General features: G+C 46.4%; 6 protein-coding genes across 17 annotated transcripts; 2 read left to right on the top strand and 4 right to left on the bottom strand.

Annotated features, from left to right (window-relative positions):
- Window positions 1-397: 397 nt before the first annotated feature.
- On the bottom strand, window positions 398-23256 carry PAQR6 (progestin and adipoQ receptor family member 6). Of its 4 annotated transcripts, none has more exons than XM_079957443.1 (8): window positions 22987-23256; window positions 12856-13064; window positions 11625-11752; window positions 10924-11129; window positions 10663-10789; window positions 8013-8109; window positions 7315-7459; window positions 398-6292 (listed from the first exon to the last, which is right to left on the bottom strand). In XM_079957443.1, exons 2-8 carry the CDS (start codon window positions 12904-12906, stop codon window positions 6021-6023), a joined length of 1026 nt encoding a protein of 341 aa, XP_079813569.1. In that variant the 5' UTR covers window positions 12907-13064; window positions 22987-23256; the 3' UTR covers window positions 398-6020. The 4 variants fall into 4 exon arrangements, with proteins under 4 accessions (XP_079813569.1, XP_079813571.1, XP_079813570.1 ...); XM_079957445.1 differs by lacking the exon at window positions 22987-23256 and adding an exon at window positions 22746-22906; XM_079957444.1 differs by lacking the exon at window positions 22987-23256 and adding an exon at window positions 21463-21925.
- A 3462-nt stretch (window positions 23257-26718) lies between these two features.
- On the bottom strand, window positions 26719-60645 carry SMG5 (SMG5 nonsense mediated mRNA decay factor). The gene is made up of 22 exons (XM_079957681.1): window positions 60309-60645; window positions 55528-55626; window positions 54254-54377; window positions 52498-52654; window positions 50174-50263; window positions 48964-49053; window positions 47449-47527; window positions 45382-45507; window positions 44148-44216; window positions 43233-43441; window positions 42211-42348; window positions 40471-41190; window positions 39350-39519; window positions 38437-38512; window positions 37097-37272; window positions 36487-36645; window positions 35224-35283; window positions 34064-34223; window positions 33559-33649; window positions 32170-32244; window positions 31907-32045; window positions 26719-31422 (listed from the first exon to the last, which is right to left on the bottom strand). Exons 1-22 carry the CDS (start codon window positions 60386-60388, stop codon window positions 31339-31341), a joined length of 3171 nt encoding a protein of 1056 aa, XP_079813807.1. The 5' UTR covers window positions 60389-60645; the 3' UTR covers window positions 26719-31338.
- A 2564-nt stretch (window positions 60646-63209) lies between these two features.
- On the top strand, window positions 63210-82589 carry TMEM79 (transmembrane protein 79). 5 transcript variants are annotated; one of them, XM_079956958.1, is made up of 4 exons: window positions 63210-63325; window positions 74175-75153; window positions 77592-77805; window positions 80120-82589. In XM_079956958.1, the coding sequence occupies exons 2-4, from the start codon at window positions 74394-74396 to the stop codon at window positions 80334-80336; spliced, it is 1191 nt and encodes a 396-aa protein (XP_079813084.1). In that variant the 5' UTR covers window positions 63210-63325; window positions 74175-74393; the 3' UTR covers window positions 80337-82589. The 5 variants fall into 5 exon arrangements, with proteins under 5 accessions (XP_079813084.1, XP_079813083.1, XP_079813081.1 ...); XM_079956957.1 differs by lacking the exon at window positions 63210-63325 and adding an exon at window positions 66670-66731; XM_079956955.1 differs by lacking the exon at window positions 63210-63325 and adding an exon at window positions 66682-66836.
- A 2664-nt stretch (window positions 82590-85253) lies between these two features.
- On the bottom strand, window positions 85254-99698 carry GLMP (glycosylated lysosomal membrane protein). 2 transcript variants are annotated; one of them, XM_079957871.1, is made up of 7 exons: window positions 99578-99698; window positions 95439-95696; window positions 95006-95203; window positions 93832-94050; window positions 87620-87897; window positions 86961-87110; window positions 85254-86002 (listed from the first exon to the last, which is right to left on the bottom strand). In XM_079957871.1, the coding sequence occupies exons 1-7, from the start codon at window positions 99665-99667 to the stop codon at window positions 85927-85929; spliced, it is 1269 nt and encodes a 422-aa protein (XP_079813997.1). In that variant the 5' UTR covers window positions 99668-99698; the 3' UTR covers window positions 85254-85926. The 2 variants fall into 2 exon arrangements, with proteins under 2 accessions (XP_079813997.1, XP_079813998.1); XM_079957872.1 differs by having other exon boundaries at window positions 85254-87110.
- Window positions 99699-101535: 1837 nt separating this feature from the next.
- Window positions 101536-113682, bottom strand: CCT3 (chaperonin containing TCP1 subunit 3). The gene is made up of 14 exons (XM_079957850.1): window positions 113530-113682; window positions 110789-110850; window positions 110059-110109; window positions 109868-109930; window positions 109181-109277; window positions 108316-108433; window positions 107557-107743; window positions 106870-107019; window positions 106163-106295; window positions 105984-106065; window positions 105081-105261; window positions 103998-104243; window positions 103473-103604; window positions 101536-101936 (listed from the first exon to the last, which is right to left on the bottom strand). The coding sequence occupies exons 1-14, from the start codon at window positions 113558-113560 to the stop codon at window positions 101829-101831; spliced, it is 1641 nt and encodes a 546-aa protein (XP_079813976.1). The 5' UTR covers window positions 113561-113682; the 3' UTR covers window positions 101536-101828.
- A 139-nt stretch (window positions 113683-113821) lies between these two features.
- On the top strand, window positions 113822-119921 carry TSACC (TSSK6 activating cochaperone). Of its 4 annotated transcripts, XM_079957851.1 has the most exons (6): window positions 113840-114092; window positions 116448-116531; window positions 116638-116705; window positions 117727-117756; window positions 118769-118927; window positions 119359-119921. In XM_079957851.1, exons 1-6 carry the CDS (start codon window positions 114019-114021, stop codon window positions 119583-119585), a joined length of 642 nt encoding a protein of 213 aa, XP_079813977.1. In that variant the 5' UTR covers window positions 113840-114018; the 3' UTR covers window positions 119586-119921. The 4 variants fall into 4 exon arrangements, with proteins under 4 accessions (XP_079813979.1, XP_079813980.1, XP_079813977.1 ...); XM_079957853.1 differs by lacking the exon at window positions 118769-118927 and having other exon boundaries at window positions 113822-114092; XM_079957852.1 differs by lacking the exon at window positions 116448-116531 and having other exon boundaries at window positions 113847-114092; window positions 116637-116705.
- The last annotated feature ends 1975 nt before the right edge of the window (window positions 119922-121896 follow it).

The raw sequence follows: 121896 nt of genomic DNA, 5'->3' as shown, positions 1-121896 counted from the left end.
CTCTGTGTCTGAGAATACAAGGTATAGTTGTATTTGAAAAAACCTCCTCGGTTTTCCGAGAACGAGATTGATTCAGGCAGATTTTCAGGGACACTATTAAAGCCTCCCCCCCCCTATTTTTTGCTGCACACACAGGTGTCACTGCTTGGAAATTGAGGTGCATGCAGCATTGGTGGGAGCAGCAGGATCTGCAATGTTGGCATCAAAATGCCAGCTGACACTCCCCCCCCCTATTTTAATTTGTATTTACCCTTTCTAGGGAAAAGCCAGTCTGTTAAAAAACCAAACCAGTTGTCATCTGTTTGTAATATCTGATTTACTTGTTTGTAGCATTATGCTCCATCTTGGAAGCACCTAAATATCTTAATCACAGAACAGAACAGCAGACAAGCAGGGCATTGTTGGTTTCAGAGTTTATCATTCTGTCATTCCAGTTTTGAATTAAAGCTGTTTTATTTCAAATACAGGTATTATTATTATTATTATTTTAAAAAACAAAACAGAAAACCAAGAGACAGCATCATTCAGTTAAGGTAGCAAAACATTTTATACAGCTTTTCCATAAAAAGTGGTTTCTCTTGGACAGGGAATAAATATGTAATTTTGGCATCTCTCGTTTCTGTGGAATTCAGGATTTTCCTAGCAGCAAGCACAGATTTGTTAAGGTTACGTGAACAAGGAGAGGTCAATAAAATATTTCAAAACACATTCAAAACACAGTAAAAGGCACATGTCAGCGAAGACTAAGGTTTCGGGACATCCCCTATCCTCAAAGGAAACATTTTTTTAAAAATTGCTATTTCTCCCCACCTCTGCTCTTTCGTGACTGGCAGAATTTCTGTCTGCTGCATGCATCTAAGGCACAGGAACTTTCCCAGGAATAAGGGTGGCAACCCTCAGGCACTTTTCCCCTGCACAGCAGGCTGAAATCCAACAGGTGATGCACCTGGTGAATTTCTGTCCATTGCATGCATCTAAAGGCACAGGAATGGCAGCCCTCAGGCACAGTCTAGGAGCAGAAAAGAACACCCAGAAGAGCAATTTGAAGCCTCTTTAAGAACAAATAATAATAATTAAGCTTTCTCTCCCTACTTGCACTCTGCCCAGTACAACAGACCACCGCCTCCAAAGCAAACATATATGTGTTTTTAATGTTAATACAAAAAGAAGGTGGGGGACATTTAAATGTTAACCCACCAATGCAGCAATGTCTATGAAAAGCTTTGTGAAAAACAGAAAGCAAGAACCATGACTAATGTTGTAAACATAAACAGAACTGTTCTTTTTTAAAAAGGGTGAGTGTGGCTGCCCAAAAGTAGAGCCCTTTTAGTCCAGTTGTTGCTCCTGGGCCTCCCCCTCCTACTGAGACATTAACAGCGCAAAGCTCTGCATGTTTACTCAGAAGTAAGGCCCACTGACCTCAGCTCCCTAGTAAACAGTGTAGACACAATCAGGCACCAGCAAAGCACTCTCTCACACACAAAACAAGCAGAAGAATTGTAGAGTTAGAAGGGACCCCAAGAGTTATATAGTCCTCCCCCATGCCATTTTTATTTTGAATTACATAGTGGCAGCACCTTTTCAGTGCTCAGGGCCTCTAAAGGTCTCAATCTGGTGCTCCTCGTAAGGGCTGGAGCCTGTTTTGATCATTCCTTAATGCAGGGCTTCAGCTTGCAATATTCAAGTAACTGGACATCTCTGGGAAGCAGGGGCGGAGGAAGGGGGTAAGGTGGGGGCGGTCTGCTGGGCGGCATTCACCACGGAGCCGGCAGCACGCCCAAGCAACGCATCCCTCCTGGGAGTGATGTGGTTGCTTGGGCACCTGCAGGCTCCATGCTGCCCCAAATGGTCCGCCCGCTGCCTCCCCCCCAGCTGTAGGGTGGCTGAGTGGGAAGAGACAGAAAGACTCTGGAGGCCCCGCGGAGCGTCCTGCCCTGGCTCACCCCAGGCGCCCGATTGGCTTGCTCTGCCGCTGCTGGGAAAGAGAGGTGACCAAGAGTAATCTGTTACTGGCCTTTTTTGTTTGCCATTGAACTTACAAGGGTTCAATGAACTTTCTTTCCGAGGTCCTAAAACCCAGAGGAGCGGGGTTGCGCTCTTATCTCTGTCTGATTTGGGTAGTTTGTTTTACAGAATAAAAGAGAAGGCCTCACTTATCACAATTAAGGAGTTGCTCTCTGCTTATCACTCAAGGAGGCACAGAGAGTTCTAGAAAGAAATCTCTTCCTCTGCCTGGCTTCTCTCCCAACCACAGAACTGCTCTACACCATTAGCAGTGGCATTGCTGTTAAGGCAACATAAGAGCATAACAAGAGCTTGCTGGATCAGGCCCATCTAGCCATAGAATCATAGAATTGTAGAGTCGGAAGGGACCCCAAGGATCATCTAGTCCAGGCTCCTTCAGTGCAGCATCCTGTTCTCACAGTGGCCAACCAGATGCTTGTGGGGAAATTGGCAAACAGGACCTGAACACAAAAGCATCTCTCTCTATTCCTGTGGCTTTCACCCCTGCCTGCTGGGATCCACAAAAACTGTGCTTGTTGAGTTTGCATGCTACTTACCGTATTTTTCGCTCTATAAGACACACTTTTTCCCTCCTAAAAAGTAAGGGGAAATGTGTGTGCGTCTTATGGAGTGAATGCTTGCTGCGCAGCTATCCCAGAAGCCAGAACAGCAAGAGGGATCACAGCGAAAGCGGCAATCCCTCTTGCTGTTCTGGCTTCTGGAATTCAGAATATATTTTTTTTCTTGTTTTCCTCCTCTAAAAACTAGGTGCGTCTTATGGTCTGGTGTGTCTTATGGAGTGAAAAATACGGTAATTATTAGTTAGCAGCAAAGTAGATAATGGGAGGCTTTGGACAATTTCTACCACTACCAGCCCAAAGCCACAAATGCTGATTTTGATCAATCTAGAAAATCCAGTTCACGGTCACTCAAGTTCAGCCTGCAAATGTCCATCACCCTGGTTGGTTGAACTGGGCGTAAGGCAAGGAACAAGCTAAGTGAAGACAGGGCCCCACTTTCCATATTGGATACCACAACAATATGCTCCAACGCTAGATCCTTCGTAAAAACACCTCCAGGAAACCGTATTAAAACTCCATCTCCATTATCAGGACCCTCATGCCTCTCAGCCAACCCAGCTCTGATAATTAACAGTCAAACAATTAGCACCATCAGCTAATGAGCCACTGGCCTTCTCCAGGCTCCACCCTCTTCAAGAACACACTAAAAACAGCCTCAAACGCTCAAAAGTATATCGCCCACTACATCCTTTGGACTTTCATTTTTCTGGGAACATCTGGACAGAATTTCCTATCAGGTCTGGGAATGTCCAGACACAATGTCCCACCAGGGTTGTGTTCCTTATAAGCTTGCTAGGACAGCTAAGGATCTGCAATTCTACATCCTCAGATCTGCAAGTCTGGGGTTTCCTTGGTTTGGATCTCATTCCTCGTACAAAATATGGGACATCTTGGGGTTTCTGTAGTGAAAGGAATGAGTTTGCAGAGACTACTTTCCTCTAGTCGTGATCCTAGACCAGCCACAAGCTAAGCATTGTGGCCTTCAGATTCTGCTGGTCTTGGCAACATCTCCATCTTTCATCCCTACTGATGGGCAGCCTGGAAAGACAGGAACGGAAGTGGCTCTTGGCCTCATCCAGCTACCCATCTTGCCTCATGAATCAGATCCATGTCAACGCCACTCAGCCAAATATTTCCTCAACTTGCGCTTGAAGATCTCTAGAGATGGAGAGTCCACAATACTTTGAGTTCAGCAGTCTCCAACCTTCTCAGACCCAGAACCCATTTTTAGCCCAGACATACATTGGGAGACCCCACTTCTTAATTATTAGTATTTTAAAAAGTATTTGTAAATTGCAGCTTTCCCCTCAATCTACTGCCTGCTTGCTGTTTTGGACTACGACTCCCATAAGCCCCTGCCAGCAACTGGTTATCATGATTGTGCTGCTAGTGCAACCCAACTAGGTCTGTAGGTCATCCCAACCCACTAGTTGCAAAACAGGTGCCTTAGACAATGGTTCCCAAAGTGGATGGTACACCCCCTTTGTGGGGGGTGGGGTAGGGGGATTACTTGGGGGGCTAAGAAACAAGCGAGTGGCAGAGGGTGCTGGAGGTGTAAATGACTATCAGACTGTGAAAAGCTGGTATCACTGGAAATGTTTAGTTGGGGTTGGCAGTTATTTTAATTTGGGTATAACTGTAAACTGTTTACTTTAGTTGCTATTATTGTTGTTATTATTGGTTTCTATTGATTTATTGGTATGTTTGTTGCCTGTATAGTATATTCTGTTTGATTATAATGTTTGATTATATATGCTGTAAGCCGCCCAGAATGGCTGGGCGGGATATAAATTAAATGATGATGATGATGATGATTTTGTTGTTGTTGTTGAATTAAATGAACTACATAAATAGTTTCAACTGGATTTTGAATAAATATGCAATTAATAGCTGCTGCTTTGATTTTTATTGTGTTATGAACTTCCTTCGTGGGCTGTGCAAACTGCTATTCCGAAGGATGTTTTTAATGAGGGGGGCCCTCTGGGGATGAGTTTATGGAACCAAGGGGGAATGGTCCAAAAATGTTTGGGAACCGCCGGCTTAATCCATCGCAGTTGTGCACCTTTATGGATCGTCCCAGCATCCAACCATCTTTTGCAATCTGAGCCCATTCTTTTGTCTAATCTTACTTACAGGAGGCACAGAGAATTCTCATCCTGCTGTTGCTCTCCTTTCTTACAGCAAACGGATTTAGTCTGGGGCCTTCTTGCGTAAAAAAACCCTCACAATGGCACCCAACTATGGTAGTTGCACTCACTCAGAATCTCCTCTCTTCATTATTGGGGAACTTCCCAATAATTGGTTAACAATTAATGAGTGCAACTTGGGGTGGGGAGAGATGCCATTTGGGTTTTCGTGCAACAAATAAGCTGTGCAATCCAAAAGAAAGGCACACATGCTTAGTTCTTTTGTGAGCGGTGCTATTCTCTTGCGCCAAGTGTGGTGAGAGTCCTCTCTTTCTGGGGTTTTGGCCCACAGAGGATGCCTCCACCCTCTTGTGTCACATGAGAATCACAGGATCGTAGAATCGGAAGGGACCTTCTCATCTAGTCTGTGTCCCAGCCACAGCTGGAGAATCTGAGACAGAATGCAAGAAGCGTGAGGGAAGTCCCTCAAGAAAAATGGGTTGGCGGTCGAGGAATAGAAAGGAGGGCCTTCCTTGTACGATGCAGGATTAATGGATGGAATTTGTTGCCCCAAGGTGTGTTGAAGTGTGGGTGGTTTAAAAGGGGGAGAGAAAAATGGATAGCGAGCAGGTCTAGGCTCCATGTTCAGAGGAAGCCTCCCTCAGAATACAGGGTGCCTTCACCCTCTCCCTGGAGGTATCTGCTTGCCATCATTGGAGACAAGAGTTATGTAAGAACATCAGAGGATGCCTGGAGCTGGATCAGGCTGAAGGCCCATTCTAGCCCAGCATCCTGTTCTCAAAATGGCCGACCAGATACCCACAACAGGAAGCCCATGAGCGTGACTCTCAGTGCAACAGCAACTCTCCTGAGGAGAACATATGAAGAGAAAGGATGCAGTGCCCAGATATTTAGAATTTAGCACCCCTGGAAGCAGAGCTGAATGGAAAGGGGAAATCAGGCTCTGTGTAGGAGGAGAGAGAGCCAGCCAGAAACCCAAGTCCACTTCTCTGACATACTGTGGGGGGAGGCATTCAGTTGTGGGTTTCCGCACTGCACACCCACGAACAGTCGAGTCCCAACCAAATGTTTAAAGTGCTCAAACCTAGGAGGAACATTCGAAAGGGTCCCCCCCCCTCTTCTGACGCAGGCGCCACATTCCTCCGGAACACAGAACACTGAGGTATAAAGTGCGACAGCGGAGAAAACGCTCACCCAGGGGCTCTCAAAGGAGTCGCCGTCTGAGAGAGGCGGAACAAAGGTCCCTCAGAGAAATCAAAGCTACAGAGCGCCGCCAGAGAGGACTCCATCACTGCTCCTTGGGCCGCTCCACCTCGGGGACGTTGCTCTGCAGAATTAGTGTCGTGCCGGAGGACCGGAGGAGGGCCATGGTGAAGGCAGCCACGAGTGCGAGGTTGCCCAGGAGGGCAGCTCCAAGGATGGCAAAAGTCTGGGTGAAGGTGGCCGCCGGGGCATGAGCGCTCAGCCAGGCCCGGCGCGAATGCAAGTCCCATAAAACAGATTCCAGTTGGAAATGGGTGCCCACGACAGCGCAGATGTGGAAGAGCTGGTGGCTGTGTCCTGTGGCGGGAGGAAGGGAGGTGGGAGAGAGAAGAGATGGGGTGATAAGAGAAGATCAAGAGAGAAAAAATGGTTGTAACATAATAATAATAATAATAATAATAATAATAATAATAATAATTATTATTTATACCCTGCCCTCCCCAACCAGAGCTGGGCCCAGGGCGGCTAACACCAATAAAATCACAGTAAAAACATAATAGGGGAAAAAGAAAAAAATTAAAATACAGGTTAAAATACAATTTAAAATGCAGCCTCATTTTAAAAGTAGCTGGTAAATCAAGACCATAAGGGGAGAGAAACAGAAGGGTCAGACTGAGTCCAAACCAAAGGTCAGGCGGGACAGCTCTGTCTTACAGGCCCTGTGGAAAGATGTCAAGTCCCACAGGGTCCTAGTCTCTTGTGACAGAGCGTTCCACCAAATTGGGGCCGGTACTGAAAAGGTCCTGGCCTTAGTTGAGACCAAACTAACCACTTTGCGACCTGGGACCTCCAAAATGTTGTCATTTGTGGACCTTAAGGTCCTCCATGGGAAGGAAGAAGAAGAGCCGGGGCTGGATAAAGCCAATGGCCTATCCAGTCTGTTCTCACAGTGGCCTTTATCAGTCAAGCCTAAGAGCACTCTCTCCTCCTGTGGTTTACGGCAAGTGGTATTCAGAAGCATTTCCTGCTTCTGACTTTGGACTTGATTAAGGTAAAGGTAAAGGACCCCTGGACAAAGGTGACTATGGGGTTGCGGCACTCATCTCGCTTTCAGGCCGAGGAAGCCGGCGTTTGTCCACAGACAGCTTTCCGAGTCATGTGGCCAGCAGGACTAAACCGCTTCTGGCACAACCAGACACTGTGACAAAAACCACAGCGCACGGAAATGTCGTTTACCTTCCCGCCGCAGTGGTACCTATTTATCTATTTGCACTGGTGTGCTTTCGGACTGCTAGGTTGGCAGGAGCTGGGACAGAGCAACCCCATCACAGGGATTCAATTATTTCCACCCCGGCCCACCCCATCCCCCCTTCTCTTACCAATGTAATCGAAGCGCCCAGGGGCCAGGCGCTCCGGCAGGTGGGAAGCGAAGAGGAAGCCGGTGAGGGCTGCGAAAAGAAGGTGGTAGAAATAACCAGGGACGGAGTCATTCCAGGCGCAGTCTTCACCAAAGCAGAACAAGAGCTGAAAGGTAAGGAAGTGTCATGAGTCAGCCAGGAAGGGTGGCCCTGGGGGGAGGAACAGCGACACCATGCCAAAGAGCGAAGCCACCTGCTTCCTGTGGCACCATGAGGAGAGGAAAGAAATGAAGGCAAGAATTTGCATCTGCATGGCATAGCAAGACTTGGGTGTGCGGAGGCTCACCCCAAAAACTATTGGGACTAATCTGGATTATTGGTATGCGATTGCAAAGGTAGGGGAAACTGCACATTCAGTCCTTAGAGGCCAAAGTAAAAAAATATATGAACATAAGAACAGCCCTGCAGGATCAGGCCAATGGCCCATCTAGTCCAGCATCCTGTTCTCACAGTGGCCAACCAGGGAACCCAGCAAACAGGAGCTGAGCATAAGAGCCACACTCTCCCCTCCTGCGGTTCCAGCATCTGCTGTTCAGATGCATTATTGCCTCTGACTGGTTGGGCAGAGCCTAGCCCTTGTGGTTAGCAGCCATTGACAACCCTCTCCCAGCAGAGCCCCCCCCCCCCCCGTGGCTACATTTCCCCCACCGTCATCCTACCCTGTAGAACAATGGAATGTTGTCGAAGAGGAAAGGGTAAGCGAAGGCTGTAGTCCTCAAGATCTTGCACAAAGAAGGACACTCCAGTTCCAGGAATCTAGACCAGGAGACCAACGGGAGGAGGAGGAAAAGTTCCAATTAAGAGGTGGTGAAAACAGTTTATGAAAAAAAAAGTCAGGGAAAGGTGGAGTAGCGGTTCTGGCGGTTCCCTCACTGCAAAAAGCCAAGTTACAGGGAACCAGGCAGAGGGCCTTCTCGGTAGTGGCGCCTTCCCTGTGGAACACCCGCCCACCAGATGTCAAAGAGAAGAACAACTACCAGACTTTTAGAAGACATCTGAAGGCAGCCCTGTTTAGGGAAGCTTTTAATGTTTAACAGACCACTGTATTTTAATATTTTGTTGGAAGCCTCCCAGAGTGGCTGGGGTATAAATAAATTATTATTATTATTATTATTATTATTATTATTATTATTATTATTAGCAGTTTTGAATCTCTGGCTTGAAACGGAGCATCTAGATTGGGCTTTTAAACAGCCCTCTGTCACTTCATCTACAACAACCTTGTAAGAGGGCGGCTGCCCAATTGGCACTGGCCTCATGACGGGGGAATTTTCAGCTCCCTGCTTGGGCGTCCGGGGCAGCGCACACACCCTGCAACTGGGGGCAGGGCAAGCTGCCCATGGGGGTGGAGCAAGCTGCCTACAGGGCGGGGCAAACCAGAGCAGAGCATGCTGCGCGGAGCCTCCACAGGACGCAAGTCCCATGCTGCCGTTTCGGTCAGTGTGGAGCCTGCAGGCGCCCAAGGCACTGCACCCGCCTGCCCCCCCCCCAGCTACTCATCTGAGTTCCCCAGGTGCAGAATGTCCTTCCCAGCACGATGTGTCTGTCTCCATCACTCAGTGTGGCATAGTTGCTGGAGTGTTGGACCAGGATCTGGGAAACCAGGGTTCAAATCCCCCACTCCGCCATGAAGTTAATTGAGTGGTCTTGGGACAGTCACTCACTCTCAGCCTAGCCTACCTCAGAGGGTAGTTGTTGTGGAGATTAAATGAGAGGGGGAACCATGAAAGCAACCTTGAGCTCTGGGGGGGAAAGTGGGAAATAAATAAATAACATTAAAAGCTTCTCAAAACAGGACTGCCTTCAGAAACAATGAATGAAGAAATAAATATAACTTGCAGGAGGAATTTGAAAACATTCCTGTTTGCCTTGACATTTGGTGGCTGAAAGATACTGTTCCTAGCAACCTCAAGATCAGCGGGCAGAAGGATGTTTTCAAATGTAATTGCTTGTAATGGTTTCATATTGTAATTGCTTTAAGAACATCTTGATCTGTTTTAGAAAGCTTTGGCTTTGTTTTTTAAACTGTGTATCTGTTTGCTACCTGGGGTTCCTTGAGAGGTGTGATTTATTATTGTTGTTGTTGTTTTTAATCTACATTCTGAAGATAGGCATTGATTAAGAAAATGGAGGTCTGCAGCCACGCAGCAAACTCAGGGCCAGGACGACTTAGGCTGCCACTTAACCTAGAAGTAAACCCCATTGAAGTCAATGGGGCTCACTTCTGAGCAGATGTGAGTAGTAGTCTTCTATAAACCTCAGTGCGCTTGCACAGGAGTAAGCTCTAGGACTTCAGCGGTCATAGAGCCATTGAATTGTAGATTTGGAAGAAACCCAATGGTCATCTAGTCCAACCCACTGCAATTGTGTGAGCCAAAAGGCCCTCTTAGCCACAGACTCGCTGGAGGAATCCTAACCCCAGCACTTTCAGTCCCAGAACTCCACCCTCACCTGAAATCAGGGTGGGCGGGTTGCACTTCTGCAGCTCAGATATGAGGCCAGGGACTTGTAATGTCCACCTTAATGGACCCTTGCCCCAAGCTTCTTTCACCTGGTGATTTATTGTTTATTTATTTTGCATTCTTTCTTTCTTTTTTAACAGAAAAGGGACCCCCCCATCCCAAGTACCGTATATGGTTGGTGGTAGGACAGGACATCTCCATTTCCCCTTGTTCTCTTCCCATCCACCCCGACCTGCCACAAATCCGTCCTATCATATAACCGGTAACTTCTGTGTTTTTAAATCTACATACAAAAACTATTTGCGGTTTCAAGGTTACTTAATGATCTGGTGGCAGGTGAATATACAGACATCCTTCGAGGATGATTTAACAAAGTTCTTGGTTTGAGCTGAAGTGGTTTTGGGGAAAGAGTGCCGCTTTTTAACTCATATTTGCTAGCAAACATCAACTGCATAGTCTCACTCACTGTTTGATTTTTGACAAGGTTCCAAATTATAGAAAGCGCTGGGTCTGAAGCCATCGTTGGCCCGTGGTTGCCTTGCTGGCAATAAGATCTTTAAAATAAACTGAGCTCCAAAATGCAGCCTTTTTTGAAATCTGATATGCCACAACTTCACATCTGTGCAAGATACACTGTTTTCATTTCAGCTCTGACCTCGGCATGGCACAAAAGCCTTACCGAGTGCTTTTTTTTCTCTGGGGGCACCCAAGGCTATGAAATAACAGCACCTTCTCCCCCACCCCCACAAATGTTAAAAGTGTCGCAATAACAGTGCAAACTTCATGGTGAGGAACGGCTCCTTCTTTTTCCTTAAAAAAATAAAATAAAAGCACTGGCCTTACTTACCGGGAGTAACAAGACAGGCTGGTGCAGATAAAGGAATTGAGGGCCGCCAGGGGGACAAAGCAGTGGTGCAAAGGGCCGTCTACCCAGACGTCAGGCATTGCGTAGGCTCCGTATGTGATAGCGCAGCCTATAATAAACAGAGAAGAAACTTGCGCAACCTCTGTTGGAAAATTCAAGACAGATTAAAGGGAGTCCTTCTAAATGCAGCACACAGTTAACCTACGGAACTCCCTCCCACTAGCGACTTGAAAGCTGCCTCACCCAAACTGTAGAGGCTGAGCGCTCCGTAGTCCAAGAAGTAGCAGATGTGCCTGGCATGGGTGGACATGGTGCTGAACGTGTGGGCACAGCTGGAGGTGAAGGGGTAGAGGCACACCAGCACCATGTAGGCCAGGAAAGGCCAGCTGTAGGTGTCGCGCCAGAAGTCCAAGCTGTAGGAGAGCATCAGGAAGCGCCACAGAAAATACCTACAAGGGGCAAAGGGCATCCAGGAGAAGGACAACGGGACAGCAGTTCCCAAACTTTTTCAGCCAACAGTCCCCTTGGTTCCATAAACACATCCCCAGTAAACTTATCTAAAAAGCATTATTCAGAATAGCAGTTTGCACAACCCAGTAAGGAAGGTAATAACACAATGAAATCTGAAACAGAACAATTAAACTGCATGCTTTAATCAAAATCCAAGTGAAACTACCGGTATTTAATCGGTTCAACAAAATAGAAGTTGATCCTGTGGTACCAGCTTTTCAAAGTCCGATAGTCATTTACAGACCCTCCAAGCGTCCCTGTTTCCCAGAGACAATCCTGGATTTACAATTCAATCCCAGAATGTCCTGCTTTTCCTTAGGATGTCCCTATTTTCATCAGAGAAATGTTGGAAGGTATGGAGTTATGTGACCCCCCAAAGCCAAGGAGATAAGTAACTCTACACAGAACGCGGCTGAAAGATGCTGCAGACTTACCACGTCGGCAAAAAATGTGTCCAAATGTTGATGGTTTCGTTGTTCAGCTGAAAAGAGCTGAGGACGCAATCCAAGGCAGAGCTTTTGGGGTGACGGTAGCCAGAGATGATCCCATCTTCCCAGAAGATCTACAGGACAGGATTTGCCCAAAGAGACACTTGAGTTGCCAAGACAGAAATTTAGCAGAAGTGCAATAAAGCATCAAAAGCTTTATTGAAGTGTCCCATCACTACAACTCCACCTGCAGCAACAGACTCTCTTTAACATTAGTTCTGTTAGTTCAGAGGTAGGGAACCTTTGGCCCTCCAGATGTTGCTGAACTACAACTCCCATCAGCCCTAGCAAGCATGGTCAATGTGGAAGGGTGATGGGAGTTGTAGTTCAGCAGCATTTGGGAGGTCAAAGGTCACCAGTGTGACCACCAGGACCCCCTTTGGCACCCACAAAAGCTTTCAGTAGATATCCCCTTAAAAATCCACAACTGCTTCTGTTTGCTCAGCTTCCCCTGCATTGAACATGTCCCCTTATATATGCTCACATTTCCTTGGGCGCCAAGAATGGATGCCCTCCCTCCTTTCTGTTCTGAACAGAGGAGAGGGACAAAGAGCTTATCTCTAAGAGTGAAGGTGGCAGTGTCCGCTGTAGGGGGTCTTTCTCCCGACTGACAGGAGGGCACAGCCACGCCATGTTGTGGTCCTCCTGCCCCTTTTTCTGCTCATTCAGATGTAGCAGCCATAATGCTACGGCCCCACGGCAGCCATTTTGTGTTATGTCACTCCCAAAGAGCAGCCATTTTGTGGCTGGCACCCACGGTACACTCTCCAAATTCCAAATGGGCCCCACTGGCCCCAAAGACTCTCATTTTACATCTTTTCCATTTCACATTTTAACAAAACACCCCCGGCCAATAACAACCTTCCATCCCATTCCCAGAATCTATGAGCAGAGAAACGATCCAAACAAGGAGGCTTTCAACTTGTTGGGCTGCATTCACAAGTAATGTGAAAATCCTTAGAGAGTTCATGCTCTTTTAAGCGCGACTTGGAACAGCCAGCCTTCAAACAGAGGACCACCCTGTGGCGGAAATTCAACTGGTGTAGTTTCCTTGACCGACTAGCCTCCAAGGTGTGTTGATTTTAAGAGACTCTCCCGGAAAAAACCATGCGTAATGGGATTGGGTTGGGAGGAAATGGCCCCTACATCGTAAACACTGGAAGAATAATTTACTCACACGAGGTACTTGGTGGACCCTGAAGATCTGAGGCAGCTTTATTGTAAGCATTTCCAGTCACAGCGCACGGGATGCTCTTGGAGATGTGTTTTTAAAGGCAACTCTGCTTGTGGGGAGAGATTTTGCCAAGTGGTCCTGGGCAGCTGCAGTCCACAACCCCCTTCCTCCAAGTAGCTCTGGAGATGGGGAAGGGGGCCAACATTTGTGTCCTAAAATGACAAAGGAAAAAGGAGGATGGGTCCGGGGGATATACGTATACAGGAAAGACAGAGATAGAGAGATGTGAAAATTAACCCAAGGGGCAAAACAAAAGTGTTCAGAACCCAGGAGTTGCTGTCACCAAACATGGAGCTACAGAGTTTGTATAATTGAGGTTCTCCTAGCCCTTGGGTGGCAAACAATAACCTCACAATCAAATTTAACAATAAATAAATCATATATTTATACAATCGAAATATATAAAAAAACTGTCCAGTAGCACCTTAGAGGCCAACTAAGTTTGTTCTTGGTATAAGCTTTTATGTGCTTGCATACTTCAGATACACGGGATCTGAAGAAGTGTGCATGCACATGAAAGCTTATACCAAGTACAAACCTACTTGGTCTTTAAAGTGCTACTGGACAATTTTTTTATTTTTTTATATATTTCGACCGCGTCAGACCAACATGGCTACCTACCTGAATATATTTATACACAATAACTTTAACCTTCCCCAACATAAAAATAAAAAGGTTCTTTTTCGGACCTTCTCCCCTCCCTCCATGGGTTCCAGTTTTTTTAAAAAAACTTTTTCTTTTCCCCCTGCATCTTTTACCATTATCCATCTATTATATAATCATAGTTACCAAAATTCATTTCACATTACAAGTGTCCTTGTATCCCTGCCAATAATTTTAACTGTCTACAGTGGTCTTTTAAGTATATTAAGAAGTTGTTGATAAATCGATAAATAAAACAAAACAAATCGACATCATAAAATTAATAAAGTCACAAATAAAACAGGGAGCAGAAGCAGAAATAGAATCATTTGAATCGTAGGGTTGGAAGGGGTCCCTAAGGGTCATCCAGTCCAACCCCCGCCAATGCACAGCTAAAGGTTCCCTGACAGGTGGCCACCCACCCTCTGTTTAAAAACCTCCAATGAAGCAGAGTCCACCGCCTCCCGAGGGAGTCTCTTTCACTGGTGAACAGCTTATATAAAGTGCCGCTGCCATCAAGGGGCAGAGAATTGTGTCCAGACCTGTCAATCTGAATGCAAAAACGGCAGCAGCCTGATGCACCTCAGAAGAGGGGGGGGGGGTGATTCCAGAAGGCTGTGCGACCCCCTTCCCCTCCAGCTACAGGGTGTGCCAAACTCACTCTGCCAGGGGACCACCTAGAGGCCTTCCAACTGTTCCTATTTTCTGGCAATTCAGCACCTGGGAGAGCTTCAAAACTATTTCTTAGGCATTATCTTGCCGCAATCTCTAAAACAGCCCAGTAAGGCTGGCCAGCAACATGACCCCCCAGCCAGCAAAAGCAAAAAAGCCGAGCCCAGGGGAATAGTTGTTTACGAGGTCATGGAAGGGTTCTCTGAGGGTTTCCTGATTCACAGAACAGGAACACTGATATACGCCTCTCCCTTGCAAACAATTTGTCTAGTTTAGAGATAATTTGGTCAGGGTTTGCTGCCGGGTGTGTCAGTCTTCGTCCCCCATTCAGCACAATGGCCAGAAGCTTCTGAAGTGTGTGTTCATGTGTGAGGTCGCAATGCCCCCACAACTGAGTCCTTAACTCATCATTTTCTAAGCTTCATAAAACTTTTCAAGTCACACTGGATCTGTTTCTCCTTTATTGTGCAACCGCTGCAGATCACACACAGGCAGAAACAGTGGTTGACGGAGCATTCGAACTCTGGTCTCCAATGTCACACTCTGAAAAGCCTTCGTCTATTTTTCTGTTGATCCAAAAAAAGGGATGCTTGGCAGCGTGGGAGATATCTCATAATTCTTAACTGCACTACAGCACACTCTAAACCACTGTCCCAAGATGATTTACACATAGAATAATTAAAAGAGTTAATGCAAAACAAAAACAAAAACCCCAGCAAATGCATCTGCAGTGTTGCAATTCACCCCAATCTCTGAGCAGGGCGAGATTCCAGGGGTTCCAGGCAGCATCGTGTTGTTTCCTTTTGGTAATGAGGCACAGCAGAGACTGTGGTGTCTTTATGCTATATGGTTTATTTACACATACATGCAGCCTGAGCCTACGATGGAGGGGTTCACAGTATTATCACCCCCCAAAAGGGTCTTGTTTCTCCAATAGCTACAGCCTTGGATTCAAACAAAAACCAAACACTGCTCTGCCTCCCAGTTTGCTGCTTTCCCCCCTAGCACACATCACTCCAACTTCCAACTCTCGCTATGCCTTTCTAACTACCTGTGAATTGAGGGATTTGCCATCTCACACAGAAGCTCTTTCCTTTTGCTCCCTTTAATGACCCATCATCCAGGCGATTGCCTCACCCAGGAGCTACCCTGGCTTAAATTTTGACTCTTGCTGGATCCAGGGGTTAGCAGGGTCTCAGCGTACAGCCTACCTCCCCACCCCAACTAATAACAATAGCAAGACTAAAACTCTAACAGGTGGACACTTCTGATAAAACCTTCCAGGACGCCAATATCTTCAACTGTTTCCTGAAAGTGTGGGGTGCTGTTCCACAGGACAGGGGTAGCCACCCTAGAAGTTTGGAACTTGCAAGAGAGACTCTTTGGCAGACTGCAGTAATTAATCTATTGGGTGCATAAGGGGGTATTATCCAAAACAGGGTTGTTGACAGGGGCAGGATGTCCTGGTCTGATCACACCAGCTACAAAACAGCTTCTGGACCATTTCCAGGCTCAATTCTGTGTGCAAGCTTCAATTTTTGACACCCTAACAGCATGGAATTGGTTGGTTTTACTGCTTTTATCTCTGCTGCGGCGCAATTTAGACAGGAAATGCATTTATACCATGTTGTGTTTTAAACTCTGTCATGAGTGTGCCCCCCTGGAGAAGCTCAGAGTTATGGGGAGGTGGAGAAATATTGGAAACAAATAACTGAAGCCAGATGCATTATGCAAGAACACACCATAAAACCACAAGATGTGATAAAACAGAGATAGGCTCATCAGATGATTATTTAGTCGTAGTACTTGAGTTGTTGCACAAAGGCCTCCTAGTGACTTACAGTGTGTTTAAAAACATGAACATAAATGCATTATAATGCTGACACATTGACACATGCAGTTCAGAAAAATATACATACAAAACATCACTCTTTTCATCTGCCATAATAGCAGCAGGAAGTTTTGGCCACACACAAACAGCATAGGACACAGAGTCACAACATACATTTAAATCCCAAATAATTATGGGAACTGAAGTTTGTTGAGGATACTAAGAATTGTAGGTCTGTGAGGGGAACTACAGTTCCCAGGATTCTCTGGGGGAAAACCATGCACTTTCAATGTGTGGCTCTGCCTAAAAGCATCATCATTGGAGTCTACCAAAAATATGGCGGGGGTGGGGGTGGAGAAAGTTTTTTTTCTGGCTCTGAAAAAAGACAGTGAAGGCCCAAGGCTCACCTTACTGGAGGAAAACAGACCGTCCAAGTGTCCCTGTTTTCCAGGGATGTCCCTGATTTAGAGAAGCCGTCCCAGTTTCTGACTGGATCCCAGAATGTCCTGCTTTTCCTTAGGACGTCCCTATTTTCATCTACAGATAGGTAGCCGTGTTGGTCTGCCATAGTCAAAACAAAAAAAATTCCTTCCAGTAGCACCTTAAAGACCAACTATTTTCATCGGATGAAATGTTGGAGGGTATGGAGTTATCCAAGCCGAGCTATCTGAAGGCAATCCTGTTTAGGGAAGCGTTGTTTTTTTTTTAAAGCTTTAATGTTCTGTTGTGTTTTTATATATTTTGGGAGTTGCAACCCAATAAGATTGGACCCAGTGATAAAACAGAAAAATCAGACAGAAAAACAATAGACATCTGCTAAAACAAAAGCCTGCTGGTTTTTTTTTTTTAAAAAAAAAAAAGCTTGAGCCAGCAAAGAACAGCAAGAGAAGGATGCAACCAACCTCATGAGGCAAGGAGTTCCGCAGTTCTGGTCCATGTAAAGCGCTGACCATCTCTATTTTGACAATGAGAGGGGGGGAGGTGTGGGACACGGAGTTGTCCCCCAGTTCTCCCTCCAGAATCTTTTTCCTTTCAACCAAGGAGACCTTTCATTCACAGGGGTGGGGGAAGAAATCTCTCTCCCCCCCCCGTTTTTCCCCAAACTAGAAATCAAGTTCTCTTTTGTTCCTTCGCACAAGGCCACCATTGACAGCTGAAGGCCCTCTGAGTCACATGGTTGACCACAGAGGAGTCAAGGCAAAACGATGAAGGCTTTCGGCAGGGATGGAAATAAAAGATTAATTACTTCTTTGTAACCAACCCAGACAAAAAAGATTCTGAGGAAAAACCCGCCGGAAAGATGGGAGGGCACCCAAAGCTCAAAGTTCAGAAGGGGTTCCCTCCCCCACCATCTCATTATCCATTTTTCCAATTCGGCAAAATGTTGCATCCAATAAAAATCACCAGTTGTGCTTCCCCATCACCCCATCATCCCAAACACTCCTCCTCTTCTTCCACCCTGGCCCTGCCTCTCTCCCTTCCTGCTTTCTGTCCAGTGTGTGCCAACCAGCACTGGGCTCCCTTCTTGCTGAAAAAGACCCAAGCCAAGGCTGAATTCTTGGGAGATAAAATCACCCTTTCCATCTTTCCAGCAATATTTTTTTGAAGCGCGGTCTCGAAGGCGTGATGGGTTTGGGAGCTGGGAGCAGCAAGGAAAATGAACATAAGGAGATCCTTGCTGGATCAGGCCAGGGGCTCACCTAGTCCAGCATCCTGTTCTCGCAGTGGCCATCTAGATGCCTGTCTAGCACGATTCAGGTACAAGAGCACTTTCTTTTACTGTGGTTTCCAGCAACTGGGATTCAGAAGCACTCCTGCCTCTCACTGTGGAGGCAGGGCAAAGCCATTGTGGCTAGCAGACATTGACAGCCATGAATTTGTCCAGTCCTCTCTTAAAGCTATCCAAGCTGGTAGCTGTCACTGCCTCCTGTGGCAGGGAGTTCCATAGTTTAACTATCTTCTCTGTCCTGAATCTTCCAATGTTCCAGTTCATTGGATTTCCACAAGTTCTATTGTTACGAGAGAGGGAGAAAACCGTTTTTTCTATCCTCTTTCTCCCTGCCAAGCATAATTCTGTAAACTTCTACCATGTCACCTCCTGCTTGCCTTTTCTCTATACTACAAAGTCCCAAAGGCTGCAACCATTCCTCACAAGAAAGGAGTGGCTTCATCCCCTCAATCATTTTGCTTGGCCATTTCTGAACCTTCTTCCAACTCTACAAGATCCTTTTTGAGGTGAGGAGGCCAGAATATTGCACACAATATTCCAAATACGGTCACACCATAGATTTCTATAACGGCATAATGATACTGGCAAGTTTTGCTTTCAGTTCCTTTTCTAATGATCCTTAGCATGGAATCTGCCTTTTCTACAGCAGCGGCACATTGGGTCAACATCTTCACTGAGCTGTCTACTATGACCCCAAGGTCTCGTTCCTGGTCAGACCCCACCAGTTCAGACCCCATGAGCGCACATGTGAAATTAAGATTATTATTTTTGCCACAACATGCATCACTTCACAGTGAACATCATTTACCATTCACCCACTTTGGGGAGGTCCTTTTGGAGCTCTTCGCTGTGGGATATTGCAGTCAAATATAACTAGAAAGCTTAGGGCTAGTTAATGCATGAAGGGGTTAAGACCATGGAACTGTATTCCTAGACTCAGGTCATACCGCTTCATCTCCATTGAAGAAGGAAGTGAAGCTTCCTTTGTTTACTTTCTTGTACTATGTGAAGCTCACCAGGCAACATGTATGAGCTTGACCGCTTTAAGCCCAGACCACATGCTCAGAAGTATTTATTGGTATTTTGCAACCCAATAATTTTCTACCTGTGTTCTTATTGTTGCTGCATGGAATAGCGTATGCATGTGACCTTTGGAGTTTGTAAGTAAAATATTTAAACTTACTAAATAGCCCAAAAGCAGCTGGAGACCCAAGTTTGGGAAACACTGGTTTAGGCAAAGCCCACCCAGAAACGTAGAAGTGGCATGTGCTTTATTTCTGTTTACCTACTGTTGATTCCCCCTGCTTTACAAACCAGAAGTATATAAATTTTGCTAAATAAATAGTCCCCACTAGTACTGCTCAAGGCCTGGGACCCCTCCCCTCCCCACACATTGCATCCAATGGAGCCATGCACTTAAACAACCCCAACAAAATTATCCCCAAGCCCTAACACCCCTGCGGAAAACATCAGTTGCTTTGAAACCCAACAATGAGCTTCATTTTTCTCCTGGATTTACCCAACACACACATCTGCCACAGGCAAGGTTTTAAGGAGGTATTTGGCAATTAAAAAAAAACAACCTTGAAAAATATAATAAAGCCGGCTTTCTCAGGCAGCAAAAGCTTTTTTAGCGCTTAAGAGATTTTCCATATTCAAAAGCACTTAGCAGACATTAGCTAATTGAAGCCACCCGCCTTCCTTTGAAGAACAAAACAAATCCCCTTCCTCCAAGGTAATCATTGCAAATGATGCTGTGGGCTCCAAATTCTGCATTCATAAGAAGAGCCTGCTGGATCAGGCCAATGGCCCAGCTAATGCAGCATCCTTTTCTCACAGCGGCTAACAAGATGCTTGTAGGAAACTCACAAGCGGGACCCAGGCGCAAGAGTCCTCTCCCCTCCTGCAGCTTCCAGGCTTCAAAAAGCATTTCTGCCTCCAACTGTGGAAGCAGAGCACAGCCACTGTGGCTGGCAGCCGTTGATAGCCCTCTCCAGTGCCCCCCCCCTTAAAAAATGTTTAGGGGTACTCTATTTTGACTAAAGAAAATCACCATTTTATAGTTCAAATTGGGAAAAATAAATACAGTGGTATCTCTGGTTACAAACCTTATTCGTTCTGGAGGTCCATTCTTAACCTGAAACTGTTCTTAACCTGAGGTACCACTTTAGCTAATGGGACCTCCCGCTGCCACCACACGATTTCTGTTCTCATCCTGAAGCAAAGTTCTTAACCTGAGGTACTATTTCTGGGTTAGTGGAGTCTGTAACCTGAAGCATCTGTAACCCGAGGTACCACCTGTACGGTCATTTAAACAGAAACATAAGATAGTTGGTTAGAGCATTGTGTTGATAATGCCAAGGTTGCAAGGTTGGATAAAATTGGATGTCATTTTGAATCAAGATGGCAGAGGAAGCTATTTGATTTCTTAGAATTCCAGTGGGTATGAGGTTTTGTGTGTGTGCGTTAGATGCAAATTTAGAAGTAATTACAGTGGTAACTCGGGTTAAGAACTTAATTCATTCTGGAGGTCCGTTCTTAACCTGAAACCATTCTTAACCTGAGGTACCACTTTAGCTAATAGAGCCTCCGCTGCTGCCGCACGATTTATTCTCATCCTGAGGTAAAGTTCTTGGTGGAAGTTGACTGGAAGAAATTTAAAGACTATCTGCAGAAACACTGTAAAATCAATGAATGTTAAAATGATGTTGGATTGAAAATAAGTGGCATTAGCAACAAAGTTAATAAGAATATGCAAAAATGAATTGATAATGGATGGGAATATAGAGTTATAATATGTTAAGACATAGAGTTAAGATAAATGAAAGAGGCTAAGGATTTGCTGATTTGATTATGTAAATGGGATACAAAAAGGGAAGGTGTGAGGAAGTCAAGGAAACAAGCAAATGAGTTTAAAGTTATAAAAAACGGATTTGTTTTTAATTTTTTCTTATTTTCTTTTTTGTTTTTTGTATGTTGTATTTTTATTTTTTATTTTTTCATGTAATTTTGTACTTATGTTTTTGTAAAACTTTAATAAATATTTCTTTTTTTAAAAAAAGTTCTTAACCCGAGGTCCAGGTTAGCAGAGTCAGTAACCCGAAGTGTTTGTAACCCGAGGTACCACTGTACAGTAAATGGACAAAAGTACAAAGATTCACAAAACGTTTAGGGGTGTGCGTACCCCTGCACACCCCCAGGAAAAAAGCACTGGCCCTTTCCTCCACAAATGTGTCTAATCCTCTCCTAGAGCCACCTAGGACCCCCCCCTCCCAGGTTTCAATCATCCAAGGGTCACCTAAATCCAATCTGCGCAAATCTGCTTTTATATTGTCATACAAACACGCGCGGGTATATGAAATACCCGGCGGTCCTCAACAGCTGGTCCGCAGCCCCAACTCCCCAAGTCCCCCAGTTCCTCCTAGGGATCGCCGACATTGCTATCAGGCATTTGGGTGGGAGACACAAGGACCTCGTTTCCAACGGTAAAGGCAAGTCAACAGTTTTGCTTACCACAGTGCTTTTCATTCCTGCCATGCTGAGCCGGAAACAAGTCGTCCCCCCCACCCCAAGTTTCTAGTCCATGTTGAGAAAAGACAAAGGAAGCCTAATGGCTGCGCAGAACAGAACACAAACCCACAAACATCCAACGTGGATATTTCCCTCAGATGCTTACCTTGAGTTGACCCCAAGTCCCTCCTGAGTGATGGCACTGGCGTTCTCCATACACACTGGTTTCTCATGCCTAGAAAATCTGATTTTTGACTCCAACCCTCACTTTCCTCTTCTTTATGAGATAAGGAGTGAAGGCTGATTCTGGCAGTTCCCAAGCAGGGCACAGGGATGACGTACCACCCCTTATCATTTGTCCTCAGCATCTGGCCTTTAGGGCTGAACATGGAGATTCCATTTCCCTATCATTCATTTTTATTGCCTTTGTAGCCCGTATTTTTCTCCCCTTTCTCAATTTAATCCCCACAACAACCCTGCGAGGTGAGGCCGAGAGGAATAGTGGCTGGTCCTTGGTCGCCCGTTGAGCTTCGTGGCTGAGTGGGGATTTGAACCCTGGTCTTCCAGGTCCTAGTCACTTCCCCACCCCTGGCTCTCGTGGCTGATAACTATGAACAGTTATCTGCTCCCCCGTGAGTTGTCCACCACCCCCACTTTTAAAACCCCCACCGCTAACATCACATTTAACTATGCAGTTGTCTGAAATTGTGGATCAGTCACATAGATCAATCACACCATTGATTTATAAATTTCTTTCATGCCGTCCACTCCTCCACCCCAGTTATCTCCCCCCCCCCAGTTTAAAAAGCCCCCAACAGCCTTAGACTCTCCATGCAGAGGAACTGCTCCAACCCCATCCCTTCTGATGGGATGACCAGAACAATACACATTAGTTTTGAAATTTTAATGCTAGAGGAATCACACCAGGGACGCACAGCTAACGCACCAAAAAAGCTTGGAGAAATCCAAATTCGGTACCAGCAGTCAAAAAGGGCACAGTTAAGTCCTATTTCTAATTCCATTAGTCCACCTAAAAGGGATATTGAAAGCTTAGCAGCTGTGGGCAAGACATTATGGGGATGTAGGTTTCCTCTCTCCTGAGCAGGACACAGCTGCACTGATTTGTAGAGAAAAAAATCCCAATCTCCCTCTCCTCCCAAAAACTCACACTATCTTCAAATTTATGCCCATTTTAGAGCTGGGTAAACTGAGGCTCTCTGCTAAGGAATGGACGCAGGACCAGGCTGGTGCAGAGCAGGTGGCTTGATCCTTCTCCTCCTTTTTCTCAACTCTGCCTGCTAAAGTCCCGCTTCCTGAGATAATGTCTGGCTACGCCAAGACCTTAAGGCCAGAATCATAGAATTGTAGAGAAGAAAGGGACCCCAGGGATCATCTAGCCCAACCCCCTGCAATCACAGCTAATAAATCCCTGATAGACAGCCATCCAACCTCAGGCTGAGATCCACTGGGTCCAGAGCGCCAAGGCTGTGAGGACCAGGCACATCGATGCGCCCGGAAAGATTTTCAGCTGCATCCTGAAAAACTTTTGACCAAGGCAAGCTCAAAAGTTAGTTTTTTAAAAAATAACTCAACAGCTGGCACAGCAGGAAGGAAAGAAACCACCGCCCAGGCAAGAAGAATGAAAGGCAGGCAAGGAGGCCGAGGAGGCTGCCAGCTTGCAAGCAGTTACCTGCTCCAGAGAGGACGGACTCTGCGGGGCAGACCCCCCCAATGCACTGCTACCAGCACTCCATCCTGTCCGAGTTGTGGGGCCTGCAGCCCGGGCTCCAAGCGAGCTCAGTGTGTTTCTGTTTTCTCCCCCTTAGTTTTTACTCCCCCCGCCGTCTTCTTCCCTAAGCTACATTCCTTGCCAGTTCTGGTGGCGAAGTGCCAGGCCGCCCTCCCCGTTGGCTGGAGTTTATGGGCGGAAGGGGAAGAAATGGGCCTCTCTCTCTTCGCAGAAGCCACCACCATCAGGAGCCAGAAATGCAATAAAAGAGCCCTCATTATTCCTCCCTCCTTCAAGGCAGAAACCTAACGTGTCTTTTTAAACAGGGGATCTGCAGCTGGAGTGTGGAGGGGTGGGGGGAGATGCGAGCCACAGCAGGTTCCTTGAGGACATTCGTTTTTGGGGTTAGGTTGGGTGGGGGGAGCGCATTTCGGGAGGTCCCAGAGTTACACAGCCGGAGCAAAGCCAGGTGTCAAGCTGAGAGCCTTTTTGCACTTTCTGAAGTAACCCAAAACTTCTGCTTCCAGATTTTTGAATTTTGAGAGACAATTTCCAGTGAAATAAGGCGGGCGTTAACTGAGGACTGGAACTCTCCAATCCAAAATGTCTCATATTAGATAACTGAAATTGTAATTAAAAATAGCAACTATTATTATTACTCCTAGCCAGTGGAGTGGGGGTACATGGGAGTACTGCTCTGCTTTCCTTTGGACCACATAGGCAAGGCTGGGGGGGGGGGTCTGTCATCTAGGCAGTCCTGGACCACCATGCACATTGCCCAGGCTTGCACCCTCATTTTGGTGCTGCTAATGGAGAGGTTTGACTTCACCCTCGGAGGTGCACTCCACTGTCTATTGAGGCACATGGATGCCAACAAGTTGTTTTGAACTGTTTTTAATGTGTGTTCTAATATTGCAACCCATCTCAGGGACTTAGGGTGAAGGGTGAGACTGGCTTCACATTTCTGCCGCAGGGGCAATTAAGGATTTTTAAAGGGGTGGGAGAAGAATTCCCTTTTAAAAAAACTGCGCACTGAACAAAATGTCTGTGGAACGTAGCCCTGACCCAGAATTCACAACCAGCTCTCTTCGAAGGAGGTTGGAAGATGTTTTTGACAAAAAAGGTAACACAAAAGCCTCTTTCTGCTATTGTTGTGCGATCTGGGTCAGTTGACTGGGGAGACGGCTGTGGCGTTCTGCAGTGGGCACAGAGGCTAAGTAAGTGATTTAAGGGCATTGCAGCAAGATGTGGAGCTCAGCGCTGAGAGAGCTCATTGTAAAAAGGCAGCCTTCAGACCAGCATCTTGCAAGAGGGAAAAAGCGACCCAAGTGTTGGGACTTTTAAATTTAGAGAAAAGGCAAAGAAGAGGCAACATGATAGAAGTTTATAAAATAATGGATGTCATGGAGAAGGTGGATAGAGGATTATTATGTATTTTTGCCCCTCTTATGACCACAGTTCGTGGACATCCAGTGAAGAAGAATGTTGGAAAATTAAGGATGGATAAAAGGAATTCTTCACCCAGCACATAACCTGTGGAACTCTCTGCCACAGTAATGGTCAGCAACCTAGAAGGCTTTAAATGAGGATCAGGCAAGTTCAGGGAGAAGGCTAAGGATGGCTACTAGTGGCGGCTCTGTTCTGCCTCCACAGCTGAAGGCAGGAAATGCTTCTGAATACATGAGGGAGGGAGGGCTCTGGTCCTGCTTGTGGGGTTCCCAGAAGGGGCACCTGGTTGGCCACTGTGAGATCAGGATTCTGGACTAGATGAGATCCCATTGGGTTGACCCAGCAGCCAGGCTCCTCCCATGTTCTTGAAGTGCAACCAGCAGAGCTTATGGGAGAGCAGCCACCCGACATATTCCCCTTCTTCCAAGTGACAGGCATAGTGCTGGCTGAGACTGATGTGAGTTGTAGCCCAAAACATCTGGAGGGAATTAAGCTGGCCAAGGTTGGGCCAACTGAAGAGGTTGCAAAGCCAGAGTAACGTACACAGCAAGAATTAGCACAACGGCACAAAAAACCCCTATGATCTAGCAGGTGTTAGCTAGGGCCAAGTCCCACTGAAATAGTGTTCAAGTCATGCCTAACTTGGAAGCACCACTGGGCTCCAGACCTGGTCTTGGTTGAGCTCAGCAAACCTAAGTGCTAGAGTAGTTTCCCAAATCTCTGCTAAAACTTCCCAAATTAAAGTTGCAGGTCCATTTCAGTTACACTCAAACATGTTTCGAGTAAGGATGATCTGCCCCTCAAAAGCAACACAGGCTGCACATGCTCAAGAGTGCAGAAGGCCATCTGGACGCCACATAAACTTGGCACATCCCCATGCCTTAAAGAGGAAGTTGCATCTTGCAAAGGGGCACAGCATGCCTTAGAGTAGTGGTTTGTTTTTAAGCCCCACGGGAGTTCCACTTTGGTGGAAACTTAATTATGTTGCACATCCACATTTTCAGGGATTTAAAGTCCTGTCCACCCCTGCAACAACAACAATATAATAATAATTTATTATTTATACCCCACCCATCTGGCTGGGTTTCCCCAGCCACTCTGGGTGGCTTCCAACCAAATATTAAAAACAATACAGCATCAGACATTAAAAGCTTCCCTAAACAGGGCCGCCTTCAGGTGTCTTTTAAAAGTAAAATAGTTGTTTATTGCCTTGACATCTGCTTGGAGGGCGTTCCAAAGGGCAGGGACCACTACCGAGAAGGCCCTCTGCATGGTTCCCTGAAACCTCACTATACTATAACCTATACTATAGGGTTGGGGCAGGATCCGTCCCCAGATGGCAAGGAGGCCAGTCCAGATCAGAGAATCGGGCAGATGCCACAGGGCGATTTGGACTCACGAGAACCTCTTTTTTCAAGTTGGGCATGGGCAAACTCTCTTGGGTACACCCTGCTCGTTTCAGAATCAACTGGAAAACGAACAACTCTCTTTGTAGAGGGAGAGGTGGGAGGAAATCAAGGGGTTCCCCCACCCACCTTTGCCCCCATCTCATCCCCCACAATTCAGACCACATGAAGGCTCAAGAGCAGGCATCCCCAACCTGCGGCCCTCCAGATGTTTTCGCCTACAACTCCCATGATCCCTAGCTAACAGAACCAGTGGTCAGGGATGATGGGAATTGTAGTCCAAAACATCTGGAGGACCAAAGGTTGGGGATGCCTGCTCAAGAGAGACACCAGCAAACCAGAATACAGGGAAGAGTTGGAAGCCATAAGAACGTAAGAACTTGCTGGGTCAGGCCAATGTCCCACCTAGTCTAGCATCCTCCTCTCAAGGGGCCAAGCAGATACCCCAAAGGGAAACCCCCAAGCAGGACCCAAGCACAAGAGCCATCGCCCTTCCTCAGGCTTCTCGCAACTGGTATTCAGAAGCACTGCTTCCTCTGTCTGTGGAGGCACAGCATAACCATTATGGCTGGTAGCCATCAATAGCCCTTTCCTCCATGAAGTTCAATCCTCTTTTAAAGCCATGCAAGCTGGTGGCCATCTCCGCCTCCTGTGGGAGGGAGTTCCCATAGTTCAACATCCAAGGCCCCTGGCTTGGCATCTTTGCTCAGTTGACCCACGTTAGGGAGCAGGTTGTGTGGACCGCTGGTGGCCTTCCCCACCTCAATGGAACACACCATCGCAGGAAAAGAAGTATAGACCAATCCCTCCTCTCCAATAAAATACAAGTGACCACAGATAAAGATTTACAAACATCTTGCATTTTTATTAAGCCAGTCAATGTGTTCCAATCTTACATAGTGGAGGACCGTATACCGGTAAGTCAGGGGCCAGTTCACATCTCTTCCTCCTCCCGCCCAACTCATACTGAGAAGAGCTTTATATGGATGCTCAGATATGGCTCCTGGCCACCTTTAGGACTGCAGATCTCGTAACACGCCCCCCTTCCCACCGACTTTTGAACTCCCCACGCTTTTCAGAGAAGCTGCAGTTTGGGCCATACCCCAACACCGTTTCTGCTGTAGTCCAAGTCTTTGGAAGCAGCCAGCTCTGGTGCGCAAACTGGCATCAGCGGCAGCTCCCCCCCCCCCCCAATTTCTCTCCTGCCACCAGTTTTCCCAGCCAGAGAATCTTGGCTGGATTTTTTCTCCCTTTCTAGATGCAGAGAACACGCACACAACATTGAAGGAACAGAGTTAAGCGATGGAAGCAGGAAGAAAAGAACTGGAGGGCTATTTGGCACAGCCTACAAGGGTATCTATAGAATTCAAACGCATGTTTCCACCCAAGGCTAATGTCCCATGTGAAACACACACACACACACACACACACACACACACACGCTTCTGATGACAGTCCAAAAGATCAGGTTTAGTTGGGTGTGTGAGCAGCAGAAACCCCAATTTCCGGGAACATAAAATATTAAGATGGATTTCCCACATGACTTCTCTCTTCCTGCTTAGCCAGAGTTGTTGGGGCTCTCGAGAGTCATTATCACCAGGACCAGAGCTTGGTTGTACATCATTGGGTTAGGAAGAGGAACTCCACCCCCCCAAAAAAGCCCAGTAGACTCAAATATGCCCGCTGTGCCTTTGACCTTTGCCATGTGCTAAGCATTAGGTAGAAGCAGCTCATACAAAAGAGACCTTGCACATTTACCATCCCTTTTTCCTTCTGACAAGCCAGTCACAGACTCCCAACAAGTGAGGACGGAAAGAGCGAACTTTTTTAAAAAGAGAGAAAATCCAACCAGAATGTTTTACTGCTTACTAGGAGTTAGGCTACACTGCAGAGATGGTCTAAAGGTGGGTGCGATACTGACGGTGTAGCCCAAACAAGATGTTTCAAAATCCCTTTACTCCTCCATCCACTTAGAGGAAAACAAAGGGCCTGCCCCCATCAGCATCTGCTGCTGAATGCTTGCTGGGTAAACAGGTTGGATTTCAAAGCTGAAGGCCACAGGGGCTGCTGTTGGAAGCCAAGTAGGGTGCCGACAGAGCTGGTTGCAAATTTGGCAGGATCTGTTTCCTCAATAGTAATAATGATGATGATAAATTTCCACACTAAACCCTGTTTCCAAAAGAAACAAGGCTCCAGGGGCTTGAAAGCCTCACCTTTTCTTTTTCTTTAGATCAGCCTGGACCTCCTTAGCAAGAGTTACTTTTGGGTGAAGTAATCTCCAAATGGAGGCAGAAATGTCAGAATTTACATTTAAAACATCCAATTAGCTTGAGCCAATTATTTTTTCCCCCAAGTGGTTTTTGGGGGGTTCATTTATAATTTGTAATCTAATTTTAACTTCTCCAAAACAGTGGCGCAACAAACAGCACATACACACACACACACACACACACGGACACACACACATACGCAATGCAGAAAATGTACAGAAGTACTTTTTTGTTGGAAGCTCTTTCGAGGGTTCTGGTGGGCCACTTAGACCTCTTTTGATACTCCTTCAAATCCTCCAATACCTATTTGCTCTGGCAGTCCAGCTCACCATTTCTGTAAAAACCCTGTTCAATTCACAAAGGGTCCACCTGCATCTTCCCCAGTTGCAGGAGGAGCAAGGGAGGGAAGAGAGGTTCTACCAAACCTTACCCTGCAGGATAGGAGCATTCAACTGCTTGTACTTCAGAAGGGCAGGATTCTTCCCACAGCCAAACCCTTGGAGAATCCCTACTTACTTGTTTCTCAAAGTACAAAGAGGACTTCAGTGCTGCAAAAGTACCTTACACAGCTGGTGGGCTGCACTCAGCCTGCAGAACTACATACACCCTTCTTTTTAAAAATGCCCATTTTATGTCAAGTCATTTTGCCCTGCCCCTGGTTTTAAAATATATCACTCAGGTAACAACTCAATTTCTTGATTCCACTGCCTCTTCCACCAAGGCTAAAACATGCCCCTCACAACTACAAAGTGGTCTAGTTTGCTGGCATTTCTGAACTCTGCACATGCTCTTGTGTACCTTCCTCTCCTCTCCTTGGCCCAGTTTGCATCATGGAAGCTCAAACAGAAAACCAAGTGGGTTTTCTCTCTCTTCCCCTGCCCTCTGCTTTACCATTTCTAGCGGAACAGCCCAGAATCCCTTTAAAAAGACAAAGCAAAACCCCAAAGCAAAACCAGGAATGAGCAGGTGAGCAACAAAACAAAAACCTTTGTTTTCAGTGTATCCTCTTGGAGGCAGATGATGGGACTCGTGTTCGGTTGCTATTCTGAGAGCGCTAGGATGGCTTAAAAAATAATCAAGCACGTGCCAAGCCAGAGAAATCTAATCTATGGTTCCCAAAGGGTGGTGGCTGTGCTGTCACCTTCCTGCCAAAGGTAGGGGCATAACGGAAGCAGCGAAGAATTTCATCCTGGGTGCCTTGTTAGGGGTGGGGAGAAGGACGCCTGGGGCCAAACCCCAACCTTAATGGAAAACTCAAAAGCTTAAGAAACACAACCTGATTAAGAAGAGATCGAGAGGAGCAGGCGGTGAGGGCCAAATACAGAACCCGCAGAAAACCATCAAAGATGGCGGCACTGGATGGCCCACAAAGCCACCAGAGGCATTGCTGCCTCGGAGAAAACCACACCTGGCTCTCCGAGAAAACAAGCGTGGGGAAAGGGGGAGGCCTGGCTGGCAACTCACCCATTTCCTATTTGCCTGCCGGAAGGGAAGCGGAATGTAGAAGGAAGTCCTCGCAGGAAACTGCTTCCAAACCCTTCCAGTATCTTCCCTTCCCAGAGGGTGTTCAAAACCAGGCCTGGAGGGTGGGGAAGGAAGACTTGGGAGGTGTATAGGACAAAAGTTTATTAGGCCCTGAGGTGGCTTCCCCCGGCCCCCATAAGAAAAAGCTAGCTTCAAGAAGAAATGGTTTGCCACTAACCTGCATCTTTCCAACAGTGACCCTTTGGCAGGCTCAACATAAAACACTGGCAAATGTGGAAGGGAGTCAGGCGTAGAGAACCCATTCAGGAACCTCAACCTTAGTTAACCCTTCCTGGTTTATGGTATTTCAGAGGAGGCAGAGAAAACTGGGGGAAGGAAGGTCCCATGGCTTTCTCTGTGGCAAAGGGATACCGTCAGGTTTCCTCCTCCTCCTCCTGCTTAGCCTGCAAAGCCCCCCTTCGCTCCTCCCCAAAAGCTCCGCACAAGAGCTAGGCCTTCATCCCTCCTACTAAAGCCACAAGGAGCCACAGAAAATAGGGTTTGTTTGTTTTTCAGGGCAAACCAAGAAACCCAAAGCAAGCCCAGTAGAAGGGCCACCATTTTCTAGTTACCTGTTGTCTGGTGAACAGGGGAATAGAAAGGGGAGGCGGATGGAACAGCACCATGCAGATGGATGTTTAACCCCAGGGAATAAAAGGAGAGCTGTAATGTGGGGTTTGTTTCCTCCCTGGCTCAAGCAGCCCAAGATGGTCTATGACACCACTCACAAAACGCAACACTTTATGAGAAAAGCAAGGCGTGGGAAGATGGCGCAGTTTTTGGACAGGCAGAGTGGAGGATGCAGGAAGGGAGGGGAATGAGGCCCACTGTTTCCTTTTCACAGCTAACTCATCCCACCCCCACCCACAAGGAAATAAATAATGTTTTCATTTGGAAGCTTCTTATAGAGAGCTGTTTTGCTTTGCTGAGACAGGATCACTGTTCCCCTGCCACCTTGACATCTTTCAAACACTCAAAGGTGAAGAACCCTCCCCGGTTTCAGGGGGAAGGGGGAGACAAGGGAGGGGAAAGAAAGAAAAAACAAGAGGGGTGTTCACTAAGCATAAAAAAAGAAAAACACAATAAGGGGAAGGGGCGGAAATGAAATAAAAATGGGAGAGAAAACGTCTTCCTCCCCATCACCAGATTCTGAAAGAGCCTCCCGCAAATCCTGATCCCCTCTCTCAGGATCACCGGCTCTTTCGCAGTGTGGATCCGGTGGCAAAAAGTCACAAATGTCGTGTTTTTGTTTCAAGCGTAGGCGGCAAGCTGCCTGCAGGATCCTGGAGACGAGAAACCAAGCAAGCTTTTTGGAGATGAATGGAGGCCCTCCCTCCCACCGCTCACACCCGTCCCCATCAGCTGGGAGAAAAGGAGACCACCTCTCCTCTGTCCGGCCGAGATCTGTCTCTCTTCCCCAAGCGGCTGTGTGGTCTGCCACAGACACCGCCCGTTTGGTGAGATGGGGAGGGGATGGCGGGGGTGTGGATGTGTGTGGGGGGGTGTATCGTGCACACGCCCAGCTGCTTGTTTTTCATGGATTGCCGCAGCGGCAGCTGCTTCGTGTCCAAATATCGCCTGTGGTTTTGACTTCTTTCGTTCCAACGCTGCGCGTCCAAAGACGGGGAGACAGAGCTTCAACCAACCCAGCGGCTTCTCTCCCCTCAACCCATTTCCTTCCACTGCTTGTAGAATTCCAGAACGTTCTTTATCTCGATGCTGGCGTTGGCTGCCACCTGGATCGCAGACTGGGGAAAGAACAAGGGAGTTGGCATCCAAATGCAGTAAGGCCCTGGAGGGGAGGTCCTGTTCTTTGCATCTTGCCCAGTAACCTGTGGATGTAACCATCCTCACCACCCTGAATCTCAGGCCTTTCTAGCCCTGAGTTCTGTCTCCCAACAGTATCTGGGCAGCTGAATCCTGGGAAAATCACAGGCAGAGCATGGTGGTGAAATTGCTCACTTGCTGCCAGCAACAATTAAATAGTAAAAATGGAATCTTGCCTCCTGGCAGATAAACCAACTGAAAGCCTATCCCGCCACGTCCCCAGTTACTTTCAACCACTACTTTGCACTCATCATGTGGCAACGAGTTCTGCAGATATAAATTTTGTTTTCGTGAGTGGTACTCTCTCTCTATTTCAACAAACACTGCTTTTTAAAAAAGTATTCCATACCCCAAGTCAAAATATCATCACGAAGCCGGAACAGTTTGGTTTCAGACCACACTCACCTTCATGGGTGCAGAAAGCTTGCTTGGGTCATCCAGCTGGAAGCCTGTGAGGATGGTCACCATCCCACTGGAGTCATCTTCGCTGCCCCCTTGAGAGGTTGTCAGCTGTTTGCAGCTATCCAGTATCTTATAGAGGTTCCTGTTATATTAGTATTGAGGCAAAAGAGAGAAAACAGTGCCACCATTTGGCTTAGTAAAAACAGCTCTCTGCTTGTGAATGCAGCTTTGCTTAAAATTTGATGCAGGTTGAAGCAAATGCTTACCAAGCATCTAGATCTTGCCTTTTCAGTTTATGCCTCTCAAAGCTTTTCCCAACTTCTTTCTGGCAGCGGATGTACCTAGAGACAGAAGATCACACATTGGGTGGATGTGTGCATGTGTTCAGCACAGCTGAAATTGCAAAGTTATTTGCAGTACATTTATGCATATTTATCCCAATAACCCTGCTAAGCAGTGTCCGTGTTTTCCAGGTGAGAGAAGCCAGTTGTTAAAGGAAGATTTGCTCAATGACCAAGATAAAGCTGAGAGAGAATCTGAACCCAGCTCTTCCCAAAAGCTTCATCAAAGTTAAAAGTCTCCACCTGGCAGTGGTGGCCCTACAGCTGTGGGAACCCTCCTTGGAGAACTCTGCTCAGACCCCTTGCTTGAGACCCCTACAATATACTGTACTGGTTCTCCTGCAGGTCCCTCTACTGCAATTTTATCAGAAGCTGTTTTTACTGCATGGTGTTTATTCCACTGTTGTACTGCATTTAAGTTTTATGGTAAGCTGATTTATAAAGACTTGACCTAAAAGGTGGAGCAGAAATCAAAAGAAACAAAATACAGTGGTACCTTGGTTTACAACCACAATCTGTTCTGGAGGTCCGTTTGTAAACCAAAACAGGTTGTAACCCAAGGCACGCTTTCGCCAATGGGGCCTCCCAAAAAAATTTGTTCGTAATCCAAAAAAATTGGGTTGTAATCCAAAAAAAGTTTGCAAACCAGGACACGCACTTCCGGGTTTGACATGTTTGTAATCCAAAACGTATGCAAACCAGACTGTTTGCAAACCAAGGTACCACTGTAAATATTTATTATTACCAAAAACAAAGTTCAAATGCCTGCATACCTATACAGTGGTGCCCCGCAAGACGAATGCCTTGCAAGACGGAAAACTCGCTAGACGAAAGAGTTTTCCATTTTGGAGGTGCTTCGCAAAACGAATTTCCTATGGGCTTGCTTTGCAAGACGAAAATGTCTTGCGAGTTCCTGCGGGTTTTTTTTCCTCCCCCCCCCCTTTTCTAAGCTGCTAAAAGCCGCTAATAGCGCTAATCCGCTAAGCCGTCAATGGGCTTGCTTCGCAAGACAAAAAAACCGCTAGACGAAGAGAATCGCGGAACGGATTCTTTTCGTCTTGCGAGGCACCACTGTACTGGGAAAGGGATGGAGATGCAATGTTTAAATTTTTATTGCTAACAGGTATTCACATTCGAGGGCAGGACCCAAACAGCTGTTTTACATATGAGAAATGCAGCCTGATCAAGGTGTATGTGTGAAATACAACCTAATGAGAGACATCCCAAGAGTGGCTGCTTCTTAAACACGGTTCTTTATTACCTGTTCCAATGTACAACGAAAATGAATATTGTCGACCAGGGGACTCAACCTACCTGTTTCCCTTTTTAAATTCTGCCTCTAGATATCGGATGCTGTCACGAGCTCCCGCATTCTCTTTCTTCAGGAAGTCTAGGCCATCAATTACTAAGGATCAAAGAAAAACAAGGTGGTTACATCTTCTGCTTCCCTTAAGGCAGCGGTTCCCAACTTTTTCTGGTCACTGCCCCCTTGGTTCCACAAGCTCATCCCCACTGCCCGCTATCCTATAAAAAGCATTGTTCAGAACAGCAGTTTGCACAATCCGCTAAGAAACACACAGGAAATAGTTAACGACCACACATTTATTAAAGCTCCAATTAAAACTGGTTAGTTTAATTGTCAACAAAGTAGACGAACCTTTACTGGTAATACAGCTGCCCACCTGCCTCTTAGCACCCCCCCCCCAGGTAATCCCACAGCTCGCTCACCCCCCCCCCCGGGCAATCAACCCTTTCACTACCTGGCAACAGCAATTGTCCTGCTCAGGATACCAGCCCTGTGGTGGGAGGGGCCACTTACCTGTCCGTGGGATGATCACAATAAACCTTCCACTGGCAGCCAGCTGCCTGATGGTGCAGAGGTGCTGGCAGAGAGCCTGGGTGTCGGGGACCAGGTAGGGGGACATCACACACTGTGCTTTGGGCTGCTGGAGGCTCCCTTCCAGCTGCGACACCTCCAGCTGGGGAAAGAGAGAAGGAAGCAGGAGCCTTAAGGGAAGAAGCTCTCAGCAAGAGCACCAAATCCGTTAAGGAGTGTTCTCAGTGGCCCACCCTGTGTTGTCAGATGACCAGTCCGTCCAGCAGAGTACAAGAAGTTTTATGTTCAACCCCACACAACTCCAGGTAGCGAAGCTGGGAAAAAGACTCTTCTCTGCTAGAGACTCTGAAAAGGACAAGACTATTCTGGGATTTGTATGGTTTGACTCAGTTTGTGGCAAGATTTCACAGAACTGGCTTCAGCAAGAATCCAGAGTCTCAGGCAGGAAATCTTTCTCAATACGAACTGCTCAAGATCATTTTTTAACAGAATAAATCAGGGACTGAACGATGCGTATAAAGCATATGGCTCTGGCCTTTCCTCTCCCTGCATGGTCGTGTAGGTCACTGTATTTTTTAGTTATTTCATAAAATTTATCCACTGTTTGATATTTTTTTAAAAAAAAAATACCCTTCAGAGCAGTTTACTAAAAATTATCAATAGGAAAAATTAACAATAGTTTAAATACTTTTGAAAAGTTAAAACAGACTAAAAGCAGATTAAAACTCACATCATCTTTTTAAACCACTTGGTAGACTTGGTTTTTAGCCGGCGCAAAAAAGAGTACAGTGAAAAGAGCTTGCCTGCCGTCAGTAGGCAGGGAGTTCCCAAGTGTGGGTGAGGCCACACTGCAACAATGAGTTCTTACAAACGGGGAATGGGTATTATGAACCAGTTCCACCAATGATGAAGACTCGCTGTTATTGGTACCCCAGGCTCTGACCAACAGAGCTGACAGGCCTGAGCAGTTTACAGAACCTTACCTGCTGGCATTGTCCTCATTCAGTCAAGTGCTTTAATTGCAAGCTATGTCAGGTGCAAGCACAAGCGATACAGCCTCCCCACCCCCCCACCCCAGGTATTTGGAGGCCTCCACTGACTTGCGCTTGCCTCCCCCATCCATGCACAGTCCATCATCATACCTGCAGCCGAAGCTGAGCCATGTCTCTCATGAGCCTGTTACGGCGAGCTTCCTCTGCGGCCTAAGGGAGAGCAAAGGGAATGATGCACGTCAAACTGCCTTTGCACCTATGGTCCCATTTCACAAATCTTGAATGGTTCCTCCACTTCCTTTTGCTATCCATGGGCGGTGAGATGGTTAGAGGGTGTTGGAACTATGACCTGGGTTCAGATTCCCACTCGGCCATGGAGCTCACTGAGTGGTCTTGGGCCAGTCACTGCCTCTCAGCCTACCCTACCTTCACAGGGATTGTTTTGAGGATAAAATGGGGAGCAGGGAGAGAACCATGTACAGCCCCTTGAGCTCCTTGGAGGAGGTGGTGGCATATAAATATAAGAAATAAATCTACTGTAAGGTCACAAAGGCCTAAATATGCAATACAATATAAACAGTATAAAATTGCATACTCTGAATACTCTCCCTGGATATCCCTCACCCCCTGGTTGAAATGTAGACTGTAAACAGTCTAAAGGACCCTTCTCTTTTGCTGACAGCCACAGAAATAACACTGTAAAGTATTTTTACACTTTCCCTAGACCTTTTTTTTTATGGGCAAAGAACATGCTAAGTGGAGGACTAGAAACTTGGCTACTACAAGTCTTTTCTCAGCCACTCACTTCCACATCACCCCTGAAACTCCATCAGATGCTTCCCATGCGTTTTCTGATATTTTCTCAGGCTTCACCGGTGACATGGAGAAGAGGAGGTTAAGGGGTGATATGATAGCCATGTTCAAATATATAAAAGGATGTCACATAGAGGAGGGAGAAAGGTTGTTTTCTGCTGCTCCAGAGAAGCGGACACGGAGCAATGGATCCAAACTACAAGAAAGAAGATTCCACCTAAACATTAGGAAGAACTTCCTGACAGTAAGAGCTGTTCGACAGTGGAATTTGCTGCCAAGGAGTGTGGTGGAGTCTCCTTCTTTGGAGGTCTTTAAGCAGAGGCTTGACAACCATATGTCAGGAGTGCTCTGATGGTGTTTCCTGCTTGGCAGGGGGTTGGACTCGATGGCCCTTGTGGTCTCTTCCAACTCTATGATTCTATGATTCTATGACATAAACTCACATATGGAAGAGAAGAGCTGTGCAATGCACAGGCATGTGACAAGACAGGGAATGCAAGAGGAGGTCCCTGTATGGCTATCAAGCTTTGCTGTTCACTGGAACATGTTTGTTCTGTCCCACTATTCCCCCCCCCCCCAGCCCACCCTGGAAAAGCTCACCATGCGGAACTGGGCCTGGGCCTGCTGGAGCAAGCCGTCCTGCTCCGACTGAGCGATGCTGATGAAGATCCCAACCTCCGGGTTGAACTGAAGGATGCTGCCTTGCAGGTGGGTGATGAAGTGTCCAAAACTCCGGATGCAACAGATGCGAACCACGGACTGTAATGAAGAAAGTGGAGGAAAGTGGGTGGGGAGGGCAGGGAGCACGTCCACTTGAGGCTGAGATGGGAGCTCACACACACTAAAGCAAAGCAAAAGCTTCCTTCCTAAACACCTGAAAGGCTACAGGATGGAACAAGCCGGCTGACCTCTTGCTGCAAAGGATCAAAGGGAATGTTCAGCCCTGCTCCCTGCAAATAGCTCCTAGGCCAGAAGGATCAAACCCCACCCAGCGACACCAGCTGACTGACAAGTGGGCGTGGTTTGGGAAAATAGCCTTGCGCACCAAACTGGGCTCCTTTGGTGGGACAGGACTGGCCTGTGAGCTAGAGGTTCCCCACCCCTGAAGTCTTGGAGCAAATGTTCTACTTGCCCTCACTCTCCTTGCTTCCCCCCCAGTCCAGAAGCCTCCCATTACTTCTGAAACCCAGGACCAAAACCAGCCTCTTACCTCCTCCACTTCTGCAAGGAGAGGCCTGTCCTGATCGAAGTTGAACCTCTTGTGCGCGTTCTTCAGCGGGGGAAGGTTGCGGAGGGCCATGTCCTCTGGGAGCAGCAGGCAGGCAGGCAAGTCTGGCAGCTCACACCCAGGCAGCATGCTCTTCACCTCGTTGCAGAGAAACAGCCCTGCGCATCAGTAGTGGGGAGGGGAGGGGACAGAATGGCGGCTTTATATTTCTGGGTCACAGGGGCAGAAGGAGCAACTAGAAAGTCACACAAAACGCTAGTCCTCAAGGGCACGTCTAGCCTAAAACTGGGACTTCCACAACTCCTCATGATGCCAGCTCCGACTCTGCCACACATGAGAGTCAGCCCCGCAGGAAGCCCAAAGGGGGAAGATGCTCCCGGCCTGGGATGTTTGTGTCTCCTTGGAAGAACCAGGTTGCAGCTCAGTGGAAGACCAATTGCTCTGCATGTAGAAGGTTCCCCAGATCGACCCCCAGCATCTCCCCCAGGTAGGGATGGGAAACAAACACACACACAGAGGTTGTTGCCAGATGAAGGTAGACAGCACTAGGCTAGATGAGTAACTTGACTCTGTGTAAAGTGGCTCATTACATTTCCATATCATGACCAGCTCTGACAGTAAGCACTATTTCAACGGTGGAACGGACAACCTTGGAAGCTGGTGGACTCTCCATCATTGAAGGCTTTTGAACAGAGGTTGGGGATGGGGACATCTGCCAGGGACTCTGCACCTGTTATTTGTGCATTGAAGGACGTTGGGTTAGATACCCCTTGAGATCCCTTCCAACTCTACGATTCTGATTCTTTTCATGAGGCATACAGAAGACCTCAGCAGAAGCTTCCCTCTCTGAATCCAGACAAGCCACCATCAGGTAAGCAAGTGTGGCCTTGAAGGTGGAACTGGGGGAAGCTGCTCCCACAGAAAGGGGCTTTGTGCTTACTCCACTGCATAGCATATGAGCTTGGTAGACTTCTCATGTTCTTCTGGAACTAAGCAATGGAATTCCAGAAGAACGTAAGAAGTCTACCAAGCTCAGGTATTGTCTATGCAGATTGGGACAGTAGGTCTGCAAGGGTTTCCAGCAAGGGACATTCCCTGGTTCACCAAGAGATGGTGGAGACTGCAAACTGAAGGTTCCAGGTTCAAAGAAGTCACTCTGTGTGACTAGACTTTTCCCCATCTAAAAACAGCAGAAAAACTAGGTGTAAAGCAGGAAAAAGACTCAGGAAACTAAAGAGTGCCTGAACTGCACAGGAATATGAAGTTTGAGTGTTGGGGGTGGGGTGGGGACATAAGAAAAGGAAATTTCTTCTCAAAGTTACCTGAGTCCTGAAGGTCTCCAGCTGAAGGAAGCAAGTTCAGAAGGACAGAAAGTCTGTTCCACAAACTCTGAGAACTCTGGAGCAGGGGAAAAGCACCACAAACAAATGCAAGTTGAGCATGTGGTGAATATTAGGACTTGAGCCAGAGATCCAGGTTCAAGCCCTTGCTCAGACTGGCCAGCTGCTACCACCTCCCAGCCTAACCTACCACACAAAGTCAGCGCAAGGATAAAATGGGATGCCCTCAGGCCCAAACTACAACTGAGAGCAGGGGGCCCATGAAGGTCTGCCCTTGAAATAAAGCGCAAGTGTGTGTGTGTGTGTGTGTGTGTGTGTGTGTAGATTTAAGGTAGCAAGGGGGCAAGAATAGGGCACTGAAACACTCAACCTCTCCCACCCAACCACAGTCCCTTTCTTCCCCAGCTTAGCTTTGACTGTGGAATAGAGCTCAGCTGAGAGAAATTTACCTGGGAGGGAAGGGTTCACAGCTCCCCTTGCTACTTTAAATCACAAGGATTACATGAAGTGTGTATTTGAAGGCATGGGTCCGTCACCCTCACATTAGTTTGAGGTCTACTTGAAATCCCATCCTTTTCCCTACGATATATCTGATAAATATCAGAACTGTGGGTCATTTACACCTCCAGAGCCCCTTTGCCTCTTAGTGCGCATGCGCACACACCCCACGCCCCCAGTAATCCCACTGCCCCACCAGGGCTGGTACCACCCACTTTGGGACCCACTGCTTTTATCAGCTACAGTACTTCTACTTTTAGCAGGTAATGGCAAACTGCTTTATACAGGCTGCCAACTGCAGTGGTTGAGTGCATGAGATAGAGGCTCATTCACCAGCCCAGAGGTGTAAGCTGAATAAGTTGTGTAAGTGGGATTCTCCCCCATTACCCCTCCTTACCTGTGCACACATGATGATGAGATCAGTGTTGGTTCTCAGCCAGTCCAGAAATACTTTGACAGTCGGCAGCAACCCCTCGTTGGTGATGATCTCCAGCTTCTCCTGGAGAGAACGCTCATTCCTGCAGGATTTACTGCTAGAGACGCTCTCTTCCGACTCAGAAACATCGTCTTGGACAAGACAAATGGATCGTTAAAAACAAGGAACTTAGATAATTAAACAAGGAGTGCAGATTGGAAAATGCAATTCCCCTCCAGAGGAGAGACACCCACCTATCCTGCCAAGTGCTTTTTATTTGGCCCCTGGGAATCAAGAGGTTTTATCAAGTTTTAATCTAGAGGTGATGAAAAGCAGTAGCTGGCACCTTCACAGAAAAGAAAATCACTCCCTATGAGTAGGGATGGTGGAGAAGGAGATTTAGTGCACAATCTAGTACACCACCCTGGCTCAACTTCCTTTCTGCCACGCTTCTGCCCCCATCTGCAGTATAAATTTAAAGCAGCACCATACCACTTTAAAGAGTCATGGCTTCCCCCAAAGAATCTTGGAAAATGAGGTTTGTTGAAGGTGCTGAGAGTTGTTAGGAGACCCCTATTCCCTTCACAAAGTTACAAGTCCCAGAGCGGTTTAACAATCAATCCCTTTTCTCAAGGAACTCTGGGAATTGCAGCTCTGTGGGGAGGAAAAGGGACCTCCAATTAACTCTTAGCACCCTTAACATATTACACTTCTGGGATTCTTAGGAGGAATAAGCCACGACTGTGATATGCTGCTGCTTTGACTGTATAGTGCAGATGGGGACATAATGTCAAAGGTTAGAAGACAGGTTTGTCACCCCACTTTAAGACAGCAATATTTTGGGGGCACGTAGCTAATGCTGGCCTTGAAACGGATATCAAAGGAGTTCTCAACTTGCCCCCTTCCCCACTTACACCTCTGGGTTGGTGACCAGGATCTGTGCCAGCCACATCTCACCTACAAATCACCCTCCACAAAATCCTAAGGTCTTTCCACCCGACTTCTTCTCACACACCCTTTTCTCCATTCATGGAAGGGATCTCCTTTCCAATCTAGCGTGCATGCGCTCTCTCTCTCTCTCTCTCTCTCTCTCTCTCTCTCACCTTGCTCAGTCATTTTGGACTTCTCCACGTCCCCATTGACACATGGCTTGCTGTCTGTCACCTCTTTTGGGGCAGGCAGCTCACAGTTTGGTTTGAGGAGGACGTTGCTGAAAGTGGGGGCCAGTCGGAAGCAGCGTTTGGTCTGGAAGAGCTGTGTGGACATGGCCTGGAGGTTGCTGGCTATACTGGCATCACTGGCGCCCAGCAAGCCTGGCCCGTTGGCCACAGGAGGCTCCAGCAGGGGCTCAGTCTTGGCAACGCCAGGGCTTTTCAAGTCCACCAGCCTGCCAACATCCCCTTCCGCAGAGTCCAAAGCCTCCGGGGCGCCGTTCTTCATGCCCTTGGCTTGGCTGCCCCCCTCGGCGTCTGGCTCATCCTCCATGTCTTCCAGGTCCGAGCGTGACTCCTGGCTGTTCATGTCCGAGTCAGTCTCCACGTCAAAAGCCGCCTCGGCCTCCTCGTCGCTCTTCTCTGAGCCGCTCTCTGAGCCGTCACTCCCTTTGGTGGAATCCGGGCTGGAGTCAGAGTCGAAGCCCTCGCTCAGGTCGCTCTCATCCACCTTCTGGACGTGGCGGCGACGGCGCAGGCAGGAGAGGCGTGAGTATTTCTTGCCCTTCTTGCTCTCGCTCTTCCGCTGCTCCTCGCTGGGTCGGTGGTTGGCCAGGTCCCCTTCGGCTTCTCTCTCAATGGAGTTCAAGGATTCCCGGGCCTCCAGATCCTCTGCAAAAGAGCAGCCGAACACACATTTTTGGAAACTCTTAAGATACGCAAACTGGCTTGACTACTGTTTATACCAGTGGTTCACAAAGTTGACACTCCTGGGGGGCGGTGGGATTACCTGGGAGGAGGGGGCAAAGGGGCAAGAGATGGAATGGGGTGCTGGAGATGTAAATAACTGTCAGATTTTTGGAAAGCTGGTCTCACTGGATAAAGTTCATGCATTTTGTTGAATTAATTAAACTAAATAGTTTTAACTGAATTTTGAATAACTGTGGAATTCATTCTTGCTGTTTATAGTTTTACAGTGGTACCTTGGTTGTCAAACGGATTGGCTCCCAAACAAATCGGCTCCCGAACACCGCAAACTCAGAAGTGAGTGCTCTGGTTTGTGAACGTTTTTCACAAGCCGAACGTCTGACACGGCTTCCGACTGAGTGCAGGAAGCTCCCGCAGCCAATTGGAAGCCATGCCTTGGTTTTTGAATGGTTCTGGAAGCCGAACAGATTCCCAGAACGGATTAAGTTTGACAACCAAGGTACCACAGTATTGTGTTATTATCTTCCTCCAGTGAAGCTGAATGGTGGGAGATTCATGACAGGCAAAATGAAATACTTCTGCACAGAGAATGTAAGTTAAACTAAGGTTTCACTCCCATAGATCTAGTGATGACCCCCAATTTGGATGGCTTTAAAAGGGGTTTGGACAGGCTATCACTGGCTTTGATTACTATCTTCTGTTGGGGTTGGGTCCTGTTTCCCTGCTCCCTATAGGTATTTGGCTGGCCACTCTGTAAACAAGGTGCTGAGCCAGACAGGCCTTTGGTCTGATCCAGCAGGGCTGTTTTCAAGTTCTTACAGACTGTCCCCAAAGAACTTCCCAGGATCCCCTTGGAAAAGTAAATAACTGTTAACCAGATTATTTTCACCACTGCCTGCCTCGTCACAAGAGCAGAACGCAGCGTGGAAGATGGAAGGCAAGTATCTTAGAATGGGCAAACATAACCCTTCTTGCAGCCCTCACCTGTGCCATCATTCCGAAAGGCTGGAACTGGATTCTCGCCTTCTTCCAGCTCTGCTTGCAGGCGAATATTGACGTGGTTGATGAGGTGCGAAAAGAGGGCCAGTGTGAATGCAATGGCTGCACTATACTGCTTGGAGCCTGTAAGGAGAGAGATGAGGCAGCAACAGCGTCAAGGGGAGCTGGCAACTGAATGGGAAAAACAGTGCCTGCAGCATCCATGGGGGAGCAAACTCCATAATTATGCATTTACCTATATTCAACTGCAGGCACCCAAATGCCTTTGGGCTTCTTTATGCGATCAAAATTAAAATTCTTGTCAACTCACTGTTATTCAGAGATTTTAAAATCCTTTCTGCAACAAAACTATGAACTCCATTCAGCCACTTGCATATATCATGTGCCCCCTTCCACAGGAGGGTCTGGAGGGTGGCAACTTGTGATCAGGCCTTTTCAGTGTTGGCTTCCTGTTTGTGAAATGCTCTACCTGGGAAGGATCACTTGGTGTCATCATTACATAGGCTTCAGTCGCCAGGCAAAAACACTCCTTTTTAACCAGGCCTTTGGCTTTGAACAATCTATGGCCTTTTAGAGAGAGTGGAATGTTTTAACATATTATCCCATCCTAGTTTTAAAGCATGTGGGGTTTTTTGCAAGTTGCTTCAAACTGCTATGGCAAAAAAGAAACTAACAAATTTAATAAATGCTAATGCTAATGATATGCTAAATACCCAGACTCTTTGAGTCTATGAACTCTATGATTCTATGAAAAGTGAAATGAAATGAAAATGCTTCGATCCCAGATTTAATCTGTGAGCACCTGAGCCCAGGAGTCAATGATTGTGTTTTATGAAGTGGATGCTGAACCACCTCATCTTTGCTGCTGTTCTGGAAACAGGAAGAGTTTGAGAGATGCTAGCTCAGTTCAACCAATCATATTATAAGGAGAGGCTGACAGGGCAGCTTAAAACTTGCACACCAAGTATGCAAGAGGAGGACACACCACACACAGCCAAGCTGCTCACCTGCCCTCTTGAGGCTGTGGACGCTCATCAGACAGACAATGACCATCCGGAAGATGAGGAGGTCTGGCAGGAAGGAGTAGCCATTCTCGCACTCCTCTTCGTCGTCATTGGCAGAGCTCGTGTTGGGCGAAGAGGGCAAGTAGAAGAGGCAGAGGTTGAAATCCTCCAGTACCGACTGGCAGAGAGACGTCAGCTCAGAGTCTGCAGAACTGAGAGGTGGGTGACAAGGAGAGATGAGCCACAGAGGATTGTCCCACAGCAAACAGGAGGTGCAAGCAGCTGAAACAGGTCAAGCCTCTCCAAACCCTAGGCAACCACAGTGGTTATACAACCCCCTTAATGAGCTATCTTAGAGTCCTCATCTGTAGAGGCTGAGCCAACGAGTGGGTAACTAAGAACCAGACAACCCCGATACTTGATCTGAGGGGCACATTCTCCCCAAGGTGCTTTAGACTCAACCCGACAAATTAGGAACTTAAGAAGCTGCCTTATATTAAGTTGGACCACTGGTCAATCTAGATCAGTATTGTCTACACTGACCAGCAGTGGCTCTCCAGGGTTTCAGACAGAAAGCCTTTTCCAACCCTACTTGGGACTGAACCCAGGACCTTTGGCATGCAAAGCAGATGCTCTACTGCTGAGCTATGGCCCTTCTCAAGGGCCAAGGGTGATGCATCCTCCCTAGTGGTGGGAGACTCTCAACCCGTAAAAAGGCAATGCTGTCAATCCATGACAAAAATGCAGAAGAGTGTTGGAGCAAGGAATTCTCCTTCCCCTCATGGGAAGTTATTCCAATGCCCTTGAAATTGTTTGGACCAGTATATTATCCCAATGTAAAAGTGCTTTGCTTCAGCTACATAATCTACCAGGAGTTAACAAAACAGCACAGTAAGAATAAAGACACAGAAGACTCACCTGCTCTTTGGCTGAAGGAGGCTCTGCAAGTACATGAAACTCACCAGTAACCTCTTAATGTCTTTGCATCTGCGGGGGGGGGGGGGGCGGGTGGAGTTGGGAGAGGGAAAGAGAGGAGGAAGGGCACAATTATCCCAAGGAGGTAGTCAAGGAAGATTTTTCTGTGGTTTCAGATAAGGCCTTAGTGCCCAACAGCTCTAGCTCCACCCCCAATACTACTGGAGACAAAGTAAGTTCAGCAAATGAGAAGGCATTTGTGCAAAATGGGGAACTGTGGCAAATCTACTCAATCTACTTATTTTCTACAGATTGCAGAGTTCACTTTGCTCGGCACAGAATCTGGACTGTTCCTTCTCTTTCTCATCATTTGGTCATTTTCACCCCTTGTAATATAATGCTTTCTTAAGACTCTGAAGAAGTCCTATAGCTATGCAGCTAGCACCACAAAGGCAGAGGAAATTTCAGGCGCAGCCAATATTAGTATGTGACAGGCACATTCTCCAATTTGGAATAGGAGGGAGGAGAATCCAAACAGCAGCAGCTTTGGCAAAGGACCACTTCACTCACCAAAGTGCACTGGAGCCTCAACTGAAGAGCAGTCAGGAAAGACAAGTTGTGAGAGTCCTAATGGTGAATAAGCCTCAATTGCACAAAGCCAGTGTTTTCCATCTCTCATAACCCCTCAGTTACCACATTCTTAATACTGAGAATACCCATCGCTAACATTTAGTAGGGCCAGACTTGGACCGGCCAAGGTGTTGCATATAAACCTCAGCTCAGGCTGGCCTTGAACCAGACATTTCTCTCTGCATCACTTTCCCCATCCATGAAATAGGCTGTTATGGTAAACAAGACGGCAGTAACACACCTTTGCACACCCAAACAGCCTGCACTGCCTCATCCACTTGCATTTCAATTCTCACATGCAGCACCACACAAATGGTGTGTCCCTCCTTCCCTTCCCCCTTAAGGCTCAAATTGCAGGTGTTAACTCCAGATGACTATTAGGAAACCATCACAATCCATTGAACCAATAATTTTTTTTTGGGGGGGGGGGGTTTACATGTGCTCATTGGCATGTCATCCCGCTGGGGTCAGTCACAGGTGTTTCTCTATGGAATTAGGTAATGTTCACAGAGGCTGGATAACACTCTACCTCTGGACATGTCTACCAGAACACTGGACAGATTTTGAGATTTGCTCACCGCAGGACTGAACCACATTACGTCCTTACCTCTTTTTGCTGGGTGACAGTTTCCTGGTTTCACATTTCTTCAGCTGGTGATACATTTTGGCCGCCTTATCATACAGGCGTTTGAGATTCCCATAAGCTCCTTCAAAGGACACTTCAGACTGGATACTAAACAGGCACAAAACCCCAAAAGCAGAAATGTTAAATTCTCAGTAAAACCCCAAACAAGCAGCGGGTTACACTTGACAAGGTCAAAAGAGCAGAATTTTGCCACCTGTAGAATTTACTGAAATCAAGCAAGTTTGCACTTCTTTGCTTGTTTCACTTAACTAGTTTTACACTTGTGAGACTTTGAGCAAAGCTCTGCAAGTCCTTGGCTGCATCCAGATGTCATATTTTGTTAAGAATGACATTTCCTTCCTCCTGGCATCAAAGCAGAAGTTCAGAAATTTTCACTTCTGGTTTCAGTTAAACAGCTTAGCATTGTATTCGATGCCTAAACTGTGGCTAATCATAACCATGGCTTGCTGGCACAAACCAGAGTTTTAAGCTGGTTTGTTTCAAACAAAACATAATTAATAATAGTTTGCCAAGTTCAGGCAACATGACTAGCTGCACTGAATTGAAAACAGAAGCTTCAAAATTCCTATTTGTGGCTGTGCCAGAAATGGGAGAAGGTGCAAGCCCTGTGAGGTCAGACTCCTTCCCTTCACAATAAACCCAAGGTACAGCACTCCCCTGTCAACCACTAGAAATCTCATTCAGTGTCCCCTCTGGTTTCAGTCACTTCGTCAAGCATCACTCACACACCCAAGCATGCAGGCTGATTCACACCATTCCAGAACAAGAACCCCATGTTTGCCACTGAGCAAACCTCAGCTAATCCTCTCTCATTAATGTGCCTGTTCATTTGACAAAATTACCAACACCTCTCTTACACACACAGCTTTTGGGTATGTATCTAAAATGTAACACGAGAGAGGCAGAGTCTCTCATGTTTTTAAGTCACAGAGCTCCACATACCCATCAACTAGGATAACTTTCCCACCCCGTCTAGCATAGTCACCCTCTTCCACAGAGTTCTGAAAGAAAAGCGTGGGATTCTCTCTTCTTTGTAGAGAAACAGTCAGAACAGGACTCTCTCCGACTACACAAATTAAGAGAGCAAGTGTGATATAGAGGTTAGAGTGTAAGACTAGGACTGGAGAGACGAGGGTTCAAATCACCACTCAGCCATGAAGCTCACTGGGTGACCTCAGGCCAGTCACTCACTCTCAGCCTAACCTACCTCATAGCATTGTGAGGATAAATTGGGGGTGGGTGGGAGAACTATATACGCCATCTTGAGCTGACTGAACGAAATGTGGGCTATAAATAAACAAACGACAGAATGCCTTGCCTCTCCACTGAAGCTCCTATGCATGCCACAGGGTTCAGAGTATGAATGAGGTCTTCCCACCTTTTCAGGAAGGTGGCAAGAAACAGCTTGAGAGGGGAAGAGGAAAAGCCACCAGAAACGGCTATAATTTTGCTTTTAAAAGATCTAGGAGGGAAGGGACATTATGCTTCTGAGCAGGCCTACAAGCTCCAACATTTGTGGCATGGAAAGACTCGATCAACAAGCACATTTCCAAAACAAAAAAATGAACCCCATTTGTACAATATTGGAACCAACTTAGATCTGGAGAGGTGACAGCACTAGGCATACTAGCAACGATGGAATCTTCTGAGTTGGCAGACCTCTTTGGGGAGACTTACTCATCTCTCACTTGAAGTTTACAATGTATTTTAAAAATACTTAAAGCAGAAATTCTGTGGAATCTGGTGCCTAAAACCGACTTGCAAGCTACACAGAACCCCGCTCACAAGTTCCTGGGATTGATTTATTTTTAGCTGCTTTTCAAGGACTGACAGCCCAAGGGCACAGGCTGCACGCGCACTTGTAACAGAGCAACCAGCATCCAGGCAGTCAGGTTAGGCAGCTATGGGAACCACATTCCAGCTATGCACAGAGCAAGAAAGTCAACAGGCGATATACACTGCACAGTGAAAAGTCCTCTCTGCCCCAAAGCAACAGGTGGACTCACTCTCCTTGGGAGGCACACTCACCAGCGCAGGTAGCAGTAGGTGGCTTCCACGTTGTAGTAGTTGCTCCCCGCTAGTGTCCCCAGCTGGTTAAAAGGCATACCTGTCCCAAAAAGACAGAAGTGAGTCAGCTCCATATGTGCTTGTCCAAATCTCCCAAGAACAACAAAAAACCCTAGAATCCCACCTAGAATCTGCGGCTGTACCTGACCAAGCCATATTCAGAAGAGTCCCAGTGAAATCAGTGGGCATGATCAGCTTAACCCACTGATTTCAATGGGCTTACTCATACACTCGTGGGGTGTCTGTTTTTGTTTGTTACTATGGTATGCAACTTTCTGTTTTTATATTGTAAACTGCCCTGTGATCCTCAGATGAAGGGTGGCATAGAAATTTCATACATACATACATACATACATACATACATACATACATACAACCCATGGCCTTTTTGCAAGTACAAGGGGCTGCTCTTCCTTACTTTGCAGGAACTAAGAGGTAAGAGACTGCATAAGAGATTGTGTGAGAACCCATAAAGGACCAGAGGAGATGGGCTCCTTCCAGACAGGCATATCCAGTCATTTCCACCATTTGAGCAGCTAGAAGGTAGAACTTAAGAGGAACCCAGAAGGGACAGGGAGTGGGAGCTTGATAACTGATCCTGCAAAGCATGAATCCCTCAGCCCCCTTCCCTTTATGGCCAGGCTGTGTCTAAAGCCCTGGAAGCAGCCAAAACAGCTTTCAAAACATCTGTGCAGCCCGGTCTTACAGCTGTCATCAAGATTTTACAGGCCAGATCCACACAGGCTGAGCTTCCACAGACCCAAGAACATCGTTTGAACTGTGGAACTGTTTTTTATTGGACACAGGAAGTTGCTTTGTGGAAACAGTTCTTCAAAAAGCGAGGGACACATTTTTAAATACATAAAAATTGGCTGATGGACTGGCAATGTTGGCTCTGCCAATTTAGTGACTTCTTGTTGTGCTGGCTGAGAGACAGAGGCAAGGGGTTCTCCACCACCTTCCTGTCCAGAGTAACCAGAAAGAGAAAATAGCTGCAACAGTGGGAAAGGTTACTGCCAACTCCACCACGGCCCTCTGAATCCAGGGAGAGAAGTCATGGAGGCACATAGCGATGCTGTCGTTCTCCCACATCCATGGCTGACGGGCTGGGTGGGCCTGAGATGCTTCCACAAACCATGTGGGGAAAGTCCTGAAGCTGTTGAGTACTGGGGATTTCTCTCAGCGGACAACACACAGGAAGGACAGTGTGCATGTACATGATACACCCACATTGCTTTCAGCTTGGGAGGTTACCATCACAGACCTGATTTAGCTCAGATCTGTCAAAGAATCCCTTGCTCCATTGCCTCCAACAAGAGCCAAGAGCAGCCCGATGCAGGGCAGTAGTTTACAAATACTGACCATCTTAATTGTGAGCAGGCTGGCAAACATTCCAATGGGCTAGTAACTTGAAGACAAAATTGCCTGGTAGACAAATCTGGGGGAAGGATCATAAGACATGGACTAAACACTTACCAATTTGTGGTGCAACAGAAAGGGCTTGATAGTAAAATCTCTCGGCCAGCAATTCTGTGTCCACACCTGCTAATTCGTTCTGATATCGAGCTGATGAGGAAGAAGCACACACAAGAGACTTATGGATTGCAGTAAGAAAAGGTGTAGAATTGCAGCACAATGTGACAAAACCATCTGGGAGGCCTTACGGGCAAGTGAAATAGTGAGGCTTTATTCAATAAATGAAACAAATTCACATCTCTGGGCAGTTGGAAAGTTTAAATAACTTTTCACAATCCTCTTGAAGTTACCAAAGTCCAATGCAATGTCTAAAAACACAACATAAATGCCTCCAACTCTACAGTGGTACCTCGGGTTAAGTACTTAATTCATTCCGGAGGTCTGTTCTTAACCTGAAACTGTTCTTAACCTGAAGCACCACTTTAGCTAATGGGTTCTCCTGCTGCTGCCGTGCCGCCAGAGCACAATTTCTGTTCTCATCCTGAAACAAAGTTCTTAACTGTACTAGGTACTACTGTACTAGGATAACTCTAGTTCCCAAACCCCAGAATTTGGAGGGGGGAATCCTGGAAGAGTCTTAAGTGCAGGTTAAGGAAAAATGCCAAAAGGAGGAAGCCCAACAAGCACGGAATATCATTAACACATCCTTGTCATCTACACAGAGTTCACATAGGGAATTATTAAAGGGGCTTTTGATGAGACAGTCTGAAGCCATTTAGGGCTTTGCTAGTCGGTAATGAATGGAGTCGGGACGCGGGTGGCACTGTGGGTAAAAGCCTCAGTGCCTAGGACTTGCCGATTGAAAGGTCGGCGGTTCGAATCCCTGCGGCGGGGTGTGCTCCCATTGCTCGGTCCCAGTGCCTGCCAACCTAGCGGTTCAAAAGCACCCCCGGGTGCAAGTAGATAAATAGGGACCGCTTACTGGCGGGAAGGTAAACGGCGTTTCCGTGCGCTGCGCTGGTGCCGGCTCGCCAGAGCAGCTTTGTCACGCTGGCCACGTGACCTGGAAGTGTCTCCGGACAGCGCTGGCCCCCGGCCTCTTAAGTGAGATGGGCACACAACCCTAGAGTCTGTCAAGACTGGCCCGTACGGGCAGGGGTACCTTTACCTTTACCTTTAATGAATGGAGTCTGCTTTCCCTTTGCAATGCAAGAAAACTGTGGATTCACTGGGCCAGAGCAGCAGCCCAATTTCCACTGTTAACACTCACCTAAATCCCCCAGGTAAACCAGACACCGGTGGCAGGCCATCTGCGCCCATTCCATCTCCTTCTCTGATGCAGATACAGGCTTCTTGCAGCCTATGGAAGACACAAGGAATACGGCAACCTGGGATGAGCACTGCTCAAGAACAAGGCAGCTGGGGCTCTAAACCGATGGTGGAGAGTCTGCCCGCACCAGAACCACCATGTTTGCCTTTGCTCATATGGCTCGGCTTGTTCCACAAATAGACCACACAAACTGCAGATTGTGATCTCCTGAAAGCCTCTGCTTTTATTTTTGGAAAAGTAAAAAGCTTGAACAGCCTCAGGGGGGCAGAGATGACCTCATGTGGTCAAGGGGGTGGGGTTTCAGTCCTATGCTGGCCACCACCCGTCTCCAATAGCCATGGCAGCAAAACAGCCTTCAGCAACCTGCTGTGCACCAGATGTTTTAGTTCCACTGGCTGGAGCCAGCTGAGTTTGTAATCCAGAACATCTGGGCGACACCAGGTTGGCAAAGGCTGGAGAACAACATGCAATACAAAAAGGTCCCCTTAATTTCTGTACTAGAGTTCTGTAAGAAATGTTTGGAACAAAAACGACACCCATACATACTCTGGACATACATTAAGCCCCACAACTATGGATTTTAGTTCTGCCCCCACCACAATAGCAACCCAGGTAAGATTTCAAAGTGCAATTAATGTGTCAAAAGCTACACAATCTTAAATGTGGATTAGAAGGCATTCTGAGGGCTTAAGTTCTGCAGCAGTATTAATGGGATTCTCACAGCGATGGTTGCCAAGGACACGAGTCTCTCAGTGCATCACTCTGGAAGGCAGCCATCAAGAAAGTGATAAGACTCCCACCAGTCAAGAACTGAGCATGTCCAAATGAACAAAAAAGCCGTTTCTAGCCATCTCACAGAGGTCAAAGGACTCATCTGGCCATCAGATCCCACTCCTCCCCCAAACGCCTCTGCAAAACCAGATCCTTCACAAACGATCTAGAAAACTCTATGTTATGTGATTTACTGAGAACTCAGCAGCTTATAATGCAATCAAGATTAATTACACCATGAGCAAAGCTGTAAAAACCAACCCAGATGCCATTTTGTAAACCCCATTTAACAGATGGATAAGACTCATACGTGTTTAAACGAAAGAAGTGAATTATGTAAGCCCTATTAGAAATGCAAAACTCACAACACAATTCTATACAAAACAACCCCTTACCTCATATTTTTCACATTCCTAGATTTAAGCATAACACTTTTCAGTATGGACTCCCTTTTTTCAAGGAGTCAGTCATCTACAAATTTCTGAATTCTGATTGTCTTGCCCAAATGTATGTTAAAATGCTGCAACAGTCCAGTCAAGTAAGACCATCGTAAGTGCTCAACATGGCCAGGATACTCAAACCACCTTGGATATGGGGAGGGGCAAAGATTAGCAGCAGAACACATGCTTGGCATGCAGAAGGTCCCAAGTTCAATGGCTCCCAGCTTCCCTATGACTATGACGTCATGTGTATGTTACGGAGTGGAGGGCATCCCAGAGGTGGTTCCTGCCACACTAAAAGGAAGGCCTCCGCCCTTGTTCTTAAAAGCTGGGTGCTCTCATCGTTTTTGTAAGGTTTGTGCAAAGTTTGCAGTGGGAGGGACATCTCAGATACTGAGCTTTTCCGTTACGTAAGTAAATGGGTAAGTGCAGATGATTTGAGTAACGATTGCATTGAATAAAATGTTCTTAAAATAGAGAGCCTGGGTGGAGTAGTGGTTAGAGTGCTGGACTACGACCTGGAAGAGCAGGGCATGAATCCCTAGTTGGCCATCAAGCTCACTGCCATCATTTAAATATAATGTGTGCCTGCTCAAACTGCAGACAAGGTATTTCAAAATTCCCCACAACCACCCCCACTTGCTCTTCTCAGAGCTCTTTATTTTCAAACTGGACTTGGACTCCATGCTCCTTCAAACAGAGAACTGCCTCCCTGTAAAGTAGGACACTTGGCCATCCTAGGAGCCATACGGCTCAAGTGGTTGCAACCATCCCCACTCTGGCGAAATGTAGTGTATGCCCATTGAAATTATAGCTTTGGCTTTTAAATTTGACTCCATTACCAGGGTTCAATTCCCCACTAGGCCATGATGCTCACTGGGTGACCTTGGGCTACTCACTGCCTCTTGGCCTACCTACCCCACCTCACAGAGTTGTTGTGGGTATTCAATGAGATGGAAGAAAATCACGGATGTTACCTTGGGGTGAAAGGTAGGAGTACAAATGCAATAAATGAATGGTAAATAAAACGTACGTCAGCATCTGCATACTGACCTATCAGAGGATCCGTAACATGTGTCCAGTCAATACAGCCCTGCAGCTCTAACTGATAATGAGACTGGATATAGAGAAGAAGGTGTTGGTAAAAGCCGATGCCAGCAATAAGGTGAGTCCGGTAGGCACACTCTAGGGTGCTGCGACTGTGAATGTGCTGTGGGGTGGGGAGCAAAAAGAAGAGGGGAGGGGAAAATAAAGTTAGAACACATCCCCAGTTGCTTCATCATCACCTTCATCCCCCTCCCTGTTCTCAAAAGGTAGACAAAGCCATAGCTAAGTTCGACAGAAAACTCTTCTTTTTCTGGCCACTCTATGCCACCCCTCTTCTGTAGAACTTGCAATGTGTAGGCTGCCACTGGCATTTTGCTACTTGTCGTCTCCCTACCAGGGATGAGCTGTGCCAGCCTGAGGGCCACTTTGCTGGTGAAAAGTCAGTTTACGGCTTTTACGCTTTGGAAAGCAAGTACAACTCTGCTATTCTCCATTGGTGGGCTTGTGAACAGCTGCACCCTCCCTTAAGTCAACGGAAGGGGATTTGGGGCAGTCGTTGCTGCTGTTCTCTCCCCTCAGCTGATAATAAGGAGCAATCACCAACTCAAAAGTTAGCCTTCCTCTGCATGCTGCAGACAAAAGGAGTTTTGCATGCAAGTACACCGTCCGTTGCTTCCTTAATTAGGCTTCCATGGCCGCAGCCATATCTATGCACTATTCACTCCACAAACCTGAAGCAAGGAAGGACAATGTCAGGAGAACCAGGGGTCATGTGGGGTGCTGCTCTGTGTAAGCTGCAGCCAAGGCTGCAGGCAGCTTAAGAACCACCACTGTGACCCCACAAGAGAAGTAGCCATCCACTTTATGTTGCTGCCTTTACATGTTAGAACAACAAGATCAAGGATGAGATCTGAGTCATGGGATGAGGTATTTGTAAAAATAGAATACTGGGGAAACCTTTTTAAAAGAAACCCATTGAAATAGCAATGTTGAGCATATTCAGTGGAGACAACCAAGGGTTCAAATCCGTGGTTCCCAAAATAGGCGACAGTGCCCCCAGAGCAGATTACCTAGGGGGAGCACTAAGATGCAAGGGGGCAGCATGGGGGCACTGGAAGTGTAAATGACTATCAGTCTTTGAAAAGCTGGTATCACTGAATGAAGTTCATCCATTTTGGTGAATTAAGCTACATAGTTTTAATTGGATTTTGAATAAATGTGCATTTAATCGTTGCGGTTTTGAATATGATTGTGTTATTATCTTCCTGAATGGGTTGTGCAAACTGCTACTTTGAATGTTTTTTATATGATACGGGGCACTGGGGGTGAATTTATGGAATCAAGAAGGAGGGGGGCCAAAAGTTTCAGAACCAGTGGTTTAAATGCAAAAATCAAGGGGGAAACGAAATTTGGGACATAACACTTTCGGAAAAACTGACGCAAAAACATCATGTGGCCAAAAAGCAAACAAAAATCCCACCAACTTTTATGGATGGACTGGTGGTCATTCATCCAGTACACAAAGAAAGATAACAGGACAAGCTGCACCTGCCATATTACGCAGTATACGGTTGTGTTAACATTTTCCTTCATACTGATATTAGCAACTTTCAGTCTCTCTCCACTTCAGGTCTTGTAGGAACTTTGCTATTACTGTTTACATCTGCACTATGCTTCCAGGCTGGGGAAAGCAGGGGTACATTATTATTTTTTATTTTCAATTTTAAAATGCTTTTTTCAAAAAGGTTCAGAGACAGCTTGCCTTTTTGTTTGTTTTAATGAGCTGAATGACTTCATAGTAAACTTTCCTCCACAGCAGCTCTTCTGCTTTCCTCCCATAATCCACTGGGTGCAAGAACATCAGCTTCACACATAGTTCACGTAACCTAGAGCAGGAAATTGGACAGTGGGCAAAAGAGAGGGGGGTTAGCCTTCAACTTAGCAAAAACAGCCACTTAAACTATGATCCCTTCCCAGCAGAACAAAAAGATGTGCAGTCTGAAGCCACCCATCTTCCACTGCATCCTGCAATCTGAGTCAATGGCACAATACAGCTTAACAAAATACAACTTAACACAAAATGTCAGGGCAGGGCAGCCAGAGGCCAGATGAACCCTTTACTTTTTACAACACCTGGCATCCCATATGAGACATAGCAATCATTCAAGACAACCTCTTTAACCCATAGAAACATCTGGAGGGACTTACTGCACTAGAAACTTTAATATGCAGTATAAACCTGTTTTAAGTAGCAGTTCCAACTTTAAGCTGCTCTTATGGCATTTCCCCTGAGAAATGACAAACTAACTAGTATTGCTGTAGTTTATTCTATTTTTTAAAAAAATGTATAAGTGAAAAAGCAATAAAATACTTTTTATACGAAAAAAAGAAGCCCCACATAGTTGAGGCAACTAAATAGCCAAGGAAAAAGCAGGACATGGTGGTAGTCAGTCTGGCTTCCAGACTGCCTGGTCACTGTCTCCAGGCAAGATAGCTTTTTAAAACTGGGAGAGCTGGAGCACAGTCTGCTTGGAAGCTTCTTCTGTGCAAGTTCCGCTGAACCCCCAAATGCACAAGCACCTTGTACACCCACCACCCACCGTTTTTTTCAGGCTACTGCTGTGTCACATAATTAACAAAGGTATGTGCGGGTGAATAGGCTAGGTAAACTTTATTATGGGGGAAATTTTCTGCAAGGGTGTTCCCAAACAACATTATGTGTAAAGCAACAGCTCTGACCACAAGTTTGAAATCTGCTGCAGAACAAAGCAATATCCTGCACTGAATAATCCACTGGCCTGATAAAAGGCGGGCGTATATATCATATCACTAATATTAAGCTTCCGCAAGTATTTTTTTATTCCTTTTATATCCGGTCTCTTCCATGACATTGAAGGCAGTGTGCACAAGTCCATGCAAAGCATCCCTTCCATACCTGCTTAGTTCCAGCAAGGGTAGATCTTGTGCCTTCAAGACCATGCCTCTAAGTGAACTACAAAACTTTAAAAAAAATAAAGAGATACTCAGCTTGCTTACTTGTTTCTCAGGCTGATGTTCTCTGGTTTAAAAACTTCTTGATAAGCTGCCTTGTTTCCAAGAATGAGATCCAGTCTATGCACGGCTTCTACCACAGCTCTACAAGGGACACAAAAGGACAGCAAGTATTAACATAAGGAAGACACAACTTTGAGAGCTGCATGGGAATTCTGTATTGCCATGATCTTCCTCCTTTCCTTGGTTTCTTAAAGCTTGTTCACCCAATCAAGATACATGGGTGACAAAATAATACTGTACTGTGATAAAATAAAAGCATATTTAAAACATTTTAAAGCATTTGAAAACATTTAAACACACTAAAACAAGTTTAAAAACAGATGTAACCAAATCATGTGTCTGGACAAGCCTGCTGAAACAGAAACATTTTCAACAGGTGTCTAAAATAGTATTGTGAGGGTGCCGGCTTAATGTCAATTGGCAGGGAGTTCCAGAGCACCAGTGCAGCCACACAAAAGGAATGGCGCCTCACAAATGCAGAATGAACAGCTTGTGGCACTTGCAAAAGTGCAAGTTCTGCAGATAAAATTCTGGGGTGCAATAGCCACACCACCTGGCTAGTTATCTTTGGTCACTGTGTTTACCCTTACTGCAAGAGGCAAGCCTCCAGTTTTAAGCAATGCACAGCCAGTTCAGGTGCTTGTTCCTTTCTCCAAGCATCCCTCAGAATTCAGCTGCATGGAGGAAGTCAGGCCTGACCTAGCACGTCACTTGCTACTCTCTGGCCGTCAATCCACATCAGCAGCAGCTGAAAATGTATCTGACAGGGGGCTCTAGTCCACAAATGCTTGTAGCATAATAAGTCTGTCACGGTGTAACCAGACTGTTTTCAGACAAGAATCTAACAGAGCCACCCTTTCAGAATCTATACCTGTTAGGAAGAAAGAATAGCCGCATTTGACAGGCTAGTCTCCACTGATGGAGAAAGTCCATAGCTCCGCGGGTGGCTGAATCCTGACTAGAGAGTACACTCATGTTTTTCTCTCCTTTGCTCCCACAGAATGTTAGCTACCTCTCCATACTTCCAGATGAAGATATTGGAAGCAAACCCCTTGAGGTGTATGTTTTTAGGACCAACTTTAGGACCAATTTTTATGGTTGCAAGTTGTTGGGTTTTGATGTTATAACCCACCCTGGAACCTTAGGTTGAAGGGCAGGCAATAAACACACACACACATTCTAGGTATGTTTGTGTGTGCAAAGGGTAGCTTATACACAACCTATTCCCATAAAGCAACAACTCCCAAGCAGCCACTACCCTCAAGTTCTGAACTTGCTGCCACTGCTCTGGAAGGAAAGTCCCACTCCAAGATTTAAAAGCTTGCACAGGTGCCAAATACCATGTGGTTCTAAGGCTGTAATGTAAGGATGGACTCCATTCTCTGGTGAGAAGCCTTCCAGGGGCCACATGCCAGTACTGGGTGGGGCAGCCTGGGCCAAAAATGGGCATGGACCCAGGCAACATGTCCACATTAATAGACCCACAGTACATATCCTTAAAAAATGAAGGACGTTTTGCAAGCAAGATTCCACACAGGGAAAATTTGAGCTTGGGGACTGCACAATAGAAGCAAAACACAGGCAAGGTTGGCTAGGGGGAAGCCGGGTGTGACTTGGGCTCACTTGACAGTGAGAAAGACATGTACTGTACAGCACAACTTTGTGCAGGGTAACTTGAAGCAGGAAAGTTAGCTGGAGAAACCTGCAAGGAATACGTGAAGACTATTTGGGGCAGTAGTTAGCCATCTGGTGCTCAGCACCAGGCTTCAAACACACCCTTTCCCCTTACTCTCTAAGCAAACCTAAAGGCTTCACAGTTAAGAAGTACTGACCTTCCAACTACTTGATATTTTCAATATAACTGAAAGCAGTGCCACTTTGGGGTATTAAGAGGTTGGCACTGGACCTCGCTGACGCATTTTGATACCTACTGCTGGGTTTGCTCATTGGCAGAAAGCAAGTCTAATGCCTCAGTCTATTAGAAGACCCGAAAATGGCAATGCATACCATGCTCCATGAACACAGGCCAATGACAAGCATTTTGACTGTAGGGAAGAAGGCAGGGAAAGCTGTTTGCATCTCAAGCCTCAGCTGTACTTGGCCAAGGATTCAAACTCAACCACAGGCTCACCTTAGAAAAACCACTTACATCATCAGTTTTCTTCCTTCACTCCACACTGCCCTCCACTAAAAGACAGCTATGTGACCTACAATGTGGCAGGGAAATGCCTAAACCATAGAAAGCTAACCTTGAAAAAGGCTGCCTTACACTCCAAGGGTCAAGTGCCACTCTCTCATGAGCATTTTCACAAACCATTCACACCTGCAGGCACACAGAACACATATCCTTGTCATAGTACCTGGTGACAAGGTTTATACCTCTAATTTCATCCCAGCACTGCAACGGAGCTTCAGATCACCCCATCACCATGTTGGGCAGTATGAAGAGCTTTAAATATTTCCTCCCAATCCAGCACTATTATGGGGAGGAAAATGAGTACTGGTGGACCTAATCTGCTTCATGGGTTTGCCACTCTGTCTTAAACCAGATGTGGAAAACCCTTGGCCCTTCAGACATTGCTGAACTCAAAACTCTCAACATTCCCAGTCCTTGGCCTAGGGCTGATGGAAGTTGTAGTTCAGCAACATCTGGAGGGTCTAAATCCAGGTTGCTGTCTAAGAAAATGTCAGGAAGGAGACAGAAGAATCTATGTGGAGCCACAGGGAAAGCAGATGAGGTGGGGACAGAAAGGAACAGAATTATTTACTCTGAAGTGATATGCTATGAAGCAGTGCATCCAGCATTCAACGTGCATGCAGTGGCCTGGGAATAGGCAATGAGAGTTGCCATAATCCATCTGTGAAGTAACCTGCCTCCATATAACGTTCTGAAAATTATGATGGAGGGAAATAGGCAGATGCAGCGGACAGGGCTTTGTTAAGTGCCACAGAAGAGAATCACTTAAGGGTGTCTTAAGAGTGCCTGCCTTTACCGCCCTGCCAAAAAAAAAGGTTGAGATGGAGAAACTGTCAACTTCTTTACACCCTTGACTTTGGGTTTACTGCCCCATCGTACTCTGCTTAAGAGGGAATGGAAGAAGAAATTGGCTGATAGGGTCAGGGTGGATTAAAAAAAAGGACAGGGCTGGACCTTTTAAAAAAAAAACAGAGCAAGGTGAAATAAAATAATTGCAAATGCCTCCTATCACCCAGTGGAGAAAAAAAAAGAACAACGGATCCATAAGTTTGCGAGAGTTTGCCAAATTTAAGGAAAGCTTCCTCCTTGCCAAGCTCCATCAGAGAGAAAGCTATCTGTGGGATCAGGGCAGAAATGGGTGGCTGGGAGACTCAGGTACAAATCCCTGCTGCCATTGGGTGACCTTGGTCCAGCCTCTCTCTCACAGCATACCCCTTTCACAAGTGAGGATAAGATGGGGGTGAAGGGATTTGGCACATTTTCAGCTCAGGCTTCCTCACAGGGTTGCTCAGAAGATGGGGAGGGGACCTTGAGTCATTCAGTCACCCTGTTCCACCTCAGTACCATTCAGTCCTCACTTAAGGATTGTTCAGGAAAAAAACTGGGAAGGAGGGGGAGCACCTTATGTCATTCAGTTGTCCTCTTTTGACCTCATGGGGAACAAAGAGAATAAAGGGTGTGTGAGAGGTTAGAAAGAACCTTGAGCTATACAAAATAAGTTTTAACTATTTGAAATTTCTGAATTTGAAATTGCTGTAATCTGCCCTGGGACCTCCTGGTGAAAGGTGCACAATAACTTTAGTAATAAGAATAATAACAATGACAACAACTTTTACCTAGCCTCCTGTTCAGGGCTGTACATTCATCTCTCAGACTTCCAATAGATATATTATAGCAATGTTCTGCCTTATATACATTAAGATTAAACTGACCAGGTACCTATTCAAAAGAGGCAAGGAAGGTGAAGGCAAGAGGATTAAAGGTGGGGTGAGAAGGCACCTTGGCCTCTACAGCTCCCCTCACCTATACAATCCCTCTCAGGGTCACTAAAAATACAAAATGGGGTGGCCACCTCAGGCCAGTCAATTGTGCTCTTTTATAGGGTTGCAAAGGGAAATGCAAAGGAAGATAAAAGATAAGGGGTGGGTGGATGAGAAAGATCCTTGGGTTTAAACAGGTGTAACCTGCTCTGGGCCCTTAGGTGGGGAATTGGTCCTAACCCCCCTTATTCTCTCAGAAACCCAAAAGGGGGGGGGGCTAGAGGATGAAGAGACGGATGTGAGAAAGATCCCCAGGTCATAATATTGGGTAGGTGGCTAATAAATAATGGTGATCATCCTATCCTCCCTCCTCAGGGTCGGTGAGAATATAAAACGGGGGAGGGAAAGGGGGCACCTTAGGCCACTCAGTTGTGCCCTTTCAACCTCACGAGAGGATAAAGTGGGGGGGGGGCACGACCGTGGGGTGGGTGTGTGAGAAAGAGCCTTGGGTCCCAGTATTGCGTTTTAATTCTTGTAACTCGCCCTGGGACCGGGCAAATCACCACCACCCTCGCCTAACCCCCCCCCCCCCGCCCCGGGGTTGGTTGTGGGGCGAGCTAGAAATATGAGCGGACTGGGGGGAGGGGAACCATGCCCGCCACCGTGACCTCGGTAGACACACAGATATAGCTGGATATATTAACATTTGACCAGGTATCTATACCCAGCGGGAGGGAGCGGGGAAGAGGCCTCCGAGGAGGATAAACCGGGGATGGGGGTGGGGTCTCCCTGCCTTTCTCCCTCACCGGTAGAGCCTCTTGGTGTGGAGAGCTTTGGCCTCGGGTTCCCCGCCGCCGCCTCCTCCGCTTCCGCTGCCTTGGCTCATGGCGCCCAGCCGGGCCTGCCCCGCGTGTGGCCGGCGGCTTCCGAAGGGCTCCCTCAGCAGCTCCACCTGCCGCCGCTACTCCAGGCCCAGCCTTCCCCGCGGCGCCGCTCCAGCTGCTGCTCGTCCCGCCGCCCCTGCCTCAGGGGCCGCCGCCGCTGCTGCTCCTCCTCCGCCGCCTGCCTCTCGAGACTCCCCCGCTGCCGCCGAGCCTGCTGCTGCTGCTGCTGCCGCCGGCGGCCCCCTCGCCCGGCAGCCATCGCGCTCCGGCTCCTCCCCCGCCCCGCCGTGCGCGCGCTTCCTCCCTTCCCTTCCCTCCCTCCCTCCTTCCCTCCTTCCTTCCTTCCTTCCGCGATCGGGATCCCGGGGGCTGCCGCGGCGGCGGAGGAGGAGGCTGCCCACCTCAGCCAAGTCGCGCGAGAACTCGCCCGCGCCTCTCGCGAGACCGGGCCTGGCGCGCGCGAGAGCCACCCCACCCCGACCGCCAGGGCCGCATAGATACATATACATACATAGATCTAGAAAAGTAAAGAGGGAGCATTCAGTGGCCTGGTGGCAAGCTTTACTTTGCTGTCTGTCTGTCTGTCTGTCTGTCTGTCTGTCTGTCTGTCTTTTACACCTTTCCCCCTCATTCTGATGTACCGTACATGGTTCTTCACACACGCACGCACACACACACAAACACACAATCATCACAATCCTGAGAGGTAGGACAGGCTGAGAGGCAAGGACCCGCCCAAGGTGAGCTTCATGGCTAATGAGTGGGGATTTTTGAACCCCTGTCTTTCCCAAGGTCTGATTCTGACACGAACCACTGTCTGCACCACCACTGGCTCTCAATGCCGAAGGTCCCTGGTTTGATCCCAGCAGCAGCTCCAGGTAGGGTTACAAGAGCCTGTAACTCTGAGGTGCCACCTTACGCAAGATTTTTCAGTTTTTATTTTGGCAGAAATGATTGGCAGAAAAGCAAAAAGCTTTTGCTCGCTGTCCATAGTTAATGTTACTGAATATTTTTGATGATACCAATATTGCCAAAAGAACTGGCCTTGTAAATTCCCTTCGAAGCTCAGATAATACTTGCAACTCAATGGGAAGCAAGCAGCCCAAAATCTAACTGTTGAACACTTGGCACCACTCACTCTAGAATGTAGCTATAATGAAGAAAATTGTGCATAATTTTAGATTTGACAAGAACATTCATATGCTTTTATATAATTTGGCATTCCTTTACTATATAGGCAATGGAGACATCATTTTCAAGAGAACGCTCATCACAAACCTGGCAAATCTTGAACTAGACTTGATAATCAGATTACTGTACACTAACTTTTTTTTTGGTATGTTTATTCTAACATTTATTCTAACTTTTTTCTTCCATGGCTTGGATTTTGTTACTTGACCCATGTGTAACTGTGCTTACCCTATGTGCCTTTTTATAGTTTTGTTTTTCGCCTTTCAATGTTCACCTGCTGTTATAATTGCTCTCTCTGTTTTAAAAATATTTAATAAACAAAAAGAGCCATCTTACCAGTCAGTGCTCCCCTGCTTCCATTTTATCTTCACAACAAGCCTGTGAGGTTGTCCAGGCTGACTGCTAGGAGTCACTCAGTGACCTTTGTGGGCAAAGAGGGATTTCAGTCATCTTTTTAACTAACTTACCTAGCTTGCCTGATTCAACTAACTTTTCACATTACAAGTGGTTGCTGAATTGTCGTACACTACTCATAGTCTCATAGGGATGCGGGTGGCGCTGTGGGTTAAACCACAGAGCTTAGGACTTGCCGATTAGAAGGTCGGCAGTTTGAATCCCCACGACAGGGTGAGCTCCCGTTCCTCGGTCCCAGCTCTTGCCAACCTAGCAGTTCAAAAGCACGTCAAAGTGCAAGTAGATAAATAGGTACCGCTCTGGCGGGAAGGTAAACGGCGTTTCCATACGCTGCTCTGGTTCGCCAGAAGCGGCTTAGTCATGCTGGACACATCACCCGGAAGCTGTACGCAGGCTCCCTTGGCCTATAAAGCGAGATGAGCGCTGCAACCCCAGAGTCGGCCACGACTGGACCTAATGGTCAGGGGTCCTTTTACCTTTACCTTACTCATAGTCTCAGCCTGGCTCCAACCTACAATGTGGAGATAACAACACTGCAGGGCTGTTGTGTAAACGTCGTTTCTCAGCTTGACCCCCTAGCCTGCAATATTAAACATGGAGATTGTAGCTCGTCACCAATAAGTTGCTCTATCTATCAGTCCTCCCCTGCAATATAGTGATAATGAACTGAATTTTTTAATTGGCAGCGGAATTTTTAGCAGGTCATTTTTGAGAAAATAGTAATAAATGGATTCCTCCCCCGAGAGATTTTAAAATGTTTTTCTTTCAAACTAAACTTGGAAGTCCTAATCCAAGGAAAAGACTGTGTTTCTCTTCTATTTTTCTGATCTCTCTACAGCACTTTGAGGGCAAGAATCCAGCAGGGGGCCTCTGTGTGACGACAGTCCCCCGGTGACTGGCAAAGAAAAGGGCAGCTTCGGCTTCGTCTCGCGATATCAACTTACATTGTCGCGCGAGTTCGTACACCGGTCGCTAAGCGCGTTTCCTTTCCCATGAGATTTGCCAGGACTATAGTAAGGGCAAGATGGCCGCTCTTCCAGCTTCAAACTGCATTCAAATAAACTTTATTGACAACATAATCGGTTGCCAAGCAAACGTGGTCAGATCGGGGAGGAAGGAAATCAGCGGTTTATTATTATGATGATGATGATACGTGTATGGGGTGTTAGGGGAGGGGTACACTGGTGGGGGCCACGTCGTATTCCTTCTGGGGTAGTTTTTGTCCACCTTTGGTCCCCACCCTGCACTCAGCTCTCACCTATGGCTCCTAGAAGCTGTCAGCATGCGACAGCAGCCACACCCCAGGAATGGCTTCGACTGGCTGGCTAAACCAGGTGAGGGCTTAATGCAGAATGCTGCAGTGCAATTGCTCACAGGAGCAAGACCTTGCCAGCTTATAACACCCCTGCTCAGAGACCAGTGCTGGTTGCCAATTTGCTAATGGTGTTACTACGATCAAAGTGTGTATGTGTGTGTGTGTATGTGTGTTGCTAAATAAATAGATAAAATAAAAGGAGGAACTTGAATGTGCTCACGTGGTTCTGCCCCTCCTCATTTCATCCCCACAACAACCCTGTGAGGTAGGCTAGGCTGAGAGAGCGACTCGCATAGCTGTTGACTTTTCCCTTTTCTTGCAAGGAATCCTATTCGGAATAAGGGAATTTCCCTTTTAAAAAGGTAAACGTTGACAGCTATGAGCGACTGGCCCAAGGTCACCCAGGTCCTAGTCAAAATTCTCTAGCCACTGCACCACACTGGCTCACAAGGGGCAGGGGTCAACACCAATGAGGCCCCCCCCCGAGTCCTGGTGCCCCCGATACCTGCCCAGGTTTGTCAGGTACTAGGAGGGGCAGGGGTCAGCACCAATGAACCCCCCCAGAGTCCTGGTGCCCCCGATACCTGCCCAGGTTTGCCAGGTACTAGGGTTACCATACTAGGGAATTTCCCAGACATATACGGAACGCTGCAGTCGGAGTGAGAGCAATGAGATTGAGAGTTGCTATCTGAATGACATCAGTGTCGTCACCCGGATTCCTCGCCTAGGATCTTATTATTATTATCATTATGTTTTATTATTATTATTTTATTACCTCTGCCAAGTTTTAAGTACTGAGATTATTAATTTATCTGTATCTGGTTATTATTATCTTTCTCCCTGTCCTGACCATCCCTCCGAGGTTATATTTATATTTATAATCTTTCAATTTGGCTGGTCTATTTACTTAACTGACCTGGAACAATCTACCAGAGAAAAGGCCCGCCGCCCATGGGACAGAGGGTCATTGATGAATGATAATCCAGCTTCTACCTAGAGTTTTAATAGGTCATAAGATTTTATGGTAACTATATTTGTAATGTATTTTTGTCAGTGTTTGTCCTTTGATGCTATGGCCTGTCGGCTATGCAAATAAAGTCTATTGATTGATTGCACATGCAGCCCTTATGGCTCCCAATTAATGGCTGATTGAACTTGGGCTCTCCTGCATGCAAGGCACTTACTCTTTCACTGAGCTACAGTCTAGGAAACACTGGGAACATAGTGTTATCACCAATCATTGTATTGTGAATGCGCTTATCTTATATCTTATATAAACTTGAGCTTAGCCTGGAAATGGCACAGATTTACAGTGCCATGTGCATTTTGTGGCCTTTCAGCCGGTTTGTGCATTCGTGCCCCTACCCCATGCACCTCCCCTGTTAAAAACCAATCATTTTGAGGAGTTACCTTAGCAGGTTTGCATGCCTTCCCCTCCGGAATTTGCCTTTGTTGACCAAGCAGTTTGAAACCTGCCGTTCAATCTCTTGTCCAGCTCAGGCTCCTGTATACAACTGGGCAAAACAAATATTGACCTGACAGCAGAACACACTCTGATCAACAGGAATCATGCTCAGACTTGGCTCAACTCTGGAAACGATACCAATTTAAAAACAAACAAAAAACATGTTTGCCATTCTCAAATGGTGGGAAGTTGAAGAGCACTTAGCACTTCAAGAGCACATAAGAGGCAAAAGTGATTGCATTGTTTTTGTGAGGGGTATTTGCAAATACTGTACACAGGTTCAGAAGGTGTTTTGGGGACACAGAAGGGAGCACACAGGTGAGAGAGAAAGACCATCGGTCCTCTGGAATGTGAAAGACAAACTTCTCTCCCCAAAACTCCTGGCTGTTCTGGTTTCCCTTCACCGTCACTTGAACTGTGAAGTGTGACTGGGCAGCAGCAAAATGTCAATCAGAGTCCACCCACAACTTGGTCATTCATCCCCAGGTCTGAAGCAAAGGAAATCCCCATCAAAACCTGTGATTAAAAATAACAATACTGCTGCCTTTTCCAGCACTTCTAATTTTGGATACCTTTAGCATACTCAGGAATCAAAATTTGTGTCTCTTTTGTTGGAAATGTATACTTTTTTTGTGCATGTTGAAATTTCCCTTTTTAACTACACCCCACTCATACTCAGAAATGGAACTTCTTGGTTGCTCTGCGTTGCTACCTGAAACCAAAACAGTAAGAGATGTTATTGTGAAATATAAAACAAAGGAGGAGTCGGATTCACATAAAATAGGGTCACCATATTTCAAAAAGTGGAAATCCGGTCAAAAAAGTTGTTGAGCATAAACAACGCTGCCAACATGGCTTGCCATACGTTCAGATTTCCCAGACAACCTCCCATTTCCATCCAGACACTGCTTCCTATTGCGGTATTCCGTGTATGTCCGGGAAATTTCAGCTGTAAGGCAACCCTAAAATCAGGGCTGAGCCTGATCTTGAGAGCCAGTATGGTGTAGTGGTTTGAATGTCAAACTAGGACCTGGGAGAGATGAGGGTTCAAATCCAGGCTCGACTGCCATGAAGCTGCCTGGGTGACCTTGAGCTCAGTCACTGCCTCTCAGCTTAATCTACCTCACAGGTATCTGAAGAAGTGTGCATGCGCACGAAAGCTTATTATACCCAGAACGAACTTAGTTGGTCTCTAAGGTGCTACTGGACAATTTTTTAATTTATTTCGACTGCATCAGACTAAGATGGCTACCAACCTGAATCCACCTCACAGGGTTGTTGTGGGGATTGAAAAAGGAGGGGGAGAAGCACATCTGTCCCCTTGGAAAGAAAGGTGGGATAGAAATGCAATGCAATGCATAAATACATGAGTAGGCAAACTAAGGCCCGGGGGCTTAGTAGTAGGCAAACTAAGGCCCAATTACCTTCTATATCCAGCCTGCATCCGAGAATCAGCGTGTTTTTACATGAGTGGAATGTGTCCTTTTATTTAAAATGCATCTCTGGGTTATTTGTGGGGCCTGCCTGGTGTCTTTACATGAGTAGAATGTGTCCTTTTATTTAAAATACATCTCTGGGTTATTTGTGGGACATAGGAATTCGTTCATTTTTATTTTATTTTCAAAATATAGTCCGCCGCGCCCCCCACAAAGGCTGAGGGACAGTGGACTGGTCCCCTGCTGAAAAAGTTTGCTGACCCCTGAATAAATGGCTAATTTATAGCCATTTAAATTAAGTTAAAAATAAAGTTGATAAATAAAGTTGGCGTGTATGTTTAAAAGCGAGATCAGAATTTGCGGGACTTAGCCGACTCCATCCACACTTTCCAGGAGGGATGTGCGTGTGTTTCAAAACTCAGAAGCTTGGAGGGTGGGGCCAGGCAAGCCACCCCCCTGGCCCTTTAATCCCAGCTCCACCTGGGCTGGTTAAACAGGTTTGAAAGTCCAAGCGAAAGCAGAGGGTAAGCTGAGCATTTCCAGAGTATTATAGTCGCTATACAGAACAACCGTTCCTAAACTGGATCTGCTTCCTGGTGTTTGGAACAAGCTCATTTTTCTTTCCACAGGTAAAAAAAAGGGGACGTGAAGGTTGGGGAAGAGGGGATTTGGAGGGAGCAGAAAGTGGGGACGCTATTGTGGGAGCCATGCCTTCCTCCATTTGGGTAAGCCCTGTTTTAATTTGCCTCTGTACCTTTTCCTCTTCAGAAATAGGAGCCACCTTGGGTTCTTCCCCTCTCCTAAACACAGACGGGTTGCTGAAATATTTTTCCTTGTGCTTCGGTTGTGATCTCTCTCCCCCCCCCCCCCAACATGTTGTGTTTGTGTGGTGGGAAAACTGGCATTTCCTTGAAAATGGTCAGTGTTTTTAATAAATGCCACAGGCTTTGGGCTCCGAAGTTTTAAAATAAAACCTGTGTGTGTTTGTTAGTGATACACGAAGAAAACGAGGTCAGAAAGGAAGAAATCTTTTTGCACATCTGAATTGCACAGGGAATTCTACTCAAAGGATATTCCAGACACAGTTCTGTGATCCTTACTCAGAAAGTGATGCTCAATGGGTCTCCCAGATAAGTGTAGATAGAATCGGCAGCATTACAAAGCAATCTTGTGGACATTTGCTCTGCATAGGGAATTCTACTGAGCTGCACGCACACAGGATTGCGGCTTTAAATTGTTAGTTTTTAAATGAGGGGTTTGCCAACTTTTTGGGGCCTCTGGGCGCATTTAGAATTTGCAACTCCCAGTCAGACTAGGGCTGTATATTAACTATGCAAAAGTGGTATAGGCTTTGGAATGTTTTTATTTTATTTATTTCATAAAATTTCATACACCGCTTGATTGTAAACAGACAAGCAAACACGCAAAGCGTTTTACAAAAAAGAGAAGGCAATAAAATTGTAAATAAGAAGACTTGAGTCCTGATAATTTAAGGTTTTGGAAAAGTAAAAATAGGAATAAATAAAAAACAGATTAAAGCTCACATCAGCTTTCGAAATGTCCTTCCAGTTCTATGATTCTATCTAAGCAGGCTTGTCTAAACAAAAATGTTCGTAGTAGGTGCCGAAAAAAGGCACCTGCTTGGTATCAATAGGCAGGGAGTTCCAGAGTTTGGGTGCTGCCACACTAGAATATCGAGTTCTTACAACGGCAGAATGGGTATTATGTGGCACTTGCGATGGTGCCAGTTCTGCTGATTGAAGATTGTGCTTGTAGACAAACTAACACAACATTGCATTGTAGTCAGAGGTGATGTTACCACAGATAAATGTTATGACTCGCCTCCCGTCATTTATTTCTTTAATTCCTCACCAGAACAGCCTAGAACACCTTCTGTTCCCTTTTCCTTTTGGAGAGGTGTGTGAGCCTGAACTTTATCCAGATTTTCGTTATTTAGATATCGTGTCTCTCTCTCCAAGGTTGATAGAAGCTTGTTAACTTTGCAGGCCTGCTGTTGTAACTGATCCTATATATTTGGCATTTATATATTATTTCCCAGGTGTGTCATGAGAATGCCCGGTTCACCTGTGTATACATATATATTTTTTTCTGATGTACTATTTGGATGTTTTAATTCTTTTATATCAGTTGCATAGAATTGTACAGTTGGAAGGGACTTCGAAGTTTAATCTTTGTCATTCTTTACCAAGCTGGTGTCCTCCAGATGTGTTGGACTACAACTCCCATCAGCCCTAGCCAGCATGGGATGCTGGGACTTGTAGTTCTAAAGTACAACTCTGCATGGGGCTGCCCTTGAAGATGACTTGGAGACTTCAGTTGGTTTAGCCAGATTACTGGCAGGGGTTCCATTTATATCCCAAGTAATTTCTGTTTTAAACGAGCAGCACTGACTGCCAATTTGTTTCTGGGTTCAATACAAGGTGCTCATGTTAGCATTTAACGCCCTAAACAATTCAGACCTCAAATGCCTTTAAGGTTCCCTCCTTCCCCACAGACTCTCTTGGGTGTTAAGATTACCTCTTGGTAATTCCACTCTCAAATGTTCAGGAGGTGGTCGACTAGGAACAGGGCCTTCTCTGTAGCAGCCCCTAAGATATGGTATGATATGAGGAGCATCTGGCATCCTTATCCTACAGCTTTTGGAAGATGCTGAAGATGTGCCTCTTTCTCCCGGCTTTTGACACTTGAGGCGTATTTTTCCAGACTTACCTTACTGTTATGGTTGTAAGCTCTTTTAATTTGTTTTAAATATTGTGTTATAATTGTTGTAACCCACCCTGAGACCTTAGGGAGAAGGGCAGGTGACTGAAAACATACAATCAGTCAATCAATCAATATCTGGAGGACAACATGAGAGCTATCTGAACCAGGAGCGTTGAGCAGGCAGAAAAATGAAATAAGTCATTGCTCTGGATCCTGTTTGCCTGTTGTACATTTTCAAAGTTCTAATCATGTTTTGGCTTCTAAACTTTGGTGAGAGCCAAACAGCGTAGTTTGCTGTATGTGAAGAGCATTGGGACAATGTAAAAAGCCCTGTACAAATGCAAAGTAATTCCCTTGTCAGTTTTAACGTTTCCAAATAAGGCAGCAGCTGTCGGCTGGCTGCTTTAAATGGTGCAGTTCCATCGTTCACAAGAACGGAAGAAGGGACCTTATACAGAGTCAGCCTGTTTGTGCATCGAGCCCAGCGTCTCAGCAAATGATTTATTTTATTTACTTTTCTTCCATAACGTGTATGCACTGCACAGTTGTAAACAACAACAAACAAACTCAATGTGGTTTCCAGAAAGAATAAAACAATAAAATTATTTGGTAAAAACAACTATTTAAAACATTTTTAAAATAAAAATAAAATCAGCAATAAACTAAAAACAAATTAAAGCACACGCTGATCCTCTGCGTATCTGGGCTTGTTTAAACAAGCATGTTTGGGGTTTTTTTTACATGCACTCTTTTTGAGTGCAAAGAAGGAACTTCCCTGTCAAAAGGCAGGGAGTTCCACAGTGTGGGAGGTTCCACATTAAAACATCAAGTTCTGACAAGTGTAGAAAGAATATTGTGTGGCACCCGCAAGAGTGCCAGTGATGATCGCTCCCTTCATAGGGAACAATAACTAACCTATATATTATTTTTATTTCCAAAAAAACCCCAAAAACCCTCAAAGTGGTTTACAAAAAGATGACAAAATCGAGGAAAATTAGCAACCCTACTTTAAAACATACAAAAGTTAAAATACTAGACATAAACTCTATTAATTGCAGCAAGCCACACAGCTCCACATCTTTCACCTGCCGTCTGCTGCTTTTCCAAGATGCAAAAAGAGTCTGATTTAAGACTGCATAGATCCAAATAAAACTGAAATGAATCGCGTACACTATGGGGCTGCGGGTCCAGCTGCCTGACTGGTCGCCATCTTAACCGGAAGGTTAAAATTTCCTCAACTTTCTAAACATCTGGGCTGGCTTGTCTAAACAAAAATATTTCTAGCAGGTGCCAAAAAGAGTATAGTGAAGACACCTGCTTGATCTCAACAGGCAGGGAGTTCCAAAGTGCAGGTCCTGCCAAACTAACAGACTGAGTCCTTACAAATGTGGAACGGGTATTACGTGGCACCTGTAGTATTGCCATTTCCACCAGTCGAAGCAGGTGGGCACATAAGGGATAAGGCAATCTCTTAGGTAAACCGGTCCCGAGTTGTTGAGGGCTTTATGTGCTAATAGTAACATCTTGAACTTAGCCTGGTAGCAAATTTTTAACCAGTGTGGATTTCTGAGCAGGGATGTTATATGCTTAGAAGGCCTGCCTCCTGTGCTGCAAAATTATGCACAAACTGCAGCTTCTGGATCAAGCACGAAGGAAGCCCCACATAGAGAGCATGGCTTCCACACTGTGCCACAAATAATATTAATAATAATAAACCTGAAATTTTGTGTATTGGTGGTGAGAGAAGGACGGTTATTTAATGGAGCCGGTCATTCCTGATCAACAACTCAAGGCTTGGAGGCAGCTGCCCAGGAAAACACCTAAAAGAACAGACTGTTTCATAGAGTTGTAGAATTATAGAGTTGGAAGGGACCATTTGCAGGAACTGTTCTGGAATTTCCACCTTGCCTGCCTTCCCGCTCCTCCTTTTTTTTGCAGGAGCTCAGTTGATGTCATCCCCCATTACTCTTGCCTTACCTATGACCCATAGCTGAGTGGCAGAGTGCCCGCTTGGCATGCGGAAAATTCCTGGTTCAGTCTCCACTGACGTCTCCAGCTAGGGCCTTCAATCAAATGCAAAAATAAAAACATGGCACGGTTTTCTGCATTGTACAATTACTGACCCCTCTCTCATGTACCCTTTTGGGAGGCAGTCTTTGAACACTGACTTATTGCCATGCCCACTTTGACAAGCATCTCTCCCCTCTGTGAGGGTCAGCCATGGGTCACTGTGGCCAGTGGCCCCAACAGGATTAGCCACCCTAGGCTTGCCTGTTTCAGCTGAAAATAAGCTGCCTTTATTTTTTTGTTTTAACAGCAGACTGGAAGGTGATTTTGAGCAAGACAGCAGGTGTTTCTTGGAACTATAAAATTCAATTCTACAATTCCAGCTTTTTTTTTAAAAAAACAAAACAAGCAGCTTCCTTTCAGTTAAGGGAGCCAAGGCAAGAGCGGCTAATATTTTTTGGGACTGCAGGCTGCATTGACCCATAGCTGACCCGGTCAAACTGTTTCATCATTAAGGGCATCCAACTGGCTGAGGCTGTCCAGCCTGTCTCCAGATCTCCAAGGCCAACACAGGCACCAGTACCTTTCCACAGGGCCTGCACTGGTGCATTCATAGCTCAGGGCAATGTCCCTTCACAGCAAAGGCAGCCTCTCCTTAGAGCCCCATTGCATAAGATAGAGCCAGCTGGATCAGTCCAGTGGTCCATCTAGTGCAGCATCCTGTTCTAACAATGACCAAACAATTCCCGGTGGGAAACCAGCAAGGAGGATTCAAGCACAAGAGCACTGACCCCACCTGTGGTTTCTGTTATGTACTGTACTGAAGTTCTCACCCTGGACCTGCAGGGGGAAATTGTAGATAGTTTTCACTCAGGTCAGCATATGCAAATAAGGAATTGAAAGTGACGTTCAGTGATTGGATAGTTACAGAAAATTGTTACTGTTGCTTTGTAGCTGAGCTTCATATATGCAGGTTGGCTGAACCCTTCAGTTCAGTTCTGTTCTGGCCTGTGAATAAACAAGAGCTGTCTGAAGAATCGCTGTGTCGTCTGATATGTTCACCCACAACGTAACAGTTTCCACTAACTGGTATTCAGAAGAGTGGCTGGGGAAACCCAGCCAGATGGGTGGGGTGTAGATAATAAAATTATTATTATTATCTCTGCTGTGGAGGCAGAGCATAGCCATTGTGACTAGCAGCCGTCGACCGCCCTCTCTTCCATAAATTTGTCTAATCTTTTAAAGCTACCCAAACAAGTGGCAATCTCTGCCTTCCTGTGGGAGCGAGTTTAACACTGGACTTTCTTTTCTCTGCCCTGAACCTTCCAACATTCACCTTCATTAGAAGCCCACAAATCCTAGTGTTGTGAGAGAGGAGGAAAAACTTACTCCGTGCCTCAAATAATTTTATAAACTTCTATTTCACGTCTTACCCACATTTTCTCTAAAGTAAGAAATCCCAAACACTGCCACATCTCCTTATAGGGCAGTCATCCCATCCCCTTGATCATTTTGAGGTCCTTTTTCTAAACCATTTCCAACTCCACAATATCCTTTTTGAGGTGAGGTGACCTCCTGTACAGAATAGTCCAAATGTGGTTGCACTTTTGCAAAATCCTTATTTGTTATTACTTCATATATACATGTTTTGACGTCTATCAGCTTTTGCCATCCTGGAGCCCTCCAAGTGTTTTGGACTATAAATCCCATCAGCCCCAATAAGCATGACTGATGGGAGTTGTAGCGTGAGGCATATAAAGAGCGCCAGGTTAGGGAAGGCCAATGTGCAGGTGATATTTTACAGTAGGGATGGAAAGATCATTGGCCAGCGAGATCTAGAACTCTGAAATCACTAACAGAAGACAAACAGATTTAAAGAAATCTGAGCTCATGAATTCTTTTGCTTGTTTTTTTTTTAGTACTGCTAAGGTACAAAAGGAAAAGGAAAAAAAGTACTGCTAAGGTACTTCAGCGACAGACGTTTATAGAATTATGCTTGGGGTGGAAAAAGTGATTAGGGGAGAGTTTTTTTCCTCCCTCTCTCGTGAGACTAGAAGTTGTGGACATTCAACAGAGCTGAATGTTGGAAGATTCAGAGCAGATAAAAGAAAGAACTTTTCTCGCAGCACATAGTTAAACTATGGAACTCACAAATAAATATATTAAAGTATAGCTGATAAAAACAGCACTATTAAAATTAATACAAGGGGCCCAGCTCGGTAGCAGACAGTGTTAAGCCAAATGTTCCACCCAAGATGCCATGATGAGTAATTTGGAGGGAAGTGATGCCACATTGGTGTCCTGGATTGTAGCTGGAATCATGAGAGTAGCTAGGGAAAATGGGTAGAGTTGTGGGGTGTGGCTCCTTCCCTTTTTCCTTCTGGCTTTATAATCCTCCAAGTCTTCTTACAACAGGCCAGGAAGGTAGCATTCTGGTTGGGCCAGGTCCTGGTTTCTGGCTAGGTGACAGCCCAGTTCATCATCGCTGAGTAACCAGAGCCTACCTAGTCCTGCTTGATCTGGATTTAGGATCCCGGGCATCCAGCTCACAAGTCTGTGGCTTCCGTTTCAGGATCGAGGCTGGTCATTTCCCTTCTAAATATTAACCCAGGGTTACAGTTCTGTCATTGGCGCTCATAAGAGCCCTTATTGATTCTCATGAGTCAAGACTGTCTGTGCCAAGGTTTAAGGTTCACAAAAGGGTAACCGTAATGAAGAAAGGTTGCAGCGTTTGGGGGGTTTTTTAGTTTAGAGAAAAGCCGAGAAAGAGGCAACGTGATAGAAGTTTATAAAATTATGCTTGGCATTGGGAAAGTGGATAGAGATAAGTTTTTCTCCCTCTTGAAGCTACGACTTGTTGACTTCCAATGAAGCTGAACATTGGAAGATTCAGGACAAGATAAAAGAACGTCCTTCGCACAGCACATAGGTAACATATGGAACTCCCTCCCACTGGAGGCAGTAGATGGCTTTAAAAAAAGAGGATTAGACAAATTCATAGAGGAGGAGGAGGCTATGCTCTGCCTCCATAGTCAGAGGCAGTAATGCTTGTGAATACAATCATCTGCTTGGCCCCCCTTTGGCCTGATCCAACAGGCTTTTCTTACATTTTTATGTCCTTAAGCTTTTTCCACTGTTGGTATTTGCTTGAGTTGGGAGGCCTGGTTTTATAGAACAGTCCTATAATGGCTGCCTTTATACTGAGTCATGTTGTATGCTTTTCCACCCCTTTGTAGAGCCAGATGGAGAAGATGAGGCGAGCCTAGCTATAAACTTGTCCAGAAACAGATTGCACCTCCGCTTTCCAGATCTAAATTGCCCTCCCGGAAGCAGGGAGTCATCAGGACCAGGGATAAATTGCCGTTATGGTGCCCTAGCTTGAGAAGCCCACTGGATGCAACTGTCCCCTTGAGAAGAAGTCAAAACTTGCTGGAGATCTTCCTGGAGGTCCCAAAATGGCGGCTGCTATCCCTTTGGAGGAGATGGTGATGGTAGCTTTGGGAAAGGACCCGCCTGAGAACCAGGAAGTGACAAGTTACACCCCAGAGCAGAATTCTGATGCGACCCTGCCATGGGATCAAGCCCGTCATGATACGTCTTGTGAGACGCCAACGCTGGAAACGTTGGAGACTGACTCCAGACCAAGTCCTGAGGGGAGCAGGGAAGAGGCCATTATGGGGCCTGGTGTGGACAGTGAGGCCTTCTCTGGAGTTCCTGCTACCCAAGTGGTGGAGGAGAAGGAGGAGGAGGAGGAGAAAGAGGATGACAACTGCATGCCTGCGGTGGCGGCCCAAGTCTTCATCCCCATCGACCCCTACTGCATCGAACGCACACCAGTAACCGAGAAAAAGGAATGGTACCCGGCGTACGATGAAGAGGACGAGATTATCCGCTGCGAGAGGGAGAACGCCGCCCTCGAGAAGCAGAACTTCATCTCCCGCGGCTACTCGGCTCATTTTGACGACTCGCCCAGCTACGAGGGGAAACCAGGCAAGACCTGCACCGAGAGGTGGCCTTGCCTTCAAAACGGCACCTGCAGCTCAGCCAACCTCAAAGCGGTGGCTTCCATGATTGGAGCCGCTGTCATCTTCCCCTGCCTGATCTATGGGGCATATGTCTTCTTGCCCTTTGACGCGCCCTTCATGCCCACCATGAGCTCCCGCCTGGTCTACACCATGCGCTGCGGCGTCTTTGCCACCTTCCCAATCATCGTAGGTGAGTGTCTGGTTGTGGGTTTTGCTCCAGGGGAGAAAGGGTTTCCCTGCCAAGTTTGGCCAAAAAGCCTTTGGGAAGCCTTTTCAGGAATCTGGTCAAGGGCCACTTGCCTGGGGGTGGGGCAGGTGCCAGAGGTAAAAGATGGCAGAACCACAAGTGTGAATTGTACCTTTGTATATAGTAGGCTAGTTTTTACACATAGTTGCACACACACCTCTATCTTCCAACTGAGAGAGCCAGCGTGGTGTAGTGGTTAAGAGCAGTGGACTTGTAATCTGGTGAACCGGGTTCGCTTCCCCGCTCCTCCACATGCAGTTGCTGGGTGACCTTGGGCTAGTAATACTTCTCTGAAGTCTCTCAGCCCCACTCACCTCACAGAGTGTTTGTTGTGGGGGAAGAAGGGAAAGGAGAATGTTAGCCGCTTTGAGACTCCTGTGGGCAGTGATAAAGCGGGATATCAAATCCAAACTACTCTTCTTCTTCCAACTGGGCGAGCGAAAGGCATGGTTGGAATTCAAGGACAAAAGTACTCAAGGAGGGCATTGCAGGAGGGTGGATTAAATGGGGTACCACCCCTATGATTCTAGGGTGCAAAATAGGACCAAGGAGGGGCGTTTGCCTGGTGTGAGGAGGTGTGACCTGAGGGGAGTCCTGAGGGCTGGAAAGAGAGGGCCTCTTTTAACCCCTGTCCTGCTGTTCATTTGACCCCTGCAGTCCAGTTCCCCCCATTCTTGCTCCTCCTCAGCATCCCAAATGTACCAGCTGCTGACTTGTATCAGTTATGCAAATCTAGCACACTTTAATCTATTTCCACACTTTGCATAATGGCTTCTGCTAGCGCTGAGAACTTTTCCCACCAATACTGACGACCGTTCTTGCTCTCTCTCTCTGGCCTGAGATCATAGAAACTATGGAAACTATAAACTTGCTCATAAAAGCAGAGAACAATGAAATATATGTACACTCTTGTGCCAGATCCCAGAATTTGCATTTGTGCAATCGGTGAACAAATGCGCTTCTCAGGCGATGCCCAACCCCGACCTGTAATATTCTTCAGGGCTTTTTATTGTTTGATTTCCGTGTTGATATTATGAGGGTGTGTAAACAGACTTGCTTTTTCTGGCAGATCAAGCTGGGACCTGTTCTCGCTTTACTCTGTACATGATGCTATGCTGAATGAGGATGCTATTTAAATATCAGAAACTGTAATTCCAAAGGGCATCTACATCATGTTGCAAATGGATCTAGGATTCCCTGCCCAGGACTAAGATTGGAGGAAAAACTAGTTGTGCCATTTCCAGTAGAACTTAATGTTGCACAGTTCTGATTGGCCAATGCTTGCAATATCAACAACCCACCTCCTCTTCTCTTCTCTGCCCTGGTCCCTAGAGTGGTCTTGCTTCTCTTGTATATGTCTGATGTCAATAGGCAGGGAGTTCCATAGTGTAAGTGCTGCCACACTAAAAGAGGGATTTCTTACAAATGCCTCCTCTTGCCCCCTCCCAGTTTTAACCAAATCACTTTTCCCAATAGCCTGCTCAAAACAGTTGCTAACAGGGCTACAATTCCCAGAGTTCCCTGGGAAGTGGGATTGGCAGTTAAACTACTCTGGTTAACAGTATGAAGGGTATAGGGAGTCTCCTAACTATTCTCAGCACCTTTAATGAACTACAGTTCCCAGAATTCTTTTTGGGGAAGCCACAACTGTTTAAAGTGGTGTCACAATGCTTTCAATGGATGGTGTGAATGTGGCCCTTGGAACCAGGTCTATGGAACCAAGGTGGCAGGTCTGGGAACCACTAAACTAAAGGTTTGGTTTCTAGTTGTCAAATGAGCCTTGCCAGCTTGGGGAATAGTCAAAGACGTTCCTGCAGATCATATCGGTGATCGAGCTGGGATAAAAGGGTTTAAAAGGTAAAGGTAAAGGTACCCCTGCCCGTACGGGCCAGTCTTGCCAGACTCTAGGGTTGTGCGCTCATCTCACTCTAGAGGCCGGGAGCCAGCGCTGTCTGCAGACACTTCCGGGTCACGTGGCCAGCGTGACAAGCTGCATCTGGCGAGCCAGCGCAGCACACAGAACACCGTTTACCTTCCCGCTGGTAAGCGGTCCCTATTTATCTACTTGCACCCGGAGGTGCTTTCGAACTGCTAGGTTGGCAGGCGCTGGGACCGAACAATGGGAGTGCACCCCGCCGCGGGGATTCAAACCTCCGACCACGCGATTGGCAAGTCCTAGGTGCTGAGGTTTTACCCACAGCGCCACCTGCGTCCCTGACAAAAGGGTTTAGGTGGTCTGGATTTTGTAAATTAATACGAGGGCCTTGAACCCAGCTCAGAAGCAGATATCCTGGGATGCAGGGTCCTGGCATCCTTTGAAGTCCACTGCATCTTCATGTTCAGGTGTCTGAGTGCACTCTCTCTCTCTCTTCATCCTGCAGGTATGATTGTGTACGGGGTCTCGCGGATCTGCTTCTCCTCCCTGCAGCCCTTTGGCGAGCTGCGCCGGGAGGTGGAGATCCACCGCCACTATGTCTCCCAGTCGGTCCAGCTCTTCATCCTGTACTTCTTCAACATCTCCGTCCTCTCCACTTACCTGCCCCAGGAAGGCCTCAAGCTCATCCCTCTGCTGACAGCCCTCTTTGCCATTTCACGGTAAGAGAGAAAAGCAGAAACGCAGCAAATGGTTAGCATTATTTCAACAGCAGGGCCAGCAGGGCCTCCTCGTCTGGAGGCCCCTAATGCAGCAGCCAGGGCCAGGTCCACACCATCCATTTTTAAAAGACTAGGGTACCACTTCAAAGAGTCATGGCTTCTTCCTGCAAAGAATCCTGGGAGCTGTGGTTTGTTAAGGGTGCAGAGAGATGCTAGGAGGCCCCTATTCCTCTCCCTGAGAAAGACGGTCTGGGCAGGTTGGCTTTGAAAGCAGACTCTGGGTTGTGTCTCAGTGACAGAGCACCTGCTTCTCATGAAGGTCCCAGGTTCTTTTTTTTAAAAAAACATTTTTATTAATTTTCCAATAAAAAACATCCAATTAATATATCCAATCATAATACTCCAATTAATATATCCAATCATAATACTCCAATTGAAATAAAAAACTAAAATAAAAAGACCAAATTATAGTCCAAATTATAATTATTAATTTTTCAGAGCTCCCCACGGTCTGCATCTCTGAAGCGTATCTCCACATCTCAGTCCTGCCTCTCCTCGTTGTTTCCATATTTTCCACATCTCGATTTTGACGATTTATAATTCTCCGCCCTTGAGTCCATGATTCTCAATCACATCAAACATCATTTACTTTCATCCGTCGGATACATCTTAGTTCGTATATATTTTTCTAACTGTCTTTTTATCAGCGCAGCTTCCTCTGACTCCATTTCAAACAAGGATGTTGTAAAGTCTGTTATCTGAAGTTTAATGGCGCAGCAACTCCCAATCATTAATTGCCCAAACCTTCAGTCCCTGCTGGCATCTCCAGGTAAGGCTGGGAGAGAAACCCACCTGAAACCCTGGAGAGCCACTGCTGCCAGCCAGTGTAGGCAATACTGCGCTAACTGGACCAGTATAAGGCAATTACTTATGATCCTATGAAAGCACCTGTGCTGCTGCCACAGTCAGCTTCAGGGGCTAATGCAGCCTAGAATACCTCCCCCTGCTTCCCATCATTAACTGCTACAGAAAATGCACTTTTAGGGCCCCTCTACGCAGAGTACCTTGCTCTGAAGGAAGATCCTCGAACAGGACAAGGAGAGAGCCTCACTGGGCAGGTGGTGGTAGGACAGCCCAGCAGATAAAAGCTGCAAGACCAGGGGGGCACTCAGGCTGCCTCCGTTTGCCTAATGGAAGGGCCGGTGGCCCTGCAGGTAGTACTGACCTAGAAGGGTCTGTCTCAGTCTAAAGGATTTTATGCCCCCATCTTCCTGCTCTGTTTGGCAGGAGGGGGAAACTGGGTGGGGGGCACCAGCAGGTGACCAGCCAGTTTAATCTAGCTCAATGGAGGTGAGGCTGAGTTTTAGGCACGTTGTCTAATATTCCTTGGGAGACCAGCGGTTGATTATTTATATGCCAGCTTTTTCCTCCAAGGAGCTCAAGATGGCCTACAGACTTCTCCTCCCCCCCATTTTATCCTCACAAGAGCCCTGTGAGGTAGGTTAGGTTGTGAGGCAGTTTCTAGCCCAAGGTCACCCAGTGAACTTTGTGGCTGAGTGGGGATTTGAACCCTGGTCTCCTGAGCCCTAGTCCAACGCACTAATCACTACACAGTGGTACCTCAGGTTACATACACTTCAGGTTACATACGCTTCAGGTTACAGACTCCGCTAACCCTGAAATAGTGCTTCAGGTTAAGAACTTTGCTTCAGGATGAGAACAGAAATTGTGCTCTGATGGCGCAGCAGCAGCCAGAGGCCCCATTAGCTAAAGTGGTGCTTCAGGTTAAGAACGGACCTCCAGAACGAATTAAGTACTTAACCCGAGGTACCACTGGGGCTACCCCCTTCCCTGCTGCACTGCCCCACAAAAGCCAGTTAAATCTCCATTTTTCATCTTCAAGGTAGTGACGGCATCTAGCATCACTGAAGTGTCAGTGGGTTCCCACAAGGCAAGACACAGCGATAACAGCTAGAACCTTCATTGAACTAACAGAACTGAACAACAGGGGCAAAGCAACTGCTTATATACATTTCTGAAGGCCTGGGCCACTCCCACTCCCAACGTGATTGGCTGTCCAAATTTCCAAGCTGCGAATCATAACTCAGAGTTTAAGGGCCAATGGCAGAGGCCCAAATCCTGAAATGTTCTGTGATTGGTTATCATGTATCGAATCAGAACACAGAGGCTTAGTCCAAAACTCAAGCTCAGGCAAACAGAGACCACTGAATACATAACAATCACGACCATCTTTTGACCCTCTTCTTGCTTGCTTTCTCTCCTCCCTCCCACCCTTTCCCCCAATTTCCTCCAGGCTCCTCTACTGGCTAGCCTACGCCATGGGCCGCTCCTTCCGTGGTTTCGGATTCGGCCTGACGTTCCTGCCCCTCTTCACCATGCTGTTGTTCAACCTCTACAGCATGTTCATCATGGATCCAGAGAATATGTTTGCTGTGGCCGACAGCAGTGGCAAGTCCTCCCAAGAGAAGGAGCAGCGCCTGGCAGCCGCCAAGCCTCGGTTCTGGGGCTGAAGAGGGCAGGCGGGGGGGGGGGAGAGGCCTCAGCCCAGGCCCCCCTTCTTGGATGGCCGCTGCCTTGCCTTGGACACTGGCCTTGACCCAATGGACATTTTACATGATGGCACTCAGGTGTCACTACCTGATGGGGTGCCCACCGTCCCCTGCTGTAGTCCTAATGTTTGGTACATCCGTAGGACAAGGTGCCCTCTTACCCATTACTTTGAGCCCACTTTGTCCTCAAAACGGGGGCCAAATTGTATCCTATAATATTGAAGCTTATTCTAGACCAGCTGCAAAGTTGAAATCTGAAGTGCAGGTAGCCTTATTGTGTGAGAAGTCTGAAGGCAGGGACGTTTGTAGGCAGTGCTTTTCTCCTGGGGGGGGAGGGATGCAGGGGTACGCATACCCCTGAACATTTTGTGAATCTTTGTACTTTTGTCCATTTACTGTATTTATTTCCCCCGATTTGAATTATAAAATGGTGGTTTTCTTGCGTCAAAATGAGAAGACCCCTAAACATTATTTTAAAGAAAAAAAGCACTGTTTGTAGGTCATCATCTCCTGGAAATAGGAGGAAATCAGAGTTACCCAGAAATGGTTGTGGTAGGGCCAGGCTGTGCAGGAAATGGACACTACATAGAATCATATAATTGTAGCATTGAAAGGGACCCCAAGAGTCATCTAGTCCAACCCCTGCAATGCAGGGATTACAGCTAAAAAACCCCTGGCAGATGCCCATCCGACTTCTTAAAATCCTCCAGGGGAAGAGAGTTTGCCACCTTCCGAGATAGTCCATTAAGCTGCTGAATAGCTCTTGCCATCAGAAAGTTTTTCTTGATGTTTGATGTTTCATTTCTTGTCATTTGAATCCATTGATTCCTTGTCACATGGCCCAACATGCACCTAGATTCATAGGAAAACCTGGATATGAGGCATGCTTCCAGCCAACAAAAATTTGGGCTGCAAAGTTTGCCTGTTCAGAGATCAGTGACCCAGTCCAAAGCCAGCCTAAGCCAGAGGTAGAATGGAATAGGGTTGCTGGATCTCCAGGACTGGCCTGAAGTCTCCAGGTTTGCCTGACCCCAGCTAAGTGGCAAAGGGAAGGCTTGGATCGCCAAGCCAGCAAGAGTGCAATTAATAACAAAAACATAAAAAAGAGGACTGTGCATGCAGATAGCGAGCTTCAGCCCGGCAGGACCTGGCTGCAAATTATTGCACATACACTATGGGGTGGTGGTCTACCCTCTCCCTCCCCTCTCCCAATTAACCTCTGTTTCTGCCAGTTATTGCACAGACTCTTGGGAAAGGGGCTTTCCAACCTTTACTCCTGCCTCCGCTCTCCCAATCAACCTCCATCTCCAGGGTTCAGTGATAGGAGGAAATGCAGAGCAAGAACCACCAGGGTTCCCACCACAGGGGCCACCACAGGGCTCAGGTTTGAGTCCTGAAGTCTCAGGATCTGGGACCCTTTCCTGACCTGTCAACCTTTGAGTTAAACATTGGTCCGTGGGGACTTGATTGCCTCTTCAACTGCCCTTAAGGTACCAGTTGCCGGAGGCTACAGGAGAGGGTACTAAGGTCCCGTTGGGGGCACCTGGCTGGCCGCTGTCAGAACTGGATGCTGGACTACTTGGGCTGTTAGCTGTTAGCCTGATCTAGCAGGGCTCTTCCTATGTCTTGGATTTCTGAGATGCTGCACCCAGTGGCAGCCAGGAGCCGCCTCCTTCCAGGATGCTTCTCTTGCATAGGTAAAGGGACCCCTGACCATTAGGTCCAGTCGTGGCCGACTCTGGGGTTGCGGCACTCATCTCGCTTTATTGGCCGAGGGAGCTGGCGTACAGCTTCCGGGTCATGTGGCCAGCATGACTAAGCCGCTTCTGGCGAACCAGAGCAGCGCACAGAAACGCCGTTTACCTTCCTACCAGAGCGGTACCTATTTATCTACTTGCACTTTGACGTGCTTTCGAACTGCTAGGTGGGCAGGAGCAGCGGGGATTCGAACCACCGACAAGTCCTAGGCTCTGTGGTTTAACCCACAGTGCCACCCGCGTCCCAGGAGGCTCCCTCCACCAAGTGGCAACACCTCTGCAGAGGCTTCCGAGATCCTTGCAGGCTGCTGTTGCGGATGTACATGGACTGTGTGCTCTAGAGATACAGCTGCTCCATACCTCCATCTAGGAATGTGAAGGCCTTTAAAGGAGGCCCAGTTGTTTGTGGAACACTTGTCTTTGACTCATGCTGTGATAAATCTCGTTTTAAAAACCATTTGTTGTCCTAAGCCAGAGCTTTCCAAACTGCTCATGTTGGTGACGTGACTTTTTCTACAGCTGCTAACCTTTAAGGTGAAGTGGGAATGCTGTCTCCAATGCCAGACAAATTCCAGCCTAGTTGCTGTTACTAGGTGGATCATTAGGTCCTTATATAACATATTTTGCAGAGTTTTCTCAGGTGGGGGGAAGTGATGGCAATGCTAAACCTGGGTCTGGTGCTATGGAGGAGCTAGGACCTTTACTCATAAATCTTGTGCTGCTAGGCATTGCCACCCCATGCGGCAACATCCTCCCCGTCCCTTAAATCCTCTCCTTAAATCCTCTCCAGCAAGCGGCTGGTAAATTCTCTTTGCAACCTGGCAGGCATGTAATATCATCTATATAGGAGTAATAATGCAATTTCTCTATTTTTGGATGATATACTTTTCATTGAGGGCACTAGTATATTTTAAGAATATTACATAACCTATGTTATTTATTATCATTTTCTATTTGTGTGTGTACTGTACTGGTCACAACTATGTCATTGCATAGTTAATCATAGTTAAATCATGAAGGCTATTCTTTTTAAACAAATGCTTCTCCTCCCCACCACACAGCTGGTCCCCTCAAGATCCCACTCTTCTGTGGGGGTTTTTCAGGGGAGCACCTAGCCCTGGCCTTCCCCTACAGGTCCAAATAGCCTGAAATGGTTGTCTGTCAACAAGATGACCCGTTTTGCACCGCCATTCTGTTCTGCAGGCAGACCAGAAGTCCAAGGATATTCTTTTTAAGCAAATCCTATCACCCTTAGTCAAAACAAAAAAAATTCCTTCCAGTAGCACCTTAAAGACCAACTAAGTTAGTTCTTGGTATGAGCTTTCGTGTGCATGCACACTTCTTCAGATATCTGAAGAAGTGTGCATGCACACGAAAGCTCATACCAAGAACTAACTTAGTTGGTCTTTAAGGTGCTACTGGAAGGAATTTTTTTTGTTTTGACTATGGCAGACCAACACGGCTACCTATCTGTAACCTATCACCCTTAGTTATCCTATTCCTGCGTTGAAGGAGGTTAGACCAGACCAGGCTTCTTCACCCTCGGCCCTCCAGATGTTTTGAGACTACAATTCCCATCATCTCTGACCACTGGTCTGGAGGGCCGAGGTTGAGGAAGCCTGGACTAGACGACTCTTTGGGTCTCTTACAATTCTGCAGTTCTGTTTCACAGTGGGCACAATGAAAGCTTCTGCTTTTGGGAAGCAGAGGTGATAGCCATTTAATTTGGAGGTCTTGCACGAGTATGACGTTTTCCTGACTTGCACACCACCTCTGTGTTATCATCATCATCATCATCATTATTTTTAAAACCTGACGTACGCGCTGCAATAACTCTCTGGAGATCTTGAGAGAACAGCTCCCTCCTAAACCGGTTGTTGAAATCTGAACATGCCTTGGCAGGCAGCAGTTGGTGGAAACGGGCACACTTGGAAGGTTTGTGCCCCTGGAAAGAAACTGCTCGGTTCTGCTCCCGTGAGAAGCAAGCAGAAGTAGGGATAGGGTGTTAGAGCTCACCATGTGTCTGTGACCAACAGCTCACCACAAAAATGTCAATTTGCTTACACAGCAGCAGTGACTGTGTAATGGGTTGTTTTTTGCTCATCGGGTGTTTTTTGGGTGTTGGGGGCAGGAAGGGAAATGTCAGGAGAGATGAAAGAGTACTTTTTTCACGCAGCACATAGATAAACAATAGGACTCACTACAAGCCTATGCTGATACAGTGTTTAGAAAGTTGAAGTGAGTTTTATTCTCTCTTTAGTTTAACTTTCTAGAACTTTTAAATTATTGGTTAATTCTTCTTAATGGCAAATTTATTATTATTTTATTTCTTGTAAACTGGTTTGAGGGCGTCCTTTTACAATCAATTTTACGAAATAAATAAATGGTAGCAGCCAAGGCAGAAGGAACCAAAGTGATTTTAGACATGGTTGTATGCGGGTGGGGGAATCAGTTCAGGGTGACACCAGCAGGGCAAGGAAGCTAAGCTAAGTTTTGCATATAGCTTTGTAACAGCAAAGATAATCCAGCCTCTGTGGATCATTTGCTATCTTTGCAAATACTACGGATAGTGTGATTTCTCGACAACAGCAACAAAAGCAGCCCTAGCCAAGAGGCTCTGCTCTTGCCCTCATGCTTATTCCCATTTCTGCCCTGGAGCAAGAGAGCAAGCAGGGTGGAGAAATGGCAACAGAAGCAGGCTACCTGAAAGAGAGACCAGCGATGAGGACGAGGAAGATCCAGGAAGAACACAGGCTTAGGAGGGTGCCTGTTATCTGTGCTGCCTGCATTGCACAATCCCATGCGGGCCCAAGAAGAGCACAGGAAGTGGTATATTGGCAGTTTGCAGAAGCGGGTGGCAGGAAGCCAGCCAGAGGATTGGAAAACAAGGAAGAGTAATGGCAGAAGTGAAAAACACGTAGATTCCACTGTTTCACAGAGTCACTCTATGGAAACGCAAGAAAAGATGAATAGGCGGCTGACCTTTGACCTTTCCTTAAACAGAAAGGGTTTAAAAAACGACCACATACCAACAGTGAAAATAAAAAAAACTATTCTTCACCTCCCTAAATTTAGCTCCAAAAGAAAGAGGCATTGGCATACAGAAACCACACAAAACCAATTCCAAAACAAAATAATCTTTAATTGGTCCACAAAAGACAAGTGGCAGCTGGAAATGCACATAAACTCCCCGACAACCTCTGCAAATGAACCCTCCCCATGACCTACCTTCCCCAACCTGCTGCCCTTCAGATATTGCTGAACTACACTTCCCATCATCCCTGAGTATTGGCCGTGCTGGCTGGGTTGAACAACATCCAGAAGGCACCAGGTTGGGGAGATTTGCCTTAGGCTGTGCTGTGATGCTTCACACCAAAGAAGGAATCAGAATTGGTTTCCCCTTACCAATCCCAAAAGATGTCCACGCAGCCCAAATGGAAGCCCTTCTCGCTTCAGACGAGAGCTTCCGAACTGGCTCTTCAAGCAGTCCTCTGACAATTGACCTCAACAATTTCGGAGATTTCCTTTTTTAAAAAAAAGCTCAACAATTTTGGGGTGTCCTGGTTTTCTGACCCTAACTTCCAGAATAAGGAAAAGGTGCATCACTTAACAGTCAATAGTGCAATTTGTCCTTTGTTTCATGGCCGTTAGCCTGTAAACACAACAACAGTGGCTTACCCTTTTTTGTGGGGAAAAAGACAAACGGGTTGCCAGCTTCCCTTCCCACATTTGACAGCTGTATCACGGAGAGAGAGAACCAGAGGATATAGCTGTTCAAATCATCACCACCATCATTATATTGCACAGCAAGAGAAACATCTGCAGCCTCCACCATCTCGGAAGGGCTCCACCAGGGGAAAGCTTTGTTCCCTTTAAAAAAATAATACAGAGGAGCCTCAATTGGAAAAGAAGTTTGCAACTGTAGGAGGCATTTCAGCAATATTTTTCTTGTTTTTTAAAAAAAACAGTACTTTGTAAATGTCACCCGTTGAAAACAAGACAATGCTTTTTTTAAAAAAATGAAAGGCAGAACGTATCTTTGGAAAGATGTCTGGTCAAGAGATTGTTGATGAAGCAATGCAGTGCAAAGACGCCATTATATTTTGAGAGGGTAAGAAAGTGAATGTCTGAGGGAACGGAGGACCCAAAATACTACCCCTCCCCAAAGCTTATCGCAGGGTGTTTGGCGGGGGAAATGAAAAGACAATTCAGCCTCTCCAGCGTCCCCCAGCGAAAGAAAAACCACAGAACCCTCTTTGGGAAATGGGAACCATAAACCAGGGACAGGGAACTTGCAGCCCTTGAGATGCTGACAGACTCCGACTCCCAGCAGCCCTTGATCAGGGATGACGACAGCAGCTGGAGTCCATGTATGTCTAATGGTCCACACATTCCCTGTCCCATTGTAAACACCCCTGTGCCTCTGGAATATTGAGAACTGCGCATATCACGATAGAGTCTTCCAAGTGACAGTAATTTCAAGTGGTAGGAAGGAAAACTTCTGGGGAGTGATCTTGGTAAGCAGCCGAACTATTGAATCACACTTCCCTCCTCCCTCCACAAGAGAATACAGGTGGGGGACAATGCAAATGGCCCCACCAGGTAGCACCATCCATCTACCGAGGGTACCCAAACACAGTAAGCAGACCAGAGCATCTTCACCAGGAGATAAATTAAGCCACTGAGACGTCCCCCTGAAGGAAACAGAAGAAACATTCCCCAGAAACAGCTGCATGAAACGCCTCTGGAGTTAAGCTACCAGAAGCCAGTTTGGCCAAGCCGCTGAGGGCAGCTGTCCACTGACAACAATCAGTTGATGGGTTCGTACTCTGAATAGGGCTTCTTCCGAGAGACGAGGACGGTGATGCTGCCCCCCACCAGGAGCAGCACTGGAGTCCCCAGCCCCACTGCGAGGATTGCGATCACGAGGGGGGAGAACCCGTCCTTGGGGGGCTCACCGAAGCCAATCAGCGCAGACCTGGAAGGGGTGACAGGAGGGGTGGGGGGAGAGAAGAAAAACTGTTAGCCAATACCTCAACTTATATGGGACACGGGTGGCGCTGTGAGTTAAACCACAGAGCCCAGGGCTTGCCGATCGGAAGGTCGGCGGTTCGAATCCCCGCAACGGGGTGAGCTCCCGTTGCTCAGTCCCTGCTCCTGCCAACCTAGCAGTTCGAAAGCACATCAAAGTGCAAGTAGATAAATAGGTACCACTGCGGCGGGAAGGTAAACGGCGTTTCCGTGCACTGCTCTGGTTCGCCAGAAGCGGCTTAGTCATGCTGGCCACATGACCCGGAAGCTGTCTCAGCCAATAAAGCAAAATGAGCGCCGCAACTCCAGAGTCGTCTGCGACTGGACCTAGTGGGCTTGCTTCTCCCTCCTCTCCATCCGCAGTCCGTGTGGCGTAGGGGTTAAGAGGGGCCTCCTTTTCCCCACCTGTTTTTACGCAGGGAAAAGATACCTAGCCCCCCCAAGACCACTTCTCACCAGCTCAGGTAGCTCTTTTCTTGGTAGGCCTCGCTGTCCTCGCTGCCGAAGGAGATGTTGATGGCGGCCACACCGTTGTGGACCTCCAGCTCCTCCCCAAAGTAGGCGTGGGCTATGCTAGGCCGAGGAACCGTGCGATTCTCCGTCTCCAGCTGGTAATACTCGCAGTGGACAGTGTCTTCCCGCTTGGGCTGCAAAGCGCTGTACGCTGCCGTCTTCCATTGGAGGAAGCTGAACCCAGTGCTGTCGTTGCGGGGGACGGAAACCAGCTGGGCCATCTGCTCCAAGAAAAGGAAAAGCAGGCAGTCGTGAAATCAGGGTCATATTCACACCATACATTTAAAGCAGGAGTCAGCAACCTTTTTCAGCTGTGGGCCGGTCCACCATCCCTCAGACCATGTGGTGGGCCAGACTATTTTTTTTTGGGGGGGGGATAAAAATGAATGAATTCCTATGCCCCACAAATAACCCAGAGATGCATTTTAAATAAAAGGACTGTTGGTTTCTGCTCTCTTCACTGTGCAGCGAAAGGCTTGTCACAAGACAATGTTTACATTCCACAGTCTGTACTGTTGGTTTTCCCACGGGAAAGGGAGGCTGGATGTGACGTACACTGGTTTCCTGTTTTTCACTGTTCTATCAGTGTGATTCTCTCTGTGCTTCAGAGGAGAGAGGATGCATTTTCTGCTCCGGCAGAGGCAAGATGCATTTCTGTAATCTACCAGCTTTGAAATGTAAATAAAGCAATATAGAGCATGTTGGCACGTATTCCTCATCATTCCGCTGTGCACTTGGAAACTGCTACAAATCAACATTTTGGTTATCGGCCCAGAAGAAAGACGCAGTCATCTGATGCCGGCAAAAGGATCAGAATGCAGAAGGACGGATCGGACGGTATCTGCGCGTCAAGATGATTGATGAGGTATGTGCTACTGCTCCGGGCAGCCTGCCAGCTTCTAATTAATGGCTTTATGGCTGGACTTTGAACTTTTATGTCCGTTTGCCGGGAACAGGCAGCGGCTATGGCTATGCTGGGGAAATCAAAAGTAACTCTTGAAAGTGCTTTTGGGCTGAAGCAGCTGCAGATAACAGTGACGCAGCATGATTTAGGGCAGCAGAGAGAAAGCACTTTTGAACTTGCCTTTGGAATGAGGCTTGAAGCAGCACAGACGCAGCTTGTATAAAGCAGCTTGTTTAAAGCAGCAGAGATGACGCAGAAGGCTAATGCCAGAGTCATGATGGCCCTTCAGGATGCTTGTGGGATTCCCAAGCTCAATAAGAAAAATTATGTGGACTGAGTTATCTATGCAGAGGCTATTCTGCGGAAAGAGGGTCTGTTTGAAGTTATTACAGACACCCCCCCAGCTCCAGTTACAGATGCATGGAAAGCTAAAGATTCCAAAGCAAGGGGAACTCTTACATTGATACTATCCCCAGAAGAGCTCTGTCTATTGCGTGATAAGACCTCAGCCAGAGAAATTTGGCACGCTTTGAGAGAGGCTCCCTTGAGGACAGAAGCTGGATCTACCATGTTTTATTTTAACAAGCTGCATAATATGGCTAGCTGCAGAAGGCTGGCTGATGCACGTGGGGAATCTGATGCCAATCAGCCACATGCTCAGCTCAGAGTAGCTTGTGATACTGCCATGATTCAGAATGAAGCAGATTGCCAGGGTGATAGCTGCATGGGAAAGGGGGAGTCTTCACAGACGTCATCCCAGAGTGCAGTGGAACCACCAGATGGCGCCAAAGCTTTGAAGGCAGTGAAATGCTACTCCTGTGGACGTCTAGGCCATGTGAAGAGGGAATGCAAATATCCCAGGGCCAAGACAGAGCAGCGCAGCGGAAGCTCATCGCGTGGAAAAGGCCAGAGCAAAGGCAAAGGTCCGGTGTCCAGGACAACGCTGCACAAGGCAATGGTCTCACGCTTCACTCCAAAAGTTGCAGAGGTCCAGAAGACGTCTAGATCTTTCTTCGTTGTTGATTCGGCTGCAACCCATCACATGTGCAACGATAAGCGACTGTTTGTGTCTTTTACACTGCAGGAAGGTGCGATTCACCAGGCGGATGACCACACAATCCCCAGTAAAGGCTACGGAACTGTTGTTCTTCACAGTTTGGACTTATCGATACAGAATGTACTTTATGTTCCAGATGCCAAACATAATTTGCTCAGCGTTGGACAGCTGAATGAGCGGAAAATTGACGTTTCCTTTAAGAACAAAAGGTGCATCATCACAAAGAAAAATGATTATGTATTGTATGCTGAATATGTTGATCGTTTATATGTTTTGTATTATGATGATGTTGTGCAGGATGACACTTGTTGCATTGCAGGTTCTAACAAAAGTTTGCATGCAGAATGTATTCATGATTTTCATCGAAAATTTGGTCATTTGGGTTTTGAGGCAGTATCTAAAATGCCTGCCTTGGTTGAAGGTATGACTATTAAACCCTGCAGGTACCACATGAAGTGCAAGGCATGCGCAGCAAACAAGGTAAAAATGGCTGCGAAAGGTAAGGTGTCTAGTAGGCAAGCTACAGAACCATACCAAATTGTTCATGCTGATTTGGTTGGACCACTAGCGCCCTCTTTGGGTGGAAATAGGTACTTCATGGTTCTCATTGATGCATTTTCCAGGTATATTTATGTGTACAATCTCAAGCAGAAATCAGAGGCTTTTCCTAGGTTCAAGGAATTCTGTGCTTGGTTGGAAAATGTGCAAGGTAAGAAGGTAAAAATTCTTTTCAGTGATCGCGGAGGAGAATTCACTTCTCAGCAGTTTGAAGTTTTTCTGACTGAGAAAGGAATTCAGCACGATTTGTCTAGTCCTCGCTCGCCATGGCAGAATGGACTTGCGGAACGAGCAAAACAGACATTGCTTCAAGGGTTAAAAACTTTGCTACATGATGCAAATCTTCCAGAGAGTTATTGGGCCGAAGCTCTCTCATGTTTCACTTACAGTTATAATCGCAGGTTATCTTCAGCGATTGGTTGTACCCCCTATGAGAAGATGTTTGGCAAAAAGCCATACATCAAACACATGAAAATTTTTGGTTCTGACATGTGGGTTCACTCACCACAAAACTCCAAGTTAGACAAGCGTGGTTTGCATGGTATCTTTTTAGGTTATGAGAAAGGTTCTTACAGAATAAGGATGACTGACTCTAAGACAATTAAGCTCACAAGAAGTGTTGAGTACAATGCCAAGTGGGGGGACAATGTGGGAATTTTCCAATGTTACCCTGATGACAGTGATGAAACTGAGGATAGTCAAAAGCAACCACAGCAACCCACACCCACTGATGAAAGTTCTGATTCTGAGTCTGAAACTGAATCGGGTGATTCAAAGGATTTCAAGAGTGCGAAAGCCTCTATGCGACCCTCTGAAAGCTCTGATCAAGAATTGGAAGAACCATTGTTCACAATAGGTCGCTTTTCTCCCAAGAAGGAAGAGGAGAGTGTTGAAGACCTAAGGCTAATTCGCAGGTCACAGAGAGCCACAAAAGGCAGACCTCCAAAGAGATTTGCTGATGAGTTTGCTAAGATAGCAGTAACAGCTGTTAAAAGCTACAAGAAGGTATTTGAACCTTCAAGTTTCCAAGAAATCCAGGATTTGGATTCAAAGGAAGCTGAGCCATGGTTAAATGCCATGAAGGCTGAGCTTGATTCCTTGGAAAGGAACAAAACATGGGAACTTGTTCCGGTAGTTCCAGGAATGAAACTGCTTGGAAGCAAATGGGTCTTCAAAGCGAAGACTGATCAAAATGGCAAGATAGTCAGACACAAAGCCAGATTGGTAGCCAGAGGTTTTGCACAGGTACCAGGTGAAGACTATCACGAGACCTACTCACCCACAGTGAGGTATGAGAGCATTAGGCTTATGCTCAAGCTAGCTGCAGAGGAGAATCTACAGATTAGTCACCACGATGTGAATACAGCTTTTCTGTACGGATCTCTAGATGAATCTCTTTATATGCTTCCACCTGATGGCGTACAGGTAAAACAGGGATTTGTTTGTGCTCTGAAAAAGTCCCTTTATGGTCTCAAACAAAGTGCACGGTGTTGGCACACAAAACTGACTGAGGTATTGTTTTCTCTAGGTTTTCAGCAGGGGAAAGCTGATCCATGTGTATTTGTCAAAGAGGAGGGGCAAAAGAAACTGTATTGTTTGTTTTATGTTGATGATCTTTTATTCTTTTGGAAAGATGTCACAATGTACAATAACGCCCTAGCTCAACTGAAAGAACACTTTGACATGAAAGATCTTGGTGAGGTAAACAACTACCTATCTCTGGAAATAGAGAGAGATCAAGATGGTAACATTCTAGTACACCAGTCACGGAAAATTGCTGATGTGTTAAGCAAACTAAACCTGATGGATGCTAACCCTGTAGACACACCGATGATAACAGGTTATCAGGTAGATGACACTGAAGAAGCATTTTCTGACACTACACTGTACAGAAGTGTGCTAGGCAAGCTAAACTTCATTGCCAGATGTTCAAGACCAGACATTGCTGTTAGCTGTAATTTGCTAAGCAGACAAGTCAACAATCCTACTGTTAAGGATTGGAAAGCTCTGAAACGCATAGCGCGGTATTTGAAAGGCACTATGCATTACAGACTGAGATTTAACAATCAGAAGTCTGGTGGTCTTGAGATATTTGCAGATGCAAGTTTTGGAAGTGACACTACAGACAGGAAAAGCACGTCTGGAGTTTGCTATATGTACAATCAGGGTCTATTTGATTGGTCATGCAAGAAGCAAACAACAGTTAGCTTAAGTACTTGTGAAGCTGAACTGAATGCACTGTCTTATTCACTTAAGGATTGTGAATGGTTGTTACAATTGTGCAAAGACATGAAAATTCCTGTCAAATGTCCAATCCAGGTTTACCAGGACAACAAAGCATGTTTGGCTTTGCTGAATTCTGAAGGTTGTAAGCAAAGCACATAGCACTTGCAATTGAAGTTGCAACATGCTAGGGAAGGTATTCAGAAGGGACTCGTAACGGTGTCCTATATGCCAGGTAATGAAATTCCTGCTGATGTATTGTCCAAGATTGTATCAAGGGATCAACACTGTACCTATGTGCAGAAGTTGGGTTTGTACTGATATTGTACGAACACGCTGCCCAGTGATGTTCACAGAAAGGGGGAGGATGTTGGTTTCTGCTCTCTTCACTGTGCAGCGAAAGGCTTGTCACAAGACAATGTTTACATTCCACAGTCTGTACTGTTGGTTTTCCCACGGGAAAGGGAGGCTGGATGTGACGTACACTGGTTTCCTGTTTTTCACTGTTCTATCAGTGTGATTCTCTCTGTGCTTCAGAGGAGAGAGGATGCATTTTCTGCTCCGGCAGAGGCAAGATGCATTTCTGTAATCTACCAGCTTTGAAATGTAAATAAAGAAATATAGAGCATGTTGGCACGTATTCCTCATCATTCCGCTGTGCACTTGGAAACTGCTACAAATCAACAAGGACACATTCTACTCATGTAAAAACACACTGATTCCTGGACCGTCCACGGGCCGGATTTAGAAGGGCCTTAGCCCCTGGGCCTTAGCTTGCCTACCCCTGATTTAAAGTGTAATGATACCACTGGGGCTTACTACTACTACTACTGATAATTAGTCAACTTGGGGCAATTGCTGTTTGTGTGTGTGTGTGTGTCTGTCTGTCTCTCTCTAACCTACCTCACAGAAACAACAGAATGAAGCAGGAGAAGCCTGTATGCCACCCTGAGATCCTTGTAGGAAATGGTGGTCTATTTATCTACCATATTTTTCTGTGTATAAGACAAGGGTTTTTTTATTATAAAAAAATGCTAAAAATTGGGGGTCATCTTATACACGGATAGTGCTGAGGTGGGACGGGCTAGTGGTGGCTGCCACTAGCAGGAGATTGTCAGCGGCCTTTGGTCTGGTGATTGGCGGGTGCTGCAAGGTCTGCTGGCGATTTGCTGCTGCGGTATTTGGGCGGGTGATTGGTGGCTGCTGGTGGCTTCATCGATGCGTGGGATTGGCAGTGGCAGTCAGGCGGGTGAGCGATTGTTGGCAACCCCCCCCAAAGCTCACCAGAAGCCCCTTTTCCTAACGTCAATACTTGGAGCTAAGCGTGACTAGTTAGCAGGGAAATGACACTCTGCACGCGTTTCAGAGGCGCCCTTTCTGCACAATGCAAGTTTCATGCCCCATATTCGTTACCTCGAATATGGTCGGCGTATACTCGTCGTCGATCGAGCGGGTGGATTCCAACTGCTTCTGCCCGCCTCTCTCCTCCACGGTGACGATCTCCAGTGCAAAGCGAGAGCGGTTGCCCCGAGGAGCGACCCCGCGCATGACAAAGTCCACCTTGGAGCTGTTGGCCGTGTGCAGGAGACGCGGGAGCGGGCCGTCGCGGCTGGTCTCTTCGTACGCCGTCACCTGGGGAGCAGCGATGGGGACCGCCAACGGTGGAGAGTTGGCTGGTTAGGCAAGAGAGTCTCACAGTGCGCGCCCTGCAGTTGCGAGAGACGCGCTGTGGCATAGCTGGATAAAAACAGCCCAGGGTGGAGAAGCCACAGCTGTCCAGGTGTATCTTTGGACTGCCAATGAGGCCCAAACAGTATGGCCCATGGAGACGATGGGGGCTGGATATGGAGGGCCAAAGGTTCCCCAACCCTCCTCCTTCCATTCCTTATATTTCTCTTAAGAAGAACCTGCTGGATCAGGCCAGTGGCCCATCTAGTCCAGCACCCTATTCCCACAGTCGCCAACCAGATGCCCATTATGGCTGGGGAGGCCTGGCCAGATGGGTGGGGTATAAGTAATAAATTTATTTTTATTATTTTTATTATCATCATCATCATCATCATCATCATCATCATTATTATTATTGTAAACTGACAAGCAGCACCTGAGCACAAGAGCCTTCTCCACTCCTGTGGTTTCCATAGCTGGTATTCATAAGCTTTGTTGCCTCCAAGTATGGAGACAGAGCATAGTCATTATGGCTAGTAGCCATTGATAGCTTTCTCCTCCATGAATCTGTTGAATCCTCTTTCAAAGCCATCCAAATTGGTGGCCATCCCTGCCTCCTGTGGCAGCGAGTTCCATAGTTTAACTATGCGCAACCACAGATGTTCCCCATGCCCTCCCGAAAAAGTGATCTGATTTAGCATGTTTATTTGACTTGCATCTAGCAAACCAAGTCTGAAAACAACAACGACGAAGCCGCCTTATATTTATTTGCAACTGACACACATCCATTGTTGAAGAGAGAAAAACTCCACCTTTCATCACTGATTAGATATACGGCATGATCTACAACAGCCCGTCATGACAACACGCAGCAACTGGCTCTCTGACCTGTTGGAGGGGAAGCCACGCCCCTTTTTACCTGGAAGGAGATGCTTCCATTCCGGAAGGTTCCTCCAGAGTCGGGGCCAACCCCTTGAAACGTCGCTGTCAAAGTGGTCTCGTTCAGCTGGCCATCAAGGCTGTCCCAGGTGAAGTTGGCCAAATCATAGGTGGGGTAGAAGCTGCTTGCGTTAGCTTTGGAGAGATCCGAGGTCTTTGTGCCGTTGTACTCAAACACCTAGAAACATCTGTGTTAATGTAGGACGAGCCCAGCTGGATTCGGCCAAAGGAGGCCCCATCTAGCCCAGCACCGTGTTCTCATAGTGGCTAGCCAGATGATGCCCAACGTCCTGGAGCAGCTATATTCACACCCCTTTTCTCCCCACTGCTGCCATTTTCGTCCCACCCCACTTGGATAACCCCACACACCACCTCCTGCCTTCATTTCAGACTCCACAGCCCCCCAAACTTACCTTGGAAAAGATGACAGCCATGGAATACAAAACGCTTCCAGCTGGTTCGACCTGGATGGCTCCGGAGGGCGAGGGGGAGAGGAGCCGGGTCCAGTTGACGTGGAGACCACTGCTCTGGCTTCCTGTGTAGACCAGCAACACAGTGGGTGCCCCGATGGTACTCCAGACATAATGGATGGTGTCGTTGAGACCCACCGCCCGGACGTGCAGGAGGTTCACGGCAGAGCTGTTCCAGCCAGGGTTATACTCCAGGGAGACCTGGAAATGGGCGTCCCCACCAGGGTGTTAAATCTGCTTCACAAACGCCAGGCAAAGTCATTATTATGTATCTTTAGGCACCAGGCATAAACACTTCTTATTTGCCAGGCCTTGAGCTTTTCATTAGGTAAAGGGACCCCTGACCATTAGGTCCAGTTGCGGACGACTCTGGGGTTGCGGTGCTCATCTCGCTTTATTGGCCGAGCGAGCCGGCGTACAGCTTCTGGGTCATGTGGCCAGCATGACTAAGCCGCTTCTGGCGAACCAGAGCAGTGCACGGAAATGCTGTTTACCTATTTATCTACTTGCACTTTGATGTGCGTTCGAACTGCTAGGTTGGCAGGAGCAGGGACTGAGCAACGGGAGCTCACCCCGTCATGGGGATTTGAACTGCCAACCTTCTGATCGGCAAGCCCTAGGCTCTGTGGTTTAACCCACAGCGCCACCCGCATCCCTTATGGGCTTTTCATTACCTGTGACCTAAGAGTGTTTCACTTATTTATTTATTGCATCCCACCTTCTTTCTTCCAAGGAGTAGGAAAGGGCATACATTGTTGTCTCCTCCTCCCCATTTTTATACTCACAACAACCCTGTGAGGTAGGTTAGGTTGGGAGAAGCAGTGACTGGCCCAAGGTCACCTAATGAGCTTCGTAGCTGAGTGCGGATTCGAATCCTGGTCTTGCCCAGGTTTTAGTCCAACACTCAATACACAGCTCAGGGGCCACATTCCCACATCTGGGCAATCTTCTGGAAGACTCACGCCAGTGCTGGGTGGGGGCAGAGGGCATGCAAAAATCCCTCCCGTTGTGTAGAGCAGTGTTTTTCAACCACTGTTCCGCGGCACACTAGTGTGTCGCGAGATGTTGCCTGGTGTGCCGTGGGAAAAATTGAAAAATTCGAAAGAATTTTTTTTTATAAAAAAGTCAAATTTTCGCCCACTAGGCGGGCGCCGGACTGTGTCCACCCTATTTTCCATCCGTCCTGGGTGGGGATCAGATCGGATGGGATCGGATGAGAGCGGACAGGCGGTCCGCTCTCATCCGATTCCCCATAGAGAGCAGCAGGGCTCTGACATCTGAGCAGAGAACAGTCCGCAACGTTTTTGTTTGCCTTTAACGGAAAAAAAAATTAAACATTTTCTAATGGTGGTGTGCCTTGTGATTTTTTTCATGAAACAAGTGTGCCTTTGCCCAAAAAAGGTTGAAAACCACTGGTGTAGAGAACTGTCAGAGAAGAGAGTGCTTTGAGCTTCATTTAGTTTATTTTCAAAGGAAACTACAATCCAAAACCAACTTAGGATCTAGCAGTTTTGGATTGCAAATCCCTCCTGACTTTGTCAAAACAACTGGAAGGCAGCCGGCCGGCAATGGCCATTTCAAAACACTGAAATATGACCAGATCAGCATATCTAATTCCCACTGTAAAAAAAGGAACGGACTGAAAGTATTACATAACTGAAAAGCAAGGAATATTTGCCTTACATATCAGCTCACTAAGAACTACTTCTAGGGTCGACAACTTTTAGAAGTTAAATAAAAGAACTTCTAATCATATTGAGAAAGGCAGTCCAGGACTGTGTTTATTACTCTTCTTTCTGATGTTAGCCCAGCAAATAAGGACAAATCTCCATTTTAAAAAAATATTAATGTACTGTGAAACCAAAAGTGATTGCGGAACTAAGGGAAGAGCACCATTTTCCTTCCTTGTATTTTTACTGCCCTGCATTTTGGGCCTTGGTTTTAAAAACGTCAATAAAAAAGTATTTTTTTTAACACAAACATACCTGTAATTTGCCTCAGCCCAAGCAGTGTAGAGTGGGAAAGCAGGCAATGAGGTTGGAATGTGGGTTTTAGGACACCCCAAACACTGACAGGAAACGAATGGATTTGATTCCCTAACTTTGCAACTTGGTGGTAGTGTCTCACCAGGAGAAAAATTAAGTCCCCACAGACTCCTGATCTGGCTTCTAAGCAGGGAATACCAATGCACACCTACATATTTTTCACAGGCCAAAGGCAGGATTTGAGAGTCTGAAACTCCTGCTTGATCTCCTCACCCTCAGTATAAAAAATGGGGCACCAGAAAAGTCTAACACACTGGTGCCCCATTCAGAGATCAGAGGAACAAGTGGAGATTCCCAGGAGTCAGATTTGGCCCTGGCGCAAGATTTTCAGGAGGCAAAAATCAGACAACGCAGGAACACACTGTCTTTGAAAAGCTCAGTGTCTTGGTTCTAGTTGCGAATCCCAGCTTACAAGATTGGATCTGCCATTTTAAAAACATGCACATGCATCCTTTTTTTGTATTTTAACCCCACACTTCCTCCCAGGAAGCTCAAGGTGGCATATGTATGGCTCTGCTTCCATCTCACCCTCACAACAACCTTACGTGGTGGGCCAGGCTCAGAGGTGGAGAGCCGGCATTGTTCAGTGGACTGAGTGTCAGGCTAGGGGTTCAAATCCCCACTGAGCCATGAAACTCACTGGGTGACCTCTGTGGCCCAGGCACTTCTATTCTGCCTTGCCCTACCTTACACGGATGCTGTGAGGATAACACAGAGGGGAAACCATGCCTTCCCGAGCAACAGAGAGGAAGGAGGATTAAAATATAAAACAGAAATGCTGACTAGCCCAAAGAGGAATCTTGCAGGGCTTTATGACGGAGCAAGGATTTGGAACTCGTAAAAACACACAGTGGTTAAAAACAACTGGCTCCCATTTGGGAGAACATGATTCAAAGTTGGGTCTTTGAAATGGTTGGAGCCCACATGGAAATCCCCTTGTCCTAAAATCCACCCACAACACAGCACAGTTTTCCTCTCTCTTCCTGTTTTTCTCATTTTCACTGATCATTCTCTCTCCCACCCCCCCACTTTCCTTTCCTTCAACAGGTGTAACAGAGAAAATAAAACATAATAAGTGTAAATTAGCATGTAAAAATAAAGCTTCAGGTGTTGCTGAACTATATTGCCAGGTGGATGGGCTATGGAGCCCAACACCTGGAGGACCAAAGGGGCACCCCATTCCTGGGGTACACATCATTGATCAGGGTCAGCTGCAGCTCAATGGGTAGACTCGCAGTGGTTCTCAACCTGTGGGTCTCCAGATGTTGTTGGACTACAACTCCCATAATCCCTGAGCTCTGGTCTTGCTAGCTAGGGGTGATGGGAGTTGTAGTTCAACAACATCTGGGGAACCACAGGTTGAGAAAAGCTGGAGAGCATTTGCTTTGCATGCAGAAGATCCCAGGTGTGATCTCCAATAGCATGTCCAGGTAGGGTTGGAATAGAATCCCTGCCTGAAACCCCGGAATGCCACTGCCAACCGGTGCAGGCAATACTGAGCTAGATGGACGAATGGTCGGACTTCGTATAAGGCAACTTCCCATGATACTAGAAGGAGCCACAGCTCAGCGGGAGAGCACCTGGGTTGTATGTTAAAAGCTCCAAAGTTCAAACCCCAACATCATCTCCAGGTAGGGATGGAATACACTTCCTGCCACAAATCCTGGAGAACCACGGCTGCCAGTCAGTGTAGACAATACTGAGCCAGATGGAGCATGGTCTGAGTCGGTATAATGCAGGTAGGACTGGGAATGTCCCCTGGCCAGAACTCAGGAGAGTTGCTGCTGCCAGTCAGTGCCGGCAACACTGAGCTAGATAGACCAATGCTCTGACTCTGCATAAGGCAGCTCCCGAGGCTCCTAGCCTTTGCCAACCTGCCCCTCCACCAGATGTTTTCAACTACAGCTCCCATCAGCCCCAGCCACCATGAGCCAGCCCAGGCTGGCAGCGGCTGACCTCACCCAGCCCTCAAACATCCCTTAGAAATAAATCTCCTCCAAGGAGGGCATCCACCCACCGGCCCCTGGGCCGTCCTACCTTCCTCTTATACCCGGCGGGATCCCCTGCCCGGCTCCCCACCAGCCACAGGAGGGGCAGCCAGACCCAGCCGCCACCGCCTGCCTGCATGTCGCTCCTCCAACTGCCTGGGCTGCAAGACCACGTGACACCTGCAGCTGATCATTCCGGTTCATTCTTAAAAAGGGAGGAGGCTCTTAAAGGGGCCGCTGCGTGGAGGAGTAGGCTTGCTGGGTTTTTTTTCTTGGGAGAGAGTGGAACGAAACCCGGATTCCTGCAGCAGAAGGAAAATCAAGGAGGCTTGTGGACGAGAATAACAGTGCCATGGTGCATGTACAAAGGGCCATCCGTCCCACATCCTGGCCTCACAATGGCTAACCAAATGCCTCTCCCAAAAGCTTGTTTTTTCAATGTCTTTTCTGTATTCTGTTGGAAGCAACTTTAGTCATACCTCTTGTTGCATTTGCTTCAGGTTAAATCTTTTCAGGTTGCGTCCCACAATTACCGGGAAGTGTTACTTCCAGGCTTTGCCACTCGCGCATGCGCAGATGCTCAAAATAACATCACGCACATGCGCAGAAGCGGCGACCCGTGACCCGCGCACTGCATTCTGCTCATGTTGTGAACAGGGCTCCGGAACGGATCCCATTCGCACCAGAGGTACCACTGTATATGTAAAATAAAGTCCTTCACATAGTTCACAAACTATGGAGGTTGCTCCCATTGGAGGCAGTGGCCACCAACTTGGATGGCTTTGTTCGGCTCTCAGCTACAGGTGTTCCTGATCACTGTATTCCATGCATTGGTAACGTCAAGGTTGGACTACTTGTATCAGGCTCGATGTGGGGCTGCCCTTGGGTCTAGTTCAGAAGCTGCAGCTGGTGCCAGACTGCTGATGGGGAACCTGGCCAAGAACATGGGATATCTTTGTCTGGCTGCCTATCTTCTACCAAGCCAGATTAGTTTACAAAGTCCTGAACATAGGTCCAGGTTACCCAGGTTACCCCAGCTCCATCAGAGATCATCAGCAGGAGCATCACTGGCTGTTCTTCAATTTGGTGAGGCTCATTTGCAAACAAGAAACAGCCTTTAATTTTATCAGCCTAGTATTGTAGGATACTCGTCAATGAAGATGCAGCAGGCACCTTATGTTTCAACTTTTAAATGCCTTTGAAGTTTTCTATTCCACCAGGCCTATGCTGGTAATTAAGAGTACATGAAGCAATTTAAACTTGTTTATATGGTTTTTACATTGTATGACTCTGAAGACAGTTTGGAAACTTCAGCCAGTGCCAGGTTGCTCTCTGGGGCAAGACAGTTTGAGCATATTATACCGATCCTGGGTTGACTGTACTGGATACCAATTTGTTTCTGGGATGTTTGTAAATTGTTCTCCAGCATCTGACAATCACGCCAAACTGGATGTAGGTATATATATGCAATTAGGACCACTGAGGAAGATCTGAGGGTCAAAATGCATTTGGTAACAGTTTTATGTCCAGTAGTTTTTGTATGTTGCATGAAGAACAGGGTCTCTATGATTGTGGGGCCAGCACTGTGGAGTACCCTCTAAATATGGCCACCTCACTATATGCCTTCTGGTGGTTGGTGAAGACCTGGCTTGTTTAAGTTGTGCTAAACTGGGGAAAACTAAACTGGCAATCTGTTCTGCTTACCAGTTCCATAACGGTTTTATCATACCTTTGATATGGCATCAATTAATATTGCTTGATGTTAACTGTTTGGAGTTCCCTTCGGGGAGGAAAAAATGGACATTTTCAAAAATATTTGACTGTATCAACCAGGTGCTTAAGATACATGCACAAGACAGATGAGTATGGCTGTAGCCCTTGCCCAAGGCAAGCCTGGCTATGCTGGTGCAAAAAGTGTGAAACTGCTCCAAAGCAGCTGGATTTGAGACCACACCACAGAAAGAAGTCTCATTACAGCTATGGACAGGAAGAAGTGACAAAGGAAACTGATCTATGAATGTGGTGACATTTTTATTAATAAAGCCACAAAGAAGCTACAGTATACGTTTAAATAAAGCGTCAGTGTCTCCTTAACAGAATGGGGGTAACCAACGCATCATTGGCCTTCCTTTTTCCTCTCAGCTTCAAGCTTGAAACAAATCGGTATTTGGACACTGACTGCCCTTGAACCCAGGTGTGGGAGGGGGGAGAGAAGCAGCACTCAAAATCAATCCAGGTGGTTTCCATGCCCAGCTATCCCAGCGCATGGCTTTCCCTATAGCTTTCCAAACTCCACAAAGTTACTCTTGGGGTCCATCTGGGGCTCCAGGCTGCTGCTGGCTTTGATCATCTCCTTTCTTCTTATGGCCGGAAACAATGTCATCAATACGCAGGAGGAGGACGGCAGTCTAAGGTCGAGAAAACTTTTTGTCAGTAAGAACAATAATATGGGGAGGCAGAATTCCCATCCTATACTCCTGTGATTTGTAAGGTAACACAAGTTGCTGCCAACTGGTCTTTATACTATGGCTGTATAGATACCATACATTTAAAGCACTGCCCCCGAAGAATCCTGTGAACTGTAGCTTTACAAGGGGCACTGGGAATTGTAGCTCTGAGGGGAAAACTACAGCCCCCAAGATTTGTGTGTGCCTGTACTTTAAATACGTTTGTGGCATCTGAGACATAGAACTTTAAACCTAGTACTGTACAATGTTGGCTCCAGGAATTTCATCGAAGCTCAGATTCTATCCAAACGCCCAATTTAATCTTGCATGATCCTAGACTTTCTCCTTGGTGTGTCCAATACCAACATATAACTGGATGTTCACCATTCATTTTTTCCACCCACTTCACAAGCACCAGTTAGAACACTGTTTTTACCATATTGGCCTGAATATATGCCACTTTCCCCCATGTGGAATATAAGTGTGGCTTATATTTGTGACCTTATGCGGCGTACCAACCGCAGCTCCCAAACCTTCCCTGGCCATCAGGGGGAAGGGAGGGGAGGCTGCCAGCAAAGTGAAGGGCAGAAGAGCAGCCAGGAGCATGGGGCAACGGTGTGCAGCCCACCCGCTACTCCCAAGCCTCCACCAGGGGAAAGGGGGGGGGGAGGAGACCGCCAGCAAAGTGTTGTGGCTCCCCCCACTCCAGAGAACAGCTGGGAGTGTGGAGCAGCCACGCTCAACCTGCCCGCCACTCCCAAGCCTTCCCTGAGCTGCCTAAGGAAGGGGGAAGGTGGAAAGGCCGCCAGCAAAGCAGCCCAGCTCCCCCCCCCACACGAAGCAGCCTGGTTATATATATTTTTTCTCCTCCCCCTTCAATTTTAAAGGTGCGGCTTATTTGCGGGTGCGTCTTATATTTGTGCCAATATGGTATATTTTATAGATTACAGCATGTCCTAAGACAGGTGGGGACATGAGATTAAAGAGATGGGCATCTAAAATAAAAATATAATGCATCCAAGAAAGTCAGACTAGCAAACTAGGCCATCTTTTCACTCTCATTATCAGACTTAACCCAAAATATATAAAAGGGTTTTCCAAAGATGTTCAACATGGCTGAATAACCCATTGGCCTCCAGATATTGTTGGCCTCCAGCTCCCAACAGCCAGCATGGCCAACACTCAGGCATTATGTGAGATGTACATAGTCTGAAGGGCTACAGGTTCCCTGTGCCTGATCAACAGGTTTAGAGAAGCAAGAGAAGCAAAGTTGTGGGGCAGCCAGTAAGAATTCTTTCAGTGCTCTTGTATGAACATGGCACATAGCAGCAGACTGCAGAGGGAAGAAAGCATTCTCCCAGAAGAGAACTTTGGAATAAAAATTTCACTTGCAATGAACAAGGCAGACTTTACACCCACTTCTTGCCACAGACCTCTTTTGGCAGGGTAGTGAAAACTTTGGCTTCTGTGGAATCAGGCATGTGGTTTCTCTCTTACCTCTACAGCTGTCTTGTAGGTCTGCAGCTTGACAGACAAAGGCTCCCATATACCCAGCTCCTTCATGTCTGCCAAGGCTCCAGTCTCCCCATTTACTCCCCAGGTCTGACTGCCTTCCTGGGTGTGCTTGGCCTGTAAGCAACAATAGAAAGTCCTGATGCAATGCAATATCAGAAATGCCTGATTTCTACTTATTGATTCAACTGAACAATCCAGTTGCCACCGCACCAATACCACGCTTCTGAAAAGCAAGTAGTTCAAAGGTCATGAAGCAGCCCTGTGACCATTCCTAAAGGATTCCCATCTACTCAGCTCATGCTCACTCCCAGCTGATTTAACATTTGAGGTTCAAAACTCAATCTTTTCTGGAATGATTTCTAGGGCCTCTGAGCAGACAGTATCATTTCTACTCTGCACTGAGTACCTAGCACAATTCTTGCTTTTGGCAATCTTCAGCTATTAGCTGCAAGGACAAAAGGAGAGGAATCAGAGCAGAACAGCAGCAACAGCAAACACATCCCTTACCCGTAGTGAAGTGAGTGTGCGGATGGTACTAGCGCCACAGTTCTGAATCAGAGTCCTGGGAATGACTTCTAGGGCCTGGGCAACTGCACGGTAGGGCCACTGCTCCACCCCAGTCATGACCTTCGACCTCTCTGTCAAGGAATGAGCAACGGCCATCTCAGAAGCACCACCTCCCGGCACCAGTTGAGCATCAATCAGGACATTCCGACAGACCTGCATGGCATCCTGGAGGTTGCGCTCCACCTCCTGCAAGAAAGGGGAAGAGGAGAGAGTGCAAAGGTTCACATTTCATGCCAAAATGCTTAGCAAACCGGTGAACATTTCAAAGGGGAGATGGCTGTGGATACAATAACTAAATGAATGAAATACGGAAAGCCTCTCGTGAAGCACCCACAGGGGAGGCCGCTTGGTGCAGGCGTCACTGTTTTCACCTTGCCTTAGACAAAATCCACTGAGCACAGGCAATTCCAAGGCATTTCTCTATAAGGAGCAACAGAATGCGCCAACTATTCCTGATGCAGAAATACACACAGAACACCAACAGGGACTAACCCTTTTAATTAATAAACCTTTTTATTCTTAACTGAATTTTTCTCCTGCCCTTTCTGCTGAAGGATCTCGGGGCAGCAAACACCAACATTTCAAAAACAAAAAAGTTTTAGGACTACACTCAAAGCAAGTGCCAACTTTAATTCTGAAAACAAACAGTGCACATAGAGCCATCAGGAGTTTGAAAGATATTAAGTTTCAGAGAGCTTCTTTGAAGTGATCTAGACTAGCCATCTTCAATCTGCTGCTCTCAAGATGTTTTCGACTCCAATCATCCCTGACCGTTGGCCATGCTGGCTGGGAATAACAGGAGCTATCCAATATATCTGAAGGGCACTATGTTGAGGAAGGCTGGACTAGATGTTCCAGAGAGTTCTTTTAAACTCTCGACATTCAAAACAGGTTGACATAGATTTGGATCATCTTTAAGTGATTCAATTCCAAAGCCACATCTCTCCTGTCTCCCGGGGGGGGGGGGGAGCCCTGAACAAAAGTTGTTGCCTATCTGTCTCCTATTAATGACTGGGTGCTTACCGCCAGAATCTCTTTGCTAGCGCCCCGGAGCATAATGGTGCAGGCCTTGGGCTCCTTGCACTCAGTGATGAATGTAAAGTACTCGTCCCCAATTTTCTTCACTTCAAAAAGTCCTGCCCCAGTCCCAACATCCTCCTCACGCAGCTCATCTGGGCGGCTGACAATACGAGCCCCGCAGGCCCTGCAGAAGAAGAGCAAAAGACACCACTCCAATGCTGTAGCTCCACACCTGCATCCAAGACTCTTCCTTGGAGGACAGGCACTACCAACAGTTTCATTTTCTTGCTGGTGGATAATTCTGAAGAGGGGAAAACTGGGTCTCGGAACCGCTGGGAAATTGTGTCCTTATCTGCTCTTCAGAGGATTGGCAACCCTTCCTTCAGGACACAAATCAAGCTGGCATCTAATCAGCTGCATGCCTAGCCTCTCTGCCTGGTTTCAGATAAGTTTGCAGTTTTGAAGGCCAGGCAGTGAAGTTTCCTCCCCCAGCCATCCGTGTTTCCTATTAGTGATATCAGGAAGCTTCTAATCCCTTACTCCCCCCCCCCCCACAGCTGGCTTAAGGCATAAAAGGAAGTTTCCAGAACTTAAGCATTCTCCCATGCTTCCAAATTTCCCCCAAAAGATATATACAACCATGACTAAACAGACAGAACATCAGAGCTTTCATCCTCAGCTAGCATGTAGTAACAAGGAGGGAAAGTAGAAGAATATCTGGCTCCTCACCACTATGCTCTGCCCTGGGCTAAGATAGCTGCTACCCTAAAGATTAAAAACAAACTGATGGAATGCAGAAGAAGAGAAAGCACCCTTGGCATGCCATCAAAAACATGTTCCTTCACTTCAACATTACCAGCTTGTATTGATAAAAAAATCAAAACCAAAAATCAGTGTTGCAATCACCTTGCAATCCGGTTATTGTCAGTTTTCCTCACCCGGCGTATGGCTGTGATATTGGCTCTCATTAGGAAATGTTGTGCCAGGTCTGAAAACAAAAAATATTAAGTACAATGCAAAGGCAGGGAGGTGAGAAAATTTTAATAACCAGATGTTTACCCACAGAAACACACTTTGGTGTTTACCTGAGATTCCCTTCTCTGTGATGATGAGATCTGGTTTGACTTTGATCAAGTGCTCGCACATTTGATGAATAAACTCCTCCTCCATCTGCAGAATGCGAGCAAAGTCCTCCTCACGAGTTATTTCAATGTCAGTCTGCATAAAAGAAGACAAGTGAGATTTATACTCCACTGGGCATATTTGGTTCTTTCATAAACTTTTGCTTATTTTATTATTTGCTGCCTTTTAGGCCAAAGCATCCTCCACTAACTGGAAAGTTAAATATGCATCCTCCACTAACTGGAAAGTATATCTCCTGACCACTTTGACAATATATAATGCTTATAATTCTCTTAAAAGAATAAGAGGTACATAAAATGGTGTATCAACTTTTCCCAACCTGATACCCTCCTGATGTTTTGGACTACAACTTCCATCAGCTTCAGCCAGCACACTGGGAGTTAGCTTTACCTTCTAAGATACAAGAAAACATAAACCCATCAATGGAGACTGCTGAGGGCATGATTAGCCTGTATCATTTGATCACAAATTATAATCTCAATTATTGTTTAGATGGCTAGCTCTTTCTTTCCTTTCTTGAATTGTATCTTTTGTATTCTGAACTGATAACAATAAGTACAATGTTTAAAAAGATGTGAGAAGTGGTTTGGGTTCAACCCATTCCAGCCCTCAGCACTGAAGCGTAGATGAGACTTGCAGCCCAACATACCTGACTCTCGCCTTTCTTGTACTCCAATGAGCAATCCAGCAAGATGATGCGGGGGTTCTTGATGGTGCGACGCATCCGGGGGTGAGTGATGTCTTTATTGATCATGACCCCACGGAGGACACATGAATCCTCAATAAAGCCACCGGGAATCTGGATGAGGCAAAGAGGATACCCACAAGTCAGGAACAAGAGAAAAGTGGGGGAAAGGCAATCTCTTTTGTATTTGTTGCTACAAAGGCATGTAGGTGGTAATGCATGTGGATGTGTTTTATTATAACCTTCCCTTTGTTTTGATTGTATATATTCTGTTTAGTCATGCTGCCACATGACCTGGAAAACTGTCTGTGGACAAACACCGGCTCCCTTGGCCTGAAAGTGAGATGAGCGCCACAACCCCATAGTCGCCTTTGACTGGACTTAACCATCCAGGGGTCCTTTACCTTTTTACCTTTTATGTTTTGGTATTGGTTATAAACTACTGTATGCTTTAAACAATATTCTGACTCTGAGAGCAAGGCTCTTCCATACTTGAAAGCAAATATGAACTCAGAAGGATCAATCTATATTCATTCTCTGTATTTTTGTTTGTTTATTTCACAAATGTAAGATGGTGTCAGTGATTCCTAAGGGGCTTCAAATCATTTTCTTCCAGGCCTTCAAAAAGCAGTACATTTTTTTCCTTTGTACCTTTTCTACTTTGGCATATTTCTTGATGTCGATTTCCTTCCTGCCATTCTCTTCAAACTCCACTGTCCTGACTGCATCGAGGGCAATGGTGCAGGCCAGATCTGACCAGCGACTGATAGCCTTTGTGCTGATAGCACTGTTGATTATTTTAAGCATGGCTTCTCTGTTGCCAATGTCGACAGGAGTGCTGCAAAAACCAAGCATAAAGCATGTCATCCAGAAGACAAACAGAATAGAACTTTACACAGTTCACTACTGGCTGAGCGTGCTAGTAGACTTTGGGGACAACCGAAGACCAAATCAAAGCACACTTTAAGCAGATTGGATGGTCATGAAGTTCTCTGCAACTGCCCCAGCTACATGTTTCAACTTTATTTTGATTTGTAATGCTTTGCTCTTATCAAAGATGCTTAAACCAAGTCAAGTATTTCATCTACTCCAATACTGTCCATTCTGACAAGAGAACTTCAAGATCTCAGGCAGAGAACCCTGAGACCTTCCACATGCAAATAATTTGGTGTATCATGTAAATAAGGGTCCCTCCTCAGAAAGGAATAGACAGGGATCAAATGTGAATTTGCACCTTGATGCACAAACACTTGGGCAAAGTGATGATCACAACTACTCTGGCATCACTTCTACCTAGCTCTGGGCTTTTCATTTGCCTTCCTGTCACATCCCTCAGGTGTCCAGAGATGGGTCTTCAGATCACCTGCCCATCCACCATATTCCGTTCTACTTTTCAGCTTCCCTGCTCACCTGATCTTTTTCAGAGCAGTGATCATGTCATCCAGAGCTTTTCGGTATGCACTAATGATCACTGTTGGGTGCATCTGCTGCTCAAGGAAGTGCTCTGCAACTGACAACATCTCACCGGCTAAACAGCAAACAGAGAGCAGTTAATGAGGATTTCTGCAACTAACTGCAATGCTTCTGAACTCCACACAGTAATGAACTACAGTTAGCACAAGTTATAGCCAGTGACACAAATTAGTCAGAGCCTCTCAAGACCTTTATCCCCAGTTCTCCCCCAATGATCGCTCTGCCAGCTGATACAAAATAGAGGCAAAAACCAGAAGTGTCATCAATTCCAGGCATGGAGGAGAAATAGTTTCTTTTGACAGCACGTGACTCACAGTGGGCTAAGACAGAAGTACTGAGCTAGACTGTTGCTAATAATGCTAGACTATCTGATTCTATCTAGGTTTGCTCTCTTGGGAATGGATCATATTGGGGAGAGCCAACACCTTTTCATGTTAAATTGGCTTCATTAATATGCAAGAACCTATGAACATGGTTTTTTTTACAAAGAGCTGGCAAATCCAAATGGTACCCCTCACCATTTAACACAGGGTAAAAGCCAGAGAGATTCTCCTGCATGTCCCATTGAAATGAAAAGGATCTGTGAAACAGAATTACAATGCTCTTGTGTCCAGACCCCATTCATTCAAACAACAGGTTGCGTCCAGTGCTCAATATTTCTTTTGTCTCCAACACAATGATACCCACAACACCTCAATAGAGGTGAATCGTTTGTGGCCATTTAATGCACCAACATGCTTCTATGATTTATGGTTTCTTTTGTGCAGGCAGGCATACAAGAGCGTACACAGAGTGATCTTACCAAGTATAATCACGGATGTGGTCCCATCGCCCACCTCTTCATCCTGAGTGCGGCTGATTTCAATCATGGACTTGGCAGCTGGGTGCTGGACCTGAATCTGTAAAGGAAGGAAGGAAGGAAGGAAGGACTCATGAACAAACCTTGCATTCTAGAGCACTCCTGCTCCCTTATTGAAACCTCCTGAAACACCAGGGGGTCTTGAATTAGACCTACATAGAGATGGAATGGGATTACAGGACAGGGTTTAATGCTTCACTATATTGGCCGTGCATCCTGTTCCCAGTAGGGAACAGGATCATACAGCCAAGGCAGCAAGATTAATCCCTATTCATCATCTGGTGAGCAGAGTTTAAAGCACTTCCCAAAAGCACTGTTTGAAGCAGATTGTGCACTTCTCCTGCGAGTGGACAAGAGAAGCGTGCAAGTTGCTTCAAACAGTGCTTTTGAAAAACAATGTAAGGCAGCCCCCATACTCCTGTTTCAGGTGGAATAAGAGCATGAAGGCTGCCCTAAAGTGCTTCTCAAGTTAATTTTGGGGCATTCCCATTAAGAGGCACTTCCCACTGTTCAATTTCACAATTCTTCAAATCATATGTGGCAAGGCTATATATTTATTTCTTAGGCTGTGCCTGCCTTTTGGCTAAGCCCTAAGAAACTACAACTCCTGTGAGCACCAAGGAGACTTACTTCTCTAAGAATAGCGTTGCCATCATTGGTCATAACTATGCCACCCATTGGGTCCAACAGCATCTGCATTGGAGATTTAGAAACACTTATGTTAGATTACATGGAATGCAATATCAACAAAAATAAATGTGTATTCAGATTCTCTCTTTACTGTGAATTAATGGAGCAATGATGGGGAAAAGTATTCTCACCTTCATCATGGCCCTTGGTCCTAAGCATGTTCTGATAATATCAGCAATGGTCTGAAATGGAAGGAATTGATAAGGCAACATGATTTAAAAAGAAGAGCTTAGGTACATCCTTGATAATTATGCGCTGAATTTCAGAAATATTATGAGACACAAAATTAGCTACTGCCTGTCAACTGTAAGCCTAAACATGCTGTGATACTATGGAATATTCATAAACATTCCAACATCTGCAGAGGAAGCTGTTGCCAACAGAACACTTAAAAACAGGTCATCTTCTGTGCAGGGAGGGAAAAGATCTGTTTGGCTAGGAGACAGGAGAACCGTGCGCTACTGAAAGGAAGTGAAAAGACAGTGAACTCTGGAGACCATGGGGAAAGGTAATTAGATATTATTATGCAAAGGCTTGACAGTTCTGTTGCAGCAAATATTAAATCAGCAGCCTTCAGTCTTTTCAGACCCAAGATCCAACTTTAACCCAAAACTTCAATGAGGGACCACTTCTATTTTGTTGTGTTTGTGTGTCTGCTTCTCGTCTCTTTTTAGACTGACCAAATACAGAAGAAGGAATGCTGGCAGGAGAGCTTTGTGTCCTTGATGAAACTTTCTTTAGTAGGCAATGGTTAAAAGTAAAAAAGTGTTACCCTCTTTTTATCTGGTCACCACCCACTCCTGTGTGCACTTTTAACAGGCTGTCTTTCACATCCCCAATGCATTTTACAGAAAAATATACCTTAGCAGCATTAATATTTCCGGTCTGGACTTTTCTGCCAGTCTCTCGCTTTGTGTTCTGACCTAAAGCAAACAGAAAAACAATTATGAAAATCATCTAATACAACTCGTTCACAAAAATGCAGGCTCTCTTTCTTAAAATTTCTTTTGTAGGCCTCCCATTTTCACCCTAACTACTTCTTTTGTTCACATTCATTCCTCCTTGTTTTCCTATTCCCTCCCCATGGGACTTTAGAATGGGCCCAGTGCAATAATAATCTGTGACTTCTGCCACAAATAGCACATTCCTATGCATGCTTAATCAGACATTAATCCCACCATATTCAATTAGAAGTATTCTCAGGTAAGAATGCATAACAGCCCAGCATAGGTAAATAAAGCATGTCTGAAAGGAACAGAAATGGAATATTACACAATTTGTAGCAGGCAATGTAGGAAATCACTTCTCTAGTAGCCAAATCAATCATAACCAACCAACCCTAAATGGCAATATAGTTGCTTGTGATGTTCCTGCACTAGCAAGGCTTCTGGAATACTCATTTTTGTCTTAAGGGCTACATGGCATATAATTTCCCTCCCAACAATGGTCTAGAATGTTCAAATGCTAATGACAGAACATCTTTACTGCAACAACTCTACAATCGGCATACCACAGTAAAAACTGTTACTAATTGGGGGTAGTTACTTATTATTATTATTATTATTATTATTATTATTATTTATTTCATTTATGAGTTCTTTCCCATGAGTCCTCCTGACTAAACATGCAGTTGAAACAATTTGCAGTTAAGCAGTACAGTATATAAATTGTTAAATGTGTAAAATAAACACACATTGCTAATTGCTAAGTATCTACTTTCTCTCTATACATATTAATGTTCATATATCTATCTATCTATCTATCTATCTATCTATCTATCTATCTATCTCTTTAAGAAAAGGGCCCTTTAAGAAACAGTTTGCAGTCAGACAGCTACAATCTCCATTCCCCACACCCCAACAAAGACAGAAAGTTATATTAAAACATCCAATAACTATGACGAGCAAGGAAAGGGCTATCATTGGCTTATTCAATTTTCAACTACATTCATTTGACTCTAGGGAGAGACCAAGGGAAACCTAACTCCTGTTGTCAATGACATGGGAATGTATTGTATATTTGAGCCTGCAACAAAAAGCTGATTTAGGGAACTCTCTCAACGCACACACTTTAAGCGTATCCCCATTTCAGATATTTACTCCTGCCATCTCCACAACCCTGCTATCTGCTGCACACATGTGGCGTGTTCTGCACCAGAAATCCACACCCATATTTGGAAACTCTTTCTATCCACTCCGATAGTGTATCAAATCTCACTTTGATTCTCCTTTTATGAATGAAAGGAGGATCCAACAAGATCAATCCAATAGTAGAGCAAAGAATCTAGTAATCAGAACAAAATAGCAAAACCAGTCTACTGAGAATATTTTTTTAAAGGAGGCAGGGCAGTAGAACCGAGGACATGGACATCAGGAAAAGAACAGAAGAATCAACAGTCAAGACACCAACATTAATTCCTAGTTCTGTGTGCTGCCTTAGGCATCTTAAAATGGAGAATATTATGAGTAAAGTGTGAGGGAACAGACAGTGATAAAATGTGAAGCAAGGCAGAATTCAGTGAAACAAAGGTGGGTAGGAAGAAGAGGTGTTTAGAACAGCGGGAGAAGAATTATTGGGGGGCATATTTGAGGAGACTGATGAAGGGTGCACCCTCCACGCAAACAGCTTACTGACAAGAGAAGGCACATCCACAATATACGCCCAGCTTGAAACACAATGGGGTACAGCAGTTCAGGACCCTAAACCCTATTAAGGCTCATAGTAGCTCAACCTAATACACAGTCGATTATTAACTGGGAAGGCAGGAGGCGGCATATAAGAAGCAGGAAAGTATGGGAAGATTTATTAGAAGCCCCCCCCCATATACACTTTTTGAGTATTGGGGGGGGGTTAAATGAAATGGAGCATTCTGGGAGGGGTTTGGAATGATCAGGAGAAATGCCCAACACATTTTTTGGGGAAAGGGGAAGATACAGAATTTAGGAAATTGTGGAAGAATGTGAAGCAGGGCAGAATTCAGTGAAACATAGGTGGGTCGGAGCAAGAAGAGGTCTTTTAATACAGGAGAAAGATTATTTGGGGGGCAACAAAAAGGCCTCTTAATAGGCACTTTTTTTGGAGGGAGGGTATAAATGAAGGAGAAGGTTGCTGAGGAGAATTTGATGGGAAACAGGAAAGGTTCCTATTACAACTTGGTGTTTTGTGGGAGGGGGACAAAACAGGAGCATCAAGGAATATGGGTGGTTAAGAGGGGAAGGGGGTCTCCAGAACATACTTTCCAGTGAGGGTGTCCAGAGATAAAAAAGGCGGGATATATTTAAATTATGGGGCATATTTATTATACAGTCGGGGAGGCGAGACAGAAGCAACCAGGAATGTTGGGGTTCAGTTTATACTGGGGGGAGCTAAAGGAGGCAGAGAATTATATGGGGAATTTAGTGCGAAGGGGCAATAATAAGGAGTGGTCTCCAGCATATACTTTCTGTGCATATCTGAAAAGAGATATTATGGGAGGGAATTGGGGAAGGGTGAAATAACCGAATTAAGGGGGTTTTCTGAGGGGGGTCTTCGTGGGGGTGGCAGAGCAGGGGCGGGGTCCATGGAGAGGCTCCTCTCACCCACCCCCTTTCCCTCAGACTCACTGAGCACGAGGACGGGGCGCTGGCCCATCATCTTCACGGCGAAGAGTGAGGGAAGCCGGCGCGGAACCTTCTGGAGGAGGAGAAAGGAAAGGAAAGGGGGGGGTAAATGCCGTTTCACCGCGCCCGAACAGCCTAAACTGACTGCTGCGGCTGCACAACCAATCAGGGCCGGAGGCGTATCAACCGCCACCAATGAGAAAGCGGGCTCTGTCACCATGGCCCCGCCCACCGCTCTTCCACCAAGATCGGTTGATAGTACAACGGACTACTCACGCTCTCCCCCCCGCCCCGCCCTTCGCGTAGCGCGTGCGACGCTTCTCTACCAAACGGGAGAAGCAATGCGCTTGCGCGTCGTCTTGCCACCTTATTCACTCCGCCCCCGCTGGACGCGCCTGCGCAGAACGAAAGCGGCAGGACGCCAACTACGCCCGCGCACAGTTCTGAGGGAGGCGGAAGTGCGCACGCGCACGGGCTCCAGTCAGCGGTTAGATGGATGGAGTCTTCACACCGGCGGTCGCTGCAGCACTTGCCGCGCTCCGACCCCGACCAGTCGCACCCCAGAGGCGAGTTTTGGGGAAACCACAAAAAGGAGCTCCGGAGTCCTGACTGGCCTGAGCCTAGGCATGATGGGATTTGTGGTCTCGTTTTAAGTTCTGGTCCGAGGAGCATCATGGGAGTTGAAGTTTCAATCCGGGCCCCATTCACTCCCAAGCCAACCCTCGCCCATCCTCACCGCTGAGCATGATGGGAGCTGTAGTATTTTCCCTGGCGAAGATGCCCTTTGAACTGCCAAAGTGCAGCTAGTTAGATATTGAGCTTTCTCCAGGGTGAGATATCCTGGGAGACGGGTTATAGGGTTGGATTTTGCTGCATCCTCTGGTTCATTTTATTTAAAGAAAAAGAAAATTAGGCCACTTTTCAGCTGAGAAAACATCATTACAGAGATCAATACAAATAAGATCTGCTTTTAAAATATACGACACAAAAGGAAAATAAATCAGGTGGGAGAAAGAAATAAGCAAACTCAGTTTCAGATTCTTAGTGACAAGTTTTACATGCAGCACGGGGCCAGCTGCAGGCACTCTATAAAAAGATTTAAGGCTGAGAATGTAATGGTTAGGACACCTGGTGAGTTTGTGGCAGAGACAGGATGCAAGGCCAAAATAAATAAAATTAAAACTAATTCCTAATAACAGTGCATAAATTGGAAGTTAGGTAAGTGCCAGGTTAAAAGTTATTGGAATATTTTCACACACCCCGTTATTAAAATTAAGCAACACACACACACACACAATGTGCACACAATAGATTGCAAAAGATATTGGAAACTGTCCATTATAGAGCAAAAATAAGGAACCACATTTGTTTTATTGAACATATGGATAATACCTAATCTTACAAATCCTAGTACAGCCACACAGTGGTTATAAGTGAAAACAAAGTGAAAAGTCTAATAGCCACACTCTCTTCTCCTCCTTCAATGTATCAAGTATCATGGCTTGTGCACATACTGCATGATAATGTGTATTCATTGCTAAATGCAGGCACCTTTGGGAGGTGCTATACATGCCATATCTTTTATTTTATTAAATGTATATACTGCACTTCATCTGAATATCATGTCATCCCCATTTCGTCTCTTGTCACATGCTATTTGCCAATCGATCTAAGGCACATAATGCAGGAACAGTTGCAATCCGTTTTGTGACGAGAACTTGCCTCTCAATCTTGCTGCCTGTATGGGTACACAGAGAGCACTTTCTCAGATTCACCTCCAGCTGGAAGAGTGACAAGATAAGCAATTCACCCCAGAAAGCAATTGACTGAGAGAGGGAGAGAAGAGGCCGCGTGGGTCTGACGGGTGTGTGTGTGTGTGTGTGAAGGAATCCAACCTCCCAGTTTAGCGTGTGGGCAGTGCCTCTTGCATTGCCACTTTCTCATAATTAAAAAGATCCTCCCCTTCCTGCATTGCTGGGGGCTGGACTAGATGGCCCTTTTGGTCCCTTCCAATTCTATGATTCTTGCATTTTTGCTTGTCTGAAAAGAAAATCAAAAAGGATGAACCTGGTTTAACAGTAACTTTATTTGTTTATCACATTTATATCCCACCTTTTTCTTCAAGGAGCTCAAAGTGGTGTACATGGTTCTCCCACTCCTTATTTAATACCCACAATAACCCTGTGAGGTAGGTTGGGCCGAGAGGCAGTGAGTGACTGGCTCAAGATCACCCCAGGGATTATGTTCTCCTATAGTCACCCATGCAATGTTTTGTGCAGTGTCGATGCACACCTACCATCCTGCTTTGCATTTAGCCAAGGTGCTATCTTGGACTCCTCCATCTTTTTATACCTGGGAGAAGAGGAAGAGTGGCTGGTCAGCAGTTGGTAGAGTTTGCAACTCCTCACAAACACATTCCCAGTCTTGCCCAGAATGTAAAAACAGAGCACAGTGAGGGACAGTCAGTGATTGTTGTTATTATTGCTATTATTATATTTATTTCTAAAGTAATTAAACTCTAATAGAATTACAACAATACAAGAAACCAGCCGATTAAAACACAGATCATAAAACCAGCACTGCCCTATCAAAAGCCATTTCCTTTAAAAAATAGTCCGTTTCCCAAGGCCTTTTGCAATACAGTAAAAGACTTCACCTGCAGGCAGAAAGATAGCAAGGAGAGAGGGAGTCTGGCTTCTTTAGGGAGGGAGTTCCAAATCCTGGGAGCAACCACCAAGAAGGCCCCTCTGACTAATGAGGAGGAGGTGTCCCCTTTGGCCAGGATGCAGCGGGACGTGTTGCAACAAGCTCAAAAGGCCTACCTAGGGTTTGTCTTCTGAGGTTTGAAGTGGCTGCCAGCCCAGGAAAGCAAGTGCACCCTGTTGAGTATGCTCTAATCTATCATTTTTTTCCAACCGCAGCAGTATGAAACCAGAAAGACACCAGAAGACCATCTTGGCCTTAAATAAGAAACATAAGGCTCTCCCTCCAGTCCATATGAAAGGGGAGTTGCTTTCCAGTCTTGGACCTCCTTTTCTTTAACCCTCCCCAACCTGGAAACTCTTGCTTGTGATACTAATAACTATTTTCTTCCTCTCCTCCTGTTCCAGGTAAGAGTTCCAGTCCCATTCGGATGGAGCCAGATGTCAACCCCCAGGATGAGAAGCAGCATCGGAAAAGTAGGTTAGACCCACATCAGACTTTCCCCTTCTCCAGCTAACGTTTTAAACCAGGGATAGGGAATTTTTTTCCAGCCCGGGGGCCACATTCCCTCATGGATAAACTTGTGGGAGTCACATATCCCCGGTGGGCAAGGCCAGAAGCCAAAAAGCAGGCAGGGCATCTACTGTGACTCTTACCTTTCGTACAACCACACAAAAGTTAGAGGTCCGTAAAAACACCCCTCTCTTTCACCCAAGTGAGCAAGATATATTATCACAGTCAGAGGCACCAACTTGCCTACGCTCTTAAGGGGGCCAACATTGCCCAACGTGCGGCATCAAGCAATGTGCTGCAATACCTCCGTGTGCTGTCCCCCAGCTGCACCCCTCAGTCTTTGTGCTCTACACACAAGTACATATACACAAACGCACACACTGGGGTAAAGAGACTTGTTTTGGTAACTGCAGTACCACTAGGGCTGCCATGCTTTTGGGGAAATGGGAACCCTAAGTACCACTTCCTGACCATCAGCAGGGGAGGTCATGCTACAGCCCAGGAAAGAGCAGCCCAAAGTTCCCTCCTGTGGCAAGCTGCAACATTGGTGCCAGAAGTGAGCTGCATGGCCCCTCTACAGTCTCAGTTTGAGACCCTTTACTATCTTATGGATGTCACTTATACCATGTACCTCTTAAGTTGTGTTGGCAGCCATGGCACCAGTCCTAAATTCCCTGCATTCTTATGTGCCTTATGGTGAGAAAAACGTGGCGGCTACACCCGAGGCAATGGTGGCCACAACAAGCCATAGGGAAAGCTAATGAGGTGGAGGTAGAATAAGTTCTGCAGATTTATTAAAAGTCCCAGAGCTGAGTTTGGAGGGTCAGATAAAAGTACTTAGCAACTTTTCTCCCTTGACGAAAGAGACAGCAAAAGTATGGACTCTATATTTACAGAGGAATAAAATGAATATCTACTAAATAAAAAGAGCAACCCATTCACCCCCAAAAAGATCCATAATAACTATAATTTTATATTTTTCAGGTACACCAAGAAGATCTTCACAAGTCCCACGTAAGTGTTTTTATTTAGATATCTTTGCCCCGGGTGGGGTGGGGGGGATGACCCAGCCAAACTCAGTCACTTTCATCTGGGTTTCCAGTGATTTGGGTTTTTTCAGTCAACTGCTTATTGCTGCACCTTTTAACAGCAGTTTGAGATGCAAGAATTAACAGTGAAGCTTTTCCTGGTACACAGATAAAAGCAATTGCTCTCTTGTTGCAATCTGCTGCTTTTATTGGTAATGGTACAGCAGCAGGAACAGTTTAAAAGTTATTACAGTGGTACCTCTGGTTACGTACGGAGGTCCGTGCTTAACCTGAAACTGTTCTTAACCTGAGGTACCACTTTAGCAAATGGGGCCTCCCGCTGCTGCTGTGCCGCCGCCACGCAATTTCTGTTCTCATCCTGAAGCAAAGTTCTTAACCCGAGGTAATATTTCTGGGTTAGAGGAGTCTGTAACCTGAAGCGTCTGTAACCTGAAGCATATATAACCCAAGGTACCACTGTATTAATTTATTATATTTGTATACTGTCCTTCATGTGAAGATCTCAGGGCGTTTCACAGCATAAATATACAGAATAAAACCACAAAGTACATATTAAAAACAACAAAACCAAAGAACAACCCCCACCCTACCTCAAACTCATTTAAAATGACATAGACAATCAGCCAAAGGCCTGACTGAAAGTTGATGCTGAAATCGGCTGCCACCCATTCAGTTCCCCTTTCTATCTGTGATATCAGCATTTTAAGTACTGGTACTTTCCCTGTTTTCCCTCACACAGGAGGGAATGTATTTTCCAAGATAATGCCCGCTACTCAAAATAAATTACGCTTCTTGCACAAAACAATTTTTATATCCAAATGCAAATACATGCAAATTTAACTGCTTAATCTAATTTCAGCGACTAACCCAGCTCATACGATTAATAAACTAAGATGACTTTTAACGATGTGAGAGTTGATCCCAGGATTCTAGAGATCTTGGCCATGCAACCTGATCCACTCTTTCTCTCTCAACAGGAGAAGACTTTGATGGTCCTCCGCCTCCTTCTTTTAAGCCTCTGTGTCCGGCCAAGCCCTCCCCCAGTTTCCTGGAACTCCCATCAACTCAGTGGAGGCCCAGCCCAGGCCTGCCATATACCCAGACAGCTCGGATCGGGAAGGGAAAGAGACATTTCTGTAAGTTAGGGGAACCCACTCATGCTTTACATGCATGTGGGCCCTCATCTTAGAGTAGCCCCATGGCCAAAAAAGTGGACATCAATTTGTGCAAACATTGCGTACACATCTTTATATGTAGAGATGCATATAATATTTGTATGTCTGCTCAGTCTGCTTTGAGTGACTCACTGACCCCTCCCTCCCCCTCTAGGGTTCTTTATCTTGTTCCCTATCCCCCGCTTTTTAAGTTTTTATTAAAATGGAATCAAAAGTACAAACAAACAAAAACATAAGCAAGTTTACAAAATATAGGAGTGGTACACAGGTTGTATTTTCCAAATACAGTCATACCTTGGAAACCAAACACCTTGGCTCCCTCTCTTTGCAGAAAATGTGGATGATTCAGCCAACCTCTGCCTGTTCCCTTCCCTCCTCCTCTCTCCCCCCAGCCCCTGAACATCAGCCCCAGGAGTGTTTTGGCCTGCTGGAGTGCATGCACAACAACATCCAGACACAGACGCAGATCGCACAGGCACAGCTCTCCCTCCTCGAAGACATGCGAGAGTCCATGAACATCCTCCTTGCCAGGCAGGAGAAGCAAAACCAGGAGCGCTTGGGGCAGTCAGATCAACGCACCACGAAGAGTTCAGTCTCCTCTCCCAACACCACCAGCTAGCAGCCTTGGCACGTGCCCTCCTGTCCAACTCAAAGCTCTCAGTCTCCCTAGAGCCACGGTAGCAAACCTCATGTCCTCCAGATATTTTGGGTGACAATTCCCATCACGTTGGCTGGGGTGGATGGGCATTGTGGTCAAACACGTCTGGAGGGCTGCCAGGTAGGTAAAAGCTACCCTAGAGCAACTGTATACCTATTCCTACCACACACTGCGACAATATACAATTTCCGTAGATTAGCAATGCTTGTAAAATTTGATTTCTTTTTCTGCACTGGCTGGCAGTATTATGTGGTGTGGGAAGAGACAGTGATTCAAAATAAACATGGTTGTTATAAACATGGTTCTGCAGTGTGATCTTTTCGGGAAAGGTTCATGATGAGTAAGACAAGCCAGGCCAGCTTGCTCGCCCAGTGCAATTAAAAAAAACAAAAACATTTTGCCCTAAATAAAAAGTGGCAGCTAGGAATGAGGGTGTTCTTTGGGTTAAAGCAGGGTTGGGGAACTGGCTATCTCCCCCACCTCCTGCAGGCCAAATTTGACAGGAGGGTGGGGCAAGCCACGTGTCAATCACCTGATGTCACAGTGACATCAGGCAACCCCTTTTTTGTCCATTTGCAAAGTGCTGTGGGTGAAGTTTTCCACAGGGCTTTGCCAATGCTGCCAATCAGATGCACGGAGTGAAATCTTGAATTGGTTGGCATACATCACACTGGGTGGGTGTGGAAAAATGAGTTCAGTGAGCAATGAAATGCAAAATAGGCAGAGGAATCGGTGATTTATCTGAACACAAAATAGTTACAGTGACCAATTGGATAGTTAACTGTCCAAATGAACAGTTCTCCAAACGAAGAGAGGTAAAAAGTGGAGTCCCCCCAAGGATTGGTATTGAGTCCTGTGTTTTTTAACTTGTTCATAAACAATCTAGAGTTAGGACTTAGCAGCAAAGTGGCAAAGTTTGCTGATGAAACTAGATTTTTTCAGGGTTGTTAAAAAGATTGCAAACAGCACCAAAAGGACTTTTCTGAACTGAGTGAATGGGCAGTAAAATGGCAAATTCAATTCAATGTAAACAAGTGTGTAGTGATGCATGTGGGGGCAAAAAAATATTAATTTCTCATGGGGGCTGAACTGGTGGTGGCAGAAAAGGAGTAACACCTTGGAGCCTTAATGGATAGCTCAATAAAAATGTCAACCCAGTGTGTGGAAGGCATGAAAAAGGAAAATTTCATGCTAGGGATCATTAGGGGGATTGAAAATAAATCTGCCACTATCAAAATGTTGTTATACATATCTAAGACCACATTTGGAATACTGTTCTGGTCACCTCCACTCAAAATGGATATTGTAGACTTGGAAAAGGTTCAGAATAGGCTCAGGAGAAGGATGGAGGAAAGATTGCAGCTTTTGGGAATAGGTGGCGCTGTGGGTTAAAGCCTCAGCGCCTAGGGCTTGCCGATCGAAAGGTCGGCGGTTCGAATCCCTGCGGCGGGGTGCGCTCCCGCTGCTCGGTCCCAGCGCCTGCCAACCTAGCAGTTCGAAAGCACCTCCAGGTGCAAGTAGATAAATAGGGACCGCTTACCAGCGGGAAGGTAAACGGCGTTTCCGTGTGCGGCTCTGGCTCGCCAGAGCAGCGATGTCACGCTGGCCACGTGACCCGGAAGTGTCTCCGGACAGCGCTGGCCCCTGGCCTCTTAAGTGAGATGGGCACACAACCCCAGAGTCTGTCAAGACTGGCCCGTACGGGCAGGGGTACCTTTACCTTTACCTAGTTTAGAAAAAAGGCAAGAAAGAGGTGGCATGATAGAAGCTTATAAAACTATGCAAGGACTCGATGGGCCACTGGTCTGATCTAGCAGGGCTCTTCTAATGATCTTTCGTGTTTTTCGCACCATGTTTCGCACCAAAACATAGCTGTCAACCTTCCCTTTTTTTGCGGGAAATTCCCTTATTCCAGCACCGTTTCCTGCTGCTTCCTGCTGCTATCTCAGATTGTTAGGTATCCCGTAGACTGTCCCCGGGACAGGTGAGGCTGCTGATTCCTTATTTTCGAGGCTGCTGATCCCTTATTTTCAAATCTGAAAGTTGACAGCTGTTGTTGTTTAGTCGTTTAGTCGTGTCTGACTCTTTGTGACCCCATGGACCAGAGCACTCCAGGCACTCCTGTCTTCCACTGCCTCCCGCAGTTTGGTCAAACTCATGCTGGTAGCTTCGAGAACACTATCCAACCATCTCATCCTCTGTCGTCCCCTTCTCCTTGTGCCCTCCATCTTTCCCAACATCAGGGTCTTTTCCAGGGAGTCTTCTCTTCTCA

This window comes from Podarcis cretensis, assembly GCF_951804945.1.
Source record: "Podarcis cretensis genome assembly, chromosome: 16".
In the NCBI taxonomy this organism is placed as follows: domain Eukaryota; kingdom Metazoa; phylum Chordata; class Lepidosauria; order Squamata; family Lacertidae; genus Podarcis; species Podarcis cretensis.
This window is presented reverse-complemented; position numbering and strand designations above follow the sequence as displayed.

Excerpts from the sequence above, each read along its gene's own strand:
- PAQR6 (XM_079957443.1), bottom strand. The coding sequence starts at position 12,906 with ATGCTTACAATAAAGCTGCCTCAGATCTTCAGGGTCCACCAAGTACCT. Across the intron at positions 11,130-11,624 it reads ACACATTTTTTGCCGACGTG|GTATTTTCTGTGGCGCTTCC; the intron begins GTAAGTCTGCAG and ends TGCCCCTTGTAG. Across the intron at positions 10,790-10,923 it reads GCTCAGCCTCTACAGTTTGG|GCTGCGCTATCACATACGGA; the intron begins GTGAGGCAGCTT and ends TGTTTATTATAG.
- SMG5 (XM_079957681.1), bottom strand. The coding sequence starts at position 60,388 with ATGAGCCAAGGCAGCGGAAGCGGAGGAGGCGGCGGCGGGGAACCCGAG. Across the intron at positions 55,627-60,308 it reads CACACCAAGAGGCTCTACCG|AGCTGTGGTAGAAGCCGTGC; the intron begins GTGAGGGAGAAA and ends TGTCCCTTGTAG. Across the intron at positions 31,423-31,906 it reads AGCTTTCTGCACCCATGAAG|TCTGCGATCCAGGTGGCAGC; the intron begins GTGAGTGTGGTC and ends TTCTTTCCCCAG.
- TMEM79 (XM_079956958.1), top strand. The coding sequence starts at position 74,394 with ATGGCGGCTGCTATCCCTTTGGAGGAGATGGTGATGGTAGCTTTGGGA. Across the intron at positions 75,154-77,591 it reads CACCTTCCCAATCATCGTAG|GTATGATTGTGTACGGGGTC; the intron begins GTGAGTGTCTGG and ends TTCATCCTGCAG. Across the intron at positions 77,806-80,119 it reads GCCCTCTTTGCCATTTCACG|GCTCCTCTACTGGCTAGCCT; the intron begins GTAAGAGAGAAA and ends AATTTCCTCCAG.
- GLMP (XM_079957871.1), bottom strand. The coding sequence starts at position 99,667 with ATGCAGGCAGGCGGTGGCGGCTGGGTCTGGCTGCCCCTCCTGTGGCTG. Across the intron at positions 95,697-99,577 it reads CCGCCGGGTATAAGAGGAAG|GTCTCCCTGGAGTATAACCC; the intron begins GTAGGACGGCCC and ends GCCCATTTCCAG. Across the intron at positions 86,003-86,960 it reads CGGAAGAAGCCCTATTCAGA|GGAACAAAGCTTTCCCCTGG; the intron begins GTACGAACCCAT and ends ATTTTTTTAAAG.
- CCT3 (XM_079957850.1), bottom strand. The coding sequence starts at position 113,560 with ATGATGGGCCAGCGCCCCGTCCTCGTGCTCA. Across the intron at positions 110,851-113,529 it reads GCGCCCCGTCCTCGTGCTCA|GTCAGAACACAAAGCGAGAG; the intron begins GTGAGTCTGAGG and ends TGTTTGCTTTAG. Across the intron at positions 103,605-103,997 it reads GCACACTCACTTCACTACGG|GCCAAGCACACCCAGGAAGG; the intron begins GTAAGGGATGTG and ends TGTTGCTTACAG.
- TSACC (XM_079957851.1), top strand. The coding sequence starts at position 114,019 with ATGGATGGAGTCTTCACACCGGCGGTCGCTGCAGCACTTGCCGCGCTC. Across the intron at positions 114,093-116,447 it reads CGACCAGTCGCACCCCAGAG|CAGTATGAAACCAGAAAGAC; the intron begins GCGAGTTTTGGG and ends TTCCAACCGCAG. Across the intron at positions 117,757-118,768 it reads AAGATCTTCACAAGTCCCAC|GAGAAGACTTTGATGGTCCT; the intron begins GTAAGTGTTTTT and ends CTCTCTCAACAG.